The sequence below is a fragment of the Hevea brasiliensis genome, chromosome 17 (genome assembly GCF_030052815.1).
Source record: "Hevea brasiliensis isolate MT/VB/25A 57/8 chromosome 17, ASM3005281v1, whole genome shotgun sequence".
In the NCBI taxonomy this organism is placed as follows: domain Eukaryota; kingdom Viridiplantae; phylum Streptophyta; class Magnoliopsida; order Malpighiales; family Euphorbiaceae; genus Hevea; species Hevea brasiliensis.
This window is the reverse complement of record NC_079509.1, coordinates 17,754,873-17,899,051: the sequence shown is the minus strand read 5'-3', so window position 1 is coordinate 17,899,051 and position 144,179 is coordinate 17,754,873. Positions and strand designations below refer to the sequence as shown.

At 33.7% G+C, this 144,179-nt stretch overlaps 5 protein-coding genes and 3 pseudogenes across 21 annotated transcripts; 5 read left to right on the top strand and 3 right to left on the bottom strand.

Moving 5' to 3' along the window:
• The first annotated feature begins 15,883 nt into the window (after positions 1 to 15,883).
• Positions 15,884 to 21,215, top strand: LOC110633463 (protein CHUP1, chloroplastic). Its single transcript, XM_021782070.2, has 7 exons — positions 15,884 to 16,983; positions 17,619 to 18,557; positions 18,795 to 18,926; positions 19,177 to 19,358; positions 19,469 to 19,580; positions 20,378 to 20,521; positions 20,754 to 21,215. The coding sequence occupies exons 1-7, from the start codon at positions 16,201 to 16,203 to the stop codon at positions 20,832 to 20,834; spliced, it is 2,373 nt and encodes a 790-aa protein (XP_021637762.2). The 5' UTR covers positions 15,884 to 16,200; the 3' UTR covers positions 20,835 to 21,215.
• A 3,364-nt stretch (positions 21,216 to 24,579) lies between these two features.
• Positions 24,580 to 25,803, top strand: LOC110633464 (protein LIGHT-DEPENDENT SHORT HYPOCOTYLS 4-like). Its single transcript, XM_021782072.2, has one exon. It carries the CDS (start codon positions 24,927 to 24,929, stop codon positions 25,641 to 25,643), a length of 717 nt encoding a protein of 238 aa, XP_021637764.1. The 5' UTR covers positions 24,580 to 24,926; the 3' UTR covers positions 25,644 to 25,803.
• Positions 25,804 to 28,605: 2,802 nt separating this feature from the next.
• LOC110633459 (pentatricopeptide repeat-containing protein At4g17616) lies at positions 28,606 to 36,418 on the bottom strand. 16 transcript variants are annotated; one of them, XR_009145423.1, is made up of 8 exons: positions 35,660 to 36,416; positions 35,228 to 35,353; positions 32,708 to 34,916; positions 32,437 to 32,479; positions 30,352 to 31,506; positions 30,053 to 30,167; positions 29,600 to 29,656; positions 28,606 to 29,484 (listed from the first exon to the last, which is right to left on the bottom strand). XR_009145423.1 is itself a non-coding variant. In XM_058139157.1 (3 exons), exon 3 carries the CDS (start codon positions 34,897 to 34,899, stop codon positions 32,752 to 32,754), a length of 2,148 nt encoding a protein of 715 aa, XP_057995140.1. In that variant the 5' UTR covers positions 34,900 to 34,916; positions 35,228 to 35,353; positions 35,660 to 36,417; the 3' UTR covers positions 32,688 to 32,751. The 16 variants fall into 16 exon arrangements, 2 of the variants coding, with proteins under 2 accessions (XP_057995139.1, XP_057995140.1); XR_009145422.1 differs by having other exon boundaries at positions 28,606 to 29,479; XR_009145418.1 differs by having other exon boundaries at positions 28,606 to 29,656; positions 30,352 to 30,570; positions 31,393 to 31,506.
• A 6,601-nt stretch (positions 36,419 to 43,019) lies between these two features.
• On the top strand, positions 43,020 to 46,849 carry LOC110633450 (probable WRKY transcription factor 14). 2 transcript variants are annotated; one of them, XM_058140079.1, is made up of 4 exons: positions 43,020 to 43,723; positions 43,892 to 44,042; positions 44,840 to 44,980; positions 45,347 to 46,849. In XM_058140079.1, the coding sequence occupies exons 1-4, from the start codon at positions 43,420 to 43,422 to the stop codon at positions 45,948 to 45,950; spliced, it is 1,200 nt and encodes a 399-aa protein (XP_057996062.1). In that variant the 5' UTR covers positions 43,020 to 43,419; the 3' UTR covers positions 45,951 to 46,849. The 2 variants fall into 2 exon arrangements, with proteins under 2 accessions (XP_057996062.1, XP_021637737.2); XM_021782045.2 differs by having other exon boundaries at positions 43,023 to 44,042; positions 45,347 to 46,848.
• Positions 46,850 to 52,885: 6,036 nt separating this feature from the next.
• Positions 52,886 to 65,050, top strand: LOC110633467 (uncharacterized oxidoreductase C663.09c-like; annotated as a pseudogene).
• Positions 65,051 to 79,242: 14,192 nt separating this feature from the next.
• LOC110633444 (benzil reductase ((S)-benzoin forming) IRC24-like) lies at positions 79,243 to 127,495 on the top strand (annotated as a pseudogene).
• A 6,317-nt stretch (positions 127,496 to 133,812) lies between these two features.
• On the bottom strand, positions 133,813 to 134,559 carry LOC110633452 (non-specific lipid-transfer protein D, cotyledon-specific isoform). Its single transcript, XM_021782046.2, has 2 exons — positions 134,154 to 134,559; positions 133,813 to 134,030 (listed from the first exon to the last, which is right to left on the bottom strand). Exons 1-2 carry the CDS (start codon positions 134,492 to 134,494, stop codon positions 134,021 to 134,023), a joined length of 351 nt encoding a protein of 116 aa, XP_021637738.2. The 5' UTR covers positions 134,495 to 134,559; the 3' UTR covers positions 133,813 to 134,020.
• A 2,744-nt stretch (positions 134,560 to 137,303) lies between these two features.
• On the bottom strand, positions 137,304 to 137,647 carry LOC110633453 (non-specific lipid-transfer protein C, cotyledon-specific isoform-like; annotated as a pseudogene).
• Between the last annotated feature and the right edge of the window lie 6,532 nt (positions 137,648 to 144,179).

Here is a 144,179-nt window from a genome sequence, read left to right as displayed (position 1 = left end):
CAATTTGGGTTAGCTCAAATGGTACTAATGTATATAGTTTTATTATTATACCCTTAAAAGAAAGAGAGAAAACAGCTTAAAAATAACTTCAAAGCTTGGAGTTGGTGAGGTAGCTTATTTAATGGCTCATGCAAAGGAAAGTGTGCATGCAATAAACTATTATTGTTTGCAGCCATGCACGCCATTCAAGAACTGATGATTCGAGAAGTGTGTCTATTGCATTAATGCATGCACATATGAGCTACTACATGGCTGCAAGCTATTATTGCTTGCAGCCATGCACGCCATTCAAGAACTGATGATTCGATAAGTGTGTCTATTGCATTAATGTATGCATATATGAGCTACTACATGTAGCAGTGATGAGCTAGCATAATGAATTAGATTGCAAAGAAGAATTAGATATAAATGTAAAAATAAATATTACTGGACATAATATATAATTTTGACAAATAAAATTTATATTTTTGAAAAAAATAATATATATACACATTAGAGCTTGTATAATATATATATATATATATATATTTCATGTAATAAAATGTTAAATGAGGGTATATAGCCCGATTGGCATAAAATTACGCATTCCAGCATGGTTCAGGATTCGAGCCCTCCTTATGTCAAATGTCATTTTTTTCTATTTATAAGCGCACCTAACACAATACATCTTTATATATGTATATATATATTTTCGTTGATTTAAAAAGTGGATGAGGGCTAATAGTCCGATTGGCACATACTCCCAAGCATAAGATAGAGGTTTTAGGGTTCGATTCCTCCATTTGTCCATTTTTTTTTTCTTTTGTGATTCTTTATAATTATTTTCATTCCAAAGTATAATATTAAATTATTATGATTGTAAGTATTTTTAAATTCTAATTAACATTTTTCCTTAAAATTATAATATAACAAATTTTTAGATTTAAAATTATAAGATATATATAAATCATTTATTTATATATACCTAGTTTTACAGTATTAGCACCACTTCACTACTATTAGAATAATCACCTATATAACGATCAATCGTTAAATCAACATCACTGCTACAATCACCACGTATACAATATTACCATGATTATCATCACTAAATTATTGTTTTTAATTTAAATATAGAGGGAACTAGTTAAAAATATTTAGAGAAATAAAAAGAGTTATAGACAGAGATATTAAGATTATCATATATATATAAAGATAAATATAGGGAGAGAGATATATAGAAATGTATAAATCAATATGTGTTGATTTTGAAATAACTCTTATGTGTGTGTGTGTGTGTGTATACAAAAATTTATCGGATGAAAGCTAATAGTCTGATTGGCACATGCTCCAAAGCATAAGGTAGAGGGTTTAGGATTCGATCCCTTCATTTGTCCCTTTTTTTTTTTTTCTCTTTTGTGATTCTTTATAATTATTTTCATTAAAAAATATAATATTAAACTATAATAATTGGAAATATTTTTAAACCCTAATTAACACTTTTCCTTAAAATTATAATATAACAAATATTTAAATTTAAAATTATAAGATATATATATATATATATATATATATATATATATATATATATATATATATATATATATATATATATATATCATTTACTTATATACACATAGTTTTATAGTATTAACAACACTTCACTACTATTAGAACAGTCATATATACAACTATCAATAGTTAAATCAGCACCACCGCTATAATCACCACGTGTACAATATTACCACCATTATCATCATTAAATCATTGCTTTTAATTTAAATATAGAGGGAGATAGTCAAAGATATTTAGAGAATGATAAAAATAAAATGAGTTATAGATAGATATATTAAGATTATCATATATATAAAAATAAATAGAGGGAGAGAGATAAAGATGTGGAGAGAGATATATAGAAATGCATAAATCAATAAATCAGCACATATTGATTTATGCATTTCTATATATTTCTCTCCACATCTTTATCTCTCTCTTCCTCTATTTATCTTTATATATATGATATATAGAAATGTATAAATCAATATATGTGTTGATTTTGAAATCAACACATATATTAATTTATGCATTTCTATATATCTCTCTCCACATCATTATCTCTCTCTCTCTCTATTTATCTTTATATATATATATGATAATCTTAATATCTCTATCTATAATTCATTTTATTTCTATCATTCTCTAAATATTTTTGACTATCTCCCTCTATATTTAAATTAAAAACAATGATTTAATGATAATAATGGTGGTAATATTGTATACGTGGTGATTATAGCGGTGGTGTTGATTTAACTATTGATTGTTGTATAGGTAATTATTCTAATAGTAGTGAAGTGATGTTAATACTATAAAACTAGATGTATATAAGTAAATGATTTATATATATCTTATAATTTTAAATCTAAACATTTGTTATATTATAATTTTAAGGAAAAGTATTAATTAGGATTTAAAAATACTTCAAATTATTACAGTTTAATATTATATTTTTTAATGAAAAGAATTATAAAGAATCATAAATAAAAAAAAAAGGAAAAAGGAAAGATTCAAACCCTAAACCTTCTACTTTATGCTTGGGAGCATGTGCAATCAGGCTATTAGCCCTCATCCGCTTTTCAAATCAACGAAAATATATGTATACATATATAAAAAACGTATTGTGTTAGGTGTGCTTATAAATGGAAAAAAATAATATCTAATATAGAGAGGGCTCAAACCTTGAACCACGCTGAGATGCATGCTTCTATGCCAATCAAGCTACTTGCCCTCATCCAACATTTTATTGCATGAAATATATATATTATACAAGTTCTAATGTGTGTGTGTGTGTGTATATATATATATAATATTTTTTTCGAAAATATAAATTTTATTTGTTAAAAGTATATATCATGTCAAGTAATATTTATTTTTACATTTATATTTATCTATATTCATATAATTTGTAAGTAAATGATTTAAATAACGATAATAGTGGTGATTGTAAACCGTGGTGATTTGAGTGTTTATGGAGTATATATAATTTAAAATATATACAGTGAAATTTATATCATATTTTAATATTTTATATACTGAAAAAATATAAATATAACTAGTTTGACCGTCACTTTACCTACATTAATCAACCACCGCCATCATTATCACTCTAACACCACTATAAAATTTCAAATAAATTTTAATATGATACTTACTTTAATATCAATATTTATTGTTATAATATTTAATTTCATTTTTGAAATGCTATTTACTTCATTTCAATTAATATATATCAAATTTATATCATATTTCAAGTTAAAAAAAATAAATATAACTTATAGTATAACTTATCATTAAAAATCAATATATCGTATCTTATAACAAATATATTATATGTAATAACTTATAGTATACAATATCTTTAAATTTGTAAATTTCCCATAGTATTAATTTTTAGAGTTTCAAAAATTGCTAGCATCTTAATTTGACATTGGAAAATGTTGTTTGTGAGTAGATATTAAATGAAGAGATTTTATAGTCAAGTGACTTATAAATGAGCTAAATGGCTCACAAGTCATCATAAATGGCTCATATATTTAAAGGGTAAAATGATAATAAATTTCAATTTAATTACTAATATGCCATTTTGAGCTAGCTCAATTTGAGCTGTGTAGCATTTTTGTTATTATATTTGTAACTTTAACCATTATTAATATTGCTTCAATCATAGTTACTAAAGACTTAAGGCGCACCAAGGCCCCAAGGTGAATTGGAGCCTAGGCACAAGGCGCAGAAGCGTGTTTGAGTGAGACAAGGCGCAAAAATAAAAAAAATATAATAACCAACAAGTATTCAAGTAATAATAATTTTAATAATATAAACTCAATTACAATATTTCTAATAATTTATAACAAGACCTAATAGTAATTAGTGATAAGAAAATAAACCCAATTTAATTCAATCATAAAACTAAAAGCTAATAACTAATAAGAAATTTAGAGTAATGGAATTAGCATCTCAAGTCTCAACATATTTTCACATCACATGCCAACATTCTTTCACATTCACAAAAAACAAAATCACAAATTTAGACAAAAAAAAAAAAGAGCTTATGGCATATGTGTAAGGGGAGAGCATGATAGAAGGGAAAAAAAAAGTGTAGCTGTTGGTTCTTGGACGAAACACACACACACACACACACACACACACACAGAAGCATATAGGTAGGAAGAGAGCATAGCAGGAAAAGAAGAAGAAGAAGAAGAAGAAGAAGAAGAAGAAGAAGAAGAAGTGCAGTGCCCAACCATGGATGAAGAGAGAGAGAGAGAGAGAAGAAGAAGAAGAAGAAGAAGAAGAAACAAGCAAATTTAGATTAAATAATTTATGAGTTTTAAATAATTTAAATTAAACTATTATAATTTTATTTCAGGCCAACTTAGCCCAATAATTATCAGAAACTAAAATTAGGGGAGCCTAGCTCAACCCTGTTACATCATTTATAAATTATTTAAAACTCATAAATATTTTCATTTTATTAATACAAAAACTTAAATTCTTGCAGTCCCTGACAGAATTAATGCTACTACTAGTACATGCGGAGTCCTAAATTACAAATTTAGAGAATAATAATACAATCAAGTAATCTTTTCATAACCTGAGAGGAAAGAGACAGGTTATTCTGAAAAAAATGTCTCCTCCTGTGGCTTGGAAAAATATTGAACAGGAGTGAGCATTCGACTCAGAAAGTAAAATATCAAATTTAACCATAATCTCTATAACTATCTAAAACTAATGCACCCTGTGGAGTGAAATGCAACATCAGCAATATTATCACATTATAATAACAAAAAGGTAATTTGGAGCACTCACACACCCAATAATATCAATCATAATATATATATGGGAGCTGATCCCCTATACAGCTCTCTTAAATCCAACCTGTGCCAGCGAAGAACTTAAGCCGGACTTTCGCTTAATATACCAAATCGGGGTCCTAGTGAAAAACTCAAGCCGTGTCTACCCTGAAGGACCGGGTCCCAGCGAAGATCTCAAGTCGTGTCTACCCGTCCTATCCATAGTCCACACCATATCACACGCATGCCAACGCACGCACACTGCTCCAAATTACCTGTGACACCCCTTACCCGACTACAGTGTAGCCGAGCAAGTTATGCCACTCAGTGTGCCAAACACTCTATTTTATCTTAATTCATTTTTATTCTTCGTTTTGAATATAACTTATGAAATATAATTCATTTATTGAAATTGTAATTTATTTGAGGTTCCGAAAATTTTTAAAGAAAATCCGGCAGAGTACCGGCTAAAAATGGAGAAAACCGTTCTTCGGAACCTGTGAAAAACACTTTCTATATTCTTATTCATTCATCTCAACTCCATTTATCAAAATCTCAATATTTTTCAGTTCACATTCATTTCTCAATCATTCATTTCATGTGATAATCATATATATATCGCAGATAAACATTCACTTTTTCATTTACAAACACAATTCTCATTATTTACATGAGCATCAAATTACATTTCATAAGTTCATTTACACATGAGAAAATAAGATCAATTACAAAATACCAAAATGACACCTAGTGTCCTACCAATGCACTGTAGCCTGTGAGGTGACACGGATACTATGCAGAACTACAGGATGGACTTACCCAATCTGTGGTCTACTGGGCCCTCTGTCCAAATCTTCAGTACCTACGCGTTGCAAAAGCGACGCGCTAAGCATAAAGCTTAGTGGTGCAAATAATACAAGAAAATATAATATGCAAATAAAAATCATAATTTCTTAGCCATTGTGTTCATAAGAACTGAATAATTACTAACTTATTGTTTAGTCGAGGGCTAATTACGTTTTATGATATTAACTTCTTCATGAATTTTAAATTTCTTTGTATTCTATCGTAATCATTCCTGATATTTAGTTTTCGTATTTTCTTTAACAATCAGTTCAATTACAGTTATACTTTTCCATGCCCAAGTAACCTATACAAATTGACCGGACTGGATAAACGGGTAAACTAGCACTGGGTACCAGGTACCTCGGGCCGTCACACCATCGGTCACAATGTGTCTCCCGGTGTGCAAACAGAATGGCTAATAAGCCATATAAGCAATAAGGCATAAAGCCAAGTAAAACATCATAATCAGTATAGCCATAGGCTATCACATCACAGAATGGTAATGAAGCCATATATCATACGCAGTACTGCTATCAGAACCCTATTGGCATGCCAACCTATCCAAACCAATCACATTAGGCCTACTAGGGCATTTGATACTTTTGAATTCTTCAATTTTTGAATTTCAAGTTTTTATGTCACTATTCACTTCAATAGTCAACAAAAAGTTGACTTTTGCATAGATCATAGGTGCATTGGTTTTAACACTGCCAATGTACCACATTTTGCATTTAAAACTTGTTGGAATTAATTACCAAATCCATTTCCAAGCTTATTTCAAGTTTTCATGTCACTATTCACTTCATTAGTCAACTAAAATGTTGACTTTTGCATAGAAAATATGTACATTGACTTTGGCACTTCAAACATACTACATTTTTCATTTAAAACTTGTTGGTTTTGGTCACTTTCTCAAAGCTTAGGTCATTTTGGCAAAATTGCCAATTTTCGGTTTTGGTGCTCCGAAGTTGCACTATTTCATTGGTCGATCTACTGTTGGAATTTGACAAAACTTCCTTCATAGAAAATGTTCCTTATTTTGTCTAGTTGAATTTCTTTTTTTGAATCACTCCATTTTGAGTTTTGTAGCTCAAGTTATGGCCAAAATAAGTTTCTTGTTCACGCAATCGCTCATGCTGCAATTTTGGGTGTTGGCAGATTTTGGTTCAACTTTGGTCAGTAATTTGACCAAGTTAAGTTCATAATTTGATCTAACTTTCTTCATATGAAATGTTCTACCATGGATTAGGTTTCCATCGGTTCAAGAATCGCCTAAATTCGAGTTTTCTAGAGAGAGTTATAGCCATCCAAACATTACTGCTCAAATGAAAATCTGCAGAGTTGCAGGTTTGAACAGTAACTGTGACTGCCATTTGGGTTAGGTTCTGGTCAAAATTTGGGGTAGGTTTCTTCATGAAAGTTGTTTGTCTATGTCTTAAATTGTTACTGTAAAAATTTCAGCTCAATTGACCAAATCTACAGTGAGTTATGGCCAAATGAATAGTTACTGTTCATTTGGTCATTCTGCAGGGGCTGTTTGCAGGGTATCCGTATTGGGGCCAAGTTTTGGTCCTCTTGCTTTGGTCTTTTGGGCATGGTTTCTTCAGCAAAAATGTGCCATTATAAGCCTAGTTTCATGTCCAATTGGCCAAACACCAATTGGACTAACACAGCCCAAGTTATGGCAGTGCAAAGGGACTGAATTTTCAGTCCTATCTTTGTCGCCCTAGGGCAGCCTGCAATCCTCACTTTGCAATCTCATTTTTCTGTCCATTTCTTGTTCAAATTACCTAAAATGGTCACTAATTGACCATTAAAATGCTCTCTAATAATTTCCTAAGCCAAGTCACATTTTCACCTTTCCAAACCCTAATTCAAATTCATGGTTTATGTCATGTATCTTAGTAGCTACCAATGCATTGCTCATATGTTTATCACTTCAACATGGTTTCTATTCCACTCTAAGCTCATCAAAACACTTCCCCTTATTCCATAGCTAGGGCAGCCAAAATTCAAGATGTTATACACATAAGTTTTTGTTAATTTAAATCACAATCCTTACTAGTTTCAAGTCCCAAACCATGAAAATAATGAGTTTTTAAGATATAAATGCACTAACCTCAAGTGGCAGAATTTTCCAAGCCCTTAAACCTCACTTTCTTTCTCCTTCTTGGCTGCCAAAAGCTTTAGCAAGGTGCTAGGGTAAATTTTAGTGAAGGGTTTCTAGGGTTTTAGGGTGAATTGAAGAGGAAATTGAAGGTTTGGAGTGAACATCAATGGAGGTCTCTCTTTCTTTCTCTCTCTCTTTCTTTTGGTGTGGCTGTTATGGAAGAAGAGGCTGCTCACGTTTTTTTGGTCTTCCTTGGTCTTTATTTACCTCTTTTATTAGTTAGATAAATGATAGTTTAAATGTAATTGGTGGCCAATTTTAAATGACATCACATTGATGTCATAATTTGCATATATTGTATTTTTCTTTTCTTTTCATCACTACTAACTTTCAATTCATTTTTCATCAATATTAATTCATATTTTAGTTCATAATAATTATTTACTTAACTGGACAAGTCGGTCAAAAATCACCTCCGAAGGTGAAATGACCAAAATGCCCTCTGTTTGGCTTAACGGGTCAAAATTGTCTGTACCGATTGAAAAATTTTTTTAAATATTTTCTTAGCATTCTAATGCCATAGGAACCTCAATGACCCTTCTCTGGAGTCCCAAAAATTATTTTATAATTTTTCCCCCGGGTCTAGGGCTCCTCGTTGCGAGAACAGCAACTTCCTTCCGGTTACCCATCGCTTGGGCACCGGCTCGTTGAACTCGTTTGTATTTTATTTCTAAAATTTTTACTAAATTTTTCTTGTCAATATTTGAGTTATTTATGGTTTCTCACTTAAGTTTAAATATTTTTCCGAACGTTCTAGCTGTCCGGACTGACACCGGTCACCGGAACAGTAGAATGTACGGAGTTGCTACGGGGAGGGTGTTGCATTACCACAACAACATCCATGGCACTTAACAGTTATGAATGCAATATAAAACGTGCCTAGAGTTTAACTACATAGATATTTATATATAAGTGATGCATGGGCATGCTTGAACATATAATAATATCGAAATTACAATTAAAATTAATATTTTACTCACAGTACACCGATGACTATTGTGGCTGTTGGATGCAGAAAAATAGCTGATCTCGATCACCTAATAATTAAATTATAAATCTATTTAGTACTAAGTTAGAATAAAGCTCTAAAGAGGCAATAGACAACCTAATTTATGCCGAAAATTCGGCAGAGTTTCCCCTATACCTGGGACCTACCCAACCTGCAAAAAGGCTCAAATAACACTTCTAAATTCAACTCATATCTCATCATCATTATATGGCCCCTCCTGGGCCCTCCAAACCAAGCAATACTCAAAACCTTAAAAATTACGTTTTAGTCCCTATAATTGACATTTTGTAAAAATCCACTCAAACATGCTCTAAAAATTCTGAAGTTTTGTCCCACAGTCTTTAATAATATTATAAGGCTATTGCAAAATGAATTGTAATTTTCTAATCACCCATGAATATTTTATTCAAGAATTTTACTCGATTCCATAAGTTTCCAACATCTAACATATTCTTAATTCAACCCAATTTAATATTCACATATTTAAACCTCCATCCTCAAGCTCCAACCAATTATATAAAATTTAATTATTTTAATTTCAAATAATCTTATATGCCCATATGCTAAAAATCTAACTAAAATTCATCTATATTTTTCAAAAATATTCTACAATCACTCAAAAATTCAATAAAACCCTCTCCAAATAATTTTACTTTCATCATATATTTTTTTTAGAATTTTTCTCCAATTTTTCCTGTTTAAGAAACACTGTATTTATGCTCCACAGACAGAGAAATAATAAAAATTATCTTACCCGAAGTTTATCTGTGTCTCAAAAATTCCAAAAATTTATGAGGAAGCCTCTGGAAGTTGAATTATCTCCATAGCCCACCAGAGCCACCGCCGGAACCACCGCGCACGGTGGCCGGTCGCCGGCGACATTTGCCGGATTTGATCATACCACCATGTTCCTCTCCTCTTCCTCAATCCATAGGTGGTCTCGGATCGTCGATCCAACGGTCGGATCGTCGTAGATCTGACGAAAAATCTTAAAAAACCCGAAACTTCTCTCCTCCGTATCTCACTCATCCGACCTCCATTTGCTGCAAAATTGGTATCAAAAGAAAGCTTTCGGAACAAGCTTCCAACGCTACCTGAATCACCTCGATCGGACGTCGGATGAAGCTGGAATCGCGCCGGAAAGCTGCTGCCCACTTTGCGCGCGTTTTCTTTCTCTCCTCCCTCTCTTGCCACCGTTTCTGGTGGTCTGGCCGTCCCTGGACGGTCGGCAGCCGGGTGGGGAGTCGCTTGGGAGGTCGCCGGCCGGTCACCGGAGAAGGAAGAAGAAGAAGAGAGGGAAGGAGATGAGAGAAGGGAAGATGGGGGGGGGGGGTTGTCCTCCTCCCGTTTTTTTGAGTCCCATTTTTTTTTTTTTTCCTAAAAGGTTGGCAGTGACAGTGGAAACCCACTGTAACACGCCAAAGTCACTTTTTTTTTTGTGGTTGTTACACAAGTAAAATTAGAACATATCTGGTTGGAGTTGTTGAAAATCACAGGTTTGAGTTTTCTTTTTCTTCTTTTTGTTCTTTTCTTCTTTTTTTTCTTTTTCCTTTTTTACTAGCTACTGCTGGCAGCAGGCTGTTAAAAGAAACCCTATCCCTTTTTCTTTTCCTATGCCTAGCCTCCTTGGGGTGCGCCTAAATGATGTGCTATGCCTTTCCCCCCTTTTGGGTGATATTGGCTGCGTTTGGTGTGCCCTGCTAAGGTGCACCTTTGATAACAGTAGTTTGAATATTTAAAATAATTAGATTAATTTTTTTTATCTCATTAATATTTATACTTGTTTGAGGGGTTAAATGTTAATTGAGACTAGGTTAATAATTAGCTTCTTTAAGAAAGTGTTTAGTAAAAAGTTAAAAGATCAAATGTTAAATGTTACCTTGTAAACTTTAACCTTTAATCATGGGTTAAATGACCCATTAAAGATTAAAACTTATAAACTAACATTTAATTTTTGATTTTTTAACTTTTTATTAAACACATAATTAAAGAGGGTAATTATTAATTTAGACCTCTTAAGGTTAACATTTAACATTTCAAGAAGGTATAAAAATATTAATGAGTTGAAAAGTTAATCCAGTCTCTTTGAGTATTTAAACAACATTAGGGTTGAAAGTTATAAGGGTAACAAATAATCCAACACTGTTTGGTACGAGATTAATAAAGGGTAATTGTTACCCTTATAACTTTTAACTCTTATTAATGTTGTTTGGATACTTAACAGAGAATATATTAACTTTTACCTCATTAATATTTATACTTTCTTGGGAGATTAAATATTAACCTTGGGGGTCTAGATTAATAATTATCTTTTTTAAATGTTTAAACTTATAAAAGTAACATTTAATGCTTGATTTTTTAACCTTCTACCGAACACAGCCTAAAGATTACTTAAAAGGGTAACATTTAACTCTTAATTTTTCAACATTATACCAAACACATTCTAAGATATAATTAAGGCATGCTTAATTGGTAAGCAATTCTCTTCTCTTTCTTTTTTTATTTTTTTCTAGAAGACTAAATCTCTACTGATAAAGGAGATCTTTGTTTAAATTCCTCTCAGAATTATTTTATAAAAGGAAAAAATTAATAAATTCAAATTATTGATTAAGAGTTTAATTTTGAGTTAGATTATTATTATTATTATTATTATTATTATTATTATTATTATTATTATTATTATTATTATTATTATTACAACTGGGCATATGGCATGGATAGCGCACTTATTAGTGCGTTGAAGCTGCTGTTGCCGGTGGGCTTGTACCCTAATAGCAGTGGCTAATTTATTATAGAAAAACACACCAGAAAACCAAGAAACAATTAGGTATATTGGGAACAAGAAAAAAATAAACATGAAACAGAGATTTATTTGGATAAATCAATGTTCCTCATTGATCTCAAAACCATGAGAAAATGTTGCACAAGACACTTAAAAGAGAAGATATAATGTGATATTTAATACTGGAAAAAGTATGGATACTTAAGATTGAATGTTATATACAATTTTTGTCAGGTTGTCTTCAGGAACTTTCATACGAGTCTTGAGAAAATCATTACAAGTTGTTAACAGATTTTGCAATACAGGATTTGGATGCTTGCTTCTGGCAACAAACACACTTAAATAAATCATGCACCACTTAGATCTGAGTATCCTTCTGTTCAAATATCACTTGTGGGAAAAGGCATGTATGTGTTGGACACCAAATTAAAATTTCGGTGATGGAAGCCCAATTTTAAGCCTAATTTAGTATATAATTTGTCGGTTTAGGACCAAATTAAAATTTTAGTGATGAGAGCCCAGTTTTAAGCCTAATTTAGTATATCATCTGCCGGTTTAAGGCTTGTTTGGCATTGTTGTTGGAACTGTTATTGAAAAAGTCACTTTTTTAGATATACTACTTAGAAAGCATTAAAAAATAATTCAAAATTAAATTTGATAAGTTTTAGTTATAAGAATACTAAAATAACAAAATAGCTTTTTCCAAACCATTTTTTTCAATAGCATCTAAAATGATACTTTTATTCAGAAAAGCAGTCTTAGGCCTCCAAACATAATACCAAACAGGCACTTAATCTTCACATTATTGGCTCCATAATTCTATAAACCTTCTAAACCGTTGAGCATTTTCCATGAATAAATTTAACCAAGCTTTCTTGGAAAACGCTTGCAACTCTCCCATAGGATTACTAGGATTAGTGATAATACAGACATGAGTAGAATTAAAGTTGCATTTCTCAAGCAACAGACAAAATCTTCCTTTGATGAGAGGTGGTGGAGGAATCCAATCTGTTCTAGCCAAGTTCGTCCAAGTTAATTCCAATGGTTCTCCCTGCAAGCAAAGTTAATATAAGCTTACAACAGATATAACCGTGTTCATTGTAAGTTGTTTTTGCTAGAAACCTATCATATCTATAAGAAAAGTGTATGCACAAGTTACATAGCCTCACAACATCCTCAATAATTTTATCAACATCTGAACATTTCAAAAAGGGAACTTAAGATATAGGTAACACATTTAGCCCTTCAAGTATTTGAAAAACACTATTAATGTTGCAGCTACCATTATTGACACAATCAATATCAAGATTATTAACCACCATTGACAGTATTGTTTTCGAGCCAATTGTAATAAGAAAAAATATATTTCTTTTGGGGTGAGTGTTGCAAGCACTAGCACAACCATCTCCACAAGTAGTGCTACAATTTTATTGCATTTATAATCATGGTAGGGATAATTAACAAACTATTATATGCAAACTTTTCATAGGATTTGATGAAAATTTTGGATTCCTGTTCGCTGAATTTTTAATTAATTTTAAAACTTCTTAGGACAAAGGGTATATGTATCTAAGTATTCAATTAAGAGTAGAAAACTCAACATTGTTATTAAATCCAAATCCAAAAAGAAAAAACCTCCCAAAGAAAGTTTCCAGAAAAGTGTTGATTTATTCATCGCTAAAAATTTCTAGCATCATAACAAGTGAAAATAATTACAATAATTTATATCTTATACTTTAAAAACTTGAAATATACAATCAAGAGATGAAAGTATACTCAGCTCAACTCAACTAAGCCTTTATCCCAAAAATTTAGAGTCAGCTATATGGATTCGCTTTCTCCACTTTAAATGATTTTGGGTTAAATTCTCAGAAATGTGTAATGCTTCTAGGTCATGTTGTACTACTCTCCTCAAAGTCAATTTAGGTCTACCACTTTTTTTTCTTTTTATCCTCTAACCTAATGTGCTCTACTTGTCTAACTGGAGCTTATGTATGTTTACACTTCACATGACCAAATCACTTCAATCTTCCTTCTCTCAACTTGTCCTCAATTAGCACCACTCCTACATTTTCTCTAATACTCTCATTACGGACTTTATCTAGTCTAGTATGGCCACTCATCCACCTTAATATTCTCATCTCCACTTCAATCATCCAGCTTTAATCCTATGACTCACATCCCCTATCTACTTGAAGGACTGAGTCGAGATATTTAAAGTAATTACTTTGGGACAGTACCACTCCATCCAAACTAATTCCTTCCCTATCACCAGTTTGGCTTTCACTGAACTTGCAATGCATGTATTCTGTCTTCGTTCTACTTAACTTAAAGCCCTTTGACTTTAGAGTACTTCTTCAAAGCTCCAGCTTTCTATTGACTCCTTCTCACGTCTCATCTATCAGAACAATATCATCCTCAAATATCATACACCAAGGAATACTCACTTGTATATGTTTCGTCAATTCATCTAAAACTAATGTAAAAAGGTAAGGGCTTATAGCTGATCCTTGATGTAATTCAACTGAGATCGGAAAATCTCTTGTGTCCCCTCCCACTGTGTGCATAATAGTAGTTGCTCCTTCATACATATCTTTCAACACTTGTATGTATCTAATAGATACCCTCTTTTATTCTAACAATCAAGAGATGAAAGTATATATCAAAAAAATTTTAACATTGTTATTATTATTATTATTATTATTATTATTATTATTATTATTATTATTATTATTATTATATATTTTTTACATTTAGTCATGTGAATATTTCCCTATAATTTTATCAGAGCAAAGTACACTATAATATCTTGTACTTTGGCATTTTTAGCATTGAGGTATGTACTTTATTTTGTATTAATAAAGTACAGAAACTTTGACTCATTTTTCACCATAAGGACAAGTGGCTAATGATGTTAAATGACATTAATATGGCACTCATATATGACGTGGTGCTATGCATAATGCAGTGATGATGTTAGTACCGTGTCATACATGGGTGCCACACCATCAAATTTTATACTATAATTCATTTTTATCACTTAAGTGTGACAAAGTGAAAGTACATGTCTTAAATTACAAAAATATAAATGTACATATTGTAAATTGCAAAAAAAAAAAAGTTTAACTCTTAAATGCTAAAAGCATAAAAATTTTGAAAGTATATGAAAAATAAAGAAAGAAAGAGAGAGAGAGATAATGAAAGATAACTCATTATTCTCTGCCTTATTTTTTTTATATACTTTTAAATGTTTTACGCTTTTAGTATTTAGGGTTAAAATTTTTTTTTTTTAATTTAGGATATATACTTTTATATTTTTACAATTTAGGACATATATTTTCACCTTTTTACACTTAGGTGATAAAATAAATTATGACATAAAATTGTTGACATGGCACTCATGTATGACATGGTATGCCAAATCATCATCGCATCATGCATGGCCCCATATCATACATGAAGTGCCACGTCAACATGCCATGTTAGCGTTATTTAATACCGTTAGCAATTTGTTCCTATGATGAAAATGGAGTCAAAATTCTTAATTGACACAAAATAAAGTATACACTATCAATCCTAAAAAGGTCAATACACATGATACTAAGGTATACTTTGCCTATTTTATTATTATAGCAATTTAAACTTTATTTTTTTATATATAATTTTCACATTTTTTTTGCCCCAAAATATTGAACAGTTGAATTTAGAAAAAATAAAGGTGAAAATTTAATAATTAAATTTAAAAAATAAAATAATTTATTTTATAAATGCATCAAAATTTTAAAATAATTTTATAATTTTTTCATAATTGTATAGTTAAGCTCAGTTTAGATAACTATTAGTTATTTTATTATCTGGTAGTCGTCAAATATTAATTATTAGTAATTAATTATTTTTATGATAATTTAAAATAAAAATATTTAATAAAAATAACTATTAGATTAGTGATTAATAAATGATTCATGAAAGTTACTCACTTAACTTTAATAAGTTGAATAAATATTTTTTTTATTAAAATTAATTAAATAATAATAAATAATTATATCATTTTATTAAGCAAAACGCTATCAACTCTGAATTATTATTTTTTTAACTTCAATATATATATATATATATATATTGTCCACTTGCGGTGGGCCGTCTGGCACAGAATACGACCGTTGCACGCCCTCCCTCGTATCCCTCTAAGACCAAGAAAGAAAGAAGAAAAAACACCACATTCAAATTTCAAAAGTTAAAATTGTTGCAATAAAGAAAAGCTGCCACTTTGCACATTCCAATTCCATTTCGGGCACTATCCCATTCGCAGCTCTTCAAATTTCAAATCCAAACTCGGCAGTTGGCACCTCATTTTTGTTTTTTGTCAAAATTTGCAGTAAAACCCAAATTTTTTATGCTTGCATACAGCTTCATATGAGCAACCTCGTTTCTTGAGCTTCATTTCGAGCTCAGAATTGTTCTGGGTTTTAGTTCTTAGAGCTTGAAAGGCAAAATGTTGGTATCGAATTGGCTCTGAAACACAGAACCAGAGTGGCCTTCTTATGTACATTTGAAATTATTTTCTACAATGAGAGAAGAAAACCCTTTTGAATCCAAATCTAGAGCATCTAAATTTGCCGATCAAAATCAAGCACCAAAGCCACAGAACAACAAAGGAAATAGCAACAATGGTTCGAAGCTCCGGTCCTCGTGGGGTTCACACATTGTTAAAGGGTTCACAGCAGATAAGAAAACTAAGGCACAGACGACAGCAGTCACGAGCAAGAAACTTCCACTAGCAAATTCAGATACTGCGAGCCAAAAGAACCCTATTGTGACTTCTCATTCACGCGTCAAAAGATCACTCATTGGTGATCTTTCTTGCTCAGTAACAGCCACCCAAGTCCACCCACATGCATACCAGGCTAATCACCGGAGACAGTCTTCAGGGTCCCGTGATTTGTTTCTGGAATTAGATCATCTAAGAAGCTTGCTTCAAGAATCAAAAGAAAGGGAATTCAAGCTCCAAGCTGAGGTATCAGAGCTCAAAAGGAATGGAATATTATTGGATCTTGAAAGGGAGCTTGAAACAAAGAAAAATGAGGTTGATGAGCTTTCCCAAAGAATTGGGCTTTTGGAGTCTGAGAAAAGTGTCCTTTGTGAACAAGTGGCTGAGATGTGTTTGATTTCAGAGAAGAAGCATGAAGATATATTGAAAAAAGAAGGCAATGAGAGTTCAGTGGGGAATTTAGAAATGGAAGTTGTGGAGTTAAGGAGGTTGAACAAGGAACTGCAGATGGAGAAGAGGAATCTTTCTTGCAAACTATCTTCCATGGAGAATCAATTGACTTCTCTTGCCAAGGCTTCTGAGGTACTATTACCAACATCTCTTCTTTAGTTCTGTATGCTCTATTTGATTTCTGAGAAATGCTACACAAGCAAATAAATTGCAATTTTTAAAATTACAACATCTTACGATTAGGAACCTTCAAACTAATTAAATAGAATCTCATCAATTACTGTTCTGCATTTTTCTAACGAAATAAAGCATGGCTTATAGGATATTTCTGCAATGAATTTTTTAGTGCTGGCTTGATGATTGATTTCACAACACAACCACCTCTAATCCAAGCTCAGAATTAGAAGGGTTAATCTCCTTCACATTGGTTTACTCTATCCGGAAAATAACAGATAAATTTTCTATTCTCTCCTTAGTTTTGTAGCGACTAAACTATGGATAACTGATTCATTCGAAGTAGACGATATTGATTCATTGCTTTCAAAGAATAAACTTGACATTGATGAGTGGCCTGGATTTCACGTCTTCCTCTAGTCTAGCTATTCAACAAATATCATTTAATTATTTTGTAGCAAGCAAATTAACTGATATATTTGAGTGATGGCTGTATGGTTGCTTTTCCCTGTCCACAAAAATCTACAATTTAGAACAATTAACCAGATTTCTCTCTGTTTGCTTAATGTGTATAATATGTTGAATTTTGCCAGAGTGAAATAGTAGCGAAAATTAAAGCTGAGGCATCTTCGCTAAGGCTGACAAATGAAGATTTGTGTAAACAAGTTGAGGGTCTGCAGATGAGCAGGTTAAATGAGGTTGAGGAGCTTGCCTACCTGAGGTGGGTTAATTCCTGTTTGAGAGATGAGTTGCGCAATTCATGCACAACAAACTTTGATAAGGCCCCAGGCCTGAACTCAGAAGAGAAAAGAAATGAATCTGTTGGCTCACTCTCTTGGCGGAGCAATGATTGCTTAGAATACAGTAGTGCAAAGAGATTAAATTTGATTAACAAGTTGAAGAAATGGCCTATTCCTGATGAGGATTTGTCAAACTTGGAATGCCCTGATAAAAATTGGGTCCATTCAGAGGAAGGAAGAAGCCCAAGAAGACGACACTCTATAAGTGGATCAAAGTACAGTGTAGAAGAGTGGGTATCAAGTAGGAGAAGGCAATCTGATGGTTTTCTGTGTGGTAAAGAAGTAGAAAAGGAATCTGAGGCAGTAACTTCCCAGAAGTATGTTTTGGGCATGGATCAAAGACCTCAAATCTTTGAAAATTGCCTAGAGAATAATAAGATGGTGTCATCATTAGATGTTGAGAAAAGGGCTTTGCGCGTTCCAAATCCTCCTCCAAGACCCTCATATTCTGTTTCCAGTGTACCTAAAGAAGAAGGTTCAGGTCAAGTTCTACATCCACCACCACCTCCACCTCCGCCTCCCCCACCACCTCCACCAAAGTTCTCAGTGAGTAGTACTATAGCAGGAGTGGTGCAGCGGGCACCTCAAGTTGTTGAATTTTACCATTCACTAATGAAGAGGGACTCCAGAAAGGAATCTTCAAATGGAGGAATCTGTGATGCCACAGATGTTGCAAATGTACGTAGCAGCATGATTGGTGAAATTGAAAATCGATCGTCACATTTGCTTGCTGTAAGTGGCTGTTCATTTCTTGTTCATATGTCGTTTTGCACCATATTCTTAGGGATGTTACAATATGCAGCTTGAAAATTCTATTTACAGGACATAAGCTTGGTCCTTTTTCCCACTTTGTTAAATCATAAGATTTCCAGATGAAACAGGAATAACTATACTTTCGGCTTCATGATATATTCTATCAATATGGTATAGTTTAAATGCTTAGTAGTACTAATGTCAACCTCTTTATAGATCAAAGCAGATGTTGAGACTCAAGGAGAATTCGTCAATTCACTGATAAGAGAGGTCAATAATGCGGTTTACCAGAACATTGAAGATGTTGTGGCATTTGTGAAGTGGCTTGATGATGAACTTGGCTTTCTGGTAAGTTGGCCTTTAGAATAACTTAAAATGGTTGAAGTTCTTTAAAGATTTTGACTATGCTAAGTTTTATTTACAAATCACGGTTAATGAATAAGAGAAAATCTACAAGTTACACAAAATAAGCTCGCTTAATAGCTTTATATGGGGCACAATCACCTTGCCAAGCTTATTAATAATATAAAAATAAGATTTATTTTAAGACTAAATGCTAGTTTTTTTTTTTTTTTTAATTATCCTTATATCTGCAAAGGTGGATGAAAGGGCAGTCCTGAAGCACTTCGATTGGCCAGAAAAGAAAGCTGATACATTGAGAGAAGCAGCATTTGGCTATAGAGATTTGAAGAAGTTGGAATCGGAAGTGTCTTATTACAAGGATGATCCTCGAATGCCTTGTGACATTGCATTAAAGAAAATGGTCACTTTATCTGAGAAGTAATAACCTGAATTATTTTCGCAGGGCTTGCTTTCTATGAAAGATTTATCCTATAAGCCATGTGTCTACTTTGCTACAAGAAATTTATTTGCTTAACATCCTCTTGCAGAATGGAACGTACTGTTTACAACCTTCTAAGAACAAGAGAATCCTTGATGCGTAATTGCAAAGATTTCCAAATTCCAACAGATTGGATGGTGGATAATGGCATTATTAGCAAGGTAAGCTAGATTTAGTCCACTCTAAACTAATCTTATATATATTATTTGCAAGTAAAATATTAGGGTTGATGACCCAAAATCCAAACCTTTTTCTTATGTATACAAGATGTAACGCCCATACTAATGATATAGAGTATGGGTGTTGGACATGATCTTTTACATTAGTAAACTTGAGATGGTATTATCCCAAAATTCTTAAATTTCTAATAGAACATATATTTTTTTAAAAAAAAATCATTTTAACCTCATGATGTAAGAGTTTGGTTCAATTTGACTTTTAACAAAAAAATAAAAATCAAACCAAAATAGTAACATAAGTTCAGTTTGATTCCTATAATATCAATTCTTTTTTTATTTCAATTGGTTTGGATTATCCAATAACCGTGCTCTAAAAAAGGTTAGAATGTAGAGAGAGGAAAATTAAGGTTGATGCTTCTATCAAAGCAAACCTTACATAAACTTCTCATAACTCTTAGATGCTTAAAGGAGTTTGTATCTAAAAAAATATATTCTGGTGTATCCAATGTCAAAGTAAGACCAAAAAAAAAAAAAAAAAAGAGTTCTGCAGCTATTAAATTCATTTATTAATATGGTTACAAGCTTAGCTGGGAATTTTCAGGAAGTTGGATTCCACAGGCAGAACCCACATAAGCTTCATTTCGAGGCTTTTTTATTGTTGGTCAAATTTCTATTGGATCATACAATTTTCCACTGGTTATTTTATTCCTGAGTTTTGTCTTGTATTGTCTTGAAGCTTCACATGGCAATAAATTGAGTCTGACTACTTCATGTTGCAGATAAAATTTGGCTCAGTGAAGTTGGCAAAGAAGTACATGAAGAGGGTAGCAATAGAAATTCAGTCAAAAGCAGCACTAGAAAAGGACCCTGCACTAGACTATATGCTACTCCAAGGAGTTAGGTTTGCTTTCAGAATTCATCAGGTTTGTAACAAGCAGTTTTATTTCATTTCAACAAACATGATTTAATCTTGCATTTCAGGATGTAAAAATTTTATTTTATTGAATTTTAGATTTGTTTGATTCGATTGATATCTACCAAGAACAGTGAAGTTAGGTAAAGGAATAAACAAGTTAACTAACATTTTTAACATATAACGTACACAAGAATCAAACAAAAACTAAAATACATTAATTTCTGTATTTCTTGATGCAGTTTGCTGGAGGTTTTGATGCAGAAACAATGCATGCATTTGAGGAACTTCGAAACCTTGCTCATCTTCTCAACAAAAAGTAAAGAGCTATTTGAGCTTACCAACTCAGTAAGCAAACCTTTCGTACTTTGAAAACATCGGGGTATTGGGCAGTGTGTTTTGGTGTGTATTGCCTGAAAATTGAAAGTTTGTTGTGTGACATAGGAAGCAATTTTGTCTGAGATTTTCGCTCACTTCTTACTCGGTTCATATAGAAGTGGTTACCCCCTTTGCAAACAACACTTCATGAAGCCAAAAACATGTGTGGAGATATCTGCTTGGGCTCGTATAGTTAGAATCTAGGGAAATTATTGCTTAGACTCTATTCATCTCGATCGCGGGCTCGTATGCACGATCAAACCTATATGTAAAATAATTGTGTTTTAAATTTATAATGGACTGAATATAGATAAATTTTTTTATTTGTCTAAATTCTTATTATAAAACCGAAATCTCCTTAATACACATTTTATATCTTCCTGATTGAAAATTAGAATTTTATAAATATTTAATACAATAAATTTTTTTTATTAACAATATATGATTGTAATAAAATTTAATTTAATTTATTTTTTTTCTTATAAATAATTTATTCTAAATAATGGGATTTGACACATAAGCAATGCCTTCATCATAACAATTCCTTAATGACATTTTGTAAGCCTAAAATTTACTATTATTTTGTAGGGTAAAAATATTAATTATTTTAATATTTATATTAAAAAATATTTATTAAAAAAAAAAACCATGTGGAAGTCAATTTTATTCTTTTTGAATGAGTGAATTTTATGAGTTGACCCCAAAAGATAAGAGCATAAATTCTCCATTTCTGAATATTGAGAAAATTGATTGTTAGCTATTATATCATCAACGAAGGAAACTTGGAGAGATTCTTCTCCTCTAAAATTACTTGGTCTTTCAAAATCAATTTCCAGAACAAGCATCTCCATTTCATTAATGATATTGACATCCTCTTAGGAAAAGCTACCAGAATAGGCTGACCTTTTATATTTTTGTTTCTTTTTTTTTTTTCTAAATTTGAAGATAAATATTGCTCTTTTGCAGGAACTTCCATTGGAAAATTCATATTAACAAAATCCTTCACATTAATAATTTTTTATACTTTTAAGAGGAGAACTCAAATTCAATTATTAAATAATATATTATTAAAAAAGAAAATCAATAATACCCTAATATATATATATATATATATGTAATTAAGTAATTAGCTAAATTAAAATAAAAAGTCATTTTAAACTATTCATTTGTTAATTGGATTCCTAAACTCTCAGTTTTATGCATGCAGAAAATTCTTTTAGGGTTTTGATTGCAAAAATGGAATATAAAATCATAAATGGAAGAAAAAAAATCTAACTTTCATTTAAACAATAGACCTTTTATATATATATATATATATATATATATATATATATATATATATATATATATATATATATATATATAATTTGAAGATATTACATTTTAAATTTACGTGTATTATTTATTATTGCATATATTTTCCAAGAAAAACATTCAATTATGTGTACCAATGAAGCCAATAATCATTCACGAAAAGCCATAGGAAAAAACAAGCAAAATGAGAAGAAATAAAAGAAGCAGAGATCAGGAGAGGAAGAAGAAACAGGTGAGGAATGGCACGTGCAAAAGGGAGTGGCTAAATGAGGCAAGAAAAATGAAGGAAGGGATTTTGGTTTTGATTGATAAAATCAGAGGGAGCAGACAAAAAAGAATAGAAAGGACCCTGAGATTTGACATTTCGAAAAGATGTAACATTGCACCAAAACTTGGTGCCATAACCTATTAGCTAATAAAGGCAAAAGCAATGAAACAACCAAACCCCAATCAAATGTCTTCACTGCTCACTCAATCTCTTTGATACGCTCCATCAACTCGAATCATTGCTCTCTTTAACCCATTTACCCTGGTCCTTTTCCTTCCCTGAACTTCTACCATTTTATTATTATTATAATTTCTTCATTTTTTTTTTTAACTTTTACAGTCAGTGCATGAAATGGAGTTATAATGATTTTAATATGCAATTTAAAATAAAAAAAATTATCTGAAAAATATAGAAAGAAGAAAAGGGTTATTCTTTTCTTATTTCTTTCAAAAAAAAAATGTTCACAAGAAAAATAAAATTTTCTCTTCCAATTTAATCTTAATGCTGTGTTTGGATTGGAAAAAAATAAGGGAAAAAAGAAAATTGTAAAGAAAAATAAAAATATTTTCTTTTTTCTTTTGTTTGTAATGAGGAAAATTTGAGAGGAATGAAAAATAAAGATAGAAAATATTAAAAGAGTGTTATTGTTCATTTTCTCTTCGTTTTAAAGAGAAAGTAAATAAAAAATAAATAAAATTATTTTTTTATCTCTATAATTATTTATTTTAATTTTAAATAAAAAACAAATAAATATTTTACTATTTAAAAAGTTATTTTTATTCTTATTTTTCTCTCTAATATCTAAACAAGGAGGAGAAAATAATTTTTACATTATTTTTTTTTCCTTCCTTAATTTCCCTCCTTTATTTTCTTTCCCCCCTACTAAACTTCCCAAACATAGCCTAAGAGAAAAAAACTCAAAATAACAATAGCAGGAAATGTACGTATATTTATTCACTTGCCAACCCAACTACCCAATGTTGTTAGCATTTAATGAATTTTAGCCAAATATTTTGTCTTTCTTTTTTCTTGCTTAATTTGTCAGCAGACCAAGGATGAGTAGTGTTGGAGGGGTGGGGGTCGGGTTTGGTACTTCTAGTTCTAGCATTATAGGTTAGGTTAGGCAATGAAGCCTTTCAGTTGAAGGGTCTTTGAATTTTCTTCAGATAAGAACATGAATTATCAATAATTGAAAGCTGATTCAGTAAAACAGTAAAAGACTGCAAGAATTAGGATGTGTACGATTAATTAACTCATTATATTAATTAGCACAATTACTTAGCTATAAAATTAATTAACTAGGGATAGAGACACAATAATTTCAGTGGAACATCTTATCAGTTAGATCCAAAACCAAGAATCTTTCTTCTGGCCATGCATTGCACTGTAGTATTGTAAAATATGAAATGAATATAAAGATGGTAAAGTTACTATCTTGCAGGCCCTGGAAATGGTGGATATTGAATAATTACATCCTAAAGAAAGAAGAAAGATAAGATAGATCATGCGTAGATGTGTTAAAAAGGTGGGAAACAGTGAGAAGTGAATACGTGAAAAATATATTGAAATGACGTTTGTGAAATGATATTCAAACTGTCATCACTTACTCGATCGACGTGGGTTTCTTTACATGGGCCCTCCTTTTGTCTCCTTCCCTAACCTCACATGGATAGGAGGTGATTGTTAATACTGTCATAAAATTATCTTCAATCAAGTCGATTCTTTTTTATCTGACAATCAACTCGATTTACTGTAAATAATTGTGACATTTATATATGATTAATGCTTTATAACTTTGTTAACATTTCATCAACCATACCATAGAATAGTTCCACTTTATTTAGTGACTAAAGATATATTGAAATTAAATATTATTCTTCAAGATGCAATTTTTCATATGGATGACCGTGACTGTTGAATAATTCTGTTAAATATCTAATGATGAAAGATTTAACATAAAGAAAAAGATTGCGAGATTTATGTATGATTGCTAAATAATTCTGTTAATATGAAAGATTTTAAAAGAAGTGAAAAGATCAACCGGCTGTGTTAGATTGACCTTATTGATTGGTTGGCTATTCTTTCTTTCACCTCCCTCCCCAACTTTTCTTTATATGCTCACACGTCTCTCCTCCTCCATTCCTTGCGAGGCTTCAGTCTCTCTCTCTCTCTCTCTCTCTCTCCCCACCATTCTGTGTGATTCTTGGGTGTATTTGTATTTATATCCCTATTTTTTTCCCTCTAAAGTGCCAAAAAACTTATCTATATGCTCTCTTCTGAGCATAATTGTTTCGCCAATCCAAGCTAGCTGCAGTACTCTTTTCAGAGATCGCATATATATGTGTGTGTGCATAGAGCTCCAAAATTTTATACCTTAAAACATCCAATTTCTCTAGCTTCTTCTCTGCTCCACCACCAAACATCTCTCCCCTTCGTATTTTTCTAAACTCCAAACATGTCAGCTGCAATCGCCGCTGCCGCCGCCGCCGCGGTGGTTTGCAATTCTACAGGCTCATCAAGAAATGGGAACCATCATCAACAGCTGCAGCAGGTAACCTCATCACCACCACCACTCCCCCCTCCACTGCCATCACTCCCATTAAGTCGTTATGAATCCCAAAAGAGGCGAGACTGGAATACTTTTGGTCAGTACCTGAGAAATCACCGCCCACCCTTAGCACTATCCCGGTGCAGCGGGGCTCATGTGCTAGAGTTCTTGAGGTATCTTGACCAGTTTGGCAAGACAAAGGTGCATAACCAGACTTGCCCTTTTTTTGGCCACCCGCACCCACCAGCTCCCTGCCCTTGTCCACTTAAGCAGGCCTGGGGGAGCCTCGACGCGCTGATCGGACGCCTCCGAGCAGCCTTCGAGGAGAACGGCGGGCTGCCGGAGACAAACCCTTTTGGAGCACGCGCCGTGAGACTATACCTTAGGGAAGTGAGAGATGCACAAGCTAAGGCAAGAGGGATAGCCTACGAGAAGAAGAAAAGAAAGAAGCCACAGCAGCAACAGCAACAGCAACAGTTGCAATCTTCAAATGATTATAATAATCAAATTCAGCAAGGTGGTAGTGCCGCTGGTAGAGTCGGTGACCGCCGTGGTGGATTTGTTGAAAGAAACATGGCAAGTAGGGGCATAGTTAATATGGGGAATTTCTCTATACTGAACTAAGGGGATGTTGATGGGTTTGGTGATATAGAGGCTTAGTGATGCTAGGGTTTATGTTTTGCAGTGTTAGATCGTATTTCCACTTTCTACTTGCTTTTTTTTCCTTTTTTTTTTTTTTTGGCTTATATGAGTAATTAAAGAGAAAATCATTTCTTCTTTTTCACTTGTTTAATTTTCTTTTTCGAACTGAAAATGTTATAGATTTCCCTAAAATTTTGAGTATATTGGGCTCTTTTAACCTGCTTGAGAAGTACATCTTCTCTTTGGGACATCAAAATCTCTTGCAGGGAAAGAGATCTTTCCACCATGAAATAGATGAGTTTCATATGTTGAGTCTTGGTTCATAATATATTGAGTTAAAGAAAAAAATTTTCATTATTAACTAACTACTAAAAAATAATTTAAATAAGTACATTAATATAGGAAACATATGTTGCAACATCTTTTGTTCTATTTTATATAAAAATTTTCCATTGTAAAAAGTTTAATAAAAAATAAATCATAATCTCAGTCATCAAATTCACAATTGTAATTAACCCTTTTAATTTTTTTGAAAGATCAATTCACATGAATCTCCAACTGGATTTCATACCATAAAGCATATTCCTAGTTGAATAATATAGCCAAATGTATGTGTAGCAATGGTTATGTTGATTTTGCCAATTCATAGCATGTCTGAACAGAACAGTACTTAAAGCATTCTTATGTTGATAGGAGTAGAAGGGTTTGTGTTTGGCATGATAGTATAGTTTTATGGGATCAAAGCGTTTCAAGTAGAGGTTTTTTTGACTTTGTTCAAAGTCATTTATCAATCCCGTAAATTGTAGTATAGTTTATTTAATAAATTATTTCTCACATCTTTCCATCAGCCTTAAACTTACCATTGTTAATTATAAAAACTCTACTAATTAACAAACAATATCATAAAATATATATATAAAAAAAAGACAATAATTCTTTAAACTACACACATCAAATTATTCAAGCAAAATCTTATTAATTAATAATATATGTGAATTATAATTACAAAATTATTCAAGCGTTTCTTCTAAATTTTTTCCATTGTACTAAACCATTTGATATTATATATAATGTTTTAAACAATAGAGTAATTCAAAGAGTACCGTTAAATATTAAGAGTTTGAGTTTTCTTTACCGTTTACGTTCTAAGATTTTTATTTGCAAAATTATTCTCAATTTTCTTCTCAGTGTAAGTGTAATAGAATTCTTTAACATGGCTGCATTATCCAAGAGTTCCTTTATTAAAAATCTAAAATAATTTACCTATCTCCTATTTTAAATAAAAAAATCTTTCCTATTTTTAGCTTCTTTTTTTTTAAGAAAATAATTTATATATAAAAATATTTTCCATAAAAATATTTTACATTATTTACAATATTAAACTAGTGATATATATTTATATCATGTGTACGTAAATATTTTTATATTTTAATAAAATTATTAAAATTTAGAAAAATGATATTTTTTAAAAAAAAATAATAAATCATATTTTTTAAAATGATTTAATTTTCTTTTTAATAAAAAAATGTTTTCTATTGATTATTTTTTAAATGCCCTAAATTTACACTAAAAAATACAAAAAATAAAATTTTTCACTAAATAAAAGGGGCTTTAATTTTTATTTATTTTAACAAGAGATTGAGAGAGTAAAGACTCGTATAAAATAATTGATGTGCCTTTAACCATTAATTAAGTAAGCTTATATTTTTATTGATTTTTGGAGATATATAGCTTTAGGTTTTGGGTAAGGTCTTCGTCTTTTAATTAATAATGTCTCTAATTTTTGGAACATTTATAACAAAGAGGAAAACGATAATAGGAAACCGATCTTTTGCATCCACACAAATGCATGATTAATTGGAGGGCCAACGCCTCATTTTCATCACTTTGCATAATTTATTGTGGAGGAGAAAAGATTTCTCATTTCTGGTTTATAATTATATGGACACATTTTTGCCTTTAATTCATTCATTCCAAACTTTCAACATTGCTTATTAATATATGGTTTATATTGATTATAATTTTTTCTACATTATTATTTGATTTCATTTTCATTTTTAAATTCTATAGAAGTCTATTGAATATTATTATTGAGGCTATTATTAAAAAAAAAAAAAAGCTTTTTATATGTCTTTATATATTAGAGAATATTAAAAATTAATATAAAATTAAATTTAATACATTTTAATCATAAAAATCTAAAAAAACTTGTTAAAACTATTTTTTTTTTTTAAAATAATTTAAACTATGTTAAACTATTTTTTAATAATATGTAAAATAATATTATATTATTTATCAATTAAATATATAAATTATATATATTTATAATTTGAATTTATAAAAAGTCAAATGTGAATAAAAAAATTTTAAAAATTAAAAATTAATTTAATAAATAAATTGATAAATTATTAATATGTTATATGTGCCACGCATACATTTATAGCAAGTGCATGGCAGCACAATTGTAACAGTGCATTTCTTGTGCATTTACAGCTGTTTGATTAAAATATGTTCCCAGTCAGAATCAGATTAAGACAGAAAGCCAGAAAATTATTCCAGGAAGATATGGAGATTATGTCTGCAAAAAATGGGCCCTGCTTCTTAAACTAATGAGAAAGTTGGATTCTGGTCCTCACTTTAAGCAGCAGAACATGGTGGGATTAGGATAGCAAAAGTTATCATAGATTGTAATTGCAATAGTAAGAATTTTTTAAAATATTTATTAAAAAAAAAAAGTCTCCTAAAGGCCTTGGATCGTAACCATGGAGGACCACTCTGCTGTTTAATACTTAGAAAGGCATTGTAGCATACATCAAAGCTTATTTGTAATGTACATAATAAGGATATCATGACAGGTTTCATGCTCCAAATCAGAAATAGAAAGGCCGCATTTTCAGTGTATCAGGTTTCCTGCTTTATAAATTTCCAAAAATAGACTATCACGTGCAGAAATATCTTAATAAAATTGAATAGATAAAGTGCATGCCCCCAAAATACAGATATTGTAGATAAATAAAATCCTGATAATCATCTCTCTCTAAAATTTCTGATGAACCAGGAAAAATGTCTCTCCTAGATGCCAAGATTGCAAAACGTGACCAAAATTTGCCAGTTATCAAAACCCAAAAGTTTCTCGGTGCATAGGGATGTAAGATTGAGGACCATAGCCCTCTTTCCTCAGATCTAAAAGAAGATTATCCAGCAATGAATATATATATGAGCAAACTTTGGGTGACTTCCATCAGCGACAACAATTATATGGTTCATGTTGTTGGCCAAAATCCAGCTGTAACCTGGCACTTTCTGAACTCCTCATTCTTTCATTGAACTTCATATCTTGCATTCACTTCCCCATTGTCCAGCATTGGCATGCATATTTGAATGCAGTATGTAGCTACCAGAATTTCCAGGATTCAAATCAAGTAGATATCCTGAATCCACTTCAGCAAGCTCAGTATTGCCATGGACTCAACAGGCTCCCAACAATGTCCCCTCAACACCTTCATTGGGCGAGAGCAGCATGTTTTTTATTGTTTCAAATGCTTCATTCAAAAGGCCCGCACAGCCAAACAAATATAACATGCAAGCATAATGCTCCATCCAAGTGGGGATGCAATGTTCCTCAGTCATGCATCTGAAGTACTAGATTCCTTTATTGTCTTGGCCAGCACGTGCACAAGCAGCCAATATAGTAAGAAAGGTTACATGATCAGGTTGAATTCCACCTTCCAACATTTTATGGAACAGGGCAAGAAAATCCTCAAGGTGACCATGGCTCCTATAAAAACAGAAATGATACTGTTCCACCAAACTTCATTCTTCTCTTGCATCACATCAAACACATGACAATTGAGTCTTAATACTTTCACATAAACAGGAGGAAACCCAACAAGCTTTTTCATTAATTAGAGAAGGAATATATGACACAAGTGTCTCACTCAATGAAATGATTCTCCATTTATAATATTTTTCCTTAGTATCAGTGCAACACCGACCTGTATGCATGAAACATAATGAAATAAATATAAGGAACCAACAGGCTATTAAACTAGAAAGAAATGATTCTGACAAGTTATTTTAAATATTTCCAATCTTCAATGACAATCATCTACACCAGAGCATGATCCAAACTAAATGATTACATGAATTTAAGAAGTGAAGTTCTTTGAAATGGTCATGTTAACCCACAGGAAAATATAAAATCTTAGACATCTATGATACCCTAATTGAAACTTGTGAACAGAATTTAATTTCTCTGGTAAAAGGACATCTGAGCACTACTGTCACAAATGAAAAACTAAAAATATGCTTAAATATCATCTAACAATTGAAAAAAAAAAAAAAAAAAGAGAAACAAAAACAAAAACACAGCCCATCAAAAGTTGATGTACCTGCAAGAGTTAAATTAGAATTTGAACTCAATTTCTTAAGATGATAGTCAGCAATTTCCGCCGCATGCCTGCATATCTCCAGAGCATGATGTGCATCTCCTGAAACAACTGCCACCTGTGAACCCAAAAAAAAAAAAACTGCTGGCTCAACATATTTACAAGTTGATGATGAAGAAAAAATTTTAAATGAGGAGATTTGTGGTGGTCCACTCAGTGCATAAAGATTAGCAGATGAACCATTGAGCAAAATTGAAATACTCTTGGCAACTTGAAGCACATTAAATAACACTAGGACAGACCTTTGTTGAAGTAAATTAAATAGCCTTCTTTTCATCAATTCCTCTAAGACAACTTGAAATGATTTCCTGAAGTCGCTGATAAATGTAGGGTCCAAAGCAAAACCTTTGGATAGCCATACAGACTAACATACGATGAAGCAGCTCTTCTGGAAGATCCATTGTGTTTTTAGTTCTTGAATAATGAGGCGTAGCAGGCTAGTCAAGAATATTGTATAGAACCTGGGATAAAGAGAAAAGATCATGCATATTACACTTTCCAATCTTTATAAACATTTAAGACTATGTTTGTGCCACTACAAAATAACAGCAACAAGTTTTCACATTATGAAATGCATAAGTTACTGACTGATTTTGGGTTACAAGTAGATCCAGTTCATCAATAAATAGAATACAAGGCCCGTCATCCCCTTTGCCCCCTTTCTTTCCATTCAAAAACCACACATTTAACAAATAGAGAGCTTTTTCCAGCTAAACATGTGTTCTTAATACACTTTCTCACTTCAAAAACATAATTTTCAGCACAGCTTTATTCCATACTAATATACCACTCTCTCACTCACTCAACCTTCACCTTTTCTTTCAACAAGGAACTCTTGGTTATTAGTAATCTCAGGATCAGCAAGTTTAACTATAAAGGATATTATACATAGAGACATGATTAAGGCACGAGATTGATGTGGAGTATCTACATATTATGAGAAATTAACCATTCTAAATCTTTATCTGATTTACCTTCAATAGCTACAAATGAGTAAATGATATAGTGCTTAAACCAAATAATGTATCAAAAGGAAATTAATAATTAACTTCAGCCATAAGGAGTTTTAATTTTATTAGAGTAAGGGCTTAAACTGCTGCTACTCTAGAAGGCTATGGCCTTGCTTGAAAGTTTCAAGAAGTACAAAGCAACTTGATGTAGCAAAAGGAAAACAAATGGAGATAAAGTATAATAAAAATTTCAGGTAACACGAAGTTGCAGATATAAGAACTTGTAGAAATCAAGAGCTCAAAGTCAGAATGCAAAGATGGGATGGGATGGACCACATCATCGCCATATAATCCAATGACAATCCTTCCAGCATGCTTCCCTACTGGATTCCCAATGCTTGTATCAAAATACACTTCGTTTGTTACCTTTGATTGTAAATCTGTTACCTAAAATAAAACATAAAGATAAAAACTTTAACACACAATATATATATATAACTGTATCTTTTCAGAATTTGGTTCACACAACTAAATAGCATAACATTTTGAATTAAGACCTTGAATCAACTTTTAGACACTAATTGACAATATTAATCACATATAATTTACAAATGGAACTCAAGGAAAGAATACCCACAATCTATTGAACCCATTACACAACAGACAAAAGAAATATAGTAGCTACTTAAGGCATAAAAACTAACCTCAGCACTAGCTCAATTGAGCTAGAATGAAGAAAAATTTGAATACATGGATTTTAACCTATATTCATACAAAATACCTAAAATCTCCATCATATTTATTCTACTAGTCCGTCATATAATTACATATAAACATGGAAAATATTAATATATCACAGTTTAGATGCGTACCTTATTTGAAAAAACCAATTGCTCTTAACTTACAATGTTAAAAAATGAGTCTATAAAACCAAAAAGTCAATTGCACTACTACTTATTTTTTATAATTTTATTGCATCCATTAGAAATATGACCTTTTGGCCTATTTATACTTTTGTATGCTACAAGTTTTAACCTTTAATCAATGTACATGACATTTGGATTTTTTCCTTTAACTAATGTAAATAACTTTTGGATTTTTCCACCTTTTGGCAATGTACATGACTTTTGGATTTTGCCACTTTTTGGCAAATGTATGTAACTGTTCATGCCATTGTTCTTTATTCTGATTTTAAGTATAATGTATCTGGATTGACCCAAATAGGTGACCTGGACCATATTTCCAACATAGAAGATAGATTAAGAGGGGAGAGATGCAATGAGCATGAGATTGAGAAGGACAAGCTTGATGAAGATGGTGAAATGTTAACTCTCCCAGGAAGCTTTGCTGCATTGCACACTCAGCTTAGTCCTTTACCTTGTGAAGTGTCTCACACACTTGTCAGTGAACCAACATTTGGCTGCAATAAAAAAAGAGGAGCAAAAATGGGTTTTATTGTAGGAGATCGAAGGGTGATTGAGAAAATCCATTAATAGGATGATAATTATGCCTTTAGTGATGGAATTTTAAACTTCTTGTTAAAAATCAAATTTCTTGTGCATAATTCCTCTTTGCCGCTGTTCATTTTCAGCTCCCACTAAAAAAATGTTGCATGCCAAATATTCAGATCTAGAAAACCAAGTCTTACCTTGATTTCAATTAAATTGTGTATTTGCAAACTTCTGATTGGAGTTAATCAATATCAACCCATTTCCTAAATGTTTGAACAAATTCAAGCCTCTTTCTTTGAACCTCATTTCTTGCCTCTGATGCTTTTACACCTTTGTACAGATTCTTATGAAGCTTCAGAAACTCGCTTTTATACATCCACTTGTCAGTGTACATATTATGCTCTTTCATGTAACCAACAACCTCCGTCACCCTCTCAAAATAACCACCTCGGATGAAGTTCATGAGCAAGAGTTCATATAGGTCCCTGCTCAGCACTATATTCCTGCTCTTCATGCTCCTCTTGATGTCCCCCCATAAGACTGTAATATCTCGATACCTTTGCAGAGAAGAATATCCATATATTAGAAAGGAAAAAGTTTGCACTGTGGGTTGGATTCCCATCATTTGCATTCTTCGGTATGTCCTCAGAGCATCACCCATCATTTTGGCCTTGCAAAAGAAGTAAATAGAAGCATTTAACTTGTAGATCATAGAAGGAATCACCTTCTCCTCCTCTCTCACTTCTTCAACCAAGAAGTCAGCCAGATCTGATTCACTAACAGAAGATGACATATTACCTGTTGTTTCTAAAAGACCAGCAGAAGCAACTATCTCACCAGACAAATTTGATACTAAACCAGCCTTCCTAATTTGTCTTAGTAGGGCCTCAGCTTCTTTGAACATGCCTTGACTATAATAAGCTGTTAAGAGAGACATGTATGCAGTCAAGCCCACAGGAAATCCAGCCGCTTCTGTGTTTTCTAAGACATCATGAGCAGTCTCCAGCCAACCTAAACGAATGCAAGCATCAATCACATCAGAACATAAATTGGATTCTCCCAGTGTCTGAAAATCCTTTTGCATGCTTAGTAAAACCTTTGAAAGCTTGGCAATTCTCTGATCTCTCTTGTAACAGTGGATGAGCTTTGCCAGGGCTCTATTAGTAGGGAGAAGCTTCCCATTCTTAAAGATTACAAGTTCTGTTTTATCCTCCACTTTGATAACAGAATCCTTCTGCAGCAGCTCAGGCACAATTTGTATCTTCAACCCAGCCCTCAGATTTTGAGATCCAATTGAAACAAGGTAAGGTTTTTGCATTTCCTCTCTAGTTTTTTTACTAGGAATAGATCCCCAGGATCCATTCATATCTAACAGAAGCTTAGCGGCAGCATCAAGGTCATCAAACTTAAAATGCAAGTTCAACAAGCAATCATAGAACCGCTGGTAATGACAAACAAAAGCCGCAGATACTCTATCAATATGATCTTTTAATTTTTTGATCTCATCTCTCAGACCATTTATTTCATAGATCTGGGAAATAATGATGATTGAGTGTGCATCAGCAATCACATTGGTTTGTGACATCCATTCCAAGATCTCTTGGCCTTTTAGATATGACTTAAACCTCACACAGGCATCCAGAACAAGGTTGAAGATCATTGTATCAGGTTTCATCATCTTTTTAAGTTCACTTCTTTTTTCACTTAAACGCAGAACATAATCACAAATCTGAATCAAGAAATTGGATGCCAGGTATGTGCCAATCTCTGACTTCACCATATGCAAAACAATTAATTGTAATACGCTTACAGGGGGCATATTCTCTCTCTCTAGCATCACTCTAAGGATAATAGAGGCAGGAATAGGCATCTGCGCTCTTGCTAAAGAGAGTGCAAGCTTGGTTAGGATTTCAGTCTTAAGCAAACTGGATTTCTCTTTCAAAATTTCCAAGACTAAAGTACATGCTTTTTGTAGCCAGTGAGGATCAGATGAGTAGGACAGTTCAGTGATCAACCTGCTCACCAAAGAATCTCTAGGAAAACCATACAAGCTTTTGAAGTCATTAAAAGTTACCCATGCTTCATCTACCTGGTGATACTCCAAAGAAACTTCAAGCTTTCTCAAAAGAACAGCATGAGAGGAAACTTCCCAACCTATACTTTCAGGCTTGGTACTACTAGAAAAAGGTTTAAAATTGACAAATTGATTCTGTTTACAGAATACATTTATGACTTGAAACCTTCTAAAACTTTTCTCAACTAACAATTCACCGCCATGATATGAAATTAAGGCAGTCTTCTGGTTAGCAGAAGCCATAACAAATCCATGCAAACAACTCTTGACGATGCATGGTTTCAAAAAAACTTTCCTTGTAGAAATTAGTGCCATTCAAATATTTATTACAGCTGCAAGTAAAATATGCCAAATAGCATGTCATTAAAAAAATAATAATAGTAATAAAATATATATATATATATATATATATATTGGGTACAAGACAATTCAAATATGGATCCAGCAGCTAGAGCCTAGAGCTATTATGCTTGCATTTCTCATATAATATCTATTCCAAGAACTAAACTAAGACGACATTATATAATGACTAAAATAAAACTATAACAACCAAAAAAAGAGGAAATTAGTCTTACGGATATATGATGAGAAACTTATTACGAATATAATGGTAAAAGTTGTTAAGACAATATAACAAACATACCAAGGACCCAAATAAATGTCTTGAAAAACCAAAAGACACCCATTAATCTCCAACTTTCTCGCTAACTCTGTTTCTTCAGTAGCTCTGATTTTTGCAAGAATCCTTTAGCCTTCACCATGGTGGCTGCTGAAGCATAATTAACCAAATAAGCTTGTGATGCATTTAATCTAAAGAAAACAATAATTTTACGAGTATTCATTAAATTTATCACCGCATTCAGTATGCTCAACAAATTTCAATTTACAATTATATAATCACTCAAAATTTAATGAAAAAAAAAAAATTGATTGATTTTGCTAATAAAAATTAATATTCAACAACCGTATTGAAAGAAAAGATAAATTCAACAGTGAATTAAAATAAACCTAATTAAAAAGGAAACTTATGTGTTGAATAAGAGAAATGATTAGAACTTGATTGCCAGCTTCTTACAATAAGGAAGAAGGGCAATGGTGAATGACAGCTAATGCGATGGCAACGGTGAGGAGGAACAGCGATGGTGAACGACAACGATGGCTGCGTGAGGGAGCACAGCAATGAATAGCGACAAATGAAGTGAACGAGAACGGCAACTGTGAAATGGTAAAGGAGAGCGGCGGTGGACGGTGGTGCTGCAACTGAAAGAGCTCACAGTTTGAAAGAGGAAAATTGAGAAATTGGGAAAACGGCATTGTATAAGTTTAAAGAAGACCCAAATGACAAAACCCATTTAAGTTTGGGCCAAAAAAATGTGAATTTGATCTCTAATGTTCAAATTGAGTCAATAAAGCCCTTTATCTCTTAATTTCAAGTTTTCAATAATTCAACCTCCTTCATCCTAATTTGAATTCTTGGTTTTATCTTTTCTTCGTATTTCCCTTTCATTTACTCTCTGTTTTACGCTTCATGTAATCATGTTGCCCTCTCATCCTTTCTTTCTTTTTCATTTTCCCGTCTCTTCCTCCCTGTGCTCTTGACCTCTCTAGCTCTAATAATCTTTCATCACTCCAAATCAATAAAACATTGATATCTCAGATCTCACTCTATCTGATTTTCACAAATTTTGATTTGACATTTATGTGAAAGTCAAGGAGTTGCACAAATTTGATTGATTAACTGGATTTTTCCTAGAGGAAATCAAACGGAGATTATAAGATTTTTATGAATTCATGCAATTCATTCTTCAAAATGATGAACTTTGCTGTGAGTTTTTTTCTTAGGGTTTGTTTACCTTTATTAGAATTTTTTCCAATTGCATTAGGTTGGGGACTGTGTTGAAAAATGATAGAGTAGAGGTGTTATTTATTAAATTAAAATGAATTAAATTGTAATTTGGTCAATACTCTCTCAAATTTAATTAGACCTGTATTGAATTAAAAATATAAACTAATTATTAATTGACAACTATGTGATTGCAATTGAGGGGGGAGTGTTGAGATTATAAATCTCACATCGAGAAAGTATAAACATAAAATGATAAATATAAGTGACGAGATTGCAATATTAACTTGACTAATCATTTTGACATGTAAAGCAATTTAATTACGTATATAAGCTAAAATTAAAATGAATTAAATTATAATTTAATCAATACTCTATCAAATTTAACATTGTTTTCAGCTTATAAACAATTATGTTCAATATATCCATGCTATGCTTCAACATTTTAAATAAATAGTGATTTTTAATAAAAGTACTATTTTGCTAATACAAATATACTTTACGGATTAAGTTGTAAATTATCCTAACAAAAATTGTTTAATAAGTTTGGCCCGCTATCAACTTTGCATATCCAATCCTCATATAACGACTGGTTTCATCCGAGGCCCACAATTGGTGGGCTTTAATTTAGTTTGGGCCAATACCGTTTCATTTATAGGCTACAAGCCTACAAAATAATTTCTAAGAAAGTTGAGATATATATCAAATTGAACTTCCAAATTAAAAACATAGGAATAATTGAAGTTATATTTTTAGTGTCACAAAGTTTATACAAGAGCTCTTGTTTCTTTGATCTAACTAGTCTTTAACAATGGTGTAAACAAAAAAAAATCTTGTGAAATGGTCCGTTTATTGCCTTTTCATTTCATTTATAATTTTAAAGCACTTGATTTATGAATTTAAACTCCGATTAACAATAGAAATTAATGATATAAAAAAAAATCTAAATTAGAAGGTACAAACATTTCCTAATAGATATGCTTAGCTAGCCTCTTTATAAATTAAGGAGAAAAAGGAAAGGTGTGAATGCACGACTATGGTTTTTATAGAACTTGAGTTGCACTTAAAGGGGGCATTGGGATCTTTAAATGATACCCAAATTAAAGGCTTAAAAAAGATTTTGAAGGGAAGTAAAGTAATCTATATCACATGGACATGGGTAAGGACAACGTGCCACACAATCCAAGGGCTTAATTATCCTAAAATCTTAGTTTAATCCCATATAATTATGATGATGAAATTTGGTAGTTTCCTATATGCGTCAATAGATGCAACTATAATAATAATAATAATAATAATAATAATAATAATAATAATAATAATAATAATAATAATAATAATATATTGGCCTCATATTCTCAATTGATGAATGATGAGCATCACCACCAAATCCAATCCCTCTTCTTCTGAAAATGGTTTTGCACTACTTTGGGCAGAAGCTTCAGATGACAACAATTTGAAGAATTCATTCATTTCCATCTTTGATGGTCCAACTACCTAGCTATAGCCACTTCCCAATTCCTACCAAAATCTCCAATTGCAAAGCCTAGCCAATATAGGCACTGTGGTTGGTGCTGGGTAGTAAAAGCCCCACCTCTCATCATAAAACCCACCCCCCGTCCCCAAATCTTTGAGATAGTTTTCTTTTGTAGAATTTAGTGAAATTTATCTATCTAATCTAACGAAATTAAGTTCTCAAGATAATAAATATATTAGTTCCTGAAAAATAAAGGAAATTACTTTTTTGATATCTTAAAAGCTGAAATTATTAGTTTCCTGAAAATTTGAAGTTCCTGAGTTAACTTACCTCCAATCATACAACTTAAGCAATCAAACTTGTCTATTGTGATTGATTTATTAGGCAATGCACATATCTTTAACATAGTTTAACACCCACCTTAAAAATTTAGAAAAAGTCAGAAGCTTATTGATATGAGATGGACCCTAACTTTGACTAATGCTTAAATGGGGGGATTAGAATGTGGTAACTAAGGACAAAACACACAGGTTTTATCCTAATCCAGGCCGTCCATGTAGATAATCTATATGGCTAATATGAATGTAACTGGTAAAAGGCTGACATTCAAAGGCATTACATGCTTAGGCAAGTGTTTAGCATGCGTATTAATATATGACTAAAATAATTAAATATGACTCTTTGTAGACACTTATTAATTTAATTAAGGAGTAATCGTCAGCGAAGAAAGAGGGCATTTGGCATTTTACTGGGTCGTGAATCTAATTAATTAATAGGATCAAGTTTAATTATTATTATTTTTTTAAATATGTAATTAAAATATAGTAGGGATTATAATAAGGGCCTGCTTCACATGGTTTGCTGAGCTGATTCTTTGTGGGAAGACAAAAACCCTGTAGAGTAATGCTAAGAGAATCCCAGTTCAATTTGTCGTTCTCTTTTGATGGGGTTGTCATGCAGGAACGTGGGCAAGTGTCAATGATTCATGAGACTAGGGTTTGGGTTCTCATTTTTTTGTTTTTTTTGATGGAGAGGAATAGGAGTAGGACCACCAAAAGAAAATCCCAGTGATGAATTTATTATTATTTTCTAACATGCCCTGCTTGCAAATTTGGGGGTTTATGGAAGCTAGGAAAGAGAGATAATAAAATTGGGATAAGAGGGGAGAACACAGGACCACCCACGAGTATCCCTAGCTAGCTAGTTGAGAATTTTATATTCTTGCTGCTAATTCAATGGCCAGAACTCAATTAGTTATTTTATTTTTATATTGTAAGATCGGCTGGCCCTTAATTAGCTCCTATATTCTTTCTTGTGCCAACTTCATGTATATTATTTTATAATTCTAAAAATTATATATATTAATCTCTTATTAATTTAATGACATATAATTATTTATGAAAATAAAAAAAAAAGTGTAGAAAGACGAATTTTTAATGGATGAAATATATGTTAGTGTTTGACAATAGAGAAGGGGTGGGGGTCACAGGAGGATATGAAGTTGGCAACAATGGTCTTATCAAGGAGTCCATAGCCGAAAACTTGAGAGCAATTAAAGAGATTGAAAAGAGAGAGAGAGCCATTAGTTACTAGCCACGGAAGATTCTCAAAATGTCTCGTCAAACATAAGAGGTCGGTGATTCCCTTGATGATCATTGGCCCATTCAAAGCTTCAATCTCTTGTCATATGCCAAGCAACTCAACGAGTCTTCTCTGTGACATCCCATCTTATCTATACATTGATGGACTGATGGATACATATACATATAGAGAGATAGAGATAAAAGAAACGTTTCATGTTAACGTTTCTTCAATGTGTCTCATCATCAACCATGACTTTTAGCTAAGGGTGCATATACTTGATGATCTTCATTCTTCGAAGAAATCACATGTAAAAGAAACCTCACTTTTACACTTAAAATAAAAAACACGTTTATATTATTTGACATTTCCTCTAATTAATCACTAAACCAAAGTAAAAACTAATCTTTGTTCTTTATCATTACGACAAAATATAAGATTAGACTCTAACTGGCTAGTTTATATCATGATTATGAACCTTTTCGAAGCTTAATCATCATTGAAGGTATTGGATATTTAATTAATTTAATTTAATCTATTCTTCCTTGTGTAGATGATGCAAGCAAAGTGGGCTAAAATGGTTGGGCTGGTAATGATTCAGTGGAAGATAAAAGTGGATTCTACCAACAGAGAAAAAGGCAGAGATGATTAGATAAACTCACCCCCCACAATCACCTAGCAAAACCACTGTTATATTTCAACCTAACTGTTGATGATTAGATAATTTGACACTCGTTCACTTTCAATGGATGGAAAGCACATTCTTTATTCTTTTTTTTTTTTTTAAATAAATATACAAATAGATCAATCACATACCTAATAAAAATAATTTTGCCTTTCACTTTTTATTTTTTATTTTTCTTTATGTATATTATCATAGCAGTAGCTTTTAATTCAATATACGATGCATGCATTTCTATCACTAATATAGTTGTGTATGACAAAAAAAATTGAAAGGTCTCACCAAGTTGGGAAAATAAGGAAAAAGCAATGCACATTTTATGATGATGAGTGGCTGATGTTTGATCATTCTAATCACCATCCAGGGTTCAGTTTCATATTTTTCTGCACCTAAGTCATAATTGAAATAATAAGAAATAAATTAATTAATCTCAATAATCATCATTAATTAATTAATTAATTAATATCACTTATCGACTGATAAATTTTATTATAACTTAATATCGCAAATCAAGTGGACTGACGCTATTATTAAAAAATTAATTTTTTTTAAAATAAAGTTTGTAAGTAAAAAAAGAAAAAACCCAAATCACTATTCTCATCAACAATAATTTGGGATTACATTTTAGTATATATAATCTAAACTAGATTACAATTTCTAAATTGATATGATTCTACTAGTTTTCAAATTCAAATTTTTGCAAATTTAAAAGTAATTTTAATATTATTTAGCTAAAAATTTTATATTTTATTTTGAATTTTAATTGATATTAAATATACTTTTCAGAGAAATTATTTAATGCACCTAGTGTATATGCGTTATCTTCTTAAATACTTAGATCTTATTTCTCTAAAATTAAAAAAAAAAATTTAAATTTTTGTATATAAGAAAACACTACTTTATAATTTTGTCCTATGTATACAACAATTAGCCTACCTATTCAACAAGTTTTTAAATTTAGATTCTCTTTTTTTAAACCTTTCCATTGTAAATAATAAAAAAAAAGTTTCTTCATTTATCTTTATTTTTCTTCAATTAATAAAACTAATTTCCAATTTTAATCTCATAAACCTATAGAAAGAGAGAGAAACGAAGGCACATATATACTCTGATTTATTTTATTTTTTATTTTTTATTTTTTTTACATTTGGTTTTGCAAATTCTAAGAGTTTTTATGGTGAAATTTTTAAAGATTTGCACCCCAACCTATCAATCTTCAATATACAGAATCTCTAATTTTGTCCAAAAGTTTCTGCCTGCAGCATTATTCTCTACTTTTTTCAGTTGTAATTTGTGAACTTCTCATTCATAGGGGCCTGGTAGATATGGATTCCTTACCCTGTTGGGTGGGTGAAAGAATACATGTTATATTAATTCCAAAAATCTCTCCTTGAATTTTTGGGAATATCCCAAATGAATTATTCATTTCTATCTACGCTTCCCTCCTAAAATATATAATACTGTTTCCAAGTTTCCATCATTTTGAATTAAAATAATTTCTTTAAATATGGAAACTCATTAGATTTTTTGAGGTTTAATAAAAGATTCCTAAAAGTTTGAAGGATATTCTTGTTCATGATTTTAATTTCTATAAACGAGGGATTCATTCTTTTTAACAATTTGTCTGAAAGAAAATTCCAAAAAAACAATGGCATCCATGTTCTGGACACAAGTCTGTTCAAGCATTCATGGCGTCCATAGAAAGAGGTATTGGGTATTTAATTACCTCTAATTTTCTCTAAAAAAATAATTTCTTTTTATTCTTTTATTGAACCCCTTTGTTTTAGCAAAAGAGGCCTTTAGTTCCATTTGATTAATATTATTTCTCTTCTTGTGATACTATGGATTTAGCATTCTTACTCATTGTGAATCTATACAAAGATTAAAATGCATGATGGCAAAAGGTAGATGCTTTGCAAAAGGTAGAGTTATGAAAGTTTGTAGAGGCTCTTGGGTTATAACAAAGAAAGAAAAAAGAATCTAATGCATGCACATAAATTTTCTTAAAGGCGACTTTATATGAATTATACATACATAGATGTGTATATAAAAATTATCTCTTTTTATTTATAAATTTTAAAATTATTCATAATAAAAAAGAGAAATGATTACCTCTTACCGTTTTTATGACCTATCAATTATCCCATTATTTCTCCATTGAATTAAAAAAAAAAAAAGGGATACAATATGTTAAGAGCAAATTATAGATACGAGTTGTCCACATGATTCTTCCTTTTCTTTACTTGGGTGGGGAATGGAGAAAGGGAGAGAGCACTCTTCTTTACACAAAGAATAAGCATACAAAGAGAGAAATGCCCATGATTAGGTTGGCAATAGGGTCAGAGAAACGGGATGACGATGTTAACGTTTCGAAACGTTTTCCGAAGAATGCGGCTGCTTGCCGCCTCTTTAACTTTTACTTTCCCATCAATTTGTTTGTTTTTGAACTATAAGACCCTATTTTATAACTATTTTGCCTTTGTGTGATACAGATAAAGCGAGCTAAACAAACCTAACCCTAAACTAACATTAAACAGTTGCATAATTTTGACCCTTTTGTTTCCTATTCAATTTGAACTCTAATTTTCTTGTTCATTGCCTCTTGATAATACATTGGCTCAGTTTTATTCTAAGACTTGGATACATCATATGCAGAAATTATATATTCAATTCTCAAATACCCAGTCCATTTTGATTTAATATGTAAAGACATATCACTCACATAGATGTCTAATTTAAATTCTCACTCTTATAATCTCCTTATAAATAAATATTTTTCTAAATTATAATCTGAGTTTAGTTTAATAAAAAATCTCTCTTGTCGCTGTTGCGTATGAAGAGTAGCTGTTTTGTTTGTATGAAAGGTCAGTGACTTTCTCTCTCTCTTTCTCCCACTTGTTCAAAAATCAATGAAACCATTCTCTCTCTTTTGTTTGCTACTCTAGGGAAGAACAAGAAACTCTCCCATAGTTAAAACCTTGAGAAACCCTGTTCTTTTCTTTTTATTTTATTTGCTTTTCTTGCTTCCTATAATAATTGAAAACCCATCCCACATAAACCTTAACAGAAAGCAAGATCAACAGAAAAAGAAAATTTTTCCTGCATGCCTGCCTTATACGTTTTGTTGGGTGCAAGAAAATTCACATCCTTCACCAAACTCTCTCTTTCTCGCTTCATTATGCATATATAGTACCTTGATGATCGATGACTTCTCTTATCTTCACTTACTTCTTGATTGTGAATTAGTATAGTATGTGCAGTTTCTTTGGCTTGGAAATGGACAACTATCAAGGTGATTTAACAGATATAGTTAGAGCCAGCGCTGGAGCTTTAGGCCAATCTGATGCTCCTGTATCCAACTGGGAATTCCCATCTAAACCGCTCAATCTTTCTTTTTCTTCATCAGCTGCTATGGAGGATAACAGGGATAATGTTTTTGGCGATCCTTTCTGTAACATGAGAGATCCGCTTCTTCATGAGCTCAACGTCGCCGCTACTTCTGGCTATTTCAGCAGTCCAAATTCTACAGATCATATGCTTAGTTCTAGTCTTGATGGTACTAGTAATGATTTTTCTGGTGCAATTGCTAGTAATATTCTCGCGCATAAAGTCTTTGACGAGGAGATGGATAAGAGTCCTTGTAATATATTTTCAAGAATTCAGATCTCGCAGAACAATCCCACCAAGTTGCCTGTTTCACCTTGTAATTCTCCTGTTATTGCAGCTGCTGCTGCTGCTTCTTCACCGAGAGGTTTTAAGGCTTCTTCTATGGCTTCAATCGACATGATTAATACTAATACTTCCAAAACTTGCTTGATTGACAACGCTGGACCGGTGCAGATCTCACCTCCAAGGAATCTGGGTATCAAGAGAAGGTAAGAGCACTATTATTTAATTTAATTTTGGTTACTTACTTCCTTGAATTTATTTATTAATTAATATAACTGAATTATGATTTTAATGCAACTTTACTGTATTTTTCTATTTTATAACCATTTTTTTAATATTACTTCATTAATCGAAGAAGAAGATCATCATCATCATCATCATGTGTAGGAGATGAATGAATTTTCTTGAAACTTGAGTTTTCTACACAATCACATCTAGTAAGGATCCGAGGAATTAGGGTTTGACAGAAACCTGTGTTGGATGACTCTAAGATTGATAGTCTAGTTCTTAGGGGTAATATATCTATCATTTCAGGTGAGATCGTTCACTGTTTTACATAAATACGTATACAAGAAAACATTTTAATCAACCTGAAAAAAAGGTAGCCTGCTACAATTGTGTTGTCATAATATTATTCACAGACATTGCTTTCATGTAGGTATCTCAATATCAAACACCTTTTCTTTTCCCTCACAACACAACTGAAAGTATATAACTTTGTTTTGATTGGTCTTTAGTTAGTCTTTAGAACTGGTGTCCCATCCCTTTCATCTTTCCGAAAGAAAATAATCCAAATTAAGAATTCTTCCCCAAAATGGAATTTAATCATTCTTTGCACTATATTTTAAAATTTTGATTGAATTTTAAAAGTTTTTGATAAAATAATCTTCAATTGATGATCTTGATCGTCTTCGATATTTATTTTTTCCTTCTTGATTGGTTCTGGAAATGGGGCGAACCAAGTTTTTATTTTATTTTATTTTTTGGGTTATTGTTAATTCAGGAAGAGCCAGGCAAAGAAGGTGGTTTGTATTCCAGCACCAGCAGCTGCAAACAGCAGGCCTAGTGGAGAAGTAGTACCGTCAGATTTATGGGCATGGAGAAAATATGGTCAGAAACCCATCAAAGGTTCTCCTTACCCAAGGTGAGCAAAAAATTTGTATTGTCATTCTAGATTGATAACCTATATAAAGTTTCTAAGACAAATAACAAAAGCAGAATTCCCCATTTTCCTTTCCTCTGACATATTATTACCTGAAAAAAAATATTTCTCGCTTTTTTTGTTAATTATTGTTATTATTTTCCAGCTGAGCATGAAATATTATTTTTATGTTGCAAAACAATGGAGTTTTTTTCCCGCATTTTTGCTGAAATCTGAAGACAAGTTTCCAATACCATATTGTGCATATTTGCATGAGAGAAAATTGTGCCTATTTCCAATAATACTCATAATATTTTTGATGGAGAATTGCCGTGATCGGTAAACCTTGTCTTTATATAAATATTTCAGGGGATACTACAGATGCAGCAGCTCGAAGGGTTGCTCAGCAAGGAAACAAGTGGAGCGTAGCCGAACTGATCCCAACATGTTGGTTATCACCTATACTTCTGAGCACAACCATCCATGGCCAACTCAGAGGAATGCTCTTGCTGGGTCGACAAGGTCTCAGCCACCAAAGAACAATGCTGGTGCTTCGAAGAGCTCCCTAAGTTGTCGAGCCCAAAAGACAGCAAATACTGCGGAAGAATATAAGGAGAACAGTAATGATACATTGTCTCCAACCATGGTCGGCGGTAGCTCAACAGCAAGCGCGCCAGTAAAAGAAGAGGTTGAAGACATTGAGAAGCAAATGGAGATTGATGATACTGATCGATTCAGCGAAGGGTTTCCTCAGAGTTACAGGCCTGCAATGCCTGCAGAGTCTAACCAATCTGAAGATTTCTTTGCTGATTTAGGAGAGATAGAGGCCGACCCACTTGATCTTTTATTCAGCCAAGGATTCACTGAAGATGTACAGAAAGAAAACAAGGCTTTGGATCCATTCGGTCTCTTCGATTGGTCAGGGGACACAAACACCAACATTTCATTTGGAGAAGCCAATAGGGGTTTATAACAAGACCTTAAAGAGCAAAAATTATTCCCCACTGCTAATAAAAAAAAAATGTAGTTATAGTGGTGCAATTATGGTCCTGGTATAAACCCTTGTCTAGCTTTGAATTTCATGTGGAGGGGGGGCTTTTTCATTTCTTTTTCTTTCTAGTTTCTACCTGCTATGATTTTCTTGTTAAATTTACCAAGAACGGTGAGGAAATTAGGAAAGAAAGATGAGTAAAAAAGAGTGAAATAAAGAGAGTGCTGGTTGATTGGGAGCAGACCCAATGAGTCCCACGTTCCTTTTGGAATATTGGTGGACGGGACAGAAAGCTGAGGAACAGAAGGTTTCAACAGTTAGAACAAGTACATCCATCAGACATGACTGGAAAGCTCAGAGACGAGTAGAGGTGAGATTGATACACAATGATGGGACTTGCCCTTTAATCTTTTTCAATTTCAAGTGGGAAAAATCATTCATCAAGCACCCCCTCTTCCCTCTCTGCTCATGTGGGCAGAATTCTTTCATTGCTTTTGATGGGAAATCAAATGGCAATAAAGCCAAGAAGATGACAAAACAAAAACACAAATACACATTAAAATTATTATGATTAAAAAAAAAAACTCAGAAATTGGCTTCTCTTTTCTTATCAGTCATCTTCTCTAGGGATGTGCAAAGAGAGAAAGTGCTCTGTATACAGACTTTGGGTTCCTCAGCTTTCTGTTTCTTTTATTGTATTGTCCACCAATCTGCAACTTGTGTTTTCATTCTCAGTTATTTTACTCCAAGTGTTAGTTATTAAAAATGATGGTTTTGTGCAACAAAATTTTTCTATCTGCAGACTTCTGTTATCATCTGCCACTTTTATTTTGTCTTATTATATATTTTAGGATTTACCCATTTGTGCATGTTTACTATATATCATTGTACGTACACATTTGTGTTAATTAAGCCTTGTGGTTTTTTCACACTTTCTAGTAACTTCAAGCTTTCTTTCTTTTTAATTGTATGCTAAGCTCACAAATTTTTCAATATAATAAAGACATCCAGAGACTTAGGTATAATAATTAAAAAAAAAAATTATTACTGGATCACAAACCACTTCAATAATAGTGTGGATCAAAATCAGAACCTATGCATTTTTTTTTTGCCAATTAATTGTTCAAAACGATCATGAACCAGCATTGTCACTAAAATACTTTGAAGGTAAATTCATTCCACACGAATTACGATATCAATATAACAATTTCACCTCTGAGACATACGAAGGATTGTGTTTTAATTTTTATTAAATTAATATCTTATGTTATATTATGTTATCAAATATGATTCAAGCCATCATTTATCATTAAGTAACGTTGATGTGATATTAATGTGATGAGCATGACACAACTGTGAAGTTGATGTTGTGAATATAGCATTGACCACATCAATACTAATAAATGACAATTTGAATCACTTTTTTTAGCAGAGTATAAAATAAAATATTAAATTGACAAATTAAAAGTATAATTTTTTATGTGTCAAAATTAACAGAAATCATATAAATTTATTTAGTTTCTCAATTTCATATGAGAAATAACATTCCAAAATTAAAATAATTTTTTATTAATCAAAATATCCTCCTATATGGTCCATAAAAAACTCATCCATCCAGCCCTTCAAATTAATATATATTATATTACTTAAGAATTCTTTCTAGTTAAATGAAAATAGAAACTAATAATACATAGCACATATTGTTAACACATGTCACAATTTGGCCATGTTACATTGGAAACTTTATGCTTTTTGCTCAATTTATTACCAATAGTGAACCTAAGTTCTGTCAAATCGATCAACTTTAATAAAAAAATTCATACCCTTTCAAATGAAGTCACTTCATTGGAGAAAAGAACAGTCCAAAGTTGTAGTGAAAATGGGTTTTTATCTCTCTCTTTCTCATTCTTGATGGTCATAACGATTTTGAAAGAAATTTTGATGCAATTGGGGTTATGGGAGTGAATGTAATAATGATTTTGAAAAGAAAGAAAATGGAGTTAATTGATGACATACATAAAAAGCATTATGACTAGGAATCGCCATGACTCGATTTGTAATTTCATATTAAAATCAGGGTGATTTGGAGTTGTGGTTAAGATAGGTTTGAATCGGACTGTTGAATTTTGATTCTCAATGATTTTAATTCTCTGTAATTTCATTTTTTTTTCAAATTTAATTTAAAAATAGTTTTGATTAGGGTCTTGTTTCAATTTGATTTAAATTGAGGCAATCCCGTAATTAAAGTTAAAAAAAAATGATTAAATTGAATTAAATTGATGAAACAAATCATTAATTTTGATCCAATTCAACCTTCAAAAGAGGAGTGGTTGAGACTAATTCCAAAACACACACACACGTATATTTTGATGGATTTTAATTTTAAACTGAAAGAGTATTTGTTTTAATTAAATCAGCTTATAAGTTTTAAAAATAGACTAATCTGTTTGTTTATAATAAATTTAAGACTTATAAGTTAAGATGATAAGCTAAGAAAAAAGGAAGATCAATTTTTTATTTTGATATTTATAAGTTAATTTGGGCAAATATTTTACCATATTATTCTAATTTAATTTTTAAAATTTCATAATAAATCTTATTTAATATATTTTTTAGTCATTTTAACGATAAATGTACTTACAAGCTGTTTTTTATTAAACACATCAATTATTTATCAATCACTTATAAGCATTTTAATTAAACGCATAACTGTTTAAAATTTTAAATACTTATAAGCTCAAATTAACTAATTTTCATAAGTTAAATAAAATACCCTTAAAGTCAAACCAAACCATCCATCACTAGACTAATTATGACTATTATAGATATGCTCTTTTGAAAGTGTTTGGTGATAAATCCTCCTTAGCATGCTATGAGCTTTCTTATCGCACAAATCCTAAAAAACCATGCACTTGATACTACATTGGATGCTTTTTAGATGCTCGGTCAAATTTATTAATCATAAATATATATCATGTTGTCATCACATCATATATATTACTAGAGGAAATAACTAATAAGGATTGATTAGGAAGAAAAAAAAAATATAAAAAATAGAATCTAATGTCTCTCTGGATTAATCACACCGACTTTGATCTCAAAGGTCTAATCATGGAAGGCTATAATGGACTTATGGCCTAATGGTTTTACGTAAAGTCACCTATAAGCTGAGGTGGAAAGTTTTGACTTATAAATTAAAATGTGCTCCTCCTCTACTTATTCATGAGAGGTAGAGTGCTTTTATTCTTGATTGGCTCATTACATATAATGCTTCCATAGCTTTTGAGTTATTTCATTTGATGAAACATTAGTGCAAACTAAAGGAAAAAGTGATTTTTTTTGCTTTCAAATTGGACGTGAGCAAAGTGTATGATTAGGTTGAATGGAATTACTAGGAGAGAGTGATGTATAAAATGTATTTTCTTGCTAGTTTTTAATAACTTATTGCATGCCATGTGTATCAATAATTTCTTTTTCTTTTTCTCATCAACGAGTGGCCTATTGTCGTTATGAAACTGAGTGGGGGCTTTGACAAGGGATCCACTTTCTTCTATCAGCATTAATTTGAAATGTTTATGCTAAATCGTCAGTTATATTGAGATGTAGGTTTTTAAGGACAACTCAGTGGTGTCACTGTCACTTTTATTTTTTTGCTAATAATTATGTGCTTTTTGCGAGAGGTACTCAGTTGGAATATCATATAATTAAGGAGATTATTTAGCTGTGTGAAATGACTTTTGATCAGAGGATTAACTTTGATAAGTTAGTAATCTCTTTTAGTTCCTTTATTCCTTTTTAAGTACGCACTTTTATGAAGGATTATTTTTTTTTTAAGAGTTCAGCTAGTAGAGACTCATTCCAGTTACTTAGAGTTACCTAGTATAATTTAGTGATCCAAGAGCTTTATTTTCTTTACGTAAAAGATAGATTTTGAAAGAAAATTAAGAATTGGAAAAGAGGTTTGTGTGTAAACTATAATTTAGTTTTTGAGAATTGGTAAAATCCATATAATTTAGTCTCTATACTTTCAAAACTAAGTAATTTAATTTTTAAAATTTGACAAAATATATAATTTAGTCTCTTTGTTTAATTTTTCATCTAATTACCGTTAATTATAACAAGAATAATTAAAATGCCCTTAACTCTATATATTTTCTAATTTAAACAATTTAGTCATTAAGATTTTACAGTACTCACAAAATAGTTTAAATCAAGGGACTATTTTATTTATAATATAACACCATATGGAAAATATATAAAATTAAGGGTATTTTGACATTTTTATAATAATTAATTGTTAATTAGATGGAAAATTAGATAAAAGGGCTAAATTGTAGGTTTAGTCAAATTTTAAGAACTAAATTATAGGGTTTATCAAACCTTAGAAACTAAATTATAATCTATCCCTATTATTATTATTATTATTATTATTATTATTATTATTATTATTATTTATACAACAAAGCCCTGCATTTTGATTTATAATAGGATGCACTCGAATTTGAACAGGGAAAAATAACTTATTTGAACAGGATAAAGCACAATAAATAGATAATTGTTATTGTCAAGATTTAATTGATCATTTTAACCGTCCAAAGTTGTTGATAGAAAAGAACTTTTTATCCTTATACTCTATCATCGAGTAGTGACTAGTGGGTCCAATTAATTATGGGCAGCAACAAGCCTCCACCTCTATGATCATCATTATGGTTCATTAGTGCTTGTTGGGCATAATTTAAAAAATAAAATAAAATTATTGACACCCATCAAAATTATATTTCATTATTAGCATATTTAACACTAATTTCCCTTTATTCAAAGCCTAAAATTAAGCACCAATTCAACAAAAATATATACCTCTCTTATCACTGCCACTTTTTGTCAATTTGCCTTTCTATTTTAGCACTAAAGTGTCAGATACTGAGTATTATGCAGATTTTGGACTTCAAATTCCACTTGGGTTAGCGTTGATTAAGGTTAGTTTCACATCAAGTTTGACGGATTGTATTGGGGTCACTTTTTATGGATGCTTCATTGCTTTGTACTTTGATAGATAGAATCAAGCCAAATTCTCTGCATTAATTTTTTTTTTTATCGGATTGAAAAAGTGATAATTCAAGCTTAATATTTACCAGATAAGTAATATATATTTTTAATTATTAGACTAAATTAGGTTAAGCGAGAAAATGAAATTAAACCATACTTAACAAACCTAAATGATGATCATCATCAAACTGTTAATAAATGTGATTTTTCTGATTAGTTTTTTTTTTTTTTTTCATGATATGGGAAATGGGCAGGAAGACTTGGGTTCACTTAGGGAATAAGTTTGGAAATTAATAAAAAAATGTTTTTGTGAAAAAATATCATTTATAATGTTATTGAAAAAATAATTTTAAAAAATATTTATTTATTTATTTTAAAGTTTGTATTATTATACTATATAAAATTTAATTTTAATTAATATAATTTTTTCAAAAATATTTTTCTTAATTGTAATTATAGCAATAATATAAAACAAATCCTTAATCGGCTACAAATGTGTAAAGTCATTTCAACAATATCGTGTAAAAGCAATATCGTGATAGTAAAAGAAAAATAATTAAAAATAAAAACTTTAAAAATAAAATTCATTGTATAATTTATTATTATGTACGTGGTATATTAATTAATTTATTGTTAATTTAGATACAAACCCAAAGCAAAGCAAAGGAGCAGTATCGCAATTCATTTGTAGAATGAGTTCATTTAGTTAATTGACATAGCCATAATTAAGAAATTGCAGCAAACAACTGCAACAATAACTTTTTTTTAGTATCAACAAGTGCTTAAATGAGATTTGTAGAGTTATCTTTTAGACAAACTTCAACTGCAAAATTAAGAGTTTAAATTCTGGTGTTATTATTGTTACGAGGCCTTAATTTTAATATTGTTTTTGTCTTGAATGTGAGAAATTACATACATAAAAACTAAAAAATAACACTTTTAATGTTGAAAAAAAAAAAAAATATATATATATATATATATACAGACACTTAAACTCTACTTGTTTCGTGAAAAATAAGTTATCTATAAAAAATATTTTCTACTTAAAAATGTCTAAAAAAAATTTTCATAAAAACATTTTTCATTATTTAATTGTAATAATAATCTAATGATATGTTTTTACACATATATATATATTTATTTTCATAATATTATCTAAATTTAAAAAATAAAAATTATTTTTTTTTTTGAAAAGAGAAAATCATTTTAAAATAATTTAACTTTTCTTCATTAATAAAATATTTTTTATTTATCTATTCTTTTAAATAACTCAAATATTAAAAAGTATGAAAATTATTTTCTATAAAATAAATAGAGCCTCAATTAACATGAATTATAAATTTGCGTAACTATAAATAAATAAATATAAGGTTTCAAAAAAAAAAAAAAAAATTGGGCGGCTCGGATAATAACCAAATACCAATCATGCTCCGCACCCACTTGAAACCTATTTGGGTTTCCTCATCTCCGACCCGGCCCAACCTTTTATCAAAAGTCAATAATATTAACATCCAACCCAATCGGATTGGGCACCACACAGGGACTGGACAAATTGCCATGCCTACCTCTGGATGATTTAGAGCTTAATTAAGAGTTAATTTCTCATTGATTAATAATTTTAAAATTTTTTAAATATAAGAATTAATTAAATTAAATTATTTATTTTTACATAATTTAAATATAATATATATATATATATTTATTAGATTGATTGAAATTATTAATAAATTAAAATTAAAAGAAATGTAAATATTTATATTTTTTGTTATTTTAAGTAAAAAAAAAAAAAGTGAGTATTACAAATGGGCTTAGAAAAAGTTGGAAAAGCCTTAAATCATGTTTGAGCATAACTAGATTGGGCTAAAGATTTTAAGTTTTAATTGGACTGAAAATGAGCTTTCCATCTGCAATGGCGGTCGGCAGATTCATTCAAGAGCTAACTAATACTAATTACCGCTGTTTATCTCTTATCTTCTTCCATTGCATCAGCTCACCGATCTCTCTAACGGTATTTTTCAACATTATATCGCTGAAAAATGAAGCTTTTACTTCTGAACTATAGCGCATTCTTGTCCACTCCAGTATCAGCAAGAAGGGTCTTTTCTGCTTTTTCTTCTGCTGCCCCCAACTGGGAAGGTGGGGTATCGATGGTGCAAGGAGCTTCTAGAGGAATTGGCCTTGAATTTGTGAGCTGATTTTCTTCTTTTACTTTTATTTTATACCTCCTTCATTTCAAATTCTTGGTTTCTTTCTTGCTTTTTTTTTTTTAAAATTTTTTTTAAGGTTCTTGCATGCATTTCCAATCTCCCTTAGAAAATCGGTTGCTGAATTTTATCGCATTTGACGTATTATTTTGCTGATTTCTTAATTTTGATGATTTGTATTGTCGTATCGTATATGTCTTTTTTCATGTAATTACAGTGTGTTTAGAAGAACAATGCGTAGCTTGGGTGATTCACATCCCTGGTAATTGAAATGATAATTAATGGATAAACATGATTAATATGTTTAATCAGACTAATCAATTGATGGGAAATCATACAATTACAATATAATGGACTAGAGTTAATAAGCGTGCGGTTTTTGTCCTTTTTGTTTCCATTTGATGAGTGAACTGATTTCTTTGGTATCCATTGGAAAAGTCCTGTACCTAAATGATTTTATAAGTTTTCAAGGCTTTGAATTCATGCCTTATCGTAGAACCAACCAACTTATTACATTATTTGTCCGCATACAAAGAATGATTTTCTTGTATTTGCACTGTAATTTAAATCAATTCACTTTGGTTTTTAATAGCAATAATGTGCCCCCAGGGTTATAAACCAAATCTATCAATGCAGTGAAAATTTTCTTGATCCCACTTTCAAGAATTATTTTGACCATCCTTTTTTTTTTTTTCCTTCTAATTAGGATGGGATATTGCTTTCCTTTTTGTTTTTCATTATGCTGTTCGGAATTGCTAAATTAGGTTCTCATGTATAATTTAATTTATTTTGTGTCAAAATCTGTTGATATGGATTTCATGTTTCCTAGTCCTGTTTAAACAGTTTCACTATACTTTTTATTTTGTCCTTGGCTTCTGTTTTTGTCTCAGTTGTTTGTTTGTGTTGTCACATGATCGACTGTTCTTTTCCATTTTTTTGTTACAATTTTTTGTTCTCTATCTTATATATATATATATATATATATATATATATATATATATATATATATCACATGACAGACATAGACTACACTTTTGTTATCGTCCTTAGTCCTTAATCCTTACGTTGATAATCATATTTTTTATTTTATTCCTTTACCTTTCAGGATTTCACGAATGCTTTATTACATGTACTGAATTAAAGAGAGTGAATCGTTTATCAAGTTATGTTCCATCTGATAGGTTAAGATGACCACTCAATGCCATGGTCAATACAGCAAATACACCATGTGGAAGTTCTGTTTGGGGGTTCAATATCTCCATTGATAGTTGCTAGCTTATTTTAGGTCTTTAGATGGCTTATGCTTCTTCCATTCATTTCCCATAGAAGGCAAAAACTATCACTTGGAGTTGTCATGGAGCAAAAATTATCTGGTTTATTTGACTTTATGGTTAAAGTTGCTGTTGAGAAAACATTTTATTAAATATATTAGTTAGAGACTATTAAAAATTAATTTGGTATGTCATGGCCATAAGAATGCTAATCTTTTTTTTTTTTTAAATACAAACAATTTTTTTTTAATCAGCATTTAAAACGGTACTTTTCCTAAAAAGTGTTTTTTTGATCTTAAAACTCAATGCCAAATAGGGTAATCATGTTTCAACTAGTGAAAAGGAGGACATGACTTAGAGTTTGACCGGTCCAGAAAAGAGTGTGTTTTGTAACTTTCTTGGGAATTAATATTATAATCTGTATATCAAAGTTGTTTAGTCAGCAACTTACAATCAAGCTGGTTAGCCTTGAAATATTGGCCCATCAGGTTATCTCTTCACAAACTCTAATTATGGGGTCATAGTTACTGTTTTGAGAAGTGGAATTAAAAGAAAAATTTTCATCTTTATGTCACATTTGGTAGGCCATAATGCAATCAATTTTTTTTTATTGAATCTTAATAAAAAATTTGATTGTATTACATTGCATTATGGTCTACCAAGTATAGCTAGGGCTCTTCTGTGTATATATGTGTTTGTGGCAAGTTATAGTTTGAGAAAATATGTGTGTCCATCTTTGTGTGTTTTTTTTCCTTTTTTCGTTGTTATTTTACTAAAGTACAATATTATTTTTTCGGATGAGAATTGTGATTTGTTATTTCACTTTTCTAATATATTTTTTTTCCCTCCAATAAAGCTGAATACTTAAAAATGACTTGAGCTCGAGTTTGAGTTCATCTCTCTAAATGAGTTGAGCTCAAGGTTGGCTCGTTTAATCTCTTCATTTGCTATATTAATGGGCTAAAGGCCAGTCAACCATGAGTTTATTAAAATTTGGGTGAGCTTAGCTCAAGCTCTAATGTCTAAGCCTGAATTGTCAATCGCATTATAAATTTCATAAGCTGAGCCTTAGCTCTTCATGCTTGACTTATATTAGCTCATTTTTAGCCTTATAGTTGTTTTTTTTTTTTTTTTTTTTATTAAAGATTTCTAAGCCATGTTAAGTACCATTTTTGTGTTAGAACTGTAAACACCATATTTTGGCCGGTCAATAAATTCTTCATTTAGCAAAAATAACAATTGAAGTTTGATTAACATGCAATTGGTTGATTCTATAAGTTGTGATGAAGTTCTAATGTTAATCAATCTTACGTACTCACGAATTTCAATTTTCTTAATTGAGGTCCGATCTCAATAATAGTGGTTTTAAATTGTTTCGTTTTAATTGATGTCCGATCTTAAGATTTCCTGATCTCAATCAAGCTTAATCCTATATACTTGTTCAAGTTTCAGTTTTAATCGAAGTTTGAATGATGATTATCCGATCTTCGAGCTTAACCTCATTCTTGTTTGAGTTTAGTTGGTTAATTGAAGTTTGATTTTCTAGTTTAAGTTCAATTTTCGTATGCAAATTACCCGATCTCAATAATAGTTTGCTTTAATTTTGTTGCAACTTTAATTTAAAGCCTAATTTTAAGTTTATCTGATCTCAATAAAGTTCAATTTCATATTTCATTTGTTTCATTTGAAGTTCGATTTTGTTTTAAGTTCCAGTCTCTTTATGCTGTTGATCCGATCTCAATAAAGCTCTATCATGTTCAAACAAGTTTAAATTGACTCGCTTTATGATTATCCGATCTCAGTTAAAATGTAAATGTTGAAAAGCGTAAAGTGTTAAAAGATCTATCTCAAAAAAGAGACGTTTTATTCAACTTTTCAAAAATTTGTAAAAGTTAATCAGTGAGCAGGTCTTTCCCAGCCTGAGCTTCAGATACATTTACAGTATCCTCCTCCTGCTAGCTCTCACCCTCGCCCTCAACACCCGAGGCGAGCTTCTCAAGCCAAGAGAAGTCTTCTTGAGGGTAGTACTTAAGTAGCTTGGCTAGGAGATCGCCGTGAGCTTGCACATAGGCATTGACTTCTTTCTCGAGGGCTTTATTCTCCTTCGCTTTCAGCTCCTTGGAGAACTTAGCTAAGTCAATAGCTCGGCTCGCCTGGGCGTCCTCCAACTCCTTCCGTAGCTTAGCCACGAGCCCTTCAGAAGACCGCACCTGTTGCTTGAGATCTTGCACCCGAGTATTGGCAAAAGAGAGTTCTGTCTTGTAAGTTAAGGCCTCGTGGACCACCCTCAACTTCTCCCTCCTCAGGAAATTAACCTTCTCCTTAACCATGTGTTGGGTGACAACCGCCTCCAAGCTCAGGCTTATGGATTGGTGGAGGAGATCTTCAATACTTTTGGGGGCCATCCGGGTATGGTCTTCTAAGAGGTATATAGTAGCACGGGTGACCGTAGCAAAATCAATGTTCCCCCCTACGGTGTGATTTCTCTCTGGAGAACTCAGTAAAATTTGAGTGCCTTGGGAGAATAGTCGTCCAGATGAGGCCGCTTGCCCAGAAGAGCTGCCTTAGAAGTTGTAAAGACCAGCGGTTTAAGCGTGGGCGGACTTGGAGCGGGAGCCAATCTCACGCCAGTTGTTTCATTTTGAGCTAGGGCTGGGGAGTTCGTTCCTTCCACTCGAGCTCGTTTTTGGGCTTCCAGCTCAGCTCTGGCAGCAGTAGCAGCAACTTCCTTTTTCTAGAGGACTTTCTTAGCGAGCTCTCTTTTCCTTTTCTGAGCTACCTTGTCAGCATCACCTCTTGCCATATCTGCGCACAAAAAAAAGTTAATGAGATCATATTGATCATAGGACTTTGGGACAAGGGGGTTTTACCCTTTTTGGGCCCGAGATCAGAGAGCTGGAGCGGAACGCTCTTCTGAGTGATCATGTTCATAAGCCACCACTTTACCTCTGTCGAGATTACATCCGAGCACAGGTAACGACGAGTGTTCGCTTGGCTCTTAAGCTCGGTGACTACCGCCTTTTCGTCCTCGTTGAGAATGATCTTTTCTTGGGGCCTCACGGCTAGGTAATTCCAACTTCGTGAAATACCCTGGAAGCCACGGGGATCTCGACTCTGCAAAATGAAGAACCGATCTTTTCAGCTCTTCAAGGGGGAGGGGAGTTCAGCAAAGAGCCTACAGTTCGGCTTCATTTGAAAGAGCCAATACTCGTCGTTCTTCCTTTAGGCTAGGCGGTGTAGTTTGGCAAAAACCTTCACTGTGGGCTCTAGACCTTTTGCTCGGCACAAACCCCGGAATGCGACGAGTTCGGGTGCAGTTGAGCCAAGCAGATGCAATGGTACTTCAAAATGTCCTTGTAGAACTACTCCCAGGGAAACCGCAGCTCGACCTTCAATTGTTCCTTGTAAACCATTACCTGATCCACCTTGTCAAAAAAGTGATCAGCCCGGAGATTCTCGTGACATTGAATGAGCTTGAATGTGTTGGTGGAGAGATTGAACTCTTGGCTTATTTGATTTAGCTCGGAAGTTCGGCGATTCGAAGGGAGTTCGTCCACTAGGAGAGATTCTTTCCGAAGATTCGAAGCCGGTTCTTGGCTCGGTCCACCAGGCTGATTAGAGATTGGCCCAGTTTGCACTTCATTTTGGCTATTGGTTCCCACCTCCCCTTCATCGGAGGTCCAAGAAACATTCACCGATGGTGGGCTAGCTGTCCTCTCGCTATCATTACCACTCATTTTCAGGAGAAGAAAGAAAAAATATAAACGGAAAAGGATCAAAACTATACCTTCGATGAAAACTTCATCGCCGAAGAACAAGAACCAGAGAAAACTCGCCGGAGATTTGAGAGAAGAGAGAGTATAGAAATATCAAATGACAGCCCCTCCCCCATATATATATAGCCTCGTGCATTCAATGCTTGCACAGCTAGAGGAGACGTCTCGGTTAAACAAAATATTTAATGCTTTTTCGATATCCAAGGCGTACCATCGGGTATGCCATTTAGAAATTTATTTATTTCTGACTTGGGGAGGGAACCAGTAACGGGAGAGACCGGATGGAAGTGAAAAGCACAGACAGAGATCGGATGAAAGGTTTAGGAATAGATCAGATAAGAGATCGGATGACAAGTGTTAAAATCAGATAAAAGAGATCAGAGGACGAGTGAAGAGCACAAACAGAGATCAGAAGAAGAGTTTTTAGATTAACTACAGGGATCAGATTGAGAGAGATTGGATGAAGGGACCTGATAAAGAGATCGGATAAAGGAAACCATCAAGTCAAAAAAATGTCAAGTAAAGAGAAAAAGGTTGAGCAAACCAAAATTTCAGAGACATCAGTTTGCCCATGAATCATCGTCCTTGCTTTGTAAGATCAAATTCTCACCATCAAATTTGAGTTAGTTAAAGCATTTAGAGTACGCTTCAATCTTCACCATTAATCTCATTTGTAAAGATAAATCTAGACCATTGGATTTGAAGCAGTTAAAGCACTTTGGTACGTTTTAATTTGTGCCCTTCATTTTATTTGTAAGGACAAATTCCAGGCCATTGGATTGAAGAGATAAAGACAAACTTGGTACCTTTTAACCCCAACCCTTGATCTGATTTGTAAGGCATGATCCCCAACCGTTGGATCAAAGAAGAAAAGGATAAAGAAGTTGATCTCCGCCCTTGATTCTAGATCTCTTTAATTCCTGACCCTCATATTTTGTCCTTTTAAATCCAGACCTCTTCTTTTTCTATCTTGAATCCTAACCCTCCATTTTATGACTCCCATTCCCTATAAATACCCCAAATTTTCACTGTTGAAGGGGTCCTTCTTGCCGCAAAGAAGTGTTTAGAAAATATAAGAGAGAGGCTTTAAAAATATCAGTTTTCTAAATAATCTCCTTCATAATGTCAAAAAGCTCACGTTACTTACTCTTCCCAATTTACCCTAGCCCGCCGTCTTTAAAGATTGACTTGATAGTCCTGGGGATCCCTTTCTAAGCTTCAAACGTCAAAACCCACTCTTCCCATCATCACTAGAGCCCGTTGCAAGTAAAATTTCTGTGGCTACGTCATATTTCTTTTAACGTGAGTATAGCTAGGTTACATCCAAACACTATGTAAGCTAGAATCCGAATTCTATAAATACTTAGTCATACTAAACTTTTAGGGAAATAAGGCTTAGATCAACCCACGTATGTCTTGCAAATATTATTGTTTTAATTTTGTTGCGGTACTGTGGAAATATTATTATTTTTGCCTTCGTCTTATATTGAAAAGTATCACATTTCCTATTCTGAAGTAGTTTAGAAATGATGATTAGAGTTTGGATAAACTAATAGGAATAAAGAGTTCGGATATAATAATGGGAGTATGGAGAGAGTTCGGACACAATAATAGGAGATCAGAAATAATAATAGGGGATCGGGTACAATGAGATGAGTTCGGAAATTGTATAGTGTTAGCAAATCTGATAGTTCGGAAATTGTCTTCATGGCATTTATATTTCTCTTGTATAAAGGGAGATCGGAAATAATGTATACGTAGTCATTCACAATTATATTTAGAGATAATAATAAGAAATAGTGCATTTCTGTCATTTTATAGTTCGGAAATAATGACAGGAGTTTTGAAACAATGCTGCCCTGTTTGATGAAATTGCTACTTCGATACTTTTAACATTTTTCTTGCTTCCTCTAAATGATAGTCATCTTTGAAAATTGGCAAATCTATTTCACGAAGTCTTTAACCTTTCAACAATTTCGTAAGGTATGGAGTTCGGGAGAGAGTCTTTCTTTGAACCCCTCCCCTTTTATATTTATGAAACAAGCAATTTTTCTTTTAAGGTTCTGGGAAAGTTTTTCCTTAACCCTTAATTAAGCATTTTACCAAGTATATGCTTTATGTTCAAGGGAGAGTCCTTCCTTAAAATTTTTATAATATCTTTCTAAATGCATTCCAATATTATACGTTCATGGGAGAGTTTTTCCACGAACCTCAAAATTTTACGTCAAGCTTTTTATAATCGGGATCCAAAGAAGAGTCCTCCTTAGAACCCTTAACTTCCTTAAAATTTTATTTATTTCTTTAAACACAAGGGAGAGTCTTTCCTTGGATTTATTCCCATATTCTAATTAAGGGAGAGTCATTCCTTAAATTCGAAGTTGTGAGATTCATAGGTAGACAAAATTCCGTAAGCAACATCTCCATAGGTGACCAAGTTATAAATTTATTAAAAAACTTAAATTAAACCAACATAGGAAAAGCATGACAATTGATTATGTCGATGATGAGACTTTAATTCATTAACTGAGAGTCCTGATTAATGAATAAAACTCTCGAAGCTTTAATTAACACATTTCCTTTGAATTGGAGTCCCAATTAAAAGGAATGAAAGTCTAAACTCATATCAATTCAATTTTATAGAATAGTCACTTAACACACTACGCTCTCGATTGTTTGAACACCGACGATGAGATTAGTAATGAATAAGCTGAGAGTCTTTCTTATTCGTTATAAATCTCTAGGAACCAAATGATACCTCTTCATAATTAGAGTCATAATTTTGTGGAGGGAGGAATTTAACAAATTAATAATTAGAGTCAAAATTCACTTCAGAGTTACCCCATTTACCTTTCGTTCCTGGGGCTTACTCTAAATGGTGAGACATTAAACAATTCTATGTCAAATGCGCGGATCAGCATTATAATTTAAACTCTAGTAAAATTATTGGCGTTGAATTATAAAGAGCACATCCTTAAATCCACTTGCTCTTGTTGAGGGACGATGTGAGGTGCCTAACACCTTCCACACATGTATGCGGACCTCGAACCCTGAATTTTTGTTTTAGAAGTGATAAAAATTATTTTTCTAAATTTTTTTAACAATAAATGATTTTCTTTAATTTTCCTGAAAATTAAAGTGGCGAATCCTCACTTTCCACTTCGGTGAGAATCGTCCGGCGACCGCAAAACCCTTGCGACAAGAATTCCACTACAATAGTTTGGTAATGTCTATGGTATAGTTGTGTTGTCATGCTTTATGCAGCCTTATTAGAAATGAATTATAGATTCTTTGCCTAGGTTAGAGGATTACATTGTAATAAGCATTTGTTTTTCTCATTCTTGACAGAACCACAACTTTCTCTGCTGATTAGTTACTGAGTATGTACCTTGGACTTGGGTATCACTATCCAAATTGGGCATCTGTCTGTGTGTTGAACTCAATCTATTTTCCAGTATTTCATAAGAATCCCTACTAATATGAAGGGTCAAATATCATTCCTATGCTTGAATATCCTTGTTTGACACTGGTACTTTGGGCCCTGAAGTACGTGGTGGTTCAAGGTAAAGTGAAGAGCTATGATCACAAAAACCTCTTATTCTGTTTTTGTTGGATTTATTACCTTGTTTTAGGATTTTAATTTGATGATGCAAGGAATTAAATCAATTGTGCCAGCAAACATTGATTTTTTTTTTTTTAACTACCTGAAACAGGTTAAACAACTTCTGGAAATGAATGAGAAAGGGCATGTTGTTGCCACTTGTTGAAATCCTAATGGAGCAACAGGACTTCTTGATTTGAAAAACAAGTTTCCTGAGCGCCTCAACATTTTACAGTAGGACTTGACCATTGAAAGTTCCATAAAGGTTAATGCATCTTTCTTAGTTCACCTCTTGCTTTTATCTAAACCAGAAGAAAATTCACCTGTTTTCTGTGCTTAGTCATCAGCTTAGCTTAGTTGTGGTTTGCCACATGATACCTAAATGAATTTACTCCAAATGCATTTAGCTTTCTTAATAAAAAAATAGAAGAACTTGGATCTTACTACCACTTCAGGGTTAGAAAGGTTGTGAGTTGTAAATTTTAGTTTATTTCCTTTAACTTCTTCATGGTGATGATAAGGTTTATCAATTATTTTGGTTTGTTTCCTATAGTGTCTTTAATTTATTTCAGTTTGTTAATTATTATTAATTGCCCATATACTGGCATCAGGATGCTTTAGCCTTTCATGCTTGTTCAGTTGTTCTAATGACCTGACATTGATGTCACATTGCAGGCTTGTACAATGTCTGTAAGAGAAAAATATGGCTCTTTGAACCTTCTCATTAATGCCTCAGGCATCCTTTCAATACCAAATATGTTGCAACCAGGTAGGAATATTGCATCATTGCTTCCACAGAGTTAATCTGAGTTACTTTAATAATTGCATTGTTTTGTATGATAGCACTCTTTCTATAAACTCAGGACCAGGCAAGGGAATAAGGTTAATTTCTTTGGTTTCCAGTGCAGAAACAACCTTGAACAGAGTGGAGAAATCATCATTAATGCTTGCCTATGAGGTCAATGCTGTGGGTCCAATTCTAGTAATCAGGGTATGCGGAGACGGCTTTTAGTTGGTAACTTGAATAATGGAATTCATACTCCATGGAATGGTTTGTGAAGAACCCAGTTTCTGTTTTTGTTTCGCCATAGTTGCTTTTGCAATAAAAGTAGCATTTTATGAGTGGTGAAATATATTGGTTTGGAAATTACAAAGATTTTGCCATTTTCTTATAGATATACATATATAGCAAAATGTGGGAACAAGAATTGTGAACTGCAGACGCCAGTGATTCCATTCCTTCTTTCTTGACTTCTGGGCAACCCAACTTTTAATCGGTCCAGGGAATAAAAGTGCATGGGTCGTGCATTAAGAAGAGTACCTGTATAAGCTTTTGTTTTATTATTTTGTTGCCAGTACACATTATTGTGAATTTTCAAGAAACAATTACTTTGTACATCAAGTGGGTTTTTAACAGAGATATCTTCAAAAGCAACATTTGTATTCACACAATGAATAAAAGAGTTGGAAATCTTATTTTACAAAGTTATGATGCAAAGAGGGGGTTTCTTGATTGCATTTTTCCTGTTCAATGGTTCACTTTAGCTTAAATATTACTATTATTATTTGCCATTTGCAGCATATGTGGCCTCTTTTGAAAGCTGGGGGAGGCTCAGGGACAGAGAGGGATGTTGCAGTGGTGGCCAATTTAAGTGCTAGGGTGGGATCCATTGGAGATAATCGCCTAGGAGGTTGGCACTCTTATCGCTTTTCAAAGGCTGCCTTAAATCAGTGTGTGACTTTTCTCTAGGCTTCCAATAACTCTAAGCTTCATGATCTACGACTTTAATATCTAAATGTCTCGTGTTTCCGGATCACTTCCAACAAACAATGGAATGTTATAATACCATTTGTGGTTGGTTCTTTCTAATCATAAGGATATTTTCGTTGAGACTGCATGCAGAGAACCATAATTATGCAAGTCTTGACATGTGTTTAATTTTCATCTTGGCAAGGAATGTGTAATTATGTCAACTTCCAATGATCTTTTCAGTTTAATATGGCAAACTCTACATAGGTTAAACGTGAGATAATTCTTGCTGATGGAGTATGATAGTTTGCTGTACTCGGACCATTCAGTTCACAGGGTAGATAAAGCCTATGAAAAGGTATCTGATTCCTGAAAAGCAAGCTCCATAAGTCTGTCTTTGTGCCTGTTCGATGCTAGAAGTAGTATTAAAAATAATAAGAAGTAGAAGTTTTTGATTACTGGTTGACAAATTCAGTAGTCATTCCATATTGTGGTACAGCTTGCATGTGTTCAAATACCAATAATAATATATAGCCCTTTTGAAGATACAAAGAAAAAAAATTACATGAGGAGAATGAATGACTGCAAGAGGAACTGGGTATCTATTGTCCACATACCTATATAAATGTGTAAGATCAGTTTTGGTTGTTATTAGTCCTTTGATACCAGTTGACCTATGACTTTCGGGTACCCATGCAGCCATAGAACCTTAATTTGGTTGGTATTGGTCTTGCCGAGTTCGCTTATAAGTACGATCCAATGTTCCTATTTTCTTATATTAGCTCATCTGTTGTAGACATAATTTATATAAAAAACAACTCAAATTTTATCAAGTTAGAAATTTCATTACTTGCCTTTCACTTACCATAATACAGCTATTGCTGGCAGTGACAAAGACTCTGTCTGTGGAGTTTGAACAAAAGAAAGATCCAATAGCATGCATTCTTCTGCACCCAGGCAGAGTGGACACTGACCTCTCTAGGCCATTTCAGAGAAATGTTCCTGAAGGCAAGCTTTTCACCAAAGACTACTCGGTACAAAAACTCTTAAACATCATCAACAATGCAAAGAGCCATGATAATGACAAGTTCTTCGCATGGGATGGCCAGGAAATTCCATGGTAAAATTGATCATACTTCCTAGACATTTCAGCTTATCAACTCATGCAGTTCATCATAGTTGCTGTGATTGTACGGACGCTCATATATTTCTTAATTTCTTCAAAATGCAATTTCATTGTGCATTGTTGTTGTATATCACTCTCTCAAAAACCCTATTTAGTCAGCTCTGAAAACATTATGCATTTTATTCATTCCTTGTGTTTTTTCCCTCCCTCTTCTCCATTTGTGCTCCTGAACTTGATTAATGCTGCAAATTATTTGGAAAGGAATGACTGGGATGTGTTCCCATTTTTGAAAATCTTGTCCTGTATTGATGTAACAAGAATTTTATATGTATATATGGACTTGACTTATTGTGTACAAAATGTACAAATGGGGATAATTTGGTAAATTTCAAGTACTTTTTAGACGTGTAACATCTATTCAATCCTTTTATGAAACTTTTAAATTTGAATTTGAAAATTTGCAAGTGCTCTCTCTCTATTATTAGTTATCCAATCCAATACCATCAACTTTAATCTATCATTGTTAACTACTTATTCAATCAATCAAAGATTATCTCACCAACCTTTTAACCTATTAGAACCCATCATTAGTCTAACTAATAATAACTTATCTTAACCTCTACTTTTGTCACGACCCAACCTATGGGCCAGATCGGCACTAGGACTTGGGCCAGCCTAAAGCCCCCGAGGCTCGTAGTAAGCCTAACTATTCCTCAACCGAACTCTAAAGGCCATTTGGGCCCAATTTCAAGAATTCAACCGGACAGAGTCCGGTCATAAATAGACCTTTCAACGGAGAGTTTTTGACGCACCCGACCTGTAAACACAATATATAATCAATTGGGGAGCTCAGCTCACCCTCCATATACTCATAATAACATAAAGTCAAATGGGAGCTCAGCTCCCTCATCCAGTCCAACATACATGCATTTAATAAGTTTACAGGTCCAACATGGCAAATTATATTACAGACCCAAATCAAATAAATGTTTCTAACACATGCGGAAATTCTAGGAGTTAATAGAATTATACAGATATTAATAAACGACCTGCGAAGAAGAAAAGCAGATTAACCACAACAATTATCCTCCTGTAGCCTGAAAAAATAATGAACAGGAGTGAGCGTTCAACTCAAAGAGTAAAATATCAATTTTAATCATAATCTCTATAGTTATCTAAAGCTAATGCACCCTGTAGAGTGAAATGCAACATCGTCAATATTTTCACATCATAACAGCAAAAAGGTAATTTGGAGCACTCATACACCCGATAATGTCAAACAATACATATATGGGAGCTGATCCCCTATACAGCCCTCTTAATCCAAACTGTGCCAGCGAAGAACTCAAGCTCGGACTTTCGCTTAATAAACCAAATCAGGGTCCCAGCGAAGAACTCAAGCGGTGTCTACCCCGAAGGACCGAGTCCCAGCGAAGATCTCAAGCCGTGTCTACTCGTCCTATCCATAGCCAACACTACACCACACGCACGCTAACTCACGCACATTGCTCTAAATTACCACAATAATATTCATGGCACTTTAACAGTTGTGAATGCAACATAAAATATGCCTAGAGTTTAACTAGATAGATATATACATATAAGTGATGTATGGGCATGCTTGAACATTTAATAATATCGAAATTACAATTAAAATTAATATTTTACTCACAGACTCAACCGAAGTCAATGTGGTGATTGGGCGAAAGAGGAAGGCTGTCCCGGCTTACCTGATATTTTTTATTATAATTATTTAATACAATTGACTCAATACAAACCAAGAAAAGACCAAATACATCCTAAGTCGTGCTGAAAATCCGGCAGAGTCTCCCCTATACCTAGGATCTATTCAACCTGCAAAAAGGCTTAAAACACACTTCCATATCCACAAACCATATATCCACACTTCAATCACATCACACAGCCCCTCCTGGGCCCATCCAAACAGTCATCAATCACAATATGTAAAATTACAGTTTAGTCCTTATAATTGATCTTTTTTGCAAAAATTACCCAAATAAACTCTAAAAATTCTAAAACTTTGCTCCGCGGTCCTTAGCAATATTTCTATGCTAATGCAAAAAGAATCATAATTTTCTGAGCTACCACGAATATTTTATAAATTTTTAATCCAATTCAAGCACAAGAAAATCACGAAAAAGCAAGGTTCGGGTTTACCTATGCCGATTTTGACTCCGGGGACGCGCTTGGGATGTCTGAAAATGGTGAGGTAGCCAAATTCTCGATCCAATTCCAAGATTTTTCGGTAGCCGGTCTGTTTGGCCGGAAATTCATAGACCCAGGTAATCGTCGAATTTCCGTGAATTGAAGGTACCTACATGAAGCTCACAACACGGGGGTCAGTATATAATTTTTACGGAATTTTCTAAGCTCATTTAATGCTCGAAAAAATACTACAAAGTTTCGTAGGACCCACCAAAAACAGTGTCGAAAAATTTTGAAATTTATATTGCCGCAAAGCTCTCGACGAGTGGAGCGCTCTGGAAGTCTTGGTTTTCTCTTGGGGTTCACGGTTTGCGAGAAATCTAGCCCAAAAGTTGAAATGGGCTAAAATTTTCCGGACAAAAATTGGGCAAACCGCTCGATGGATTTTGGCGTTCTTGGTGTCTATGGAAAGTTCTCGAGGTGGAGATGGTGTTCGACACAAGAACCGGCCCAATCGGTGGCCGGATCAGTCGGATTTCGGCCGGGAAGTCGAAACAGCGTGCGCACGCAGGTGGGTCTTCACGCGCGTTTTTTGGCCGCCTGGAGCGTTGGCTGGCCATGGGGAGGCGTTGGGGCGGTGCACCGGCGAGGTGGGGAAGGCTGGGTGGCGGCAGCGCTGCCTGGGGAGGAGAGAGGAGAGAGAAAATGGGAGAGAGAGGAAGAGAGGTTGGGACGCGCGGGGAAGGGAAGAAGAAGAAAAGAAAAGGCCGGTCCGATTCGATCAGTCCAATCCAGTTCAGTTCGATTCGTCCGGTTCAATTCAGGATACAAAATTTTGAATTTTTACTCTGCCTTTAGACCGAAAACGAGGCCCAAAAATTTCGAAAAAATTCTAGAAAACTCAAAAAATTTCGTAGAGTCCAAATATATTTTTAGTTTTGCCATGTGGTCTTTAAATTAATTTTTAAAAATCATCAAAGCTTTATATTTTCGGAAAATCGAACCCGATTTTTAAAACCCAAAAAATCTCAAATAATTTTCCAAAATTTAAATAAAATAAAATATTAATATTTACTCATAAAATAATAAATTTAAAATTAAGGGTATTACATTCTTCCTCCCTTACAGAAAATTCGTTCTCGAATTTTTACACAAGGCAGAATAAAGTATAGAATTACACATTGAATAGATAAGGGTACTTGCTACGAATGTCCCGCTCTGACTCCCAGGTGCACTCTTCCATTGACTGACTTCTCCACAAAACCTTAACCATAGGGATCTGTTTTGATCTTACCTGCCTCACTTGGTAGTCCACTATGGCTACAGGTTGCTCCTCAAACGTCAAGTTTTCTTTCAGATCTACTACATCCGGCTGTAGCACATGAGAAGGATCAGGTATGTATTTCCTGAGCATGGAGATGTGAAATACAGGATGAACATAAGAAAGGTTGGGTGGTAGCTCCAACTGGTAGGTAACTGCTCCAACTCTATCAGTAACCTCAAAAGGTCTAATATACAGAGGTGCCAACTCGCTCTTCTTTCCAAATCTCATGACTCCCTTCATCGGAGAAACTTTCAGGAATACATAGTCGCCTACTGCAAACTCTACATCCCTCCGTCTGGGGTCTGCATAACTCTTCTGCCTACTGAAAGCTGTTTTCATTTGTTCCCTGATTAAAGGAACTATCTCTAAAGTGTACTGCACTAGGTCTACATCATGCACCTTCGCTTCTCCCATTTCCATCCAACACAGAGGAGACCTACACTTTCTGCCATATAATGCCTCATAGGGTGCCATCCCTATGCTGAAATGATAACTATTGTTGTACGCAAACTCCACCAAAGATAACTAATCATCCCATTGACCTCCAAAATCTAAAACACACATGCGAAACATGTCTTTCAGTGTTTGGATTGTCCTTTTGGACTGTCTGTCTGTCTGAGGGTGGAAAGCGGTACTAAAGTTCAACTGCCTGCCAAGTGCCTCTTGCAACTTTCTCTAAAACCGAGAAGTGAACTGGAGCCCTCTATCAGATATTATGGAAGCAGGAACTCAATGCAATCTGACGATTTCTCGAATATAGAGTCGGGCGTACTGTGCAATAGAATATGTGATCTTCACAGGCAAGAAATGAGCTGATTTAGTTAGGCAGTCTATAATTACCCATATCGAATCATATCCTCATGTGGTACGAGGCAACCCAGTCACAAAATCCATAGTAATCATCTCCCACTTCCATTCTGGGATAGGGAGCTCTTGCAGCTTCCCTGACGGCCTCTGATGTTCAAATTTCACCTTCTGACAAGTCAAGCACTTGGACACAAAGTCTGCTATGTCTCTTCATGCCATTCCACCAATAACTATCTTTCACATCATGGTACATCTTGGTGGAGCCTGGGTGGACATTGTACAGTGTATAGTGTGCTTCTCACATTATTTCATTTTTGAGATTGTCCACGTCGGGCACACATATCCTGGAACCTTGCATAAGGGCGCCATCACTGGCAAATCCAAACTCACCACCTTCACCCTGTTGTACTCTTTCTATGATCTTCATCAATTGCTAGTCTCTGTGCTGGGAAACTCTAACTATGTCTCGCAGGCCTAGTCTCACTGAAAAATGAGCCAATAATACCCCCTCATTTGAAAGATCTAAGTCAGACCTTGATCCATCAACTCATGTACTTCCTGAATCAACGGTCTCTTCTTCGCTGACATGTGTGCCAAGCTGCCAGAAGATTTTCTGCTCAAAGCATCTGCTACTACATTGGCCTTCCCAGGGTGGTACTAGATGGTACAATCATAGTCCTTCAGAAGCTCCATCCATCTCCTCTGTCTCAAGTTTAAATTCCTCTGTTGGAAGATGTACTTCAAACTCTTGTGGTCGGTGTATATCTCACACACTTCACCATACAGGTAGTGTTTCCAGATCTTTAGTACAAAGACTACAGCCGCTATTTCCAAATCATGGGTGTGGTAGTTCTGCTCATGCCTCTTCAGCTGCCTTGAAGCATAAGCTACTACTTTTCCATTCTGCATCAAAACACACCGTAAGCCAACTCTAGAGGCGTCACAGTACACGGTATATCCTTCACCACTCATTGGTAGTGTCAACACAGGGGCACACTCCTTAAGCTTTTGGAAACTCTCCTCACAATCATCTGTCCAAATGAATGGAATACTCTTCCGAGTTACCTTAGTTAGGGGAGTTGCTATCCTGGAAAAATCCTGCCTATAGTAGCCAGCTAGGCCCAGAAAACTTCGCACCTCTGTGACTGTTGTAGGCCTAAGCTAATCAGTTACAGCCTTAATTTTCTTGGGATCCACTTGAATGCCTTCACTAGAAACCACGTGTCCCAAGAATGAGATGCTTCCTAGCCAAAATTCACATTTTGAAAATTTGGCATATAGCTGGTGCTCCCTCAATGTCTGCAACACCATCCTCAAGTGCCACACGTGTTTTTCCTCGGTCCGAGAGTACACTAAAATGTCTTCTATGAATACGATGACAAAACGGTCCAAGAATGGCCTGAACACCCTGTTCATTAGGTCCTTGAAGGCTGCTGGTACATTAGTGAGTCTAAAAGACATTACCAAGAACTCAAAATGACCATATCTTATCCTGAATACTGTTTTGGACACATCCTCATTCATGATTCTCAACTGATGGTGGCTTGATCGTAGGTCTATCTTGGAAAAGAATCTAGCTCCTTGGAGCTAATCAAACAGATCATCGATCCGAGGAAGTGGATAGTTGTTCTTCACAGTCACCTTATTCAGCTGTCTAAAGTCAATACACAACCTCAAGGACCCATCTTTCTTTCTCACAAATAGAACAAGAGCACCCCAGGGTGAAGTGCTCGGACGTATGAAACCCTTGTCCAAAAGCTCCTGTAGTTGCTCCTTTAGCTCTTTCAATTCTGCTGGTGCCATCCTGTAAGGCGACATTGATATGGGGTTTGTACTCGGTACAACATCAATGCAGAACTCTATTTTCGTTCCTGGTGGCAACCCTGGAAGCTCCTCAGGGAAGACATCTATGAATTCTTTGACAACATGAACATTTTCCATGTTGACACCTTCTATAGATGTATCTCTCACCAATGCCAAATACCCTTGGCATCCACGCCTCAACATTTTTCTAGCACTAATTGCTGACACCAAATTATATGGAGCCACGCTCCTGTTTCCATCAAAGCTAAACTCTTCCACACCAGGTATGTGGAAATACACATTTTTGTTCCTGCAGTTTAAAGTGGCATAATGAGTTGCCAACCAATACATTCCCAATATTACATCGAAATCCATTACTGGTAAAGTAACCAAATCTGCTGGGAGGATCTTTCTATCTACTACTACTGGGCTACCCGAAAAAACCATATCTACATCTATGTTGTCACTAAGCGAGGTAGCTACAGATAAAGGACATTCTAAAGTTGTAGGGTTTCTACCCAATCTCATGGCAAACACTGGGGAAGCAAATGAGTGCGTAGCACCCGGATCTATTAAAACACGAGCCTCATAGGAACAGACTAGAAGAATACCTGCCACAATTGCATTGGAAGCCTAAGCATCCTGGTGGGTCTGGGTGAAAACCCGAGCTAGACCCATACCCTAGGTTACAGAACCCTGATACTGACTTCTACCTCCTGATCTGCCTCCAAATCCACGTCCCCCTTGTCCTCGGTCCTGTTGGCCACTGAACTGACTGTCTACCATACTGGAAGCACCAGGATACAATTTGCAACAGAACCCTTTGACCCCATCTGTGGCTCACTGAACATGGGGCATTCCCTAGCAAAGTAACCTGGTTGGCCACACCTAAAGCATACTCCTGAACCCATCAGACAAGGTCCTGAATGTCCTCTTCCACACTGTACGCAAGGTGCCAAGGAGGATCCTGAACCAAACCCAGAACTGCTGTATCCCGAACTATAACCACTGCTGGATCCGTACCCTGGTCTAAATCCTCGAGATTTGTGTCTAAGCCACTCCTCTTATTCCTGCTTCTTCCTTTGTAATTATTTTGGCCTCCGCTGTCTGGAGCACCCATGTGGGGAACACCTGAAGAACCCTCTGCTCTATTTTTCTTTGCTCTCCCACTGTCATCTCCGGTGTAGCTAATCTCAATCTGTCGGGCTTTATCAACTACCACATCAAAAGACTGATCAGACATCATGGCCAGGTTTGCATACCTCCTGTCAAGCCCCTTTAGGAATCTTTTCACCTTCATACTTTCTGTAGCCACTGCTGTAGGGGCATATCTGCTCAGTTCCAAAAATTCTATAGCATATTCATCTACAGACCTGCCATTCTGCCTTAAGGCCTCAAAGGCCCACTGCTTTTGATCTCTGAAACTTTCTGGTACAAACTGGTTGATAAACAGTTCCACAAACTGAGTCCATGACAAACCCTCCATCCGAGGTAATATGTAGTCATTCATCCATTATCTAGGCATAAACCCCATGACATGCTGCACACATTCTACAAGTCTCCTATCAGTCAACTGTAACTCTGTTCCTGCCTGTCTGTAGGAATCTAAAAACCGATAGGCATCGTCTGACACATCATAAGTACCAGGTACCAACTTCTTGAAATTGGTTATCTATTTATAAGGTTCTCCCCTTGGTGCGGTGGACTACTGTTGTTGGGGAGGGTAGACCATATACTATGTCATTATATCGATGGTTCTCTGCAAACCAGCTAGAGTAGCTGTCATTGGGTCCATGGAACCCAGGGCCACAAAAGATTGTTCCTGAATAGGTGGTGGTTACTCCTATACTTGAGCAGCTCAAGGCCTCCTACCCCGCCTCCTCGAGGCAGGCCCCTCATCCTATGCCGACACCTCGTCAGGCACATCTAGTTCTAGTGTAGTGGTAGCTTTCCTGCTTCTACGCATTTTCCTGAAATTCAGCAGCATTAGCCCACAAAATTTCAAAACTGCATATTACACAGCTCTATAGACTCATTTTTACACACAATATTTGAAGCAAAAACTAGAAGCAAAGATGACAAAGCAAGACGAATGTGGACCCTATTTTCCCCATGTGACTCTTATTAGACTCTTCCCAACATTTTAGACAAATATTCCCTATGAATCTGGAGCCTAAGCTCTGATACCACATTTATCACGACCTAACCTATGGGCCGGACCGGCACTAGGACCTGGGCCAGCCTAAAGCCCCCGAGGCCCGTAGTAAGCCTAACTATTCCTCAACCCAACTCTAAGGCCCATTTGGGCCCAATTTCAAGAATTCAACCGGATGGAGTCCGGCCATAAAATGGACTTTTCAACGGGGAGTTTTTGACTCACCCGACTTGTAAACACAATATATAATCAATTGGGGAGCTCAACTCACCGTCCATATACTCATAATAACATAAATTCAAATGGGAGCTCAGCTCCCTCATCCAGTACAATATACATGCATTTAATAAGTTTACAGGTCCAACATGGCAAATTATATTACAGACCCAAATCAAATAAATGTTTCTAACACATGCGGAAATTCTAGGAGTTAATAGAATTATACATATATTAATAAACCACCTGCGAAGAAGAAAAGCAGGTTAACCACAACAATTATCCTCCTGTAGCCTGAAAAAATAATGAATAGGAGTGAGCGTTAAACTCAGAGAGTAAAATATCAATTTTAACCATAATCTCTATAGCTATCTAAAGCTAATGCACCCTGTAGAGTGAAATGCAACATCGTCAATATTTTCACATCATAACAGCAAAAAGGTAATTTGAAGCACTCACACACCCGATAATGTCAAACAATATATATATGGGAGCTGATTCCCTATATAGCCCTCTTAATCCAAACTGTGCCAGCGAAGAACTCAAGCTCGGACTTTCGCTTAATAAACCAAATCGGGATCCCAGCGAAGAAATCAAGCCATGTCTACCTCAAAGGACCGGGTCCCAGCGAAGATCTCAAGCCGTGTCTACCCGTCCTGTCCATAGCCAACACCACACCACACGTACGCCAACTCACGCACACTGCTCCAAATTACCACAACAATATCCATTGCACTTTAACAGTTATGAATGCAACATAAAATGTGCCTAGAGTTTAACTACATAGATATATACATATAAGTGATGCATGGGCATGCTTGAACATATAATAATATCGAAATTACAATTAAAATTAATATTTTATTCACATACTCAACCGAAGTCACTGTGGCAGCTGGGTGGACGAGGACGGCTGTCCCGGCTCACCTGACAATTTTTATTACAATTATTTAATACAATTGACTCAATACAAACCAACAAAAGACCAAATACGTTCTAAGTCGTGCCGAAAATCCGGCAGAGTCTCTCCTATACCTAGGACCTACCCAACCTGCAAAAATGCTTAAAACATACTTCCATATCTACAAACCATCTATCCACACTTCAATCACATCACACAGCCCCTCCTGGGCCCATCCAAACAGTCATCAATCATAATATGTAAAATTACAGTTTAGTCCTTATAATTGATCTTTTTTGCAAAAACTACCCAAATAAGCTCGAAAATTTCTAAAACTTTGCCCTGCGGTCCTTAGCAGTATTTCTATGCTAATACAAAAAGAATCATAATTTTCTGAGGTATCACGAATATTTTATAAATTTTTAATCCAATTCAAGCACTAGAAAATCACGAAAAAGCAAGGTTCAAGTTTACCTATGCCGATTTCGATTCTGAGGATGCGCTCGGGATTTCTGATAACAGTGGGGTAGCCAAAGTCTCGATCCAATTCCAAGACTTTTTTGGTAGCCGGTCTGTCTGGTCGGAAATTCACAGACCCGGGCAACCGTCGAATTTCCTAGAATTGAAGGTACCTACACGAAGCCCACAACACGAGGGGTTAGTATATAATTTTTACAAAATTTTCTAAGCTCATTTAATGCTCGGAAAAATACTACGAAGTTTCGTGGGACCCACCGAAAAACGGTGTCGAAAAATTTTGAAATTTATATTGCCGCGAAGCTCTCGACGAGTGGAGTGCTCTGGTACTCTCGGTTTTCTCGTGGGGTTCACGGTTTGCGAGAAATCTAGCCCAAAAATCGAAATGGGCTAAAATTTTCCGGACAAAAATTGGGCAAATCGCTCAATGGATTTTGGCGTTCTTGGTGTCTGTGGAAAGCTCTCAAGGTGTAAATGGTGTTTGACACAAGACCCGGCCCAATCGGTGGCCGAATCGACTGGATTTCGGCCGGAAAGCTAAAACATCGCGCGCGCGTAGGTGGATCTTCGCGCGCTTTTTCTGGCCGCCTGGAGCGTCGGCCGACCATGGGCAGACACTGGGGCAGTGCGCCGGCGAGGTGGGGAAGGCTGGGTGGCGGCGGCGCGGCCTGGGGAGGAGAGAGGAGAGAGAAAATAGGAGAGAGAGGAAGAGAGGTCGGGATGTGCAAGGAACGGAAGAAGAAGAAAAGAAAAGGCCGGTCCGATTTGACCGGTTCGCTTCGGCCGATTCGATTCAGGATACAAAATTTTGAATTTTTACTCTGTCTTGAGACAAAAAATGAGACCCAAAAATTCTGAAAAAATTCTAGAAAACTCAAAAAAAAATCGTAAAGTCCAAATATATTTTTAATTTTGTCACGTGGTCTTTAAATTAATTTTTAAAAATCATCAAATCTTTATATTTTCGGAAAATCGAACCTGATTTCTAAAACCCGAAAAATCTCAAATAATTTCTCAAAATTTAAATAAAATAAAATATTAATATTTACTCATAAAATAATAAATTTAAAATTAGGGGTGTTACAAATTTCATCTCAAGTAGGAGACTATAACCCATCTCCAAAATTTTCTTTATGTATCAATTTTCGGTCTTTTCTTTTTTTAAACCAAATTTATATTTTTCATCTCATATGCCTTTCAAGCTCTTCGACAATGGGAGACGATCTGATTTTTCACAAGAGAGAAGAAAAAAAAAGGAAAATATCATGCTATCTTTAAAATCGAACTAAATAATTTGAAAAATTCATAGACCAAAACTAAACCGAACAAATTTTTACAAAAATCGAATTGAATTTTCAAATTAATTTGGTTCGGTTGATTATTTCGGTCTGAATCAAATAATGCTCACTTTTAATTAATTAATTAATTAATTAATTGATTTTAGTTACTTAATTTATAATTTAATTGATTATGATCTACTTCATTAATTGATAAAATACTCAATAGTACTTGATTATGATATAATTGATCGTAATTACTTGATTTATGATTTAATATATTATAATCTACTTGATTAATCGGTAAAATACTCAATAGTATTTGATTATAATCTAATTGATAATAGTTAATTGATTTAAAATCTAATTGATTAATAGTTACTTGATTGATTATGATATAACTGATCATAACTACTTGATTTATGATATAATTGATTAATATTTACTTGATTAATTGGTCTAATTATTAATAGTTATTTAATTAATTGATCTAATTGATTATAACCTAATTTATCATAGTTACTTAATTTATAATCTAATTGATTAGGTCTATTTGATTTTCACAAGAGAGAAGGAAAAAGAAAAATATTATATTATCTCTAAAACCAAATCGAATAAATCAAAAAATTCAAAAATAAAAATTGAATTGAATCGAATTTCTATAAAAACCGAATTAAATTTCAGAATTAATTCAGTTTGGTTGGTTATTTCAGTATAAACCGAATAATGTTCATCCCTATCTAATTAATTAATTGATTATGATATAATTGATTATAGTTACTTGATTTATAATTTAATTGATTATGATCTATTTGATTAATTGATAAAATACTTTATAGTAATTAATTATTATGTTATTGATCAAAGTTACTTGATATGATCTACTTGATTAATTGATAAAATATATGATAATATTTGATTGTGATATAGTTGATCATAGTTACATGATTTCTAATTGATTGATAGTTATTTGATTGATTGATCTAATTGCTAATAGTTTTTTGATTAATTGATCTAATTGATTATGATCTACTTGATTAATTATAAAATACCAAAAAATACTTAATTACGATGTAATTGATTATAATTACTTGATCTATGATCTAATTGATTATGATTTACTTGAATAATTGATAAAATCCTTTATAGTACTTGATTATGATCTAATTGATTACAGTAACTTGATTTAAGATCTAATTAATTAATTGATATAATTATTAATAGTTGTTTGATTAATTGATCTAATTGATTATGATCTAATTTATCATGTTTACTTAATTTATGATTTAATTGATTAATAATTGATTCAATGATCTAATTGTTAATAATTTATTATTTAATTGATCTAATTAATCATAATTACTTAATTTATGATCTAATTGATAGACGATCTAATTTTCATAAGAGAGAAGAAAAAAGAAAAATATTATGTTGTCGAAAAAACTGAAGGAAATAAATTAAAAAATTTAAAAATAAAAATTGAATAGAATCGAATTTTCAATTTATTCAGTTCGATTAGTTATTTCAGTCTAAACTGAATAATGTTCGCCCCTATCTAATTGATTAATTAATTATGATTAATTGATTTATGATCTAATTGATTATAATCTACTCAATTAATTAATAAAATACTTGATAATTCTTAGTTATGATATAATTGATCTTAATTACTTGATTTATGATGTGCTTGATTGTAATCTACTTGATTAATTGATAAAATATACTATAATACTTGATTATGATATAATTGATCATAATTACTTGATATTTGATCTAATTAATTATAGATCTGCTTGATTAATTGATAAAATATCCAATAATTATTCATCATGATATAATTAATTATAGTTACTTGATTTATAATCTAATTGATTATTATATGCTTGATTAATTGATAAAATATTCAATAGTACTTGATTATAATCTAATTGATTATAGTTACTTAATTTAACATCTAATTGATTAATGGTAATTTGATTAATTGATCTAATATATTATAATGTAATTAATTATAATTACTTGATTTATGATATAATTGATTGATAATTACTTGATTAGTTGTTCTAATTGTTAATAGTTACTTGATATCGATCTAATGGATTGTAATTACTTGATTTATAATCTAATTGGTTTACTGATTATTAGACCAGTACAAATGGATCAACTCCAGTTTGCTGAATAAAGGATTTGAAACTTGAACCAAACTTGTCATCAATTCGTTTCTTGGTTAAATCAATCTTATCGGTCAATTTGATACAATTTTAGTAACACTATATGAAATCAATTGTGATTGGTTGAATTTTTACTATGATTATACGTGATTAGTTAAATTTTTTTGTAGATTATAATTGGTTAAGAGAATGATAAGAGTTATTGATTGGTTGAAAATTTAGTAGCATGTGATTGGTGAGAGTTGATTGATAAAAAAAAGAAAAAAGAAAAAAAGAAAGATGGTTGTAATCAATTGGATTTTGGAGGAAATGATTTTAGAGGAAAAAAAAATTAATTTGGAGAGGATAAAATAGATATTTCACCTCATTTGTATAATTTTTCTAAATAAAATTTTGCATAATATATATATATATATATATATATATATATATATATATATATATATATATATATATATATAATTTTGTTACTGGGTGAATTTTTAAAATTTTGACAATAGTTTCTAAACTTACAAAATTAAAGAAAAAAAAAAGTCTTCATTTTAGAATAAACCCAAATGACGATCATCATCAACTGTTAATAAATGTGATTTTTATGATTACTTCTTTGTTCATGGTATTGTAATTGGGAAATGCGCAGCAAGACTTGGATTCACTTGGGGATTAGGTTTAAAAATTAAAACAAAAAAATATTTCTTGAAAAAAATATCATTTATAAAGTTATTGAAAAAAATAATTTTAAAAAATATTTATTTATTTTTAAGTTTTATAATTGTAAACTATTAAATTTAATTTTAAATTAATTTTTAATATTTTTAAAAAATATTTTTCTTAATAATTCATTAATACCATTATTGTGACAGTGAAAGAAAACTAATTTTACTTAACAACTTTAAAAAGAAAAAAAAATTGAGTATGTAAATACCAACAATTTTGAAAATTATTGATAATTTGTCAACCGATTTAAAATTTATTTATAATTTGTAAGTAGTAATTTATGAGGCAGAAAATTGAGTGTTAAATTATTTATTGATAATTTATTAACTGATTTTATAATTTATTAATAATTTAGTAATAAATTTTAAATTTGTTAATAAAATTCAAATGAAAAAATTTTATCTTTTTTATTTAATTATCAACGAATTTCTCTTTTCTTTCGTTTCTTTTATTTCTTGTTTAATTTTTTTTCTTTTCTTATCATTTCTTTCCTTACCTTTTTTTTTTCTTCTCTCTTTTAATTTTTTACTTTATATTTTTCATTTTCATTAATATAATTTTCCTCCATTTCAACGCTCTTTATCACTGAAACATGAAGCTTTTTCGTCTGAACTACCGTGAATTCTTGTCCACTCCAACGGCTCTGAGTTCAGTGAGAAGGGCCTTTTCTGCTTCTTCTTCTTCTGCCCCCAAATGGGAAGGTGGGCTCGATGGTGCAAGGAGCTTCTAGAGGAATTGGCCTTGAATTTGTGAGCTGATTTTCTTCTTTTACTTTTATTTTATACTTCTTTCATTTCAATTTCTTGGTTTCTTTCTGGCTTTTTTTTTTGAAGATTCTTGCTTGCATTTCCAACCTTTCTCATTTGTCGCATTCGACGTATTATTTTACTGATTTCTTAATTTTGAGGATTTGTATATTCGTATCGTATACATATCTTTTTTTTTTTAATGTAATTATTTATAGAGAAAGGGTCTGTTTTGGAGAACAATGTATAGTTTAGGTGATTCACACCCCTGGTAACTGAAATGATAATTGATAGACAAGCATGATTAATATGTTTAATGAGACTAATCAATTAATGGGAAATCATACAATTAGAATATAATGGACTAGAGTTAAAAAGTGTGCAGTTTTTGTCTTTTTTTTTTTTTTTTTCCCATTCGATAAATGGACTGATTTCTTTGATATCCATCGGAAATGTCCTGTATCTATATGATTTTATAAGTTTTCAAGGCTTTGAATTCCTGCTTTATCCTAGAACCGACCAACATACATCATTATTTGTCCTTATACAAAGAATGTTTTTCTTGTATTTGCACTGTAATTTAAATCAATTCACTTTGGTTTTAATAGAAATAATGGGTCACCAAGGTCGTAAACAAAATCTATCAAATGCTGTGAAAAATATCTTGATCCCACTTTCAAGAATTGTTGTGAGCATCATTTTTTTTTCTGCTTATGATTTGGATGGGATATTCCTTTCTTTTTTTGTTTTTCATTATCCTGTTAGGAATTGCTAAATTAGGTTCCATGTATTATTTTGTGTCAAAATCTGTTGATATGGATTTCATATTTCCCATTTCTGTTTAAGCAGTTTTACTTTGCTTTTTATTTTGTCCTTGGCTTCTGTTTTTGTGTCAGTGGCTTGTGTTGTCGCATGATCGATAGTTCTTTTCCTTTTTTTTTTTTTAATATTTTCATGCTCTCTCTCTCCCTCTTATATATACACACACACACATTTTTCATCCTCCTTAATCCATATGTTGACAGATGTATTTTTTATTTAATTTCTTTACCTTCCAGGTTTTCATGAATCCTTTATTTCATGTGCTGAATTAAAAATAGTGAATCGCGAGTATTCAAAGCCTATCACTTGGAGTTGTCATGGAGTTGTGATGGAGTAGAAATTATCTGATTTGTTTGATATTACAGTTAGAATTGCTGTTGAAAAAAAAATATTTTATTAAATATATTAATTAGCGAGTATTAAAAATTAATTTGATATGTCTTAGCTATAAAAATACTAAAATAAAAAAATTTCAAATTATTTTTTTAATAGCATTTAAAATGTGCTTTTTCCAAAAAGTGTTTTTTCTCCCTTCCTTGAAATTCAATGCCAAACAGGGCCATCATGTTTCAACTAGTGCAAAGGAGAACATGACTAAGAGTTTGACCAGTCCACACAAGAGTGTGTTTTGTAACTTTCTTGGGGATTAATATTATAATCTATGTAACAAAGTTGTTTAGTCAACAACTTACAATCAAACATGTTAGCCTTGAAATACTGGCCAATTAGGTTATCTCTTTGCAAACACTAATTATAGGGTCTTAGTTACAATTTTGAGAAGTGGAATTAAAGGAAACATTTCATCTTTGTGCAAGGTTTGGTAGCTGTAATGCAATCAAACATAGTGCTTTTGTATGTATATATGTGTTTGCAACAAGTTATAGTTTGAGAAAATATATGTGTGCATCTTTGTTTGTGTTTTCCTTTTTTCATTCTTATGTTACTGAAGTACAATATTACTTCTTTGGGTGAGAATTGTGATTTGTTGTTTCACTTTTCTGTTCTTTTTTTCCCCCTCCAATAAACCTGAATACTTAAAAAATGACTTAAGCTCGAGTTTGAATTCAACTCTTTAAATGAGTTGAGCTCAAGGTTGGCTCATTTAGTCTCTTCATTTGCTATAAATGAGCTAAAGGTCAGTCAAGCATGAATTTATTAAAATTTAGGTGAGCTTCGCTCAAGCTCTAATGTCTAGGCTTGAATTGTTGACCTCATTAAATATTTGATAAGCTGAGCCTTGGCTCTTCATGCTTAACTTAGATTGGCTCATTTTTAGCCTTATAGTTTTTCATTACTTTGTAAGCCATGTTAAGTACCATTTTTGTGTTAGAACTCCATTATAATAGTTTGGTAATGTTCTTGGTATAGTTGTCTTTTCATGCTACTTGCAGTCTTATTAGAAATGAATTATATATTCTTTGCCTATGTTAGAGGATTACGTTGTAATAAGCATTAGTTTTTCTCATTCTTGACAAAACCAAAACTTTCTCTGCATATTGCTTACTGACTATGTTACTTGGACTTGGGTATCACTATCCAAATCCGGCACGTGTCTGTGTGTTGAACTCAACCTATATTGCGAAATTTCATAAGAATCCCCACTAATATGAAGGGTCAAATATCATTCCTATGCTTGAATATCCTTGCTTGACACTGGTAATTTGGGCCCTGAAGTACTGGTTCAGGGTAAAGTGAAGAGCTATTATCACAAAAACCTCTTATTCTCTTTTTGTTTGATTTATTACCTTGTTTTAGGATTTTAATTTGATGATGCAAGGAATGAGTCAATTGTGCTAGCAACCATTGATTTGATTTTTTTTTACTACCTGAAATAGGTTAAACAATTTCTAGAAGAGAATGAGAAAGGGCATCTTATTGCTACTTGTCTAAATCCTAATATAGCAACGGGACTTCTTGATTTGAAAAACAAGTTTTCTAAGCGGCTCAACATTTTATAGTTGGACTTGACCCTTGAATGTTCTATAAAGGTTGATGCATCTTTCTGAGTTCCTACCTCCTGTTGTTATCAAAACCAGAAGAAAATTCACCTGTTTTTTTGCTTAGTCATGAGCTTAGCTAAGTTGCGGTTTTCCGCATGAAAATAGAGGAACTTGGATCTTACTACCGCTTTGGGGTCAGAAAGGTTGTGAATTATAAATTTTAGTTTATTTCCTTTAACTTCTTCATGGTGATGATGAGTTGTATCAATTATTTTGGTTTATTTTCTAGTGTCCTTTAATTTATTTCAGTTTGTTAATTGTTATTAATTGCCTGTATACGGACATCAAGAACAGGATGCTTTAGCCTTTCAAGCTTGTTCTAGTCACCTGACATTGATGTCATATTGCAGGCACGTATAATGTCCATAAGAGAAATATATGGCTATTTGAACCTTCTCATTAATGCCTCGGGCATCCTTTCAATACCAAATGTGTTGCATCCAGGTAGGAATATTGAATCATTGCTTCCGCAGAGTTAACTTGAATAGTAGACTTTAATATTTGCAATATTTTGTACAATAGCACTCTTTCTATAAAACTCAGACCCAGGCAAAGGAATAAAGTTAATTTCTTTGGTTTCCAATGCAGAAACAACGTAGAACTAACTAGAGAAATCATCATTAATGCTTACCAATGAGGTCAATGCTGTGGGTCCAATTCTAGTAATCAAAGTATGTGGAGACAACTTTTTGTTGGTAACTTGAATAATTGAATTCATACCTCGTGGAATGGTTTTTGAAGAACCCAGTTTCTGTTTTGTTTTGCCATAGTTGCTTCTGTATTAAAAGTAGCATTTTATGGGTGGTTAAATACTAATGATTTGGAAATACAAAGATTTTGCCATTTTCTTATATACATACTATTAAGATATGTACCATAAATAGCTAGGATATGTGTATCTGTAGTGATTGTGTGAATATATTTAGGTGCTAGAATCGTGGCTATAATTACGCATTTAATTAGGATTGTATTTCCTATTTAGTTGTCCTGTACAGATTATAAATTGACACCATTGGCTTGAGGGAATAATCAAGCTTTTCAATCATTCTCAATATTCTTCCTCAGTTCTATTTTCTAACATGGTATCAGAGCCCTCGGTGGGTCTGCTTTGAAATCTAAAACAAAGTCCTTATAGGAAGGAACTTTCCCTCTTTTTTCGGTCACTTTCTGGGAGTCCATGGTGGTCACAGCCTAGCCTAGTGGATTACTCAGCTCAGGATCGGCCTCAGGTGACCTCAATCACGCTGGTCCTGTCACATGTTTCTCACTTTTTTGTCACTACCTCTTCATATAATAGGCTTTTCTGACGTATTTCTGAGCAACATTTCAGTGTGCTTCTCTTGCCAACATGTCTGAGATTGAGGAGTCCTCAAACACAGCTTCCAACACAGGTTCTAAGATTCTCACACTCATATCCAACGCAGGTTCTGAGATTCTCAAACCCATATTTTCTTTCATTGGTAATTCACCAGCTATTACTATTGTTAAATTAGTAGGAAGTTAAAATTATATATCTTGGGTTGCATCAGTGGAATTATGGTTTATGGGGCAGGGGTATATTGTAATACCCTTCACTTGTCTACAGTGCAGTGTAGCCAAGCAAGTTGTGCTACATTCGGTGTCAGAGTACCCTATCCTATCTTATCGTTTACAATATTAATTTAATATCCATTTAATTATATTATCTCACTTGTAAAAATTTTTATTTTTATTATTTTTTTTCCATTTCTTTTTTTATGGAGACCTAGACAGAGTCCTCTCTGTTCTATTAGTGCATGTTGGGTTTCATGTTACCTGTTAAAACAATTTATATTCATTTCATCTATTCATTCATCATATCACTTCTCATGCTCATATCAATTTCAAGAAAATAAATTACATTTCATTCATATAAAGTTTACATATATAATAATTTACAATTTATATACAATCCAAAATTATTTACATCATTTAATTATATATAATACCAAAATGCAAAATATAATATGTACATGAGCCCTATCAAAATGACCGATGAGGTGACAACCTACACTGTAGCAGATCTGGTCCAAGTCCGGTCTAGGTCCTACTACTGCTGCTGCTCTCCAGTATCTACGCGTGGTAAGAACCAACGCGCTAAGCATAACGCTTAGTGGTGCCTAAATAAAGAAAAATAATTAAACAATTTAAAATAATTATTTCACGTATAACCTTATAAATAAATATCAATTTTCATGTATTTAAAATCTTTTACATATTTTCTAGAACTTTGGAAGTAAATAAGCTAATAGGGATTTTTTCTATGCATATACCTTATATTCAGTCTTATAAAATTCATATTAATGATTTTCTCATGTATTTATTTATATTTAAGGCTTATTGTTTTTATTTGTGCCCAAATAACCTATATCAGACTATAAAGAATAGATACACGGGAGTATACTAGTTAGACATCTGTATGTCTTTTCAGTATACAACAGTCATGTTAGGCATAAGACTAGCGAGCAGGCATAAGCCAGTAATAATGAAAATTGGCACTATGGCCATTGGGCAGGCATAAAGCTAATAGAACAATCATCTTAGATATATGTTGTCTGTCAATGATTATTCCTGTGAGCAGTACTGCAATATGTAGTCCCTAATTGGTATACCAATCAATCCATGCTATATAAATGAATCTAGGCATACTTTGGGCAGAATAGTATTATTAAATATTTATAATTTCATTAATTCATGTTATTTTTATGCTTAACAATTTATTCTAATTCATTTCATCTCATATGCCTAGTTATTTTATGGACCTTTCTTTAGGTCTAAATTTGATATCTCAATTTTACCTAACAATTTAGTCAAGAAGTGGCCACTGTTTGGCCATACATCTTTTATGGGAGTTGTTCATTTATGTGTTATCTTTGTTTTTCCTTTTGAATCATGTTATTTGAAGTTGTAGAACTCGAGTTATGGTCAAATAACCATAACTGGTTTACTGTCTCTTTCTGGGTCCAGAATTAGGCAGATTCTGGAGTCTATCTTGGTCTAATTAATTGGACCTGTTACAGTCATTTTTGGGCTTAAGATTCTTTATAGAAGTTGTTACCCTATGTCTTATAGTACCCTATGTCTTATGGTACAGTGCACCAGAGTGATGATACCCCACATCATCAAAGGCCAGATGGGAAGCGCACTACCAGATATCAGATACCTTCCTCCTCCTTCACAGATATCAATGCATATGATACTAATGCAAACCATAAACTGCAATGATGCATGACTCGACAATGCAACCTAATACCGTGATAGTCCACACGGCGGGGCCAGATAACAGAAACAGATACTGGGCATAGGTACCAATTCAAAACAGAAAATCAATTTGTACAAATCAATCAAAATTAATAAAAAATTTTAGATAGCAAATAATAACTGATAGTGCAATTCCAATAGTGTATTTCAATAGTTTCAGAGAGTCAATAAAATCAAATCAATCTCAAATCAATTCAATAAAATCAAATCAATAAAATCAAATCAACCTCAAATCAATTCAGTAATACATCAGTAAATTTTATAGTCAAATATCAATTAATATAAATACATTAAAGGCCTGTTCCTGGAATCCTAATGGGTCTAATGCAGAGATAGTTGACAAAATCAATTATTTAATCAAAATCGAAATAAAATTCAATAATAAAATAAAACTGTAGAAAATTACATATAAAATAATTGTTAAAATATTGATCTAAAATTTCATTTAATAACAAACTTAATGCTAAGAAATTTTGAAAGGGACTAAAACGGTGTCATGTACTATAATTACCACTCACCTGAAACTTTCAAAATAATAGCTAGATTCAATAAAAGAGAGACAATTTCAGCTGACAGAATGAATATTTGAATCTCCTACATACCCAAAATATAAAAGAAAAATATTAAATAATAATAAAATAAAATAATTTTAAAATATATATATATTGGGTGGACGGATACAAGGTTTATACGAACAGGGATACAAATGGTTTATATGAACAGGGGATACAAATGTTTATATATATATATATATATATATATATATATATATAAGCCTTGGACGGACGTGGGCGAGCAAGGGATTCAAGGACATGGACAACAGGGACGCGGATTCAAGGACATGGACAACAGGGACGCTTCCAATTGTTTCCGATATATATATAATCTAAATTTAAAGTTATCGTTTCACAATAATTATGATCAACCCAATTCAGTATTAATTATCAAAAATAAATAAATTTTTAGGGTAGTTGTGACAAATTAATGAAAGAAAATAAAATCAAATTCACCCATTATTGAATAAAGAATGAGAATTTTTACCTTGAAAACAGAATCGAACGTGATGTATAGAGAAGTAAAAATTTAGGGATTCTCTGTTGAGGGTATTTGATAGAAAAAGGATGTGACAAACAGGTTTTTGAGAGCAAAGTTTAGCAGAAGAGATGATTAGGGTATATATATATATATATTTCAAGAGTTCTATTAGGTGTAGAATGAAAATAGAGTTATTATTGAACTGGGTTGTTTAGATTGCAGATATATATTTAATTTCAAAAATAATATATATATATCTAAAAATAAATAACCAGACCATTTAATAAAAAATATATTTTTTTTATAAATATATTAAATTATTGTTAGCTAATTAAAATAAAATAATAATAAATAATAAATGTATATGGGTTTTCACATACTTCCCCCCTTAAAAAAGAATTTGGTCCCCGAATTTGAATAGATAAAATTCTAACCTGAAGAATTAAATAAGTGAGGATATTTGGCTCGCATTTCGGATTCTGCCTCCCATGTGGCCTCACTACTTGAGTGATTATGCCACAAGACTTTGATCAAAGCCACTTCCTTAGACCGGAGTTTCCTAATTTGTCGATCTAAAATCTTTACTGGTTGCTCCTCATATGACATATCATCCCTAAATTGCATGGTTTAAGGCTGTAAAACATGAGATGGATCTGGTACATACTTCCTAAGCATCGAAATATGGAAAACTGGATGTACATGTGTAAAACTGTGGAAGGGTGAGCAGTAAGCAATCGCTCTAATTCTCTGAAAAATTTCTAATGGACGATCTAAACGAGGGCTAAGCTTCCCTTTCTTCCCAAACCTCATGATTCCTTTCATAGGGGAAACTCTCAGAAATACATGATCACCAATCATAAATTCTACATCTTTACGCTTAGGGTCAGCATAACTTCTCTGTCGACTTTGAGCAGTCAAAAGTCGATCACGAATTAGTCGAACCTTCTCTGAAGTTAATTGTATTAACTCTGGTCTAGTAAGCCTTCTTTCTCCAACTTCATCCAAACAAACCGGAGACCTACACTTTCGACCATACAATGCCTCATATGGAGCCATCTCTATACTTGCCTGATAATCATATTATAAGCAAACTCCACTAAAGGCAAATGATGATCCCAACTGCCACCAAAATCCATAACGCATGCACGAAGCATGTCCTCTAATGTCTGTATGGTCCTTTCTGACTGTCCATCCGTCTGAAGGTGAAAAGCAGTACTAAAGTCTACTCGTGTTCCTAAAGCTTCTTGGAATTTCTTCCAAAATCGAGAAGTAAACTGAGTACCACGATCAGAGACAATGGAAACTGGAACTCCATGAAGACTAACAATCTTGTTTATATACAACTGTGCAAGTTTAGCAAAGTCATATGTAGTCTTCACAGGAATGAAATGAGCAGATTTTGTCAATCTGTCCACTATCACCCAGATTGCATTATAACCACCTCGTGTACTAGGTAAACCCACAACAAAGTCCATGGCAATATGCTCCCATTTCCACTCGGGAATAGGCAATGGATGAAGTAACCCAGATGGTCTCTGATGTTCTGCCTTAACCTGCTGACAAGTCAAACATTTAGCAACAAAGTCTGCAATATCCCTCTTCATGCCACCCCACCAATAATGCTCCCTTAAATCATGGTACATCTTAGTTGAACCTGGGTGTACTGTGTAAGCAGAATGGTGTGCCTCCTCCATGATTTCTCTTCTCAACTCATCAACATTGGGGACACAAAGTCTAGTGCCATAACGAAGAACTCCATCATCATTCAACATGAACCCTTGAGCTTGGTCTTGATGAATATTGTCTATAATCTCACACAGTTGAGAATCCCTCTTTTGAGCAGCCTTAATTTGATCAATTAAGATAGGCCTAACTCGAAAATGTGCTAAGAATGATCCAGCTATGATTTCAAACTCTACTTCCTGATCTAGCAACCCATGTAATTCACCAATCAGAGGCCTCATCTTGGTAGATATATGGGCTAAACTACCAGAAGACTTCCTGCTTAGAGCATCAGCCGCTACATTAGCTTTTCCAGGATGATACTGTATGGTGCAATCATAATCCTTCAGCAATTCTACCCATCTTCTTTGCCTAAGATTAAGATCACGTTGGTCAAATATGTATTTGAGACTTTTGTGGTTAGTGAAGATTTCACAAGTCTCACCATACAGATAGTGCCTCCAGATTTTCAAAGCAAAAATTACTGCAGCCATTTCCAAATCATGAGTTGGATAATTACATTCGTGTCTTTTCAATCGACGAGAAGCATATGCAATAACCCGTCCATGCTGCATCAAAACACATCCTAAACCAATCCTAGAAGCATCACAATATACTACATAACCCCCTGATCCATATGGAAGGGCTAACACTGGTGCTGTAGTTAAACGAGTCTTAAGCTCCTGAAAACTTTTTACACAAGCCTCAAACCACTGAAATTTCATATTCTTCTGTGTCAACTTAGTTAAAGGTGCTGCAATACGAGAGAAGTCTTGAACAAACCGTCTATAATACCCTGCTAAACCCAAGAAACTACGAATCTCTGACACAGTTGTGGGTCTAGGCCAATGAAGCACTGCCTCAACTTTCTTCTTATCAACGCACACCCCATCCTTAGATATTGTATGGCCTAGGAAAGCTACACTATCTAACCAAAACTCACATTTTGAGAACTTGGCATATAGCTTGTGTTCTCGTAAGGTCTGAAGGACAATTCTCAAATGCTGTTCATGCTCCTCCTTACTCTTTGAGTACACTAGAATGTCATCGATGAACACTATAACAAATTGACCTAAGAAAGGCTTGAAAACTCTGTTCATGAGATCCATAAAAGCGGCCGGAGCATTGGTAAGACCAAAAGACATTACAAGAAATTCATAGTGTCCATACCTAGTCCTAAAGGCCGTCTTGAGTATGTCTTCTTTCTTAACCCTCAATTGATGATACCCAGATCGAAGATCAATCTTGGAAAAATACTTTGCACCTTGAAGTTGGTCAAACAGGTCATCTATGCGTCGAAGAGGATACTTATTACGCATAGTTACCTTATTCAATTGCCTATAATCAATGCATATTCTCAAAGACTCATCCTTCTTCCGTACAAATAACACAGGAGCACCCCATGGAGAAACACTAGGGCGAATGAACCCCTTATCTAGTAGGTCCTGTAGTTGCTCCTTCAACTCCTTAAGTTCTGCGGGTGCCATACGATAAGGTGGCATAGATATGGGCTCAGTTCCAGGAACTAAGTCTATACCAAACTCTACCTCCCGCTCCGAGGGTAAACCTGATAAATCTTTTGGAAACACATCAGGAAACTCCTTAACCACTACAACATTCTCCAAACCTGCACCTTCTACCTGAACATCTCTAACATAAGCTAGATACCCCTTTACACCTCTTTCGCAATAATCGTCTAGCACTCACTACTGAGATAAAATTACTAAAGGCTACACTGCGATCTCTCTGAAATTAAAATTCTTCCTCCCCAGGAATTTTAAAGAGTACAACTTTACTATGACAATCTAATGAAATGTGATAAGTGGCTAACGAATCCATGCCTAAAATCACATCATACTCAAATATATCTAAAGAAACAAGATCTGTAGCTAATTCCCTATCTCCAATGTGAACTATACATCCCCTATACACCATATTAGTGTCTATTGCGTTCCTCATAGGTGTTGATACAGATAAAGGATACTCTAACAAATTAGGTGGTGTACTAAATATCATGGCAAAGTATGGGGAAACAAAGGAATGGTTGTGCCCAGCCTTAGCCATAAGCGTCTGTTCAGATGTCTAATTAATAGTTTGAGGTGGTACCTCCCCTGTTGGATCAAGATTTGCACCATTAAGACCCTTGGCCTTAGTTCTCCTCTTACGTCTAATAGACCCAGGCACCTATTCATTTTAATAAACAAGCATTAAATTTGAAAATGTGAGCCAAATTAAGATAGGTGAAAAAGTACGAAGGATGCAGATATTTGAAGCAATGATAAACTGAAAAGACGTTAAGGATCCTATGCTCCGCAAGTTTACTAGACCTCAACCGAGCTCTGATACCAACTTTGTCACAGACCCAAAATTCTGAACCGTGACCGACGCATAATTTAAGTATTTTTAAATAATGCAAGTGTTATCAGAGTATTTTGAATGAATATATTGTCACTTACTAATCTCGAAAATAGACAAAATCCAAATAAACAAAATGCTGAATAAACATCATAACTATCCCATAAGTAAACTGCGGAGTCTCTACAGATTTCAAATAAAAACTTTAACTATTCAATAAACTAACTAATTATTAGCCCGAGAAAACATGAATTCTGGCATACCATGAGAACAAAATCAAAGTTGTCCTTCTCCAGAAAATGGACTGAATATTTGGATCATTGCGAAATTCTCACGATCTGAAACAGATAACAGACAGAGAAAACGTGGTTTGAGCTAGATGCTCAGTGAATGATAATTATAGCACACAACGGAATAGGAACTTGCAGACGCTTGATTAATTTCATAATAAATTTTCTATTCAATAAAATCATGCTCATGTTGTCAAAATCATTAATAAAATAACTTTGTAAAACATATATATAAAAGAAATTCATTCAATAAAAATTTTTATGGTACAGTGCGCCAGGGTGATGATACCCCACATCACCAAAGGCCAGATGGTAAGCGTGCTACTAGATATCAGATACCTTCCTTCTCCTTCACAGATATCAATGCATATGATACTAATGCAAACCATAAACTGCAATGATGCATGACTCGACAATGCAACCTAATACCGTGATAGTCCACACGGCGGGGCCAGATAACAGAAACAGATATTGGGTACAGGTACCAATTCAAAACAGAAAATCAATTTGTACAAATCAATCAAAATCAATAAAAAATTTTAGATAGCAAATAATAACCGATAGTACAATTTCAATAGTGTATTTCAATAGTTTTAGAGAGTCAATAAAATCAAATCAATCTCAAATCAATTCAATAAAATCAAATCAATCTCAAATCAAATCAACCTCAAATCAATTCAGTAACACATCAGTAAATTTTATAGTCAAATATCAATCAATATAAATACATTAAAGGCCTGTTTCCGGAATTCTAATGGGTCTAATGCAGAGATAGTTGACAAAATCAATTATTTAATCAAAATCGAAATAAAATTCAATAATAAAATAAAACTGTAGAAAATCACAAATAAATAATTGTTAAAATATTGATTTAAAATTTCATTTAATAACAAACTTAATGCTAAGAAATTTTGAAAGGGACTAAAATGGTGCCATGTACTATAATTATCACTCACCTGGAACCTCCAAAATAATAGCTAGATTCAATAAAGGAGAGACAATTTTAGCTGACAGAATGAATATTTGAATCTCCTACATACTCAAAATATAAAAGAAAAATATTAAATAATAATAAAATAAAATAATTTTAAAATATATATATATTGGGTGGACGGATACAAGGTTTATACGAACAGGGATACAAATGATTTATATGAATAGGGGATACAAATGTTTATATATATATATATAATCTAAATTTAAAGTTATCGTTTCACAGTAATTATGATCAACCCAATTCAGTATTAATGATTAAAAATAAATAAATTTTTAGGGTAGTTGTAACAAATTAATGAAAAAAAATAAAATCAAATTCACCCATTATTGAATAAAGAATGAGAATTTTTACCTTGAAAACAGAATCGAACGTGATGCATAGAGAAGTAAAAATTTAGGGATTCTCTGTTGAGGGTATTTGATAGAAAAATGAGGTGACAAACAGGTTTTTGAGAGCAAAGTTTAGCAGAAGAGATGATTAGGGTATATATATATATATTTCAAGAGTTCTATTAGGTGTAGAATGGAAATAGAGTTATTATTGAACTAGGTTGTTTAGATTGCAGATATATATTTAATTTCAAAAATAATATATATATCTAAAAATAAATAACCAGACCATTTAATAAAAAATATATATATTTTTATAAATATATTAAATTATTGTTAGCTAATTAAAATAAAATAATAATAAATAATAAATGTATATAGGTTTTCACAGTAAATAATTATTATGACAAAAAATAGAAATAAATATTGATGAAAATTAAATTAAAAATGAGTAAAAGAAAGAAGAAATAAAGATAAACCGACAATTCGGTAAGAGCAAAATTTGGTCAATTAAATTTGAGGGTCCAATATTGACCAAGAATGATGATTATTAATTTAATGAAGCTAAATTAATTTAATTAATTGAAATTATGAAAATTAAAAATAATTATTGAAAAGTCAAATTATAATGATTATAAACTTCAAAATAATTTCAAATTTGCCATTCTACTTATTTACCATATTGCCATTAAATATTTAATTATTATATAGGTTAATTATTGAACAAAAATCTGCATCTTTTTCCCTTCTTCTTCTCGTCCACTTGCCTTCTTCCCTTATTCTCTAAAATATTTCATTAAAACCTAAAATCCAAAGCTTAAAACCCTAAGTCTCAACCAAATTTTTTCTTGGAAAAATTATAGCCCACCCTAAACTAAAGCCTAATTAGTAGAAAGCACTCAAGAAAACCAAAAGAAATTGTGTTTGGGGCAAGAGGAATTTCAGCCAAGGTGGACCAAGAAGGAGCTTCAAGTTTTTGATTGATTAGAAGGTTGAATTGAAGTTGAGTGAAGTTAAGGAATAAGGTTAGTGCTAGAAATTCTCTTGGAATTTAAAATTTATGCAAGTTGATTTAGGGTTTGCTCAAATATGGAATTTGGTGTTGTGACTTGAATTTGATGATGTTGAGGTTGATTATTGACTATTAGAAGTGCTATAAATGTGAATTTAAGTTTGGAAGTTGGGTGAAATTGAAAATTGGGAGTGCTTCTCTTATGCAGGAAATTCAGACCTATGAGTCCAGGGTATTGTTTGACCTATAACTGAAGTTGTGTGACTCCAATTGGTATGAGGCCAATTGGAGGTGAAACTAGACACATAATGGCACAACTTTTGTGAAGAAACCATGCCCAAAAAACCAAACCAAGTGGACCAAAAGTTTGCCCTAATCCCGGTGACCTGCAGTCTGCCTGGGCAAAATGACCAAATGAACAGTATTTGGTCATTTGGCCATAACTCAGTGTAGAAAAGTCTAATTGACCTCAACTTTTACCAGCAACAAGCTGAGATATAGACCAACAACTTTCATGAAGAACACAAACCCAAATTCTGATCATAACCTAGTCAAATTGCCAACCAAACTTAGGTCACCAAATCTGGCAGAACCAAATTGCCCAGAAAATCTGGGTACAGGTCACTCCGGCCAGTTATGGTAAAATAACCATAACTTGAGCTACAAAACTCCAAATGGAGTGATTCAAAAAAAGAAATTTAACTAGACAAAATAAGGAACAACTTTCATGTTGATCATTTTGCCAAATTCCCATTGTAAAAATGACTAATGGAACAGTAAACCTAGGGCATGAAATCTGAAAATTTTGAATAACATAAGATAAGCTTTGAAATGGTATTGGAAATCAAGACCAACAAAAATAAAATGCAAAATGTGGTATCTTGGTGAACTTAGGTTCAATAAATTTATTATGTATTAAAAAGTCAACAATTTGAGTGAATAGTAATGTGAATAGTAATACAAAGACACAAAGTATAATAACTAAATTGGTAGAGGAAATTAAGGTATGAAATTTGGAATCCATGAAACATTCATGGATTACTTGGAATAGAAATAGTAATTCACCTAAATGACTTAATGAACATTTAAGTTATGTGAGTATATAGTTAAGATTTATTCCCATTACTAGTAGGTCTAATAAAACATAAGTAATACCACTTGAATATGAAATGACATTAACCTAGATGGATTGTTGAGTATAAATGGGATGAGGTTCACATTAGGATTTATGTTTCCATTACAAATAAGATAATAACACCTTGTATGAGTTATGAATTCATATAAATATTGTAATGAATAAATGAATCACATGAAAATATGAATGGAACATTAGTTTTCTTTATAAGAGAAAGGAAAAATGTTTTCAGTACAATGGTATATGAACACCATTGTTGTGAATGATGATCAATATGAATGATGTAAGGAATGTATGAATATTATGATGAATGTATAAATTATGAAATTTATCATGAAATAATAAAGTCATAAAACACAATATATTAATATTTAATAATATTATGTGTCCTTGTATTGCCTAAACATGTGTGTCAGATTGGATAGTTTGGCATGCCAATAGGGTATTGTTTTAGCAGTACTGCGAAAGGCTTTATGCCTGTATTCATGGCTTTGTGCCCGTATTCATGGCTTTATGCCCGCATTCATGGCTTTATGCCAACATTCATGGCTTTTATGCCCGATTATGTGTTATCATGGCTTTTTAGCCATACCTGATCATACGTGGTTGGCGTTCGCGTCCCATGGTATGACGGCGAGGCATGGTGTCGGTGCCAATGACCCGTTATCCAGTTTAGTCAGCCTGTCATAGGTTACTTGGGCAGTGAAATTTATTGAAATAAGTTAAGAATATTAGTAATAAAAAAAAATATTAGAAATTAAATAAATGAGTAAGATGACCTAAAATAAATTAGAATAGTTATTTATTAGAAAGAATCGAAATGAACTGGACCGATATCAAAATTTACTTATTATGAAATAATCTGAGACAACCTAGCAAGTATAGAGAAAATGCTAAAAGATTAGCAAAGAAAATTATAACATAAATAAATATTGTAAATGTGACTTATATAATAATATAAGTATAAATTTATTATTTTCAGATCATTTTTCTTTGTACGTTATTACTGTACATTAGCGAAATAAACACTTTCAAAGAAGACTAAATTAGGATAAAACATATTAAATTTTAGAAACCGCATGTGAAGTATAAATAAATCTTAATTATTTGAATTATGTTTTATTTCTATCTTTATTTGTATATTATTTCATTGTTATATTATTGCACCACTAAGCAGCAATGCTTAGCACGATGGAATTGTTTCCTTCGCGCAGGTACTGAAGCTAGAACCCAATGGACGTTTGACTGGGAATTTTGTGAGTTTTGATCTGCAGAGTGTCAAAGTTTGTCACCTCTTCAGCAATGCATGTAGAACCCATATAGATCATATTTTGTATTTGTATAAAATGCTAGATATTGTATTATAATGTAGATTATGAACATGTAATTAATAGGAATGCGATGTAAATTAATTAATTAGCTTTTTCATATGTAATTAATTTATATATTATGTAAATTATGAAATTTTGTAATTATTTTGTAAATTAAGGAAATTTGAAAATTTTGCTTATGTAATTTGAGTATGTTTACATATGAATTGAGTATGAATGGAAATGTATGGAAATGATTATGAAATTGAAATGTATGGATGAGATTTGAAATAAGAGAAAATTATGAGAATGATTGATGAGATAATTATGATTAGCATGGATAAGATTTTATTTTAGAAATATTGTTGAATTTCAAACAGGTGAATATTGAAATACGCCAAACGATAATAAAATAGGGAAAACTCAGCTGGTTTCTCCGTCGAAAAATAATTGATATTAAATTAAATAAATTCAAAATTATTTTAAAAAAATAAAGTAAGATAAGTTAGGGTGCTCCTGCACCGATTGTAGCATGCCTTGCTCGGCTACACTGTAGTCGGGGAGGGGTGTTACACACTTGTTGGGCCGTTCATGGTCGACCACCATGCCCCATTCAGTCAAATAATGTGGGCTGATCAACTGCTCATATGGCTCAATTCGGTGAAAATGGTATTCTTCCATTACCTGATGGAAAGGATCAGGTGTCAGATTCTATCCTATTAACTGGAGCTGATTACAAGGAGTATTTGCAATATCAAACAACCAAACAACAATATTCTAACAGTGCTTATTCTGCTAATTTTTTTGCTTGTCTAACACAGTCTTCGCTCACTGGTTCATGGATTCTAGACTCTAGTGCTTCTGATCATATATCTGGTAATAAAAGTATTTTCTCATCTCTAGTTTCTCATTCGATTTTGTCTAAAGTTACTTTGGCTAATGGTTCACAAACTTTAGTTAAGAGCATAGGAGAAGTAAAAATCTTTCCATCTATTCCTTTAACCATAGATTTTTTTCACTCCAGAATGCCCATATAATTTAATCTCTATTAGTAAATTGACTAAAAATCTCAATTGCTCTGTCACCTTCACAGCTGACTTTGTTGTTGTGCAGGACCGAAGTACGAGGAAGATGATTGGAGTAGGATGTGAGTCACAAGTATTGTACCATCTTTCTACTTCAAATTCTCCAGTTGCTCTTGCCTCTACCACTTTCGCTGATCTTCTTCACAATCGTCTGGGTCATCTGAGTCTTGCCAAATTGCAAAAAATAATTCATAATCTTTCTAGTTTATCTTTTTTTGAATGTGAGTCCTGTCAACTTGGGAAACAAAATTGTGTTTCCTTTTCCAAGCGAGTCAATAATAGGGTTAAGTCCATGTTTGAAATTATCCAATCAGACATTTGGGGTCCAAGTCGTGTCATTACAACTTTGGGATTTCATTATTTTGTTACTTTTATTGATGATTATTCTCGTTGCACTTGGTTATTTTTAATGAAGACTCGTTCTGAATTATTCACTATATTTCAAAAATTCTTTACTGAAATACATAATCAATTTGGTGTTTCTATTAAAATACTTCGTAGTGACAATGCAAAAGAATATTTGTCTACTCCCTTTACTCATTTCTTATCTTCTCAGGGTATTACTCACCAAACTTCATGTGCTTATACCCCTCAACAAAATAGGGTTACCGAACGAAAGAATCGTCATCTAGTTGAGACTGTCTGCACTTTACTCATTCACCATAATGTTCCTCTTCGTTTTTGGGGAGATGCTATTCTTACTGCTTGTTACTTAATTAACCAAATGCCTTCTTCTGTTTTGCAGAATCAGAGTCCTCATTCCATTTTGTTTCCCGACCAAGATGCCCATTAGTTGTCCCTATGTGTATTTGGTTGTATTTGTTTTGTTCATGATCACACTCCTGGCAAAGACAAATTTTAGCCCAAATCAATAAAATGTGTAATTTTGGGATATTCTAGACTTCAAAAAGGTTACAAATGCTACAATCTACTTACAAATAAATACTTTGTGTTAGCTGATGTAACATTCTTTGAAACATCTCCCTATTTTTCCTCCAACACCGCATCTAAGGTTTTTATTCCCACCACCTTACCAGTTCCTACTCTTCCTTCACCGCCAATCAGTCCACCACCTCTACACGTCTACTCACATCGTCCTCATCCTCCCACTAACACCATTGATGCTTCTTTACTTGATACAGGTATAACACTTGCTCCTGGTGACTCTCACCCTCCTTTATCTTCATCTATTCTGGTCTCGCCTTCAACAGACGATGCTACTCCTCCCATTGCCATCCGAAAAGGTATTCGTTCGTCTCGAAATCCTCATCCTATTTATAATTTTGTGAGTTATCATCGTTTGTCTCCTTCCTACTATGCTTTTGTCACCACTTTGTTTAATGTATCTGTGCCTAAGACTGTTAGAGAAGCTTTGGAATATACAGGATAGTGTAATGCAATGGTTGAAGAGATGACTGCTCTCCATAACAATGGCACTTGGGATTTGATGCCACTACCGAAGGGCAAATCTACTGTTGGCTGTAGATGGGTTTATACAGTCAAGGTGGGGCCTGATGGACAGATTGATTCTCACTCCTTACCCCTCCGTAAGACATAATATGATCTCATAGTATACCTAATGAATTACCGAACTTCGCTAACCGATAACCCATTAAATATACTACAAGGGATTTTAAACCAATTTCTATTCATTTTAAAGTGTAGGGTAATGGTGAACAATTAATAAAAAGCCTTTAATTAAGGTTTATGTCATAGGATAAAATTTTGATTAATTTGGTATTAAAAAAATTTTTCAAAAATTTTGGCAGAATGTCGGCTAGAAATTGAAAAAATAGTTCTTCAAAACCTATTAAAAACTGTAACACCCCCAAAATTTTAATTTTTATGAGCATTTTGGTATTTTAATTTTATTTCAATTTTAGGAATTTTTTTGAGATTTTTCGGATTTTAAAAATCGGGTTCGATTTTCCGAAAATAAAACTTTGATGAATTTTAAAAATTTATTTAAAGACCACGTGGCAAAACTAAAAATATATTTGGAGTCTACGTATTTTTCTGAGTTTTCTGGAATTTTTTCGGAATTTTTGGACCTCGTTTTCGGTCCTGAGGCAGAGTAAAAATTCAAAATTTTGTATTTCGAATCGAACAGGCCGAATCGAACCGGACCGGATCGGACCGGTCTTCTTCCCTTTTTCTTCCTCCCGCGCGCGACGTTCCCTCTCCCTTTTCTCTCTCTTTTCTCTCTCCTCCCCTCCCCTGCCGCCTGCCAGCCGCCTCCCCTGTGTCCCCACCTCGCCGACGCCGCCTCCCAGCTGTCCCAGCCGACCGGCCGCCACCCCAAACGCGGAACGCGGCGAACGCCCTCCTGCAGCGGCGTTTCGGCTTCTCCGGCCGATCCGGCCACCAATTGGACCGGGTCTTGTGTCTAAAATCATCTACTCGGCGAGAGCTTTCCATAGACACCAAGAACGCCGAAATCCATCGAGCGGTTTGTCCAATTTTTGCTCGGGAAGTTTTTAGCCTATTTCGACTTTTGGGCTAGATTTCTCGAAAATCGTGAATCCCACGAAAACACCGAGGCTACCAGCACGCTCCACTCGTTGAGAGCTTCGCGGCGACATAAATTTCGAATTTTTCCGACACCATTTTTCGGTGGGTCCCACGGAACTTCGCAGTGTTTTTCCGAGTATTAAATGAGCTTAGAAAATTCTGAAAAATTTATGTACTAACCCCCGTGTTATGGGCTTCGTGTAGGTATCCTCAATTCGCGGAAATTCGGCGATTGGCCAAGTGCAGTGAATTTCCGGCCAGACAGACCCGTTACCGGAAAAGTCTCCGAATTGGACCGAGGTTTTGGCTAACCCCCATTGTCAGACGTCCCGAGCGCGTCCCCGAAGTCGGAATCCGCAAAGGTAAACCCGAACCTTGCTTTTTCGTAATTTTCTAGCGCTTAAATAGGATTAAAAATCCATAAAATATTCGTGGTAGCTTAGAAAATTATGATTCTTTTTGCAATAGCTTAGTAATATTGCTAAGGACCGCGGGGCAAAGTTTTATAATTTTTAGAGCTTGTTTGGGCAGTTTTTGCAAAAATGATCAATAATAATGACTAAATTGAAATTTTGCGTATTGTGATGGATGACTGATTTGATGGGCCCAGGAGGGGCTGTGTGATATGATTGAGTTGTGGACATATGGATTGTGAATATAGAAGTGTGTTTTGAGCCTTTTTTCAGGTTGGGTAGGTTCTAGGTATAGGGGAGACTCTGCCGGATTTTCGGCACGACTTAGGATGTATTGGTCTTTTTCTTTGTTTGTATTGAGTCAAATTTATTAAATGATTGTAATAAAATTGTCAGGTGAGCCGGGACAACCTTCTTCCTCCGCCCAGCCGCCTCAGTGACCACCGTCAAGTCTGTGAGTAAAATATTAATTTTAATTGTAATTTTGATATTATTATATGTTCAGCATGCCCATGCATCACTTATATGCATATATTTATGTAGTTAAACTCTAGGCACGATTTATGTTGCATTCATAACTGTTAGCGTGCCATGGATGTTGTTGTGGTAATTTGGAGCAGTGTGCGTGTGTTGGCGTGCGTGTGACGTGGTGTGGACTATGGATAGGACGGGGTAGTCACGGCTTGAGTAATTCGCTGGGACCCTTGATTTGGTTATTAAGTGGAAGTCCGAAAGCCGAGTAATTGGCACGGGTTGGATTTAAGAGAGCTGTATAGGGGATCAGCTCCCATATGTTATGATTGATACTACAGGGTGTGTGAGTGCTCCAAATTACCTTTTTGATGTTATGATGTGAAAATGTTGTTGATGTTGCATTTCACTCTACAGGGTGCATTAGTTTTAGATAGTTATAGGGATTATGGTTAAAATTGATATTTTACTCTCTGAGTCGAACGCTCACTCCTGTTCAAAAATCTTTACAGGCCACAGGAGGATATTTTATTCTGGGTTAACCTGCTTTTATACTTCGCAGGTTGTTTATCAATATTTGTGTAATTTTATTTGCTCCTAGAATTTTCGCATGTGTTAGCAATATTTATTTGAATTTGGTCTGTAATATTATTATCATGTTGGACCTGTAAACTTAATATTCTATGTCTGTTTGATGGATTGGATGAGGGAGCTGAGCTCCCATTTCTTTTATGATGTTATGAGTATGTGGAGGGTGAGCTGAGCTCCCCAGTTGAGTATTATTGTGTTTACAGGTCGGGTGAGTCAAAAACTCCCCGTTGGAAAGTCTATTTTATGGCCGGACTCTGTCCGTTTGTTTTCTTGAAATTGGGCCCAAATGGGCCTTAGAGTTGGGTAAAGGAACAGTTAGGCTTACTACGGGCCTCGGGGGCTTTAAGTCGCCTGTGTCCTAGTCTTGGGTCCGGCCCATAGGTTGGGTCGTGACAAATGTGGTATCAGAGCTTAGGCTCCAGATTCTTAGGGAAAAATTGTCTAAGTGTTGGGAAGAGTCTACTAGGAGTCACATGCGGAAAAATAGGGTCCACATTCATCTTGCATTGTCATCTTTGCTTCTAGTTTCTGCTCCATATATTATGTATAAATATGAGTCTATAGAGCTGTATAATGTGCAGTTTTGAATTTTGTGGGCTAATGCTGCTGAATTTCAGGAAAATGCGTAGAAGCAGGAGAGCTGCCACTGCACCAGAACCAGATGTGCCTGACGAGGTGTCAGCACAGGATGAGGCGCCTGCCCCGAGGAGGCGGGGTAGGAGGCCTAGAGCTGCTCAAGTAGAAGAGCAGCTACCACCAGTACAGGATCAGTCTTTTATGGCACAGGGTCCCATGGACCCCATGGCAGCTACTCTAGCTGGTTTGCAGAGAACCATCGATATGATGGCGTAGTATATGGTCCACCCTCCACAGCAGCAGTAGTCCACCGCACCAAGAGGGGAACCTTACAAACAGATCATCAATTTCAAGAAGTTGGTGCCTGGAACTTATAATGTGTCAGACGATGCATATTGGTTTTTGGATTCTGCATGACAGCGAGAGCAATTACTGATTGGTGATAGAAGACTGATAGAGTGTATGCAGCATGTCATGGGGCCTATGCCTAGATAATGGATGAATGACTACGTGTTACCCCGGATGGAGGGTTTGACATGGGCTCAGTTTGTGGAACTTTTTATCAATCGGTTTGTGCCAGAAAGCTTCAGAGACCAGAAACAGTGGGCCTTTGAGGCCTTAAGACAGAATGGCAGGTCTGTAGATGAATATACTACAGAATTTCTGGAATTGAGCAGATATGCCCCTACAGCAGTAGCTACAGAAACTATGAAGGTGAAGAGATTCCTAAAGGGGCTTGACAGGAGGTATGCGAACCTGGCCATAATGTCTAATCAGTCTTTTGATGTGGTGGTTGATCGAGCCAGACAGATTGAGATTAGCTATGCTGTGGATGACAGCGGAAGAGCAAAGAAAAACAGAGCAGAGGGTTCTTCAGGTGTTCCCCAAATGGGTACTCCGGATAGTGGTGGCCAGAGTAATTACAGAGGAAAGGGTAGGAGCAAGAGAAGTGGTTTTAGACACAGACCACGAGGATTGCACCAGTGCGGATCCAAGCGGTGGTCACTATTCAGGTATTAGCCTGATTCAGATCCTCCTTGGCACCTTGTGCACAGTGTGGAAGAGGACATTCAGACCTTGTTTGATGGGATCAGAGTATGCTTGTGTGTGGCCAACCAGGTCACTTTGCTAGAGAATGCCCGTGTTCGAGCCACGGATGGGGTCACAAGGTTACATTGCGAATGTTCCTCGCCGATTGTATCCGGTACTTCCAACATGGCGGCGATCGATTCGATGGCCACAGGCGAGGACAAGGGGACATGGATTTGGAGGCGGTCAGAGGTAGAAGTCGAGTTACGCCACTCGGGGTAGGGGTCAAGCTCGGGTTTTCACCGACCCACCAGATGCTCGAGCTTCCAATGCAGTTGTGGCAGGTATTCTTCTGGTCTGTTCTTATGAGGCTCGTGTTTTGATAGATCCGGGTGCTACGCACTCATTTGTCTCCCCTATGTTTGCCATGAGGTTGGGTAGAAACCCTACAACTTTAGAGTGCCCTTTGTCAGTAGCTACCCCACTTAGTGACAACATAGATGTAGATATGGTTTTTTCGGGTAGCCCAGTTGTAGTGGATGGAAAGATCCTCCCAGCAGACTTGGTTCCTCTACCAGTAATGGATTTTGATGTAATCCTGGGGATGGATTGGTTGTCAACTCACTATGCCACTTTAGACTGCAGGAACAAAAAGGTGTATTTCCACATACCTGGTGTGGAAGAGTTTAGCTTTGATGGTGACAGGAGTGTGGCTCCATATAATTTGGTGTCAGCAATTAGTGCTAGAAAAATGTTGAGGCGTGGATGCCAAAGGTATTTGGCATTGGTGAGAGATACATCTATAGAAGGTGTCAGCATGGAAAATGTTCCTGTTGTCAGAGAATTTATGGATGTCTTCCCAGAGGAGCTTCCAGGGTTGCCACCAGGAAGGGAAATAGAGTTTTGTATTGATGTTGTGCCGGGTACAAACCCCATATCCATGCCACCTTACAGGATGGCACCAGCAGAATTGAAAGAGCTGAAGGAGCAACTACATGAGCTTTTGGACAAGGGTTTCATACGTCCGAGCACTTCACCCTGGGGTGCTCCTGTTCTATTTGTAAGAAAGAAAGATGGATCATTGAGGTTGTGTATCGACTACAGACAGCTGAACAAGGTGACTGTGAAGAACAAGTATCCACTTCCTCGGATCGACGATCTGTTTGATCAGCTCCAAGGAGCTAGATTCTTTTCCAAGATAGACCTGCGATCAGGCTACCATCAGTTGAGAATCAGAGATGAGGACGTGTCCAAAACGGCATTCAGGACAAGATATGGTCATTATGAGTTCTTGGTGATGTCTTTTGGACTCACTAATGCACCAGCAGCCTTCATGGACTTGATGAACAGGGTGTTCAAGCCATTTTTGGACCGTTTTGTCATCGTGTTCATAGATGACATTTTGGTGTACTCTCGGACCGAGGAAGAACACGTGTGGCACTTGAGGATGGTGTTGCAGACGTTGAGGGAGCACCAGCTATATGCCAAATTTTCAAAATGTGAATTTTGGCTAGAAAGCATCTCATTCTTGGGACACGTGGTTTCTAGTGACGGCATTCAAGTGGATCCCAAGAAAATTGAAGCTGTAACTGATTGGCTTAGGCCTACAACAGTCACTGAGGTGCGAAGTTTTCTGGGTTTAGTTGGCTACTATAGGCGTTTTGTACAAGATTTCTCCAGGATAGCGGCTCCCCTAACTAAGTTAACCAGGAAGAATGTTCCATTCATTTGGACAGATGACTGTGAGAAGAGTTTCCAGAAGCTTAAGGAGTGTCTAACTAGGGCCTGTGTTGACACTACCTGTGAGTGGTGAAGGGTACACCGTGTATTGTGACGCCTCCAGAGTTGGCCTAGGGTGTGTCTTGATGCAGAATGGAAAGGTAGTGGCTTATGCTTCAAGGCAGCTGAAGAGGTATGAGCAGAACTACCCCACCCATGATTTGGAAATGGTGGCTGTAGTCTTTGCACTTAAAATCTGGAGACACTACCTGTATGGTGAAGTGTGCGAGATATACACCGACCACAAAAGCTTGAAGTACATCTTCCAACAGAGGGATTTAAACTTGAGACAAAGGAGATGGATGGAGCTTCTGAAAGACTATGATTGCACCATCGGCACCACCTGGAAAGGCCAATGTTGTGGCGGATGCCTTGAGCGAGAAAATCTTACGCGATTTGGCGCACATTTCAGTAGAGAAGAGACCATTGATTCAGGAGGTACATGAGTTGATGGATCAAGGTTTAATCCTAGATCTTTCAGATGAGGGCGTATTGTTGGCTCACTTTTTAGTGAGGCCAGATTTGAGGGACAGAGTTAGAGTTTCCCAGCACAGAGACCAACAACTGATGAAGATCATAGAAAGAGTACAGCAAGGTGAAGGTGGTGAGTTTGAATTTGCCAATGATGGTGCCCTAGTACAAGGTTCTAGGATATGTGTGCCCGATGTAGACAACCTCAGGAATGAAATCATGCGAGAGGCACACTACACACTGTACAGTGTCCACCCAGGTTCCACCAAGATGTACCATGATGTGAAGGATAGCTATTGGTGGAATGGCATGAAGAGAGACATAGCAGACTTTGTGTCCAAGTGCTTGACTTGTCAGAAGGTGAAGTTTGAACACCAGAGACCGTCAGGGAAGCTGCAAGAGCTCCCTATCCCAGAATGGAAGTGGGAAATGATCACTATGGATTTTGTGACTGGGTTGCCTCGTACCACGCGAGGATATGATTCGATATGGGTAATTGTAGACCGCTTGACCAAATCAGCTCACTTCTTACCTGTAAGGACTACATACTCTGTGGCACAGTATGCCCGGCTCTACATTCGAGAAATAGTCAGATTGCATGGAGTTTCAGCTTCCATAATATCTGACAGAGGGCCCCAGTTCACTTCTCGATTTTGGAGAAAGTTGCAGGAGGCACTTGGCACCTGATTGAACTTGATGCGGCTTTCCACACTCAGACAGACGGACAGTCCGAAAGGACAATCCAAACACTGGAAGACATGCTTCGCATGAGTGTCTTGGATTTTGGAGGTCAATGGGATGAGCAGCTAGCTTTGGTGGAGTTTGCTTACAATAACAGTTATCACTCCAGCATAGGGATGGCACCCTATGAGGCATTATATGGGAGAAAGTGTAGGTCTCCTCTGTGTTGGACAGAAATGGGGGAAGCGAAGGTGCATGATGTAGACCTAGTGCAGTACACTTCAGAGGTAATTCCTTTAATCGAGGAAGCAGCTTGACTTTCGAGGCGTAAGAGTTATGCAGACCCCAGACGAAGGGATGTGGAGTTTGCAGTGGGCGACTATGTATTTCTGAAGGTTTCTCCAATGAAGGGAGTCATGAGATTTGGAAAGAAGGACAAGTTGGCATCTCGGTATATTGGACCTTTTGAGGTTACGGATAGAGTTGGAGCAGTTGCCTACCGGTTGGAGCTACCACCCAACCTTTCTCACGTTCATCCCGTGTTTCACATCGCCATGCTCAGGAAATACATTCCCGATCCTTCTCATGTACTGCAGCCGGATGTGATAGAGCTAAAAGAGAACTTGACATTTGAGGAGCAACCTGTAGCCATAGTGGACTACCAAGTAAGACAGCTAAGATCCAAACAGATCCCTATGGTTAAGGTTTTGTGGAGGAGCCAGTCAGTGGAAGAGTGCACCAGGGAGTCAGAACGGGACATGCGTAGCAAGTACCCCTATCTGTTCAATGTATAATCATGTGCTTTATTCTGCCTTGTGTAAAATTCGAGGACGAATTTTCTGTAAGGGGGGAAGAATGTAACACCCCAAAATTTTAATTTTTATGAGCATTTTGGTATTTTAATTTTATTTAAATTTTAGGAATTTTTTTGAGATTTTTCGGATTTTAAAAATCGGGTTCGATTTTCCAAAAATATAAACTTTGATGAATTTTAAAAATTTATTTAAAGACCACGTGGCAAAACTAAAAATATATTTGGAGTCTACGTATTTTTCTGAGTTTTCTGGAATTTTTTCGGAATTTTTGGACCTCGTTTTCGGTCCCGAGGCAGAGTAAAAATTTAAAATTTCGTATTTCGAATCGAACCGGCCGAATCGAACTGGACCGGATCGGACCGGTCTTCTTCCCTTTTTCTTCCTCCCGCGCGCGACGTTCCCTCTCCCTTTTCTCTCTCTTTTCTCTCTCCTCCCCTCCCCTGCCGCCGGCCAGCCGCCTCCCCTGCGTCCCCACCTCGCCGGCGCCGCCTCCCAGCTGTCCCAGCCGACCGGCCGCCGCCCCAAACGGCCGGAAACTCGCGCGAACGCCCCTCCCTTGTGCGCGTGGCGTTTCGGCTTCTCCGACCAAAATCCGGTCGATCCGGCCACCAATTGGACCGGGTCTTGTGTCTAAAATCATCTACTCGGCGAGAGCTTTCCATAGGCACCAAGAACGCCGAAATCCATTGAGTGATTTGTCCAATTTTTGCTCGGAAAGTTTTTAGCCCATTTCGACTTTTGGGCTAGATTTCTCGAAAACCGTGAATCCCACGAGAAAACCGAGCCTACCAGCACGCTCCACTCATCGAGAGCTTCGCGGCGACATAAATTTCGAATTTTTTCTACACCATTTTTCGGTGGGTCCCACGGAACTTCGCAGTGTTTTTCCGAGCATTAAATGAGCTTAGAAAATTCTGAAAAATTTATGTACTAACCCCCGTGTTATGGGCTTCGTGTAGGTATCCTCAATTCGCGGAAATTCGACAGTTGACCGGGTCTGTGAATTTCCGGCTGAACACTGCTTCCTAAAAGTCTCCGAATTGGACCGAGGTTTTGGCTACCCCCCATTGTCAGACGTCCCGAGCGCGTCCCCGAAGTCGGAATCCGCAAAGGTAAACCCGAACCTTGCTTTTTCGTAATTTTCTAGCGCTTAAATAGGATTAAAAATCCATAAAATATTCGTGGTAGCTTAGAAAATTATGATTCTTTTTGCAATAGCTTAGTAATATTGCTAAGGACCGCGGGGCAAAGTTTTATAATTTTTAGAGCTTGTTTGGGCAGTTTTTGCAAAAATGATCAATAATAAGGACTAAATTGAAATTTTGCGTATTATGATGGATGACTGATTTGATGGGCCCAAGAGGGGCTGTGTGATATGATTGAGTTGTGGACATGTGGATTGTGAATATAGAAGTGTGTTTTGAGTCTTTTTTCAGGTTGGGTGGGTCCTAGGTATAGGGGAGACTCTGCCGGATTTTCGGCACGACTTAGGACGTATTGGTCTTTTTCTTTGTTTGTATTGAGTCAAATTTATTAAATGATTGTAATAAAATTATTAGGTGAGCCGGGATAGCCTTCTTCCTCCGCCTAGCCGCCTCAGTGACCACCGTCAAGTCTGTGAGTAAAATATTAATTTTAATTGTAATTTCGATATTATTATATGTTCAGCATGCCCATACATCACTTATATGCATATATTTATGTAGTTAAACTCTAGGCACGATTTATGTTGCATTCATAACTGTTAGCGTGCCATGGATGTTGTTGTGGTAATTTGGAGCAGTGTGCGTGCGTTGGCGTGCGTGTGACGTGGTGTGGACTATGGATAGGACGGGGTAGTCACGGCTTGAGTAATTCGCTGGGACCCGATCCTTCGAGGGGTAGTCACGGCTTGAGTAATTCGCTGGGACCCTCGATTTGGTTATTAAGTGGAAGTCCGAGCTGAGTAATTACGGCACCGTGTTGGATTTAAGAGAGTGTATAGGATCAGCTCCCATATGTTATGATTGATACTACAGGGTGTGTGAGTGCTCCAAATTACCTTTTTGATGTTATGATGTGAAAATGTTGTTGATGTTGCATTTCACTCTACAGGGTGCATTAGTTTTAGATAGTTATAGGGATTATGGTTAAAATTGATATTTTACTCTCTGAGTCGAACGCTCACTCCTGTTCAAAAATCTTTACAGGCCACAGGAGGATATTTTATTCTGGGTTAACCTGCTTTTATACTTCGCAGGTTGTTTATCAATATTTGTGTAATTTTATTTGCTCCTAGAATTTTCGCATGTGTTAGCAATATTTATTTGAATTTGGTCTGTAATATTATTATCATGTTGGACCTGTAAACTTAATATTCTATGTCTGTTTGATGGATTGGATGAGGGAGCTGAGCTCCCATTTCTTTTATGATGTTATGAGTATGTGGAGGGTGAGCTGAGCTCCCCAGTTGAGTATTATTGTGTTTACAGGTCAGGTAAGTCAAAAACTCCCCGTTGGAAAGTCCATTTTATGGCCGGACTCTGTCCGTTTGTTTTCTTGAAATTGGGCCCAAATGGGCCTTAGAGTTGGGTAAAGGAACAGTTAGGCTTACTACGGGCCTCGGGGGCTTTAAGCTGGCCCAGGTCCTAGTGCCGGTCCGGCCCATAGGTTGTGTCGTGACAAAAACACTTCCAATATGATTATAATACCAACAACTCCATTTAAGGTCAACATAACTCAATCAACACATTTTCAACAATCTCAATATCATTTCATTCAATTCAACTCAAATATAAAATTTTCAATTCCAGAAAAGAGAACAAATATTAATATTACAATTTTGATTGTACAACTGATCAACTAGTTTTATAGATACATATAAACAATAATTTATATCAAAAAGAAATTTACAAGAGTATAAGTGTTGTACCCATTCAAGACCCAAAAATAGATTTTCCCTTGCAGCTATAGCAGCTCACTCTGCTGCTTTATCCTTCTCCCTATCTACGACAACAAGAAAAAGCTATCGCTGAGTAATTTTACTCAGTGGTGCACAATAATAATTTCTAAGATCATCAAAAATATAATCATTCATTGATAATAGGAATTTAGAAATTTTCACATTCACAGAATTGATGTCAAAATTTTTAATAACAATTTATCAAAATAAATTGTAAATTATGGTGTTGCCAATTAATACACAACTTAGGTCATGACACAAAATTTTATGATCAATGCCGTGTTGTACACCACAACAAAGCAATCTACAACCTCACTAACCGAAATTAATGAGGGAGGTGACTAGCTAGCTATATGAGTACTCATCCGATCTCAACCTCAACTGGCAAGCTAGAAAGGGAGGAATATAATCAATCTCAACTCTATATATGGAGGAGGAACACAATAAACTTGCTATGCCAAGTGCGATTTCAAAATCAAATGCAAATCACATCATTCAAATATTTCATACAAATCACAATTCATATTTTATTCCAAAATTTTCATTTACAAAATAGGCAACACTCTAAATTTCAAATAAAATCCCCAAGGCCAAAATAATAAAAAGTTATTCATAATTCTATTCAATTAGCTTTTAAGTAGAAACAATGAAATTAAAATATTGTGTACAAACCTCTTTTGTTTGTCTTGCTTTAATCTATTCTTCCTCCTTCATTGGAGGGCTTCTTTTCAACTCAAACACATAATTTAAAGTGTTTCAATACTCATTCAAATCACTTCTACTAATTAATCCAACAATTAAATTTTGTTTACTTAATTTTTTCCTTACAATTTCTCCTAAGGGTTAAGTCCTTTGCATTGATAATATTGTGGTTACTATTCACATTACTATTCATTCAAAATATTGACTTTTTCGTGATTAATAGGTATATCATTTCTAAACACATGGTCATATCACATTTTGGATCACAATTTTATTGCATTGGTTGCCAATTGAAATTCAAGGCCTATTAGAATTAATCCTAAAATTTCAGATTTGGTCACCAATGTTTACTGTTCCATTGGACTAATCTACAGTAGAAATTTGGTCAAACTTTCTTCATCAAAGTTGTTCCTTAATGTGTCTAGTTTAATTCCCTTTTCGAATCGCTCCGTTTGGAGTTTTGTAGCTTAAGTTATGGTATTTTTACCCTAACTAGCCAGATTGGTCATTTCCAGATTTTCTGGGCAAGTTTTTGGTTCTGGCAGTTTTGGTGACCTAATTTTGGTTAGCAATTTGACCAGGTTATGGCCAGAATTTGGGTTTATGTTCTTCATGAAAGTTGTTCTACTATGTTCAAGCTTTTCAATAGTTTAAAAATCAGGTCATTTAGATCTCTCTACACAAAGTTATGACCATTTAAACATGTACTATTTATTTGATCAATTCTGCTCATAATCAGGGCACTTATTCTGGATTTAACTTAATTTTAGACCAACTTGTGGTCAGTTTTTGAGCAAAGTTTCTTCATAAAAAATGTAGCATTATGACCTTAATTTCATCTCCAACTGGCTTCATAATAATTGGACTTATGCAATTCAACTTATAATCTCTTAAATGGACAGAGGTCAGGCTGTCCAGAATTCAATAACACCACATCATCAACTTCTTAATTCCATTCATTAATTCTCAATTTATAACACACTAATTGATCAAAATTAAGCATCACAAATACCAATTAGTCAAAAGTCCTCAAAACCCTAATTTCCAACCAAAACCCTAATTCTCCTTTTTCCCAATTCATGCAAAGTCATATCATTCAAGTATACTAATCACCTATCCTTGATCATTTAAACTTGAATACACCTTTAATTGAATTAAAACACATTAACACCTCACAACACCATGTCTGACCGAAATTTGTGGGTACCCTAACATGCAATTTTTGTTTCAATTTCAATAAATCCTAACTCAATTTAAGTGCCTAATCATGAATAAAGAGAGAGAAGTGTAAGAATTAATACTAACCTCAAGTAGCTCAAGTCTAAGCTAACTAAACTTCAAGTTTTTCCTCTCCTTTTTGCTCCCAAAGTGTAAATTAAGGTCTAGGGATAAACTTTTGCATTGGGACTTGGGGAAATTATGGAAGAGAACTAGGAAATTTTAAGCTTTCAAAGCTTTAACAATGGTGGAAGAAAAGAAAAGAGAGAGAAATGGAGAGAGAGAGGGACGGCACCAAGAAGAAGAAGGTTATTTTATTTTTCTTTTTTTTTTTTAATTTCTCTCTTTATGTAGACAATTATCTCAAATTTTCAAAAATTTAAATTATAAATTTTTTTACTATGTCATGCTTACATGTAGGTGATGTCATAATTCACTTTAAAATTGAATTTTTCTTTTTCCTCATTCTTTCCTTCCATACACCTCTTCAATTTAAATCTATTTTTCATGAATTTAATTTTCTACATCTTAATGAACATTTAGGCCAAGAGTCACCTCTAAGGGTGAATTGACCATATTGCTCCTTATCGGTCTGATCAATTTTTCTAGTAACACTGAGTTACTTCCTGAACTCTGATTCAATTATTTGAGCTTATTCTCTATTCTTTTCTATGGTTTTTGCATTACCATTAGCTTCACAATTTTCCCTAGGCCTAGGGTGTCACAAGGTCCCACACGAATTTGGGTTAGCAACTGTGCTCGCAGTCACTTCCCGGTTCGGTCACCTATCGTCGGGACCTTAGCTCATTTAACTCATTATGCTTTATTTTTCTTATTTTCATTTCACCTTCATATAATTTCTATTTATTTTTATTTATAGCTTTTCTAGATGACATAAATATGGTTCTACACATTCTAACTGTCTGGACAGACATAAGTTATCGGAACAGTAGAATGTATAGACTACTTAGTATGTGGGTGTTACAATTCTCCCCCCCTTAAATAAATTTCATCTCGAAATTTTATCTGGTATTAGTCTCTGTACATCTATGGATGTTGTCTCCTCATGTCCTCTTCGCGCTCCCAAGTAGCCTTCCGGCCTGAATGATGGTTCCACAGCACCTTGACCAAAGGTATCTGCTTGTTCCTCAGCTGCTTCACTTCATACGCTAGAATCCCTATGGGCTCTTCCTTATAAGCGAGGTCTGGATTCACTTCAATTTCTTCTACTGGTAGCACATGAGAGGGGTCCGATTTGTACCTCTTCAACATAGATACATGGAAGACGTTATGAATCCTTTCTAATTCTAAAGGTAGTGCCAATCTAAATGACAAAGGACCCAGTCTTTCCAAAACCTCATACGACCCAATAAAGCGAAGACTCAATTTCCCCTTTCTGCCAAATCTTATAATTTTCTTCCAAGGAGAAACCTTGAGGAATACCTTGTCACCCACTGCATACTCAATATCTCTTCTTTTTAGATCAACATAGGACTTTTGACGGTCAGTGTCAGCTTTGAGTCTATCTTTGATAAGCTTAATCTTCTCCTCTGTCTGTTGAATAATTTCTAGGCCAATCAATTTCCTTTCACCCACTTCATCTCAACACAAAAGAGTTCTACACTTTCTGCCATATAAGGCTTCATATGGAGGCATCCCAATGCTTGATTGATAGCTATTATTGTAAGCAAATTCAATCAAGGGCAAGTGTGTATCCCAACTACCTTCAAACTCAATCACACAAGCCCGTAACATATTCTCCAATATCTTAAATACTCTCTTAGACTGGCCATTTGTCTATAGATGGAATGCAGTCCTAAAGTTTAATCTAGTTCCTAGGACTTTTTGCAAACTACTCTAGAATCTAGAAGTGAACCTTGGATCTCTGTCTGACACAATTGGTACTGGCACTCCATGAAGTCTTACTATCTCATCAATATACAGTTTAGCTAATCTGTCCAGGCTATAGTACATCCTCACTGGCAGAAAGTGAGCAGATTTGGTCAATCTATCCACAATGACCCAAACTGTATCATGGTTCTTCTGTGTTCTAGGAAGTCCCATCACAAAATCCATTGTGATCCTTTCCCATTTCCACTCGGGAACTGGCAATGGCTGTAGCAAACCAGCTGGCACTTGGTGTTCAGCCTTCATTTGCTGATAAGCTAGGCATTTGACAATATAGTTAGTTATATCATTCTTCATACCCATCCACCAATAGTGCTCTTTTACCGTTCTGTACATTTTTGTTCCACTAGGGTACATAGCAAAAGGAGAGTCATGTGCCTCCTTCATAATGATTTGCCTCAATTCCACATCATTTGGAACGCACACTCTGCCCTGGTATAACAGCAAGCCATCATTATTCACTGAAAATTCAAGTTTCTTGCCATTTCAAGCTTCCTCAATCAATTTCTGATACTTTTCATCATTTTGTGCTGCCATTTTTATCTGATCAATCAACATTGGCTTCACTTGCCAAGTAGCTATCATTTGTCCCTCGTCATCTATCTCCAAATTAGCAAACAATGCCCTTAACTCATTCACCATAGACAAAGGAGAAACCCTTAAACTAGCCATAGTCTTGCGACTTAAGGCATCAGCTATCACATTTTCTTTCCTGGCTACTAATCTATCAAGTATAACGTTATAATCTTTGATCAGTTCCAACCATCTCCTCTGTCTTAAATTCAACTCTTTTTGTGTGCCCAGATACTCCAAGCTCTTTTGGTCTGTGTAGATGTAACACTTCTCCCTATACAAATAGTGTCTCCAGATCTTCAAAGTAAATACAATGGCAGCAAGCTCCAAGTCATATGTAGGGCAGTTTCTCTCATGTGGTTTCAGCTAACGTGATGCATAAGCAATGACATTTTGGTCTTGCATCAGTACACAACCTAACCCATTGTGAGAAGCATTACTGTAAATAGTCTATTCTTTATCTGGTGTAGGTAAAGTCAGGACTGAAGCTTTAGTCAAACATCTCTTCAATTCTTCAAAACTCTGCTGGCACTTATCAGTCCACTGAAATTTTACATCTTTTCGAAGCAGCTTGGTTAGTTGAGATGCTAACATAGAAAACCCCTTTACAAAACGGCGGTAATAACCAGCTAAGCCTAGAAAACTACGAACTTCTGTAATATTTCTGGGTGGCTTTCAATTAAGGATAGCTTCTACCTTATTGGGATCTACCTTAATGCCTTTAACTGATATAATGTGCTCCAAGAAAGAAATTTCCTTCAGCCAAAATTCACACTTCGATAGCTTGGCATACAACCGTTTCTCCCTTAGAGTCCGTAGCACAATCCTCAGGTTTCTATCATGCTTCTTTGCATTCTTCGAATACACCAAAATATCGCCAATAAACACCATAACAAACTAATCTAAATATGGTCTGAATATAATTTTCATCAGGTCCATAAAAGCAGCTGGAGCATTAGTCAACCCGAATGGCATTACTAAAAACTTATAGTGGCCATATCCAGTGTTGAAGGCAGTCTTAGGAATGCTCTGCTCTTGCACCCTCAACTGGTAATAACCCAATCTCAAATCAATTTTGGAGAACACAGCTGCATCCTTCAATTGATCAAATAAGTCATCTATGCGAGGCAGTGGGTATCTATTCTTTATTGTCACCTTATTCAACTGTCTGTAGTCGATACATAGACGAAGAGTACCATCTTTCTTCTTTACAAACTGAATTGGTGTTCCCCAAGGTGACACACTAGGACGAATGAAGCCCTTATCAAGTAATTCTTACAACTGCACCTTCAACTCCTTCAACTCAGCAGGTGTCATTCTGTAAGGTGTAATGAAGATTGGGTCCACACCAAGCATAATCTCTATTTTAAACTGCACTTCTCTTTCTGGAGGTAACCCTAGTAATTCTTCAGAAACACGTCTAGAAAATCACATACAGTAGGAATATCCCTCAATGCCGGACTCTCTATTTGGATCTCTCTCACATGAGCCAAATAAGCTTCGCACCCTTTTCTGATCATTTTTCTAGCAAGTATAGCTGAAATGAGATTTGATGGCAATAACTGCCTCTCCCCATGTATTATCACATCACCATACTAAGGGAGACCAAAAGTGACTATCTTCGGTCTACAGTCAATCATTGCATGATGCCTAGCTAACCAATCAATGCCCAAGATAATGTCATAATCTCTTAAGGGCATTTCAATCAAATCAGATAGGAAAGTATGTCCTTGGATCACCAAAGGATAATCCTTGTACACTCTATTTACCTTGACCTCTTGGCCTAATGGACTAGTTACTAGTACATCAAAATCCATTTTTACACACGGGATAGTAGCAGAACAAACAATACTGACACTAACATATGAATGTGTGGAGTCAGGATCAAACAACACATAAGCATCTTGGTCAAGGATACCGACTACTACATCTGACGTCTCAGTCTTCTCTCTCTGACGCATTGTGTACACTCTGGCTGGTGCGTCACTTGGCTCTGGCTGATTTACTGTACTCTGACTACCAGGTGTACTACCCCTACCTCTGCCTCTGCTAACTGATGGTGAACCTCTGGGGGTAGATCCTTGGGCTGATCCCTCTGAAGTGATAGGTCATCCAGAACGGCATGCACTCGTACAATCTTTAGCAAAATGGCCAGTACCGCCACAGTTATAACATGCCCCTGAGGCTTTATAACATATTCCACCATGCACCTTTCCACATGTTTCATAGGTGCGGACTGACAATGTCCCCCTAGATGTCTGTTGGGTAGACCTGGACTATCCTAAGGATTTACCTCTACTAGACTTGCGAGATCTGGATCCTTCAAAATTTTTCATCTTTCTTGATCCACTACCCGAAGCTTGACCCAAAGTCTTTTCACTCTTCTCTTTTTCCTCTGTTCCCTTTTTAGCTGTTCTTTCTATTTCAATTCTTTTCAGCTCCAGGGCTTGTGAAATTAATTCTAAAAAGTTATGATGTCTAAACCCCACTACTTGCAGTCTCAAACTTGGTCTCAACCCAACCTCAAATCCTTTGCATCGATCCCTACTAGTGGTGAGTAGGCTCCTAGCATAGTAACTCAGCCTTAAAAAGTCTCTCTCATATTCTGCTACTGTTCTGTCCCCTTGTTTCAAACTCAAAAATTCTTGCAACTTCATATCAATATATGTATCCGGGGCCCATTTCTGTCTGAACTCCCTCTGAAAATCTGTCTATGATAGAACTGGGGGCTCCACTAAACTATGTAGGATGGTCTTCCACCACTCATATGCATCCCCTTGTAGCAGAGAAACTGAATATTCAAATTTTAGTTCTTCCGTGCAGTGCAGCTTTTTAAATACTCTCTTCATCCTTTCAAGCCACTGTTCTGCCTCTAGTAGATCCACTGTTCCTTTAAACTCAATAGCCCCATATTTTATTAATTTGTCGTATTGCCTGACTGGAGGCTGGGGTTGCACTGCTGGTGCTTGAATTGGGGTTTGTGTTGGCTTATTTCCAGCCATCTGTTGGAATAAGGTAGCCATCTACTGAGCGAACTGAGCAGGAAGCTGTGGTATGGTTGGAGTTGGTGTAGCTGACCCATTAACATTCTGAAGAGCTGGGGCTTCCCCTTGTGCCTCAGCCTCAACTGATTGCTCAACTGAGTGATCTCCTTCTTCCATTTCAATTTACAGAAATTCTACTCACTGACAACCAACACAAGGAGAATTATCCCCATTAGTTCATATTCATGATGCAAATGCATCATATATATTAATTAAGGACACTTGAGCAGTTATACTAATCAAGCAAATATTTCAAGTTCATAGTTCAAAACTCATTTCAAAACTTTGCTCTGATACCACTAAAACATATTACACCTTACCCCTCTGTAAGGCATAATATGATTCTGTATACCTAATGAATTACCGAACTTGGCTAACTGATAACCCATTAAATATACTATAAGGGATTTTAAACTAATTTCTATTCATTTTAAACTGTAGGGTAATGATGAACAATTAATAAAAAGCCTTTAATTAAGGTTTATGTCATAGGATAAAATTTTGTTTAATTTGGTATTACAAAAATTTTTCAAAAATTTCGACAGAATGCCGGCTAGAAATTGAGAAAACAGTTCTTCAAAACCTGTTAAAAATACTTTTAATATACATATAACACCCACAGCTCCATTTAAGGTCAACATAACTCAATCAACACATTTTCAACAATCTCAATATCATTTCATTCAATTCAACTCAAATATAAAATTTTCAATTTCAAAAAAGAGAACAAAATATTAATATTATAATTTTGATTGTACAACTGCTCAACTAGTTCTATAGATACATATAAACAACAGTTTATATCAAAAAGAAATTTACAAGGGTATACGTGTTATACCCATACAAGACCCAAAAATAAAATTTCCCCTGCAGCTATAGTAGCTCACTCTGCTGCTTTATCCTTCTCCCTATCTGCGACAATAAGAAAAAGCCATCGTTGAGTAATTTTACTCAGTGGTGCACAACAATAATTTCTAAAATCATCAAAAATATAATCATTCATTGATAATAGGAATTTAGAAATTTTCACAATCACAGTTCACAAAATTGATGTCAAAATTTTTAATAACAATTTATCAAAATAAATTGTAAACTATGGTGTTGCCAATTAATACACAATTTAGGTCATGACATAAAATTTCATGATCAATGCCGTGTTGTATACCACGACAAAGCAATCTACAACCTCACTAACCGAAATTAATGAGGGAGGTGGCTAGCTAGCTATATGAATACTCATCCGATCTCAACCTTAACTGGCAAGCCAGAGAGGGAAGAATATAATCAATCTCAACTTTATATATGGAGACGAACACAATAAAATTGCCATGCCAAGTGTGATTTCAAAATCAAATGCAAATCACATCATTCAAATATTTCATACAAATCACAATTCATATTTTATTCCAAAATTTTCATTTAAAAAGTAGACAACACCCTAAATTTCAAATAAAATCCCCAAGGCCAAAACAATAAAAAATTATTCATAATTCTATTCAATTAGCTTTTAAGTAGAAACAATGAAATTAAAATATTGTGCACAAACCTTTTTTGCTCGTCTTGCTTTAATTTACTCTTCCTCCTTCATTGGAGGGCTCCTTTTTAACTAAAAAACATAATCTAAAGTGTTTCAATACTTATTTAAATCACTTCTACTAATTAATCCAACAATTGAATTTTGCATACTTAATTTTTTCCTTATAATTTCTTCTAAAGGTTGAGTCCTTTGCATTGATAATATTGTGGTTACTATTCATTCAAAATATTGACTTTTTTATAATTAATAGGTATACCATTTCTAAACACATGGTCATACCAAATTTTGGGTCATAATTTTGTTAGCATTGGTTGCCAATTAAAATTCAAGGCCTATTAGAATTAATTCCAAAATTTTAGATTTGGTCACCAATGTTTACTGTTCCATTGGACCAATCTACAGTGGAAAATTTGGCCAAGCTTTTTTCATCAAAGTTATTCCTTAATGTGTCTAGTTTAATTCCATTTTTGAATCACTCCATTTGGAGTTTTGTAGCTTAAGTTATGACATTTTTACCATAACTGGTAGGATTCATCATTTCCATATTTTCTGGGCAAGTTTTTTGTTCTGATAGTTTTGGTGACCTAATTTTGGTTAGCAATTTGACCATGTTATAGTTAGAATTTGGATTTCTGTTCTTCATAAAAGTTGTTTTACTATGTCTAAGCTTTCCAATGATTTAAAAATCAGGTTATTTGGATCTCTCTGCACAAAGTTATGACCATTTGAACATGTACTGTTTATTTGGTCAATTCTGCCCAGAATCAGGGCACCTATTCCAGATTTAACTTAATTGTAGACTAACCTGTGGTCAATTTTTGAGCAAAATTTTTTCATAAAAAATGTAGCATTATGACCCTAATTTCATCTCCAATTGGCCTCATACCAATTGGAGTCATGCAATTCAACTTATAACCTCTTAAATGGACAGAGGTCAGGCTGTCCAGAATTCAATAACACCACATCATCAACTTCTCAATTTCATTCATTAATTCTCAATTTATAATACACTAATTGATCAAAATTGAGCATCATAAATACCAATTAGTCAAAAGTCTTCAAAACCCTAATTTCCAACCAAAACCCTAATTCTCCTTTTTCCCAATTCATGCAAAGTCATATCATTCAAGTATACTAATCACCTATCCTCGATCATTTAAACTTGAATACACCTTTAATTGAATTAAAACATATCAACACCTCACAACACCATGGCTGGCCAAAATTTGTGGGTACCCTAACATGCAATTTTTGTTTCAATTTCAATAAATCCTAACTCAATTTAAGTGCCTAATCATGAATAAAGAGAGAGAAGTGTAAGAATTAACACTAACCTCAAGTAGCTTAAGTCCAAGCTAACCAAACTTCAAGTTTTTCCTCTCCTTTTCGCTCCCAAAGTGTAAAGCAAGGTCTAGGGATAAACTTTTGTATTGGGACTTAGGGAAATTATGGAAGAGAACTAGGAAATTTTAAGCTTTCAAAGCTTTAACAATGGTGGAAGAAAAGAAAAGAGAGAGAAATGGAGAGAGAGAGAGAGAGAGAGACGGTACCAAGAAGAAGAAGGTTATTTTATTTTTCTTTTTTTTTTTAAATTTGTCTCTTTATGTAGACAATTATCCCAAATTTTCAAAAATTTAAATTATAAATTTTTTTACTATGTCATGCTTATATGTAGGTGATGTCATAATTCACTTTAAAATTAAATTTTTCTTTTTCCTCATTCTTTCCTTCCAGACACCTCTTCAATTTAAATCTATTCTTCATAATTTTAATTTCTTACATTTTAATAGACATTTAGGCCAAGGGTCACCTCTAAGGGTGAGTTGACTATATTGCCCCTTATCGGTCTGATCAATTTTTCTAGTAACACTGAGTTACTTCCTAAAATCTGATTTAATTATTTGAGCTTGTTCTCTATTCTTTTCTATGGTTTTCGCATTACTATTAGCTTCGCAATTTTCCCTAGGCCTGGGTGTCATAGGGTCCCACACGAATTTAGGGTAGTAACTAAGCTCGCAGTCACTTCCCGATTCGGTCATCCATCTCTAGGACCTCGGCTCATTTAACCCATTATGCTTTGTTTTTTTATTTTCATTTCACCTTCATATAATTTCTATTAATTTTTATTTATAGCTTTTCTAGGTGACATAAATATGGTTCTACACATCCTGACTATCCGGACAGACGCTAGTCACTGGAACAATAAAATATATAGACTACTTAGTATAGGGGTGTTACATTGATAAACTTAAAGCTTGCCTTGTTGCAAAGGGCTATACTCAGATCTTGGGCCTCGATTACAGTGATACCTTCTCTCCTGTGGCTAAGATTGCCTCGGTTTGCCTTCTTATTTCCTTAGCTGCCATCCATCACTGGCCACTTCATCAATTGGATATCAAAAATGCCTTTTTACATGGTAAGCTAGTTGAAGAAGTTTATATGGAGCAACCACCAGGGTTTGTTGCTCAGGGGGAGTCTGGTTTGGTGTATCGCCTACGGCGTTCTTTATATGGCTTGAAATAATCTTCGAGAGCATGGTTTGGACAGTTCAGTACTATAGTCCAACAATTTTGAATGTCCCAAAGTGAAGCTGACCATTCAGTATTTTTCCACCATAATGGCCATGATAAGTGCATTTATCTCGTTGTTTATGTTGATGACATTGTTATTACAGGAAATGATCATGTTAGGTTCTCAAAACTCAAACAACACTTGTCCAGTCATTTTCAGACTAAGGATCTTGGGAAGCCAAAGTATTTCTTGGGGATTGAAGTGGCACAATCCAAGACAGGTATCGCCATTTCTCAAAGGAAATATGCTTTGGATATACTGACAAAGACGGGCATGATATACTATAGACACGCAGATACTCCTATGGATCCAAATGTCAAACTTGTTCCTCAACAGGGGGAGTCATTGGAGGATCCTGGTAGATACCGGAGAATGGCTGGAAAACTCAATTATCTTACAATCGCATGCCTAGACATCTCATTTGCTATAAGTGTGGTCAGTCAGTTCCTTCAAGCATCATGTAGTAGTCATTGGGATGCAGTTATTCGGATACTCAGATATATTAAAGGAGCTCCAAGAAAAGGCCTATTATATGAAGACAGAGGTCATTCACAGATTATTGGTTACTCAGATGCAGATTGGGTAGGTTCTCCTTTAGACAGACGGTCTACTTTAGGATATTACATTATGATTGGAGGTAATTTGATTTCTTGGAAAAGTAAGAAACAATGTAACACCCTCACTATAACAATTCCACACATTCTACTATTTCGGTGACTAGTGTCGGTCCGGACAGTTAGAACGTCCGGAAAAATATTTAAACTAAAGTGAAGAACTATAATTAACTCAAATATTAATAAGAAAAATTTAGGAAAAATTTTAGAAATAAAATACAACCAAGTTAAATGAGTCGGTGCCCTAGCGATGGGTAACCTAGTGGGAAGTTGCGGTTCTCGCAACTAGGAGCCCTAGACCCAGGGAAAAATTCATAAAATAATTTTTGAGACTCCAGAGAAGGGTCATTGAGATTTCTATGGCATTAGAATGCCAAGAAAATGCTTAGAAAATTTTTTCAATCGGTACAGACAATTTTGGCTCAATAACCCAAACGGAGGGCATTTTGGTCATTTCGTCTTTAGAGATGATTTTTGGCCGACTTGTCCAGTTAAGTAAATAATTATTATGACATAAAATATAAATAAATATTGCTACAAATTAAATTGAAATTAAGTAGAAAAGAAAAAAAAAAGAAAATGAATTAAATAAGAAATTATGACATCACATGATGCCATTAGTGTGCCTCCACCCAATCACATGGTGACACATGGCTATAACTCACTTAAAATGAGTTAAATGGGCAGAAATGAAAGAAAGAAATCAGTTGTCATTTTACTTTCTTCTTCCATCCGTAGCTCTCCTAACCCTTACCACCATTAAAGCTTATCCAAGCTTTATAACCCACCCAAATCTCACTTGAAACCCTAAGTCCACTTCAACAAAATTTGTCTCTACATCTTGAGCAAGTGTTTGGCAGCCAAGAAAATTAAAGAAAGTGAAGGAAAAATCTAAGTTGGGTCAAGAAAAAATTCTGCTCCATTCAAGGTTAGTGCCCTAAACAATTTCTTTCTTTCTTTAATCTTGTAAGCATGCTAAATCAAGTAGAAAATTGTGTGAAATTAAAAAAAAAAAAAACTTGAGTAATGAAATCTCTAAATTTGGCAGCCATGAGAAATTTTAAGGATTGTTGGTTTTTGATAAAATTAAGTGGCTTAATTATGTTATTGATGAGTATAGATGATGGATAAAGTGATTTGGTATGAGTTTGGTGTGTGTATGCCATGAATTGGAAATTGGAGTTAGGGTTTGAGCATGAAATTGAGACTTTGATCATGTAATGATGAAAGTGAGTTTTAATGGTCAATTAGTGACCATTTGGTTATTGGTAAACAAGAAATGAAGTGTGTTTAGTGATGGGATTTAGGTTTAGTGTGGCTGCCCTAGGTGACCTGCAGAATTGGACATGAGTCCAGCAGGTTTGAGCAGCCATAACTTGAATTGTAGAGGTTCAATTGGTGTTTGGCCAATTGGAAATGAAACTAGACACATAATGGCACAACTTTGGTGAAGAAACCATGCGCAGAAAACCAAACCAAGTTGACCAAAAGTTTGCCCTAATCCGGGTGACCTGCAATCTGCCTGGGCAAAATGACCAAATGAACAGTGTTTGGTCATTTGGCCATAACTCAATGTAGAAAGGTCCAATTGACTTGAAATTTTACCAGCAACAAGCTGAGATATAGACCAACAACTTTTATGGAGAAACCTAACTCAAATTATGACCATAACCTAGTCAAATTGCCAACCAAACTTAGGTCACCAAATCTGGCAGAACCAAATTGCCTAGAAAATCTGGGTACAGGTCACTCCGACCAGTTATGGTAAAATGACCATAACTTGAGCTAAAAAACTCCAAATGGAGTGATTCAAAAAGGGAATTAAATAAGACACAATAAGGAACAACTTTGATGAAGAAAGGTTAGCCCAGTTTTCACTCTAAAATTGTCCAATGGAACAGTAAACTTAGGTAATAAAAACTGAAAATTTAGAAATGCATCTAGGGGACTTTAAATTACAATTGGCAATTAATACTAGCAAATGTAAAACTCAAAATGTGGGATCTTGGTGTAATTAGAATTAATATATCCATTAAGTATAAAAAAGTCAACATTTTGGTTGACTAGTAAGGCGAATAGTAATCAAAATGATTAGTAAATTAAGATGAAGACCTAGAACCAATTCTAAGCTTAAATGCTTAGAATTGTATGACAAATGTGGACTATGCATCCTAGTCAAAATTGTTAAAAAGAAATTAAGGCCATAAATTTGAAATCCATGAAATATTTATGGATTACTTGAAACATGAAAAATAAGTCACCTAATTGATGTGAATAGATAGTTAGGGCTTATATGCCCATCACAAGTGGAATTCATAAAATATTAGTAACTCAACTTGAAATATAAAATTTGTAATTACATAAGTAGATTCTTGAATGTATAAATGAGAAAGGAAAAATGTTTTGAATACAATGGTACATGTGAACTATTGTTTAGAATTGTGATCAATATGAATAACATAATGAATGAATAAATGAACCATATTAATATATGAATGAGACATTAGTTCTCATTATTGTAGAGAGGAGAAGTATTTTGAGTACAATGGTATAAAAGGATAATTGATGTGAATTGTGATTATATAAATGATCAAATGAATGTATGAATTATAATTGAAATTTATCATGAAATAATGAAGTCATAAAACACAATATATTAATATTTAATGATATTATGTACCATTGTATTGCCTAGACATGTGTGTCAAATTGGATAGTTTGACATGCCAATAGGGTATTGTTTAGCAGTACTGCGAAAGGCTTTATGCCTGTATTCATGGCTTTGTGCCCGTATTCATGGCTTTATGCCCGCATTCATGGCTTTATGCCAACATTCATGGCTTTTATGACTGATTATGTGTTATCATGGCTTTTTAGCCATACTGACTGCATACGTGGTTGACGTTCTGCATCCTATGGTATGACGGCCCGAGACACCGTGGTGTCCAGTGCCAACGACCCGTTATCCAGTTTAGTCAGCCTGTCATAGGTTACTTGGGCAATGAAATTTATTGAGATAAGTTAAGAATATTAGCAATTAAAAATATTAGAATTTAAATAAAATAAATGAGTAAGATGACCTAAAATAAATTAGAATAGTTATTTATTAGAAAGAATCGAAATGAACTGGATCGATATTAAAATTTACTTATTATGAGATAATTTGAAACAACCTAGCAAGTATAGAGAAAATGTTAAAAGATTAGCAAAGAAAATTATAACATAAATAAATATTGCAAATGTGACTTATATAATCATATAAGCATAAATTTATTATTTTTAGATCATTTTTCTTTGTACATTATTACTGTACATTGGTGAAATAAACACTTTCAAAGAAGACTAAATTAGGATAAAACATATTAAATTTTAGAAACCGCATGTGAAGTATAAATAAACCTTAATTATTTGAATTATGTTTTATTTCTATCTTTATTTGTATATTATTTCCTTGTTATATTATTGCACCACTAAGTAGCAATGCTTAGCGCGATGGAATTGTATTTTGTATAAAGTGCTAGATATTGTATTATAATGTAGATTATGAACAGATAATGAATAGAAATGTGATGTAAATTAATAAATTAGCTTTTTCATATGTAATTAATTTATATATCATGTAAATTATGAAATTGTGTAAATTAATGAAATTTGAAAATTTTACTTATGTGATTTTAGCATGAATGAGATTGTATGGATTTGAAGACAGATTTGAAATATATAGATAATGCATGGAAATGAATATGAAATTAAGATATATGAATGAGATGTGAATTATGAAATGGTTATGAAAATAATTGATGGGATTTTTATTGTTAAATATTACTGAAAGTTTCAAACATGTGAATAGTAAAACACGTCAAACGATAATAAAATAGGGGAAACTCCGTTAGTTTCTCCGTCGAAAAATAATCAATATCAAATATAACGAGAACAAAATTTTTAAAGAAATAAAGTAAGGTAAGTTAGGGTGCTCCAGCACCGAATGTAGCATGCCTTGCTCGGCTATACTGTAGTCGGGTGAGGGGTGTTACAAACAAGATGTGGTTGCTAGGTCAAGTGCAGAAGTAGAATATCGAGCTATAGCTTTGGCAACTTGTGAACTTATATGATTGAAACAACTTCTCCAAGAGTTGAGGTATGGGAAACTTAAACAAATGCAGCTAATCTGTGACAATCAAGCTACACTTCACATTATTTCTAATCCAGTGTTTCATGAGAGAATGAAACATATAGAGGTAGATTGTCATTTCATCAGACAAAAAATTGAATCTGGATGTATTGCCACTAGCTTTATTAGCTCAAATGACTAATTAGCAGATATCCTAACAAAATCTCTTAGAGGCTCTCGGATTGAATATATTGGTAACAAGCTTGGAGCATATGATTTGTACGTTCCAGCTTGAGGGGGAGTGTTAAGATATGTACCATAAATAGCTAGGATATGTGTATCTATACTGATTGTGTGAATATATTTAGGTATTAGAATCGTGGCTATAATTACGTATTTAATTAGGATTGTATTTCTTATTTAGTTGTCCTATACATATTATAAATTGACACCATTGGCTTAAGGGAATAATCAAGCTCTTCAATCATTCTCAATATTTTTCTTCTGTTCTATTTTCTAACACATACATGTATAGCAAAATGTGGGAATGAAGAATTTTACTTTTAGTTGGTCCAGGGAATAAGTTTTGTTATTTTGTGGCCAATACACATTATTGACTTTTTAAGAAATAATTACTATGTACACAAGTGGGTTCTTAATAGAGATATCTTCAAAAGCAACATTTGCATTCACACAATGAATAAAAAGTTGAAAATCTTATATTGCAAAGTTATGATGCAATGCATTTCTTCGTTGCATTTTTACTATTCAATGGTTGACATGTAGTTAAGTATTACTATTATTGTTTGCCATTTGCAGCACATGTGACCTTTTTTGAAAGCTAGAGGAGGCTTAAGGACACAGAGGGATGTTGCAGTGGTGGCCAATTTAAGTCCAAGGGTGGGACTCTGTGATGATGATGGCCTAGGAGTTTGGCACTCTTATCACTCGTCAAAGTTTGCCTATTCAATGTATGACTTTTCTCTAGGCTTCCCGTAACATTAAGTTTCATGATCTATGACTTCTATATCTAAATGTCTGATGTTTCAAGCCACTTCCAACTAGCAATGGAATGTTATAATACCATTTGTGGTTTATTCTTTCTAATCGTAAGGATAATTTCTGAGACTGCAAGCGGAGAACCATGATTATGTTAGCAAGTATTTACATGTTTATTTTTTCATCTTGGCAAGGAATGTTTAATTATGTTAACTTCTAATAATCTTTTCAATGTAATTTGGCAAACTCTACACAATCTAAATGTTAGATTATTCGTGCTAATGGAGTATGATAGTTTGCTTTATTTAAACCATTCAATTCACAGGCTAGATAAAGCCCAGGAAAAGGCCTTTGGTGCCTGAAAAGCATGCTCCGTAAGTTTGTCTTCATGCCTATTCGAGGCTAGAAATAGTATTAAAAATAATAATGAATATAAGTTTTTGATTGTTGATTGATGGATTCAGTACTCATTCAGTATTGTGGTATTCCTTGCGTGTAACAAACTTGACCTATTGGCTCATTGATATTATCCATGTCTTAAAATACCAATAACAATAGATTGCCCTTTTTGAAGATAAAAAAATAAAAAATGCACATGATGAGAATGAATGACTGCTAGAGGAACAGGGTATCTATTGTCCACATACCTATATATATGTGTAATCTTTTTTAGTTGTCATTAGTCCTTCAATACCAATTGACCTTTGACTTTTTCGTATCCATGCATCCATACACCTTAATGTGGTCTTACCTGAGTTTGCTTTATAAGTACGTTCTAATGTTGCTATTTTCTTATTAGTTTGTCTGTCACAGACATAATTGTTATAAAAAAACAACACGAGTGGATCAAGTTAGAAATTTCATTACTTGCATTTCACTTACAATAATTCTTCTTAACCCAAGCATAGTGGACACTAACCATATTAGGCCATTTAAGAGTGTTGTTCCTGAAGGCAAGCCATTCACCAAAGAGCTCTCGATACAAAAACTCTTAAAAATCATCAATCATGCAAAGAGCCGTGATAAATGGAAAGTTCCTCCCATGGAATGGCCAGGAAGTTTTTTGGTAAAATTGATCATACTTCCTTGAAATTTTTGCTTTTGTTACCCAATTATATATCAACTCATGCAATTGATCATAGTTGTTGTGAAAATAATTGTACAACTGCTCATCTATTTCTTAATTTCTTCAAAATGCAATTTCTTTATGCATCGTATTTGCATCACTCTCTTAAAACCCTATTTAGTCAGGTCTGAAGACATTATGCATTTTATTCCTTTGTTGTGTTTTTCTTTTTCCTTCCTCTTCTCCATTTGTGCTCTTGAACTGGATTAGTGCTGCAATTTCATTGGAAAGGAATGAAATGGGTACTCATTGATGAAAATCTTGTCCTATATTGATGTAACAAGAAGTTTATTGAATATATATATATATATATATATATATATATATATATATATATATATGGTTGTTATAAATAGTTAGTGATATAAAAGTTGTCTCATATCAAAATAGTTATGCCTGTTTATTAAAAGGCATTAAAAGAAACTGTTTATTACCAGTAATTATATATGTTCTAAGAGATATAAATGAACAGATGTAATTGTTCTATTTTAAGAGGGACAAGTAAATAAATATAATTTTTTTAAGAGATACGAAGTGAATTATGGTATCTGTTATAAAAATTATAAGTGAATAGATTTAATTATTCTAATAGATACAAAATGAACTGTTGTTTCTATTTGAAGAGGTGTAAATGCTTTATAAATAGCAGTAGTTTTGAACAAAAATTCATTATCTCTTTCTCTTTTCTCTTCTCTTCACTTGTACTTACAATCAACATTATTATTCTTTAATTTGTTCTTGGGAGAATTCTAGAATTGCTATATAGAATTCTGTTTTGGCTTTGTTATCTTGGAGGGATCTACTCAAACTACCTGACAGCAACATAGTAGGGGGCATAATTCCCTTAAGGAGAGTGACTATATGATTGAAGCCTATTGCTATCATTATTGTTATTTTTCTAACAATCTTATGGGAATTAAATAACAATGGAGGCTTCTGATACTGGTGTTTCTGATTCTGCTTTAAACAAAATTGTCAATTTTGATGTCTTCAAACTGGAGTATTTTGATGGAACAAATTTTACTCACTGGAAGGACAAATTATCATTTTTGCTTACTGAATTAGGTGTTGCATATTTGCTAAGTGACAATCTACCTAAAATTCCTGAATCATTTGATAGTGAGGATATAACAGTCACAGTATTTCGAAAGAAACTTAAAGAAGATGAAGTTTGATGCAAAGAATTTATTCTAAATTCTCTTTCTGATAGGCTATATGATTTATTTCAACTTATCAAAACTCCACAAGAAATTTAGCAGGCCTTAGAAAATAAGTATACTTCTTAAAAATAAGGTACGATAGATTTTTAAATATGAAGTTTTTTGAATTTCAGATATCAAAAAATAAATTTGTTATGAATCAAGTAGATGAATTTCTTATATTGGAATCTAGACTTAAAGATTTGAAGATAGAAGTGTCTAAAGAACTTCAAGTGACTACTGTGATTACAAATGTCCACCACTTGGAATGATTACAAAAAGAAATTGCTGCAAACTTTTGAAGGTTTCACCGTAGACTAATTTATAAAGCATGTTCATATTGAAGAAGAGACTTGCATTCATGAGAATAAATCTACTTTAGAGTCTGGCACTAAGGTAAATAATATAGAGTCTAGTATTAGAAAATATAAAAATACCAAGTCTGAAAAAAAGAGAAAGTATACTGGTGTCGCTTCAAGTTCTGATTCTACAAATAATAAGAAAAACAAATCATATTTTTTCTGTGAAAAAAAAAGGGTCATTTTAAGAAAGAATGCAGGTTCTATAAGAAGTTGAAATTGAAAGACAACGTTGGTCAAAAGAAGGCAAGTATTGTTGAAAATAAGCCATCTATTTCAAAAATTATTGCCATAGTTTCTAAACTTAATATCAATGTGGTAATAGAATTGAACATGGCAATAATTGAGAAATCTGCTGATTGGTGGTATGATTCTGGTATTACTGTTTATGTCTACAATAACAAAAATCTATTGAAAAATTATGAAGTTGTAGCAAAAGATAAAAAAGTTCTGATGGAAAACTAAGACACAGCCAAGGTTATTGGAAAATGAACTATTGAACTTCAATTCACTTCTAGAAAGAAGTTAATTTTAATAAATGTTTTTCATGTTTTAGATGTAAGAAAGAATTTGATTTTTACAAATTTATTATGCAAGAAGTGTCTGAAGGCTGTCATAGAAGCAGAAAAAATTATTTTCTTTTTAAATGATGTATTTGTTGGACTGGGATTTTCATGTGATAGCATGTTCAAATTAAGTAATAATAAAGTGAATGTTTTTATTTATATGCTTGAGTCTTCTTTTAATTTATAGTATGCTCATTTATCACATGTTAATTTTCAATCAATTAAATATATGTCTAAGTATGGATTGATTTCTAATGTTAATAATAAAAATGGAAAATGTGAAAATGTATACAAGCAAAAATGACTAAGAAACATTTTCCAAAGATTGAAAGAACAGCATAATCGCTTGAACTTATATATTCTTTTATTTATGAATTAAATGGTCATTTAACTAGAGGAGTTAATATATATTTTATTACTTTTATAGATAATCATTCTAGATTTACTCCTATTTATTTAATGAGGACAAAAATCAAGCTTTTGACATATTTAAAATTTATAAAGCCTTGGTAGAAAATCAATTGGAAGGGAAGATTAAAATCCTTCGAAGTGATAAAGCAGGTAAATATTTTTCAAATGAATTTTCTATTTTTTGTGAAGAAAATGGTTTGATTCATCAAACAAGTTTATATACCCCACAACATAATGGCTTAGCTGAGAGGAAAAATAGAACATTGGTAGATATGATTAATGTTATACTTATATATGCAAAATTACCATGAATCTATGGGAAGAAGCATTATTAGTAGCTTGCCATGTGCATAACAGAATACCTTTAAAGAAATTTAGAATCTCTCCATATGAAATATGGAAAGGAAGGAAGTCTAACTTAAATTATTTAAGGGTATGGGATTGTATAGTCTATTATAGAGTTTCAGATTCTAAAAGAACCAAATTAGGACCTAGAGCTCTTAAAAGTGTTTTTGTGGGATATGCTAAAAATTCAAAAGTATATAGATTGTTGGATTTAGATTCTAATATAATTATAAAGTCTAGAGATGTTGAATTTTTAGAATCAAATTTTCTTGGTAATACAAACATCAGTCCACGATCAAATACAGAAGGTTCTAATCCTACATTAACTCAAGGCGTCAATTTGAATTCTAGTTATTTTTTAAATAATAAATGAAAATAAATTGATTCTCCTATTGAACCTAGGAGAAGTCAAAGAGTTCGAAAAGAAAAGAACTTAAATTCTGATTTCATTTCCTCATAATCAATAATCTTCCTAATTGAAGGTAGTAGAGATAAGATACTAAATAAAATACCTATTATTTTAAATCTGGAAAAGGACCGTAAATCTTATAGTGAAACAATTGCCACAAGAGATTATGCTTTTTGAAAAGAAGCAATAAACGATGAAATGGATTCTTTATTATCAAATAGTATATGGGTATTAGTAAATTTACCTCCTGGTTCTAAACCTATTGGATGTAAATGGGTATTTAGGAGAAAATATAATACCGATGGTTCTCTACAAACTTTCAAAGCTAAACTAGTTGCAAAAGGTTTTAAACAAAAAGTAGGAATTGATTATTTTGATACATATGCTCCTGTGGCAATAATTACTTCAATATGAGTGTTTTTTGCTTTAGTATAAATTTATAATTTATTTGTTCATCAAATGGATATTAAAACTGCATTCTTAAATGGTGATCTTGATGAAGAAGTATATATGGAGTAACTTGAAGAGTTTATACTTCTTGGAAATGAAAAGAACGTTTGCAAATTAGTAAAATCATTATATGGTTTGAAGCAAACCCCAAAATAATGGCATGAAAAATTTGACAATGTGATATTATCACATGGTTTTAAACATAATGGAGTAGATAAATGTATTTATTCTAAATTTTTAAAAATTATGGTGTAATAGTGTGCCTTTATGCAGATGACATGCTAATAATAGAAACTAACATGCAAGGAGTGAATGATACTAAGAAATATTTAGCTTCTTAATTTAAAATGAAAGACATGGGAGAAGTGGATACTATCTTAGGTATCAAAATTAAAAAACATAGTGGGAGTTTTGCTTTGAGTCAATCTCATTATATTGATAAAATTCTTTCCAAGTATAATCATTTGTGTATTAAAGAAGTTAATACTCCTTTTGATATTTCTAACAAATTAGTTGAAAATTTGGGAAGATCTGTAAGTCAATTAGATTATGCTAGCGCAACTGGTAGTTTGATAAATGCTATGCATTGTATTAGACCAGATATTGCTTTTGTTGTTCGTAAACTTTCAAGATATACTCTTAATCCTAGCACTAATCATTGGAGAGCTTTTGGAAGAGTTCTTGGTTATCTTAAATGGACAAAGTCTTTTGCCTTGTTTTACAATTAGTTTCCTTTAGTACTTGAGGATTATAGTGATGCCAGTTGGATACCTAGTATTAATAATAATAAGTCTACATCTGGTTAGATATTCACTTTAAGTGGAGGAGCTATCTCATAGGCTTCTAATAAACAGACATGCATCACCCATTCTACAATGGAATATGAGTTTATTGCTTTAGCAACAGCAGACAAAGAGGCAGAATGGCTAAAAAATTTATTGCTAGATATAAAGTTGTGGCCACAATCGATGCTAGCAATCTCTTTGCACTGTGATAGTGAAGTTACTATGTCTATAGCATTTAGCGAGATTTATAATAGTAAGTCTAGTCATATTACTTTAAGATACGAGTATGTTAGATAACCAATTTTTGATAGTATTATCACAGTTATACATATCAGATCAAAGAATAATCTTGCTAACCCATTAACCAAAGGGCTCCCAAGGGATATGATCCGTAGCACTACATGTGCGATGGGTCTAAAATTTTTTTAACTTGTCACTAGTGATGGGAACCTTATCTTTCTTATTGCCCATCAATTTTAAAGGTTTAAAAGGTAATAATAAGTTATAGTTTGTGATAGTTTGCAAGCACTAAAAATTTAAGCAGTGCTTAAGAAAAAGAGCTTGTATTTGTTACTCTTAATGACGATATTAACTTTGTAAGTGTTTATGAATTCAGGAGGTAGCACAAGGCTATAATATAGTGCTAAAGCTCATAGTGAATATTTTAAACAAGTTGATAAGATTTATGTATATAATATTTCCGATCTTGTCAATATAGTAATTATGATTTAATATTTAAATATAACCGATAATTTCGATGAGATTTTGAGATATTTATACTTACAATAAGTTTAAGTTGAAAGGCACCTTCAGTATATATAAATCTTAATTCATGTTGATTGTGTTTATCACTAACTAAGTGGGAGATTGTTATGAGTAGTTAGTGATATAAAGTTGTCCCATATCGAAATGGTTATGTCTTTTCATTAAAGGCATAAAAAAAACTGTTTATTACCAACAATTGCATTTGTTCTAAGATATATATATATGAACAGATATAATTATTCCATTTTGAGATATATAAGTGAACAGATATAATTTTTTTAAGAGATACAAAGTGAATTATTGTATCTGTTATAAAAGTTACAAGTGAATAGTTGTGCTTATTCTAATAGATACAAAGTAAACTGTTATATCTATTCGAAGAGGTATAAATGCTTTATAAATAGCAGTAGTTTTTAATAGAAATTTATTATCTCTTTCTCTTCTATCTCTTCTCTTCACTTCTACTTACAATCAACGTTATTATTCTTTAATTCATTTTTAGGAGAATTCTAGAATTGTTGTCTAGAATTTTATTTTGGCTTTGTTATTCTGGAGGGATCTGCTCAAACTACCGACAACAACATTGTGGGGGGCACAATTCCCTTCAGGAGAGTGACTACACGATCGAAGCCTATTGCTATTGCTATTGCTATTGTTATTGTTATTGTTATTGTTATTTTTCTAACAAAGGTTTCTTTGCACTCACATGTAAGTTAAGTTGTTGACTTGCAAGCCTAGGAACCCATCATTTTCTTATCGGGAAACCATGCTTTTAACATTTTCACAAAGTTTCTAAACTTCAAATAGGTTCAGTATGGATTTTTGTTGACATTTTTGAATGAATTGCCAGATGTTCAATGCTTAACTTGTAATTTTCATTGAAGGCTATATAAATTTAGTTTGGTTATAAAACTATCACCACTACCTTGTTGTCTGCTCTTCTAATGAGCAAAGTTTAATGCACACGAGATCGAGAGGAGGAAAAACCACCAATATAGCAAATACAGAATGAAAAATGACAAGAAAGAGGAGCTGAATTGATGCCAAAACAACCAAATTGGGCAACATGATTATTAAGGTACAAAGTATAGGATCTAAGAAGGACCACATTCATACGTTAGAGGACCTATACTGTTTTATTTGAACTCCCTCTTGTCTCTCTAGTTCCATTGCAATTAATCTAGTGAATCCTGTAAAATCAGAATCACAAGTTGAATCAATCCATTTTCTCTTAATAAGGGTGCATATAAAAGCGTTGAGTGACAATTGAAAACTGAATTTATATTATCAGTTAAAGAACAAAATCTACTCACGTTTCACAGTTGGTGCTGGTGGAGATTGGGAACCCAACATTGATGTTGCAATCTCCAGGAATCTTGCTCAAGAACTGATCTTTAATTCCCATAGATTTGGAGCTAGCCTTCAAGCACCTGCAAATAGCTTTCTTGTCATCAACTGTTTTCGCAGTTTGAGCAAGCTGTTGCAGCCCACTGCAGCATGCTGAAGAGGGTTTTGGGTACTTGCCTGTGGCGAACCCAACGCAAGCAGCAGCCTTGGCGTCCACGGTGCTGCATGGAACTGCAGCCTTGTTAACGTTGGCGAGGCAGAAGAGGAAGGAGAGGAGGAAGAGGACGGCAAAGAAGATGCTCTTCATGGTTATACGTTTGAAAGTAACCTTATTAACAGACTCTTTGTATATGTTGCTGGAGGAGTAGAGACTAGCTAGCTTTGGTTTGGGAGATGCAGGTGTGGGTGATGGATTTTATAGGGAAAAAATGGAAATTGGAATTGGGTTGAGGTTTGAGTCTTCCAAGAAGATCTGATTGAATTGCATTGGGATTGATCAGTTTCCAGTGATTTTGTGTTGGATCATTTTCATGACAATTATTTCGAATTCCAGCTTCAATGCCATGCGGCAAGTAGTTTGCTTGATGATCGTAATGCGCAAGTTCAAGCTCTAATAATTTCGTATTCTTTAAAAAATTTTACTTGCAATTTACATTTTTTTTCTTTCTTGTCCAGCTAAATTATTGTCATTGTAATTGAATTATATTAAATTACTGAAAGATCTAATTTTTTTAATAGAACAATTATAATACCTCTTCATCTTATTCAGCAAGATTATTTCATTTATGTAGGGTTCTTCAATTTCACTCATGTGATCTTTCGAAAATAAATTTATTATTCTGTAAGTCGACTTACCATAAATTTATTGTTGAAGGGAAATTTATAATTTGATCTCTAGATTATGTCCTATATTATATTTAGTTTTTAGATTTTTGGAATTAATTACTTAGTGTCTAGGTTTTATATTATATTACATTTTAATCCTTAAATTTTTTAAAATTAATTATTTGATCCCTAAATTTTATACTATATCACACTTTAATACATATAATTTTAATATATAAAACAATTTATTCTTTTTGTCAATGGATAAAATTGTTATAAATATTAAAATTATGGGATTAAATTGTTTTATATATTAAAATTGAAGGGATTAAATAATTTATTTTTTAATATTTAAATATTAAATTGTAATACAGTACTATAAAATTTAATAACTAAATAATAAAATCCAAATGGTAAATTTCCCATTGTTGAATCAGTATCTTTTACTTGATTCAATGATTGAAAACTTATATACATGATAAGCAGCACATGTCCATAAATTAATAATACTAATATGGATTTGCTTTTTGTAGCAACCATTAAATTTATCAATGGAGTATCTGCGTTTTAATCCAAATCTAATATGTTTTGAATAAATTTAAATTGATATAAATACAGTATCCAATTATTATTGGAGTTCACTAATTTGTTTATTAACAATAATTAATATCTGAATTAATATTTTATTTTATTAGCAAATATGTGAAATAATTAAAAATCTGGCAACACTGTCCACTATATTTGTTTGAATTTTAAATTGCAGCATGTTCTGCTACCATGTGAAATTTTGTTGACTCAAAGAGTATTGAAGAGTGAAGGCTATGAGTATGGTTCGATTGTCGAGCCTAGAATTACTTCCATCAAAATGGTTTAAGCCAATTTAACTTAATTCTCTCCTTACTTATATTTTTGGATGCATAGGTTGTATTTTTATAGGTATTTAACTTGATCGAATTTTAATAGAATGGGATTTGGGTTTGAAGAATAGTGCTCGTGATGGATTTGGGCTTTGCATTTTAGCTTTCTTGAACTCGTTTATATAAATATTTTATTTTAAGTAAAATAGAATTTAAATATTTTATAAAATTATTAAATTTTTAAAATATGAATTATTAGAAAAATAATTTTTTATATAAATTATTAATTAAAATATATAAAATGAAACGGTTTTATGTATTTTTTGAATATTGTGAATTTGAAATGAATTTGAATGGTTAATAATAAATTTTAATTAAATTTAGAATAAATTTGAATTCAGATAACGTGATTTTTATAAATACTCTATACACACTTTGCCATTTCTACTTTTATTCTCTTCTAATTCCAGTTGCTCTTCCTACTTATATTTCTCTTCTAATATTTATAGTTTTCGTATGTAGAGTCGAACAAAATGAAGTGTTAATTTGAATCTTAAACTTTTAAATACTGATTATTTAATATATGATAATAAGAACGGAAGTGCATATGTTTATTAAGCGAAATCTGAAGGAATTTTTAGCAACTGCAGAGGGAAAGTGGAAACCGATGGATGATGAACTCATATCATACATATGAAAACACAGCATTTATAAGATTACATTACATGATTATTAAGGATAAATTTCAATAACTATCCTTGAACTTATATGGTTGTAACATTATAGTCCTTAAACTTTAAAACGCAACATAAAACCCCTTAAACTTTCAAATTTTGCACAGTAAAATCCCTCTAACTTTTAATTACTGATTTTTCAGTTGAAAACTGATTTGAATAGCTCCCGCATGGCTCTTAGTCAATATTTCTCTCTCCTCTTTTATTCAAATTGTAAAATTATTCTATCTGCACCTGAAAAATCATTCTATTTACAGTGAGAAAAATGATTCAATTTGCACATAACTTGAGAGAGAAAACAAAAATATTGACTAAGCTCTGCGCTAGAACTGTTCAAGTCAGTGTCTAACTGAAAAATCGACAATTAGAGGTTTGAGGATTTTTACTGTGTAAAATTTAAAAGTTGAAGGGGTTTTATGTTATATTTTTAAGTTGAAGGACTATAATGTTATACTAGATAAGTTCAGGACGGTTGTCAAAATTTATCCTGATTATTAAGGTCTTAAACAAGACCATGACTTAACATTGCCTCAATTGCTTTGTTCAAATCCTTTTTAATCAGGTCTAGCTATGTAGGATAGCTCATAATCATCTCCATAGTTACTCACTCAGTGGATCCTGCAAAATCCAACCAGAACTCAATATTAATTAATTAATTAATACAAGTCACTTCAATGACAAGAACTAGCTAGACAAGTACTTACGTTTCACAGTTGATGCTGGTGGAGACAGGGAAGCCAACGTTGATGTTGCAAGGTCCAAGAATCTTGCTCAAGGACTGATCTTTAATTCCCAAAGACTTGGACCCAGCCTTCAAGCACCTGCAAATTGCCTTCTTGTCATCAATTGTTTTCACTTTTTGAGCAAGCTGTTGCAGCCCACTGCAGCATGCTGGAGAGGGATTCGGCACCTTACTGGTGGCGAACCAACGTAAGCAGCAGCCTTTGCGTCCACGGTGCTGCATGGAACTGCAGCTTCGTTGACATTGGTGAGGTAGAAAAGGAAGGAGAGGAGGAAGAGGAAACAGAAGAAAGCGTTCTTCATGGTTTCTAGTACTGTAACGGGTGAAAATTGAAAGATCTTTTGTAATCTTGAAGGCAATGTTGAATTAGTGATGATGAGTTGAATGGATATAGGTTTATACAGAGGAGGATTCCTGTAAATATGGATTTGGGTTTGTTGAGAGTTTCAAGGTCCAGTCCTACTACCACATAAACTTATAAAACAAAGAAAGAGTAAGGTTGGTGGCCTTTCGGGCAGTCACTTCGATGCTAGCAATATTGATCTAGGAGAATAAAATAGTTTTGTATTGATTTGGATAGAATATATGCATACCTTGTTTTTTTATCTTTCTTTAATATTTATAGGCTTTCAGGAAAAATAGACGTTACTTTAATCATTGAGATGATCTCAGATTGACATGCCGATATTGCCTCCTACAAATCCAGCTTTGTCTTTGCTTGATGTTGTCTTTGCTCTGTTACAATAGGCAGAGCTAAAGCATTCTTCCTTGTCCAGTCTAGACCGACAATGTTTTGTTTGACTTGATTCTGTTCGGTTTAGGTCGAGCGACCTTTTACTTATTCTTTGAGTGTTGACACTTTGACTGGCACATTGAATTTTTGTGCATTGACACTTTAATTGCCATGTTAGATTTTTGAGCAAGTAATATCAATTTCAAAGAAGAGTGATAGATATAAATTAATTGCAGGTATAAATTAATTGCAGGTGAATTTAATGGCATTGAAGAAAAATATGATATTGATCCGAGCCATAGCTAATTGCCTAGGGAAGTTAAATTGATCATATGAAGAAATCTTCTTGGTTTTTGAAAATGGGTGTTAGCATCCTTGTTTCAAGAACTTCTTCTATATCTTTCTAGGCTCTTGGATTTGTCTGCACCTTTAGATTTGTTCATATAAGAGTAAAAGCCTAACAATTGTCAAATGTCATAAGTACTTAGATTCCAAAGAGATCATTGGGCATCATTTTTCACAATCAGATAATTATCATATGTGATCATTTTATGAGTATTTTTATTAAAATTAATAAATTGTAATTTTTTTTCATAAAATTTACTGGATTTTAATTTGATTTCATAAAAATTACTGAAATTAAAGTTAAGTGACTGTATTAAATATTTACTCCTCACAATCATGTGGATTGATTCTCCCAATTACAATGAGAACTTATTTTTTTGTGAAAGATGAGTATTGTATGATATTCTTGGATTTCATATGTTTTTAAACCATTTTCCATTAATGCGAGTTTAATTTTGGTGTTTTAGCATTAATGCAATTTCTAAAAATAACAAATAAATTAACAACAAAAATTATTGAAAAACAATGAACTTTAATCAATAAAAATCTAAAATTTTTTCAAAATGGGTCCATATAATATATATTAATCATGCAAATTAAAATTAAGTACATAATACTTTATATAATTAAAAAATAAAAGATGCACAATTGTTTTTAACAAATTTTATTTCTAAAAAATAACAAAAAAATCATATAATTATATAAACTATCAAATATATTTTACTTTATAGAGATAAAAATATTCGAAAAAATATTTTGTGATCGCATATAGAGGCAAGAAATTTTCAAAAGTATCTTTTTTTTTATTATGATTACACCATCCTTTATCATCAGCCATATAAAATAATAAAACAGAAGTATTATTTTAATATTATTATTTGAGAATTCAAAAACGACTTTAATATTATTTTATTAAAATTCATTAATTTGATTTACTGATTTTTAATAAATAAATTTCTCAACAAATCGAGGCAAACAGATTCATCCCATTAAAAACACGTCAAAATTTCTCTCCTCTTTCTTTTTCTTTTTTTTCCTCCTTTTCTAATAGCAATATTTTTCAGTTTCATCGTCAATTTCAGTTTCATCGTCATCAAACTGTTTACTTCATGATTTTCTTTGACAATATATTCACTTTCATTTAGCTTTTCTTCTTCATTTATTAGAAATTTTCTTAAAATTTTGAAGTTACTGATTATAAATTTTATGGTGTCCTGAGAATGTAAAGGAAGCAACATTTCAGATATTAAACTGCTTTCCCCCGTAACATAATGAATATCAAGCTTAAATTTGTTAGTACAGTGCGCAATAGCGGCGACTTAAAAGTAGCCAACACTCTAAAGATCAGAGTGTCTAGTGGCTTGTTACGTCAAGGAACTTGACATTCAGGGCAACATATAAAAGTTGCCAAAGTACGGTCAAGATCAACTTCTACACTCCAATCTCTCAGCTACCGCCAAGGGGAACAAGCAACTGAGTCAGCTTTGTGTTGGAGCTCGCTTAATCTTGCAATGGAAAAATAGGCAAAAATTGATTGAGACCAATTTTCTTCATCAACTTTCTCGCTTTCTCAATCCATAAATACGGTTCCAATATGTTGCTAAACCTAGTGCACATATTGATGAATAATACTCATGAACAGTACCAATGAACTAATGAATGAGTGCTCTGATACTATGTAGAGGAAAATTTTTGTGTGTTCTATTTCATGAAGTAATTGATAAAAATATATACAAGTAGTTCCTAACTAATTAAGAATACAAATCCCTGAAATTGAGCTATATAATCAACTATGTAAGAAATACACAATTAATTAGGAATCTATGATTTACTTTCCTTAACATGGAGTTTCTATGATTAAACAATATTAAATTTAATTTTAAATCAATTTTTAATAACATCTAATGAATATATTTAAGCATGTGCTTTTCTCAACAGACAGTTAACAACCATGTCAAATAGACCTGTAAAGGAGAATGAATAAGGTTAAAGCATGGAGAATTGTATCCATCCATGCTTTGTACCTGGGGGTGATAGTTAGATCTCCATGTTACCATCCACCTCAAATTCATCCTTCAAACTTCAAGACGTGTCAAACCATCGTTTTGACAAGAAAACAACTCCATGTAGTCGCCCAGAACCTTCAGAATCATGAAGTGGCTCCACTGGAGAAGGGTGAATTGTTAAGCATGGTTTTTCTCTATTGGATCCCTAAGCTTCTATGAGAATTAATCCTCTCTCAAGATAGTTGATGAAGAATTTTGTAGGCAGTTATGCTTTTTACCATAGAGGCACATATATTTCACTTCATTCAGTGGGAAATCCAAATCCAGACTTGGACCTGGTATTATCTAATGAAGCAAGATGTTCCTTTGGACTTGTCATGCCATTTTCAGATTATCCTCCACCATAATTGAATTCGTCCTTCTTTTATGTTCAATCCAACTATAACCTGAACCTTTAACAACTTGTTAATCACTCATCAGCCCTCCGATAGCCCTTACGTTATCCCATCTTCACAAGGAAGTGTAAACATTTTCTAGAAGTACATAAGGAGAAGAGTTTAGGGGGTCCAAGGGGATGAGTTTCTCTGCTACTTTTTTTGCTAACCTCGTATTAAAATGGTGACTACAAGAACTAAGTAAAACCTACCACACAATTGGATCATCTCATATGGCATTCTATCCACCGACACTTTTGCTTCATGAATCAACCAGCTCAAGCCAAAGCATCAATGATGCAAGTATAATGATCTAAAACTGGTTCGACTCAGTGGTCTCGTTGCATTGAATCAAATATTTCAACTGTTATATCAACTAATCCAGAATGGCTACAAGTAGTCAAAACAGCAATGAAGGCTATCCCATCACCATCGGGTTCTCACCTGATCCAATCATCTTTATAGTCATAGATTAACAACCTCAAATCCATGCCCATTTTGAGTGTACCCATGAATCATCTCATTCCATGCAAAAATATTTTTATTAGCCACCATATCAAAAAATTGTCGAGCCTCGTCCACCTCACCACACTTACAATTCATATCAACAAGAGCACAAGTGCACTGCCAACATAGGCATCATTCATCAATCCTTCTTTAGCTATCTGAGCATGAGCCAGCCTTCCTTGAAACATTGAAGATAATTTTTCATAACAGCTCAAGATAGTAGCATAAGAGAATTGGGTAGGAGACATGTCCTTTTGTTGCATCTGCTGAAACAAAGTCAAAGCTTCCTTGTCTATGCAATTAAGAGAAAAACCTGCAATAATATAATTCTAGCAGACAATATCCAATTTAGGCATTTGCTCAAATACAAATTTTGCCATATCCCTTTCCTGTGACACCCCTCACCCGTCTACAGTGTAGCCGAGCAAGGTGTGCTACATTCAGTGTCGGAGCACCCTATTTTATATTACTTTATTTCTTTAAAAATTTTGTTCTCATTATATTTTAATATCAATTATTTTTCTATGAAGAAATCAGAAGAGTTTTCCCTATTTCTATTACTATTTGGTGTATTTCATTATTCACCTGCTTGAAATTTTTCAATAACATATGACAATAAAAATCTCATCTATTATTCTCATAATCATCTCATATTTCATTAATCATCCATATATTTCAATTCTGTCTTCAAACCCATACAATCTCATTCATACTCAAATTACATAAGCAAAATTTTCAAATTTCATTAATTTACATGCTTTACAAAATAATTACATAATTTCATAATTTAAGCCGCTCGTGTGTCCTCTTGGGCAATGGTGGGGCAAACCTCAGCGAGGACGCTGAGTCCCGAAAGGGGGGGAGAAAGATTCCTTAGGCAAATCCCACATCAGCAAAGCACGGAGATGGTCTTGGGCTCAAAAAGTAATGATAGATAAAATGGGGGAACTAATTACTAGAGGCACATTTTGGTGGAATGGCCTGGAGAGTTGGAAGAACTCCAGGGTTAAGCGTGCTTGCTTGAGAGAAATTCTAGGATGGGTGACCTCCTGGGAAGTTCTCCATTCCACTTATGGGACAAAACCGTGAGGCTTATGGCCAAAGCGGACAATTCCTCTAGTGGTTGGAGCCTGATCGTTACATTTCCCCACACTTCGAATACATACCAATAACTCCATAAGCAACATATATGTCATTTTGAAAGGCAGCTTTTTGTGAGATGGCATGGACCTGTTTTCCAGCCTCCAAAAGTTCCATCCCTGCACACGAATTAAGTATAATAGCTAAAGTAATAATTATAATTATAGATGGAATTGTTGAATTTTAATAATTATAAGTATAATTATAATTATAATTATTTAGATATTTATGTAAATAAGACAAAACATATTAATTAAGATAATTTCTCATTTAAACACCTCACCATCACCTCATCTTCATCATCTTCTTCTTCTTTCTCTCATTGCCGTCCACCTTTCTCTCTCTTACTCTCCATTAAAGCTTTATTTCCAAGCTTTAAAACCCATAAATCCCTCCATAATTTTATAGGAAATCAAAAGAAAACCTTGTATTAAGCCTTGATTTGAAAAAAGCAAACAAGAATTCAAAGAAATTTGAAAAATTAGTGAAGGAGTGTTGGCCAATTGAGGTAAGTTATGATTTGACCTTAATTAGTTGTGAGTTTATGGAATTCAAGTTTGATTGTGGAGATTACTATAGAAATTGATTGAAATTGTGGATGTTATTAAAGGAAGAAATTTCAGTTTAGGGAGAACAAAGAGGAGAGTCAAGGTTTTGGTGAATTGAAGGTTGATTGAGGTTGATTAGGACTTGTAATAAAGGTTACTGCTAAGAAACTCCATGAATTTTGAAGTTATTGCTAGTTAAGTTAAGGTTTTTATATAATTAGGATTTTTATTGTATGAAGCCTATTTAATGCTATTATATTTATATTATGATTATTTGATGTGTATTTATTGAGCAACATTAATGATATGGTGAAGAAATTAAATGAAATGGGTATTGTGCATTAAATGTGAATCTGGAGAGCTTGAGTCCAATTGAATTAAATGCTTATAATTTGAGCTACATAATTCTAATTGATGTGAACTCAACGGCAAATTAAAGATAAGACAATATACTAAAATTTTCATGAAAACAAGTTGCTCTAATTTTGTGTATAAATATCTTAAATAATTGCTAGAACTTAAGTCACAAAATCTATAACCTAGGAGCAGGGCACCCTAAATAGTCTGAATTAAAATGAGTATAACTCACTATAGAAAACTCCAAATTAGGTGATTTTTGATTTTTTGAAAAGCTAAGACATAAAGAAACAATTTTCATGGGGAACAAAATGATAAATTCTAATTGCAACTTGTTCAATCTGGACTCCAAAAACTGCCCAGAACCTGTCCTGTGATTAGTAATGTAGTGTATCTGAACCTATCCTATTTACTTGGACATAACTCATTGTATATAATTCCAAATGAAGTAAATTTAACATTGTTGGAAAGCTAAGACATTGAAGAATAACTTTCATGAGGAACCATTGACTTGAAACTGACTAGAAGATACCTGAATTATGGCTGAAATCTAGCAATGTAAAACTGAAATCCTGAAAAATGACCAAATGAACAGTACACACTAAATTGAGCATAACTTACTCAACAAAACTCTAAATTGAGTAATTCTTGAACTTATGTAATCCTGAGACACAGGGGAGTAATTCATATGAGACCATGATACTAAATTATGACCGTAACCTATCCAAATTTGCTTGACAAAGTGAGTCTAGAAATCTTTTTGA

Coding starts and splice junctions, on each gene's coding strand:
- LOC110633464 (XM_021782072.2), top strand. CDS start 24,927: ATGTCAGCTGCAATCGCCGCTGCCGCCGCCGCCGCGGTGGTTTGCAAT.
- LOC110633459 (XM_058139157.1), bottom strand. CDS start 34,899: ATGGCACTAATTTCTACAAGGAAAGTTTTTTTGAAACCATGCATCGTC.
- LOC110633452 (XM_021782046.2), bottom strand. CDS start 134,494: ATGAAGAGCATCTTCTTTGCCGTCCTCTTCCTCCTCTCCTTCCTCTTC.
- LOC110633450 (XM_021782045.2), top strand. CDS start 43,420: ATGTGCAGTTTCTTTGGCTTGGAAATGGACAACTATCAAGGTGATTTA. Junction 44,043..44,839: donor AATCTGGGTATCAAGAGAAG/GTAAGAGCACTA, acceptor TTGTTAATTCAG/GAAGAGCCAGGCAAAGAAGG. Junction 44,981..45,346: donor AAAGGTTCTCCTTACCCAAG/GTGAGCAAAAAA, acceptor TAAATATTTCAG/GGGATACTACAGATGCAGCA.
- LOC110633463 (XM_021782070.2), top strand. CDS start 16,201: ATGAGAGAAGAAAACCCTTTTGAATCCAAATCTAGAGCATCTAAATTT. Junction 19,581..20,377: donor ATAATGGCATTATTAGCAAG/GTAAGCTAGATT, acceptor TTCATGTTGCAG/ATAAAATTTGGCTCAGTGAA. Junction 20,522..20,753: donor TTGCTTTCAGAATTCATCAG/GTTTGTAACAAG, acceptor TTCTTGATGCAG/TTTGCTGGAGGTTTTGATGC.